The sequence below is a fragment of the Saccoglossus kowalevskii genome, chromosome 15, assembly GCF_978046115.1.
Source record: "Saccoglossus kowalevskii chromosome 15, keSacKowa6.1, whole genome shotgun sequence".
In the NCBI taxonomy this organism is placed as follows: domain Eukaryota; kingdom Metazoa; phylum Hemichordata; class Enteropneusta; family Harrimaniidae; genus Saccoglossus; species Saccoglossus kowalevskii.
Window position 1 is genome coordinate 18,732,240 of NC_140655.1, and position 122,858 is coordinate 18,855,097.

Here is a 122,858-nt window from a genome sequence, read left to right on the forward strand (position 1 = left end):
TTCAATGAAATTAGGTACATAGATGTCATAGGACACTGCACAGACCTGATAGTTTTTAGGGTAATATCAGTACATATTAATTACCTAATTTGCATAAATAATTAATTTTCAGCTTTTGATATTCCAAGTAGTAATCATCACATTTCAATGACACTTGGTACATAGATGTCATAGGACACTGCACACCCCTGATAGTTTTTAGGGTAATATGAGTACATATTAATTACCTAATTTGCATAATTAATTAATTTTCAGCTTTTGATATTTCAAGTAGTAATCACATTTCAATGAAATTTGGTACATAGATGTCATAGGACACTGCACAGATCTGATAGTTTTTAGGGTAATATCAGTAAATATTAATTAGCTAATTTGCATAATTAATTTATATTTCAATGAGACTTGCTACATAGAACTTCTAGGATTATGCGGATACCTGATTAGTTGTAATTGTATATTAATTACCTAATTTGCATAATGTTCCACTGATATATAAAGAAACACAAATTGGATTTTAATGAAACTTTTAAAGAAAATTATGCAGAAACCCAATTAGTTTTGGTAAATGTTTAATATGCTTATTAATCACCTAATTAACATAATTAATTAACACTGATATCTCAATTACTGATCATCACATTTGAATAAAATTTGGTACATAAATGCTCTAGGACAATATACAGGCCTGATTAATTTTGATTAATATTAATTCTCTAATTAGCATAATAATTCATAATTTTTTTGTTCTGTTCTGTTCATATTAGTTACCTAATTTACATAATTAGTTTTCATCTTTTACATCAATATCTCATGTACATGTACAAGTAATTTTGAATTAATTTTTAATGTGTCTTCAATACTCTCAGCACACGGGAGTTCTTTCTAAGCTTTCTTTGATTTTAACATTGTTACTACAAGAATGGTAGGAGAGAAGGGATACATTTGACGCGAATGTGTCCAAACATCAGGTTTTGGGCTGTTGCCATGGCAACGGTGGGCCAGAATCCCCCCTCCCAGATTTCACTATCTAACTAGAGTGCAGGTTTGTCCAGCCTGCTAAGTATGAACAAAATCAGCCAAGTCAAAAATATCACCGAAGAGTTAAATATACGTTGTGCTACTCCCCCGCCGAGGAGTGCATATACAGTGGACAGTTACTTAAAATATTGCAAGAATTGAAACTATGAATATATAAAGCTACCTGTAGGTTTTTCATTCATATCATTAATAATATAATATAATGAGACAAATTAATTGAATGTGATATGCCTTTTCAGACTAGGGCCCATTAAAATAGGGAATAATAAAGCACAGCTACACTGTGATGAAAAGAAGTATGGAAATTATAGTCGATATTTTGCAATTAACCCTAAACCTTTGGGCGAATGGATGTACATTCTTTCACTATTTCCCGTAAATTACGGTTTATTAATATTCTTATTTTATATTTGTTGTAGTGACTAGTAAAGAATATATGGAGATGTACACTCTTTACGTCACACATTACGTCACACATAACATGTTCACAATTATTCTTCTTATATGTATGAACATCCGTTTACATGTTTGAGAGTCAACAAGTTGTTCATTATTATTGATTGCATGTATTCTATTTTCTTTTTATTCCGAATTAACGTTATTGTCTTTCTAATGTACTTTTTCCGAAACTATAGTTGTCATGTTATTTCATTGATAGAATCATTTAATAGTTGCCTAGGTAACGTTAAGGACAATTGTGACAACATTTGGCGGATCTCACTGATTGATTTACACGGAGCTGTTTTTTATTTAATTACATACAGATAAAATAAGTACGCAAATCATGTGCCTATAGGTCAATGGTTAATTAAAAACTAGTTTTATATAATAAAAAAACACACACACAAATGTCTGAATGTAATTGGATTGATATGCCATGAATGCGACTAATCTGACATCGCCTATGTATAGGGAACTGTATTATATTGCTTTAGTGCCAGATATATTGATTTATTATTGAAATAAGCTATGTTCGGATGTCACGTAGTATATCTACTCACTTTTTTCTGTATCCTGTTGTATGATGGCCATTCATATATCCCCCCAACGAAACTACACTTGATATCAATACCTGTAATGTAAATGTCTATAAAAGTTCATTATACTGAAAAAAGTATATTGTTTGTATGCAAAATAATGAACAGGATATCGCTCAAATGGGAAATCAGTTTATTTGATTGCTTCTTACTCAAATCATTACCCGTCAGTGGATAATATCTTGACAATACCGTCTGTATAATTTCATCATACTAATGTGTTCAGCTCCAATTTTGTTTTCGGGATTATGTGGATATGGTGCTATATCGTCCAGGGGCGGATACAGAATTCTTTTATGGGGAGGGGGGTCCAAACTTTAAAATCGCCAGACTAAGTTAATGATTTTTTTTTATTATAAAAAAACAAGTTCAATAAATGGCCATTCCGGGCAAAATTTGTGGAACCTTTTATTCTTTCCCTTTTAAAACACATTGATAAAAACGCCATGAAATTGACCTAAATCAAATGTATATATGTTAGTAACAACGTAATGTTACTAAGTTACTAGTAACAACAGTAATGTTACTAAGTTACTGGTAACAACGGTAATGTTACTAAGTTTCTTGTTATGCAATGCATGTTATATGCGTAAGGCAAAAATCAAAGTCAAAAGAAAAAGTGGGTACATTGTTAATTTCTTGGGTATGAGATAAGACCCATTTATGATGTCGAATAGGAAAATACATCACAATAACTTTACTTTTCTCTTTAAATATTCCATAGCGTTGCGTTGCGTTGCGTTGCATTCCACTACTTATTTCAGGTATATGACACATGACGTCGACTGGCGGCAATTCTATTGCTGAAAATTCATCAAAATCAAGCATTTCCGCCATTCCGGAACTTGATCTCAATCATACAGGGACATATTTCATTCAAACTTGGTATGAGATCGTATAAAAAATAACAGACTGGGAGCCATTTTGTCTCAACAAATGTTGTTCCAAAGCCATGTCTGTACAATGCCGATCGCTTTCAAACTTTACGCATACTTCATACATCATCATATGTTTGCCGATCCAATTCAAGATAGTCGGCCATATTAGTTCTAACTACTAGTATTCACCAAGCATTTTGTAGTTCGTGAACTAGAACTTGCATGTATATACATATTACATTTCAAAATTAAACATAATAAAACCCTGATATATATCTTTTCTTTCAGATCAAATTCAAAATGGCTGACTCATGGCCATTTTGTTCTAACGAATGATGTTCCAGTCCATGTCTCTGACATGCCTCGACCGATCTTATTCAAAATAAGTACACAAAAATGCACAAACATAATATCTGTCGTACTAAATTATTAATCCAGAATCATACAGCCTAACCAACTTCAACTGACACATTTAAATAGATTATTACTTTTTTCTATATTTGCATGCAGTTGTTCTGTTCATACTCAATGTCTGGTTCCAACAAATAATGCCGACTGGCGGCCATTTTTAGGGGTTCCATGCTAGTTGCTCTTGAATAAAATTACCTTTTCTGTTTAATTTTTGTAAATAGTCAATAGCAGATATCTAGCTCAATAATAATGTAGCACAGTAAATTAAATAAACGTAACAATGTTCTTACTTTATTTATTTATTTATTTATTTATTTATTTATTTATTTATTTATTTATTTATTTATTTATTTATTTATTTATTTATTTATTTGTTTGTTTGTTTGTTTGTTTGTTTGTTTATGTGTCAAAACAGATTTGTTGTACTAGTCTGTTGAATAAGCTTTTTTTTCTTCATATCAGAAATAGTTCTTTGTCTTATTATGGATCGAGCGTATGTTATCAATAATTGTTACTACGATGTTTCTGTGTTGGTCTAATCTACTTTTTGTGTCAAAGTTTTTTGTATTCGCATTCCATAAGTCTAATTAGCTCATTCCTATTTTTCTGTAGAGGGCTCAATGTAAATTACTTCAATGTATAATCTTGAATTACCCTTAATAAATAAATCAAAAAAATAAGAAAATAATGAATAAATGAATGAATGAATGAATATATGGACAGACGTCACGTGTTGACACCCGAGACCGCGTCATCTATGGTCTGGTCATTGATGATGGATGAAGGTGTTGACCTCAGCATTATATTTGCTACAAGCCCAAGGACATTCCTGTTACAGTAACAGATCGTCACGTATTAAAAACAAATAAATGTCCTAAAAATGCTCATAAAACAGATATTTCCATTAACAGAACTGGACATATTTGCAGGTAAACGTATACAGAATTGAATACTGAAATCTTTAAAGCGCGGTGGTCGTCGCGCAGCGCGTGTTCGAATTTCATGTAAATAAACAATGTATTTTACACGCGTTGTATACGTCGTTATGAGTCCCATATCGAACAGGGCGCGGCACGACGACTGCCGCCCTTTAATTTTAGTGATGTTGTATGTTATAACGCGGTATAATCGTATAGTTTAACATGACAGGGAAAATAAAATGTCAGCTCTCAGTTTTTTTGTGTTTTTTTTTTCATTATTCAGTCTAAATTATCAAAAACGAGACGCAGTCGAGCTTGACAGGAACAACAATGAGCTCACATTTGAAAAAAGATACAAATAACAATAACTCAACATAATTACCAATATAAATATTAGAAAATACTTTTTCTTCCTGCTGTGATAACACCAGCTTGTTTATATTAGAAAACTAACATGTAACTCGTGAGGGTAGTATGTTCTCATTATTTATATTATACGTAACTTGTATGTATGCGACGTTAAATTTTTACAACATTTGGTAGGATACTAAATGATTTACTACGCTTGTCTATATGCAAAGTATGGAAGAAGCGGTTAGATAGTATACGATTTAATCCTTTGGTGATCGTATATGGTAATAATTCCCAGGCAACCACTAATGGGCCACTGTGTACCAAACTAACTTATAACAATAACAATGCATGCCGTTTATTTTATGACAGAATAATAATTGTATTGTGGGTAAACTCCAAACTGTGTGTTTTTATATACAGCCTGGCAGGCAGTAATGCGCGAAACATTATTTCCGTTGTTTACGAATAATTGAGTGTAGTGCATTATGGGATTATTTACTTTCCACGTGGTGTATAAGTCTGGCATGTCGTCTTTAAGAAATATCATACAAGAGGGTGATGGGTTTTCAGTTTCAGATAATGCATGTTTAATCATCATAATGATAAGTAACCCACATTTACATATATCGGTCAGTAATTGGTAAGTAATATATGACAGTGTTAATACTAGTGTCAATGTGTAATATGTAAGATATGACAGTGTTAATACTAGTGTTAATGTGTGATATGTAAGATATTACAGTGTTAATACTAGTGTTAATGTGTGACATGTAAGATATGACAGTGTGAATACTAGTGTTAATGTGTGATATGTAAGATATGACAGTGTTAATACTAGTGTTAATGTGTGACATGTAAGATATGGCAGTGTTAATACTAGTGTTAATGTGTGACATGTAAGATATTACAGTGTTAATACTAGTGTTAATGTGTGACATGTAAGATATGACAGTATGAATACTAGTGTTAATGTGTGATATGTAAGATATGACAGTGTTAATACTAGTGTTAATGTGTGACATGTAAGATATGGCAGTGTTAATACTAGTGTTAATGTGTGACATGTAAGATATGACAGTGATAATACTAGTGTTAATGTGTGATATGTAAGATATGACAGTGTTAATACTAGTGTTAATGTGTGATATGTAAGATATGGCAGTGTTAATACTAGTGTTAATGTGTGACATGTAAGATATGACAGTGTTAATACTCGTGTTAATGTGTGACATGTAAGATGTGTAAGATATGACAGTGTTAATACTAGTGTTAATGTGTGATATGTAAGATATGACAGTGTTAATACTAGTGTTAATGCGTGGCATGTAAGATATGGCAGTGTTAATACAAGTGTTAATGTGTGACATGTAAGATATGACAGTGTTAATACTAGTGTTAATGTGTGATATGTAAGATATGACAGTGTTAATACTAGTGTTAATGTGTCACATAAAAGATATGAAAGTGTTAATACTAGTGTTAATGTGTGACATGTAAGATATGACAGTGTTAATACTAGTGTTAATGTGTGACATGTAAGATATGGCAGTGTTAATACTAGTGTTAATGTGTGATATGTAATATATGACAGTGTTAATACTAGTGTTAATGTGTGACATGTAAGATATGACAGTGTTAATACTAGTGTTAATGTGTGACATATAAGATATGACAGTGTTAATACTAGTGTTAATGTGTGACATGTAAGATCTGACAGTGTTAATACTAGTGTTAGTGTGTGATATGTAAGATATGACAGTGTTAATACTAGTGTTAATGTGTGATATGTAAGATATGACAGTGTTAATACTAGTGTTAATGTGTGATATGTAAGATATAACAGTGTTAATACTAGTGTTAATGTGTGATATGTAATATATGACAGTGTTAATACTAGTGTTAATGTGTCACATATAAGATATGACAATGTCAATACTAGTGTTAATGTGTGATATGTAAGATATGACAGTGTTAATACTAGTGTTAATGTGTGATATGTAAGATATTACAGTGTTAATACTAGTGTTAATGTGTGACATGTAAGATATGACAGTGTGAATACTAGTGTTAATGTGTGATATGTAAGATATGACAGTGTTAATACTAGTGTTAATGTGTGACATGTAAGATATGGCAGTGTTAATACTAGTGTTAATGTGTGATATGTAAGATATTACAGTGTTAATACTAGTGTTAATGTGTGACATGTAAGATATGACAGTGTGAATACTAGTGTTAATGTGTGATATGTAAGATATGGCAGTGTTAATACTAGTGTTAATGTGTGACATGTAAGATATGACAGTGTTAATACTAGTGTTAATGTGTGATATGTAAGATATGACAGTGTTAATACTAGTGTTAATGTGTGATATGTAAGATATGGCAGTGTTAATACTAGTGTTAATGTGTGACATGTAAGATATGACAGTGTTAATACTCGTGTTAATGTGTGACATGTAAGATGTGTAAGATATGACAGTGTTAATACTCGTGTTAATGTGTGACATGTAAGATGTGTAAGATATGACAGTGTTAATACTAGTTTTAATGTGTGATATGTAAGATATGACAGTGTTAATACTAGTGTTAATGCGTGGCATGTAAGATATGGCAGTGTTGATACTAGTGTTAATGTGTGACATGTAAGATATGACAGTGTTAATACTAGTGTTAATGTGTGATATGCAATATATGACAGTGTTAATACTAGTGTTAATGTGTGATGTGTAAGATATGACAGTGTTAATACTAGTGTTAATGTGTGATATGTAAGATATGACAGTGTTAATACTAGTGTTAATGTGTGCTATGACAGTGTGAATACTAGTGTTATTGTGTGACATGTAAGATATGACAGTGTGGATACTAGTGTTAATGTGTGATATGTAAGATATGACAGTTTTAATACTAGTGTTAATGTGTGATATGTAAGATATGACAGTGTTAATACTAGTGTTAATGTGTGATGTGTAAGATATGACAGTGTTAATACTAGTGTTAATGTGTGATGTGTAAGAAATGACAGTGTTAATACTAGTGTTAATGTGTGATGTGTAAGATATGACAGTGTTAATACTAGTGTTAATGTGTGATGTGTAAGATATGACAGTGTTAATACTAGTGTTAATGTGTGATGTGTAAGATATGACAGTGTTAATACTAGTGTTAATGTGTGATATGTAAGATATGACAGTGTTAATACTAGTGTTAATGTGTGACATGTATGATATGTAAATCTATGTAATTCGGAGTCAAAATGAATTTGTATAATTAAGCGAACTCATACACGGGTTGAAATGTTAAGATGTTCGTACCGCGCACATATAAACACTTCCCGAACAGCTGTAGAGAGAATTACCCAGTCATTTGCCTTTAATATACGCGTTGTTACATGACATACTCACTAAGTATTTAGTCATTTAGTATCACGAAGCCAGTTTTGGTATTACATGGATTGAAAAAAATAAATATCCAGCTAAGGGATATATTGTTGATAGTATCGAATACATACCGCATGCCATGCTTGTTCTATACCGATTTGTCCCTGCGGTTCGATTGAAGGTTAATTGACCGATCCAGTGTAAGATAGCAATATCTGTATTCTATCACTTAAATAAGTCTGTTGAGATTGAATGTCGGTAAAATGATACAAGAGAACTTGCATTACCTCAAAGCATGCGCGATGGGCGTTCGTGCCCGAAATATGATGATCACAGCGGGAGTGTACGATTAGAATTTCAAATGAATAGTAAACAAATAGTAAGCAACGTGGCTTGATTCTACCACTCAAGTCATCTATTATCACCCAACAATGCGTCTACTGGCCTATCTACCGTGTTAGTTTAACTAATTAAACTAATAAGCATATTTTTGCGAATTCAAAATGCAATTAATTATGCTAAAATGTAATTATTTACCGTTATGTATTGCAATTTGCTAGATTAATGAAGAGTATTCTATACTATACATCATAGGTATAAGGGAGTATATTCGAGATTTATAGCACAAACAAAAACGGAAAAATGCGGATGAGATTTTATGGGATTCATTATCAGGAAATGCAAAATTCTTTTATCATACTTAACTTATTTTAACGAGTCGTGAATGTATCGTTATTATACACAGGGATTTGAAGAACAATCTGACTTTCAGACGGTCACGTGTCTTCAAGGTTTTTCTTACATTTAAACATTTTTGTTATGTACAATTGTTTTGATCGTGACCGTCAACAATAACATTTTTTTAATTAATTATTATATTCTGAAAGACAAACCACAACAAAACTGAACACAGCCGTAAACAAAGTTGTTTACTATGATTTTGACATCATCAACGCGCCCGAGTCGTCGCTTTGAGGCGCGACTTGAATTATTGTGGTTCGGCGATCGCAAATTGAACAATATTAAGATGACTAGAGGAAAATAATTGTCAGTTATTAGTGATATCAAAAATGCTTGTTCGAATACGCAGTGGAATAGAAAATAGCGTGTATAACTGTGTTTTAACAGCCATAGAAGTTCTACAATGAATAAAACTGGATTACGTTGTCCTTGAATAATGACTGAATGTGAAAGGTTTTTTTTATACATTACACCTACATGATGATGAATGATGTTTAATTTGTTTTATTTACTTTAAGACAGCTTGTCAAATCCTAAAAAATACATCTATAATCATGAAAACACCCCCCCTCCCCTCTCCCGCTTGTAGTCGCGGTATGATACTTTACACATCGCGCTACTGTAGAAAGAAAGTTCTCGGCTTAGCATGCATAGCAAGGTATTATAAGGTTGGCAATACTGGTTTCAAAAAATCATCAGAGAACATAAACACATACATAACTATAGCTCAAGGTACATATTATGTGGATATGTTTCGTATATGTATCTTGAGGCTTTATGGATTTATCACGTACTTGAAACGACACAAGCAAACGCACCGCATCATGTTACTCGCGGAAATAACATCAGCCGGAACATAGTTTTATTAAATGTCAGGTAGTCGAATTTGTATAGTTCAAACGATGGATATGTATTGGCAGTAAGTGTATCACATTTACCACACTTCGGGCATCAGAAATTGGTTTGCTAAAAAATAATTTTTCTGACAAATATTTTTTTCTAGTTGTGGGGAGAAATTCTGCTGATATATCAAGACTTGAATGTACGAGTTTCTGAGTGAACCTATTCCTGACGTTCATTGATGAACACGCCTGGAACGAGGATACTAATCAGCTTCAGGTTTCCGGTACCACTAAAATCTGTTGCAGTGGATTTTCATTTAACATTTTTTTGGGATGAGTGATTTTTTTTTTTTCAAAAGTGTTTTATATGATTTGCCTATAATCCGCTTAGTTGTTTGAGGCTATTCTTTAAAGCGGGGAGTCGTCATCTGCGTCAGATGGCCATAGCGTGTCATTGTTTACAAACAAGCGTCTACCCATAAGCCTTTGCGTTCTTAGCGTGTGTTGTTATCATCGCTTGGGACTCAATTTCCGCGTGCGCGCAGGTGACGACCCTCCCGCTTTAAGCTGATGTGCAAAATTGAACTGGGAATAAGTGTAAATTATGTGTGGTAACCGACTATTATTCGACTCACGTTAGAATTTAATAAATGTTATAGAACGAATCACTCGCCTAAGCGAATTCAATTGGCGGTTTTGCTCTAGACGATCTGAAAATGGAATAGCGTAGTTCATAAATGACGTCACTAGGTATTAATTATTGATTAATTATTCATGACGATGTGCATCGTCAAAACAAAAGCGAATGTGTTAACAGTATGTCATCTTCGCCAGCAAAGGTTCATTTATTCGGGCGTCACCTCAACATTTTACCTGTTTCAGTCGACGAAATCAAGTGCAACGGCGCGAACGAATAGTCGCTTGTTATTTGTCTGTTAGGCTATGATGTGACGTAAGACGGTAACATTTATAGGTTTAATTTTGAAATTAATAGAGTTGTTGTTACAGGAACGCTGATTGGTTGATCCAGCTCTTGGCGCACCCAATCAAATCATTCAATTTAACTTTCCCTAACACGATCGCGCAGGGGTTCGTAGAGACGGCCATGAATGGTCGTCTCCAGCGAAACCGTGCGAATCGGACGATGACAGTATGCATACAATGACGATCAACGCCGCTGTACTCTGTTAAAATTCACGTTCTTGTAACCCGTTCTTCCTTATATACACTACAATTACAGATAATAATTTTTTAGAGGTTGGCCATGTGTATTTAAAGAGGGTCGACAAGAGGGTTTCATAACCAATTGCTTTTCTTTCCGTAATAATGTAATTCAAATAAATAAAAAAAACGTAAATTCGTAGACATGAACAAGGTGTAAAATGTAATCAGTTATTTTATTCGTCCGTACTTTGTACAATGATCTTATTTTTTGTGAGCGTATAAATCATTTTCCACATTAAATGTCGTAATTAGGAATTTGCTTTACCTGTCAAATGTAAAGAATTATTTTTTACTGTAATTGGACCTTTCCTTTTTATTTCCTGTAAAAACGTAAAATGCATTTTTTATTTCCGGTAACCTGTACCAGCTATCCCCTTGCCGTCCCTCTATGAAGGTCAAGTTCACAGTCGAGAAATACAACAGTTATGAATTCCCCCCCCCCCCGGTTTGAAAGTCATTATCCGCGACAGTCAATATAAATTAAAGAAAATAGAAAGTTTGATGCCTTTTGAATAAATGTTTTGTTAGTAAATCTGTATATAATATAGTAGGGAAATAACTATCTGTGTAATTGCATGAAATGTAAATGTATATAGTGCCATAATTACGTGAGCTTGATTGCATTCACCTTGCGGAATACATGGCAATAATTTAATGACCCCCAACTATTAACATTTGTATAAAAGAAAAACAAGGTCGTTGTTGATAGATCACCTTAATTAGACTATTGTATTCATAACTCGAATATATAGAATGGATGCATGATATAAGGTACTGTAGTCATTTTATCAATAGTCAGTCCAATCTTTACAATTTCATATTAGTTGTGACAATGCTGAATACTGGCACACAGATTACATATAAATGAATGAAGTTCAATGTCTGTCACATACAGTTTTTGTAATCAATAACCGTGTCAAAACGTGTTCCCGTTGTTAGTCCTTGACATACGAATAAAAAACCCTGCAGACATAGCGCCATAACAATTTGTCTTGATTTACCGTTATAAAAACGTAATGAATTTACATGAAAATCAATACGTATTAGAAATTATCTAATAATAAACATTAGCTAATACATATTAGACATGCAAACAAGTCTTATTGTTTTTTTGTTTTTTTCAAAAATGAAACCTTAGACCTTCTCGCTCACCCCAACGTTTACTATATCGGTTTCGTGAAGCTAGGTAGAGCCATTAATAAAAATCTACAAATATGATCACATGCATTATCACTAAAGCTGGCAAGGTGTTCCTTATTTATTCATTTGGCAGGCATTGTACAGCAACAACAGGTGTCTTATGTTACACAATGCAAATGCAAGCCGTTTTGCAGCTGTAGCACAAAATCCGACAGGCACAGGGAGTCCAGTTTGTAAATCTACCCCATAAAAAAACACTTTTATCAATATACAATGGAGATTCCTTTGTGAACACTTACAACAGTGTTTTACTAATATCACACTTGTAAACAGCAATTTCGGGATTTATTTTCAAAGATAACTGAAAAATATTAAAAATTTAATTTTGTGAAATTTTCGGGAAGACTAGACATAAGTACCATTCAATGTGAGTATGGTTACCATGGTAACAGTTCATTAGCTTGGTGGAACCTGGTACTTATCTTCCAGGACCAGCTGAAACCATTTCTAAAACATTCCTTTAGCATCTACTAAAATGTATGTTGGACGGTACAAAGTAGTAGCTTTTCACGCATGTTTTTGTTTTGTTATTTCACTAGTTGGTGTTTCACAGGTATTACACTGTCCTTTGCCCTCTGAAACTTTACAGAGGATGTAGCTCTGTGGAATACGCGGCCATAAAGATCCCACCAGTTTGTTCCATGGCCATAAGGTGTTCCTGAAATAGATTTTGCCACATATCCTGTTTCTTGCTTTCACAAACAAATTTATGCTGCTCCTGGCACATATTTAGCTTCAATTCTGCTATATATTTGTTACGCTGCTCAAGTATACTGCATGTAGCAGCATCAGAAGAAACTGAATTCTCAAATGCATCCAACAATAATGAATGAATGAATGCAATAACATTACTCTGTCAGCATCCTTTATTCTGTGCTTTTGGTGTTTCACAGGGTTTGACAGGTTGAGGCTGGCGATCGAAATAGTTGGCAAACCATCAACAAACACACATTTCAATATGTTTTCATTATACATAGACGTTGATATTAAACGCATTTTCAACTCATTTACATAATTATAAAACATGTTGCGATTGTGGGTTAATTCAAAATATTGATTGGTTTCAACCAAACAAGGTTACTAACACATTTATTTTATGTTTACATAATTACAAAATACATCATAGTTGAATCACAAACGAGTCAGATTGAAAAAAGCGAATTAGTCATTTATGTCTTCTTCATCAGCACAGGATCTTTGCTATCCATATCATCTTCTTCATAGAACACATGATCATATGCTCTTACACATTTCAGTACAACCTTGATGTAGCAACGTGCATCAGCTGTAAACTATCTCTTACAATCACATTAGAGCAGCTCAATAATCTCATCTGGTGTTGTACTGCTATTGAACCATTTAATGGATATGTCACTATTTTTGACTTCCCATCCTCGGCCACGAGGTTATGGAATATCTGGAATTGCAATTAAGGACCTCTTCCACAAAGCAGTCTGGTAATTGGCTCGTTCAATATGAGTCAGATTGAAAATAGCGAATTAGTCATTTATGTCTTCTTCATCAGTACGGGATCTTTGCTATCAATATCATCTTCTTCATAGAACACATGATCATATGCTTATACACATTTCAGTACAACCTTGAAGTAGCAACGTGCATCAGCTGTAAACTATCTCTTACAATCACATTAGAGCAGCTCAATAATCTCATCTGGTGTTGTACTGCTATTGAACCATTTAATGGATATGTCACTATCTTTGACTTCCCATCCTCGGCCATGAGGTTATGGAATATCTGGAATTGCAATTAAGGACCTCTTCCACAAAGCAGTCTGGTAATTGGCTCGTTCAATATGTAGTTTCAATAAACACTGGCAGGGTGGTAAAGCTTCTGGTTCTATTTTGGTAGTTATTATCATACTTTAAAACTCACTTCAGCCATCTTCCAGAACAAGTCATACACCTCGACTCGATGACATCAAATGTAACTTCTGAAACATTACAGTTTTGTCCTTTCTCAAATGCACTATTTCAAAGGGATGATTACTGGACTCTTCTTCTGAGATGCCTGAGAAGATCATCATTCTGGTGTCCGCCTCTTCACATGTAGTTGTTAAATTTACCACTTCTGAATTATTTGAGAGTGAAGTAAAAAGTTTTGCAACGACTTTATTGAATAGTCCGGGATGATGATTTTGTTTATGGTACCAGGTGTTTTTTGTGCTTTGTGGTCTTATCTCTCATTTTATGGATATATATGGTAAATAAATACAACTATCTACCCTGCTACATGGATTGCTCATCACGATGTCAAAGATCTTTATGCCAATTACACCAAATGTTCCAACACCTGGAGGCCTAAACGTTTTGCAAAAGTTTAGTTTTATTCATTTTCCTTGGTGGACATCAGCGAGAGGCAAATATAGTGCAATCCAAGAAATTAGTTTACCTTTATTAGCTACTTTAACATAGTGTATAAATGCCCGAATGTCTTCAGTTTAAACCTTCAAATTGGGTAAAAAAATCTACTTGAAGATCAGATGTACACTAGCTATTTTACAAATGCATTGCATGCTTCCATTTCCATACTTCTTTGCACTAAGCAAACGGTCACGAACATCCGGTAGACAAACATATTAGCTCCCCCACCTGCCCAAATTACAAGCTCTCCAGTATATTTACGACTTGCTACACAGCTTTCGTATCATGCTGGATATGTGAAAAAACAAGTTCCTTATGAACATATGTCCTAGGTTTTAGAGTTAAGGTTTTCTCTATCTTCTTAGATTCTCCTCTCCGAGTTGCATTGAGCACCCATCTCTGTGTTGCAGAGAAATTTATGCGGGAACTAATATATTCACCACTTGTCTAGTTGTCGCGGTTGATTGTTTTTTCAACCTCATTTCCACCTAATCTCTTAAACAAAAGTATGAGTCTGTAATAAATGGAACTCACTTGGTGTCACATGGATCATGGTCAAGCCAAGACCTCTGAAACTTTACAGAGGATGTAGCTATGTAGAGTACAAAGCCGTTAGGACCCCCGCCAGTTTGTTCCATGGCCATAAGGTTTTCCTGAAACAGATTTTGCCACATATCCTTTTCCTTGTTTGCAAAAACAGATTTATGCTGTTCCTGGCACATATTTAGCTTCAATTCTGCTATATCCTTGTTATGCTGCTCAATTATACTGCATGCAGCAGCATCAGAAGAAACTGCAGCATCAGAAACTGAATTTTCAAGATGAATTACTCTACTGCAGTTCTCTCCTGCTATAGTTATCTTTAATGAACCTTCTGCATTAACATTACTCTGTTAGCATCGTTTACTCTGTGTTTTTTGTTATATTACCTAAAAGCCCGCAAATAGAAGTGTGCATGGAATCATGGGAAGAAACGGTGTGCATTGCCGTGATAACTGTCATAAAGGTGAATGTCAGGTCGTACTTGTTTACAATTCTGGAAGGACGATTGGAATCCGCTAGGTGTGCTTGTTTGTGATTTGCATAACAAAGGATGTTTACGATCTACTGACTTGTTTACGTGAGTGCCTGCATATCATCGTGAGACAGCTGCTAGCAAGACCACATTCTGATTGGCTCCTGTCGAAACCCAGGTGGTGCACCTGAATCCGGGGTATTTATGCCCTATAAATAGCTAGATTGAGGACAGTTGTGGTCAGCCATTTCAATCGAGTACTCTGTGTGTTGCTGCTGCGATATTGTGAGACAAGTGATACAGGCTTCACTCATCATTCTATGAACTTCTCTGCAATCTCCTGCTATCAGCGGGGCCCTCCAAAAGAACAGCATTTCTCTGCAAGCAAGACTCTTGTTTCTCTTTGTTTTTGTGTAGCACTAGCCATTTACTGTCCTGGAACTTTGACCTATCACCAATGCAAACTTCCATAGACAATCCCCTATTTTAGTGAATGTACGCATTGTATTATTCTGTGTTTTGTTTCTTGTTGTTATTATTATTATGAGAAATATTAAAGTCTCAGGTCTTAACCTGATATTTTGGAGTATGTGTAATTCATTTCCAGTACTATTTTCTTGTCTACCCCATTCTTGTAATGAAAGAACCCCCTGTCCAGTGTGATGTATGGGAATGTCCTTCTCAATATCAATAAGAAAGCAATAGCAATTTTCATCTGTTCTAAACCCCAAACAGGTTTTTAGTTCTTCTCTTGTTCGGCTTTCCTTACAATATATTAACTTCTGATAAAAAACGCATGCACTAGGATGAATTGGTGTGACAGAGCGTCCATCACGCGAACTACTACGGCGGTTTGCTGACTATTGTCTTCTGTTCCAACATTCAGTCTAGCCAGAGCTTTCTGTGTGTAAACGTCTGACGACACTGGGGTGGTTCCCGAAGGACTGTACACCACGTCTATGATTGGCTAAAATTTTCTCTGTAGCATTGTAACGGGTTGACCAAGATTGCCTATCTTTCAATCCAGTTAAATTTGATAAATAATTTTTCACAGAACAAATAACACGTGAAATTCTCAAAATAATTTGGACTTCTTGCAGACCCATTCCTAAAATTCATTAACTGAAAACTAAATAAATTCTGAGTGAATTCTAGTTATAGCAATAGTTCCACCGTCATCATTTCACCGTTTCACATTTGTGGACCGTTGCCTATGGGTAATCACTGATATATGTTGCAAACAAAAATAACAATATCGTGAGATTATATATAATCACTTGCACTAGTATGACGTCATTGTCGTATTATTGCAGATTTAAGACATGTAACCCTATACGACTGAGGACATACTGGGATTATAGAGATACACATTCGCTTTCAATTATCCGTTCTATCTAACTTATACCCTGTGCATTACAGGAAATGAAACGAGATTTCCTTTAGAAGAAGTGGAAACAGAATTCCTCATAATAAATAGGAGGGCTAGAAATTTGAATAATAATAACAAAAATATTTATATATTTATTTATAAAATCAATTAGGACCTGTGACCTTTACCAACTCCGTAAAACATTTTGTATTGACGTAATGCCTATATACTTTTAGAAAGATTACGTATATGTTGAATGCGTTAGGTTTCAAATCATTGTTTAAATCACATGTCATTATTATATCTGAAGAAAAAATAAGAAGACTAATCCACATTTACACTACCATTCACAATTCTTTTGAATAATACTCTGTGACCAAACACGGATAATAGTGTGTTTATGTAGACATGCATGCATAACATTCCACAAGCAGAGAACTGGTTAAGCCGGGAATTTTTCACTGACATTTTGTGTAGAATCATCATTGGCATAAACAAGAAAAGTTTGGAAGTGGATATTTTTTCCTTTCATTTATTTCAAAAAATATTCATTCATTTAATTTCATTCCAGATTAATATTTGTGTGTTTATGCTCCCTGTAATGTTATAGTGACACTCGAAATAAAAAAACAGACGTCATTAATTGTCCTCCATCTGATAACTAGAGGGATAATTAAAATATTCCGTTTTTGCATCTGTGATAGGATTAGAAACTGGTACCAAATATGTTTGATATATTACTAAAAAATGAATTACCGATTACTGTTTGTTTCTTTTGAATGGGAAATACCAACCAAAATAATAATATACTTTAGATTGTTAATAATTAATTCTAAAACACTCGCCGTGAATTAACTATCATATTAATTGTGAAATACAGGTTTGAAAGTAACTCACGTCGAACATGGTTGTCGATATACTAGTGTGTGGGAATTGTTATTTGTATACTGCAAATATGGAATGCGAACATAAATAAGTGTATGCACGTACAATACCCTAAAAATAACAATATGTGACTGGTCAAAGGGACAATGGCCCCTAACCCTAAATTATCCAATATGTATTTATTTTATAATTGTAATCTTTAAATTAAATAATTCAGTTGTCCTACGCATAATGTAATTACTAGAGCTATTGTACGTTAATAGGTTAATTAGCTGCACTAAAGTCCATAATCGCTTGCAGCTCAAATTGGATTATTATCGATTTGTTATGCGTGTTACGTCACAATAATCGTTATATTGGCAATTTCAAGATCGGTGATAGGATTTCACGAAGTAATGAGTTTTTATTTGCCGTTCTTTAAGATTACTTACTATTAAGACTATTCTGAGCTGACCATTAGAGCTTTGATGGCAGTGTGTGATGTGCTTTGCGTCGGGGTGCGTTATGTAGCTTCTAGTTGTAGGTATCAATTCTCTACTAAATGTTATATATGTAAATAACAAGATGTTAAAGATACTGCCACGTGATTACCAGATAAATGTACTTGTTTCTTTATTGAAATCGCCCCCAGACCTCCATACATCAGGGATAACAATGTCATATTAGACATAGATGTGTTCCAGGGTGTAAGGATGTAAAGCGTTTTATTCTTTTTTCCAAAATATCGTTGAATCCTCGAAATCCTAAAGGGTGTTGATGATCGTTGCGTTCGAAATAGGTCCCATTACAACGTATACTATGCGTGTACAAGCTATGTTTTTTTATTGACGCATAACGACCCCTGCCCACTGATCAACTCGAAATGACAGGGGAAGAAGTTTTGAGGATTAGGGATATACCGATGTTGGTGTAAGCATCAAAGCATCAGAGATGAGGTTATACTAATTTATGTAGCTGATTAAGTAATTATCTGTATCTAATAACAATTTATCAAAGTTACACGTCTAAGCGACACTTGTATGTTTATTTGTGTCTTTTATTGTGCTAATATTTTATTGTTTTTCCATATTTGCTTTTAACAAATATTATCAACATGTGTAATATAAATAAACATACATATACGCGTACATGCTTTAGATACATTGACCATTGTTTAAGAATGATACAGGTAAATCAAGTTAGATAGTAAACTCCGACCCAACTGTCTTCATTGTCAAATAAGTTTGTTTAATTTACTTAATGAGTTTTGTGCAGACTTTCAACGATATTATTACAATTACAAGATTAATTCAAATTGAGAATAGTTGAAAATTAAAATATAAGTTGGTTCAGGAAAAAAATATAATTCCTGGTCAGACCTATAAGAATATGTTTGTGGGATTGTTTTAAAAGAATGTACCATCTATAAAATGGAATTATCATTACACATTCATTAGACTATCGAGGACATAGTTGTTGGACAAATGTACGAGGTCATTCGTAATAAGATTCTCCATTAGGATAAAACACAGGTGGTTTCTATCAAAATTTCATTTTTCCACCACTTTTAAATATCACTGACGCTTTCATTTTGGGTATAATTACATCCAGTAGTTGGGCTTTACAAAAAAAGATGTACTCATTCGTGATAATACTTAAGTAACATTTGGAACACTAAATGTTTCATAGTTGAAAAACGGTAAAACTTAATTTCAGTTGTATCCTTAGTTGGTACATTTAGTGTATGATTATAAGACATGGCTGGGGGTTTGGACGAAAAATGTAAGTGTTGGAATGGTGCCATGAGAAGATGAAGTTGGTGGGTGATTGAAGGAATATAATCAGTAGATGGCTCCGACATTCACCTGAATATGTTTTTTCTGAGATTGAGTTTTGTTGCATAGTAGAAGTGATTAATTTGGATATGGTTAACTGAACTGGACTTTAAAAACCGAAGATAGTATGTGTTATCTTGGTGAATATTAGTGTTAAATTATTATTTGTAGTATTGCAACTATAAAAAATAATTCAAATTAATTACACCTAGGAATGCTCATTCACATTGTTTTATATGACTATGTGAATTGTTATGTAAGTTTGTTTTAATGTTTTGTAATTGCAATTGTAATTGACAATTAGTTCTCTTAGATATCTTTAATAAGGATAGTGAAAAGGGTGGGGTCATCATATTTCATTTAAATTTGAGTGGGTCGTAAGTTTTTTTGAATAATCGTCAAAGTTGTTATTTTGTGTGGGGCAAAGTTTTCATTGAAAAGCTGTATACACATTTGCCGCTAAAAGGGGTATATTTACACATTAAACATTCATGATTAAAATGGTAAATAAATTCTCAGAGATTGCTAAAACGCTTTGTTAATGCAGACAGGGAAGAGCTTATAACGTCACGGTGTATAAACGACATAAAAAGGGAGCACTCGAAGAAGAAGTAAATAGTTTTTGCCAAAAAGGTTAAAATAGAGATATTCATTTTCGCATTTTCATACCCCAGAACGTCTGAACGTGCTCGCGATACACTAGTAATCTGCGTTCAACCAACTACTCTAATTACTGTTATGACCTTTAGATCCTATTATCGCATACACACTGCATGAATGTTGATATTCTTAGACTCAACAGTAGTTGTAATCCATGACAGATATTATACTAGCCCTCCAGACTTCACCGTATATGACAATGAATAACTCGACCAGACGGATATTCAAGATACCTGTTTACACTGCTACATTACGGGATTAGATGCATACATGGAATAGAGCTGTGCACATTGATGCAATTTCTACAAAATCAGCAGACCATGAACAATCCATTACAAAAGCCATTACGTCTTTTCACTTCAGTTTATAAAATGTGAGTAAATTAGACCTACGCCCACTCTTTTCACTTCAGTTTATAAAATGTGAGTAAATTAGACCTACGCCCACTGTAAAACAAACACTAAATTACAATAATAATACATGCTCAGCGTCGTTACGCTCTAGGATAATGTCTTGCTGCCTTCATCCCTTGGGAGTTATCTGTCTGGGCGATGAAGGATATTTTAAGTACACCTTAAACTACTCTGTGTTTATTTTATCCGCATATGGATGGAATTTCATGGAGACACTAAGATAATATTATCTTCATATGGATGGGAATACAAGGGACCAGTAAGATAATATTATTTGCATATGGATGAGAATACAAGGGAGCAGTAAAATAATATTATTTGCATATAGATGGGAATACAAGGGACCAGTAAGACGATAGTATCTTCATATGGATGGGAATTCAAGGGACCAGTAAAATAATATTATCTCCATGTGGATGGGAATACAAGGGACCAGGAAGATGATATTATTTGCATATGGATGGGAATACAAGAAACCAGTAAGATGATATTGTCTTCATATGGATGGGAATACAAGAGACCAGTAAGATGATATTATCTTCATATGGATGGGAATACAAGGGACCAGTAAGATAATGTTATCTTTATATGGATGGGAATACAGGGGACCAGTAAGATGATATTATCTCCATATGACTGGGAATACAAGGGACCAGTAAAATAATATTATCTCCATATGGATGGGAATACAAGAAACCAGTAAGATGATATTGTCGTCATATGGATGGGTATACAAGGGACCAGAAAAATAATATTATCTCCTTATGGATGGGAATACAAGGGACCAGTAAGATGATATTATCTCCATATGGATGGGAATACAAGGGACCAGTAAAATGATATTATCTTTATATGGATGGGAATACAAGGGACCAGTAAGATGATATTATCTCCATATGGATTGGAATACAAGGGACCAGTAAAATAATAGTATTTGCATATGGATGGGAATACACTGGACCAGTGGGATAATATTATCTCCATATGAATGGGAATACAAAGGACCAGTGGGATAATATTATTTGCATATGGATGGGAATAAAGGGCACCAGTAAAATAATATTATTTGAATATGCATGGGAATACAAGGGACCAGTAAGATAATATTATCTCCATATGGATGGGAATACAGGGGACCAGTAACATTATATTATTTGCATATGGATGGGAATACAAGAGACCAGTAAGATGATATTATCTTCATATGGATGGGAATACAAGGGACCAGTAAGATGACATTGTCTTCATATGGATGGGAATACAAGGGACCAGTAAGATGATATTATCTTCATATGGATGGGAATACAAGGGACCAGTAAGATGATATTATCTTCATATGGATTGGAATACAAGGGACCATTAAGATAATATTATCTTCATATAGATGGGAATTCAAGGGACCGGTAAGATGATATTATCTTCATATGGATGGGAATTCAAGGGACCAGTAAAATAATATTATTTGCATATGAATGGGAATACAAGGGACCAGTATGATAATATTATCTTCATATGGATGGGAATTCAAGGGACCAGTAAAATAATATTATCTCCATATGGATGGAAATACAAGGGACCAGTAAGATGATATTATTTGCATATGGATGGGAATACAGGAAACCAGTAAGATGATATTGTCTTTATATGGATGGGAATACAAGGGACCAGTAAGATGATATTATCTTCATATGGATGGGAATACAGGGGACCAGTAAGATGATATTATCTTCATATGGAAGGGAATTCAAGGGACCAGTAAAATAATATTATCTCCATATGGATGGGAATACAAGGGACCAGTAAGATGATATTGTCTTCATACGGATAGGAATACAAGGGACCAGTAAAATGATATTATTTGCATATGGATGGGAATACAAAGGACCAGTAAAATAATATTATTTGCATATGGATGGGAATACACTGGACCAGTGGGAAAATAGTATCTCCATATGAATGGGAATACAGGGGAACAGTAAAATAATATTATCTTCATATGGATGGGAATACAAGGGACCAGTAAAATAATATCATTTGCATATGGATGGGAATACAGGGGACCAGTGGGATAATATTATCTCCATATGGATGGGAATACAAGGGACCAGTAAAATAATATTATTTGCATTTGGATGGGAATACAAGGAACCAGCAAAATAATATTATTTGCATATGGATGGGAATACAAGGGACCACTAAGATAATATTATCTTCATATGGATGGGGATACAAGGGACCAGTAAAATAATATTATTTGCATATGGATGGGAATATAAGGGACCAGTAAAATAATATTATTTGCATATGGATGGGAATACATGGGGCCAGTAAAATAATATTATTTGCATATGGATGGGAATACAAGGGACCAGTAAAATAATATTATTTGCATATGGATGGGAATTCAAGGGACCAGTAAAATAATGTTATTTGCATATGAATGGGAATAGAAGGGACCAGTAGAATATGGATGGGAATACATGGGACCAGTGGGATAATATTATCTTCATATGGATTGGAATACAAGGGACCAGTAGGATAATATTATCTCCATATGGATGTGAATACAGGGGACCAGTATAATAATATTATTTGCATATGGATGAGAATACAAGGGACCAGTAAAATAATATTAATTGCATATGGATGGGAATACAAGGGACCAGTAAAATAATATTGTTTGCATATGGATGGGAATACAAGGGACCAGTGGGATAATATTATCTTCATATGGATGGTAATACAAGGTACCTGTAAAATAATATTATTTGCATATGGATGGGAATATACTGGACCAGTAAAATAATATTATCTCCATATGGATGGGAATACAGGGGACCAGTAAAATAATATTATCTGTATATGGATGGGAATACAAGGCACCAGTAGGATAACATTATCTCGATATAGATGGGAATACAAAGGACCAGTAAAATAACATTATCTCGATATGGATGGGAATACAAAGGACCAGTCGGATAACATTATCTCGATATAGATGGGAATACAAGGGGCCAGTAAGATGATATTGTCTTCATATGGATGGGAATACAAGAAACCAGTAAAATAATATTATCTTCATATAGATGGAAATTCAAGGAACCGGTAAAATAATATTATCTCCATATGGATGGTAATACAAGGGACCAGTAAGATGATATTATCTTCATATAGATGGGAATTCAAGGGAGCAGTAAAATAATATTATCTCCATATGGATGGTAATACAAGGGACCAGTAAGATGATATTATCTTCATATGGATGGGAATTCAAGGGACAAGTAAAATAATATTATCTTCATATGGATGGGAATTCAAGGGAGCAGTAAAATAATATTTTATTCATATGGATGGGAATTCAAGGGACCAGTAAAATAATATTATCTCCATATGGATGGGAATACAAGGGACCAGTAAGATGATATTATCTTCATATGGATGGGAATTCATGGGACCAGTAAAATAATATTATCTCCATATGGATGGGAATACAAGGGACCAGTAAGATAACATTGTCTTCATATGGATGGGAATACAAGGGACCAGTAAGATGATATTATCTTCATATGGATGGGAATACAAGGGACCAATAAGATGATATTATATTCATATGGATGGGAATACAAGGGACCAGTAAGATGATATTATCTTCATATGGATTGGAATACAAGGGACCAGTAAAATAATATTATCTTCATATAGATGGGAATTCAAGGGACCGGTAAGATGATATTATCTTCATATGGATGGGAATTCAAGGGACCAGTAAAATAATATTATTTGCATATGAATGGGAATACAAGGGACCAGTATGATAATATTATCTTCATATGGATGGGAATTCAAGGGACCAGTAAAATAATATTATCTCCATATGGATGGAAATACAAGGGACCAGTAAGATGATATTATTTGCATATGGATGGGAATTCAAGGGACCAGTAAAATAATATTATCTCCATATGGATGGTAATACAAGGGACCAGTAAGATGATATTATCTTCATATGGATGGGAATACAAGGGACCAGTAAGATGATATTATCTTCATATTGATGGGAATACAAGGGACCAGTAAGATGATATTATTTTCATATGGATGGGAAGTCAAGGGACCAGTAAGATGATATTGTCTTCATATAGATGCGAATACAAGGGACCACTAAGATAATATTATCTTCATATAGATGGGAATTCAAGGGACCAGTAAAATAATATTATCTCCATATGGATGGTAATTCAAGGGGCCAGTAAGATGATATTATCTTCATATAGATGGGAATTCAAGGGACCAGTAAAATAATATTATCTCCATATAGATGGTAATACAAGGGACCAGTAAGATGATATTGTCTTCATATGGATGGGAATACAAGGGACCAGTAAAATAATATTATCTTCATATAGATGGAAATTCAAGGAACCGGTAAAATAATATTATCTCCATATGGATGGTAATACAAGGGACCAGTAAGATGATATTATCTTCATATAGATGGGAATTCAAGGGAGCAGTAAAATAATATTATCTCCATATGGATGGTAATACAAGGGACCAGTAAGATGATATTATCTTCATATGGATGGGAATTCAAGGGACAAGTAAAATAATATTATCTTCATATGGATGGGAATTCAAGGGAGCAGTAAAATAATATTTTATTCATATGGATGGGAATTCAAGGGACCAGTAAAATAATATTATCTCCATATGGATGGGAATACAAGGGACCAGTAAGATGATATTATCTTCATATGGATGGGAATTCATGGGACCAGTAAAATAATATTATCTCCATATGGATGGGAATACAAGGGACCAGTAAGATAACATTGTCTTCATATGGATGGGAATACAAGGGACCAGTAAGATGATATTATCTTCATATGGATGGGAATACAAGGGACCAATAAGATGATATTATATTCACATGGATGGGAATACAAGGGACCAGTAAGATGATATTATCTTCATATGGATTGGAATACAAGGGACCAGTAAAATAATATTATCTTCATATAGATGGGAATTCAAGGGACCGGTAAGATGATATTATCTTCATATGGATGGGAATTCAAGGGACCAGTAAAATAATATTATTTGCATATGAATGGGAATACAAGGGACCAGTATGATAATATTATCTTCATATGGATGGGAATTCAAGGGACCAGTAAAATAATATTATCTCCATATGGATGGAAATACAAGGGACCAGTAAGATGATATTATTTGCATATGGATGGGAATTCAAGGGACCAGTAAAATAATATTATCTCCATATGGATGGTAATACAAGGGACCAGTAAGATGATATTATCTTCATATGGATGGGAATACAAGGGACCAGTAAGATGATATTATCTTCATATTGGTGGGAATACAAGGGACCAGTAAGATGATATTATTTTCATATGGATGGGAAGTCAAGGGACCAGTAAGATGATATTGTCTTCATATAGATGCGAATACAAGGGACCACTAAGATAATATTATCTTCATATAGATGGGAATTCAAGGGACCAGTAAAATAATATTATCTCCATATGGATGGTAATTCAAGGGGCCAGTAAGATGATATTATCTTCATATAGATGGGAATTCAAGGGACCAGTAAAATAATATTATCTCCATATAGATGGTAATACAAGGGACCAGTAAGATGATATTATTTTCATATAGATGGGAATTCAAGGGACCAGTAAAATAATATTATCTTCATATGGATGGGAATTCAAGGGACCAGTAAAATAATATTATCTTCATATGGATGGGAATTCAAGGGACCAGTAAAATAATATTATCTCCATATGGATGGGAATACAAGGGACCAGTAAGATGATATTATCTTCATATGGATGGGAATTCATGGGACCAGTAAAATAATATTATCTCCATATGGATGGGAATACAAGGGACCAGTAAGATAACATTGTCTTCATATGGATGGGAATACAAGGGACCAGTAAGATGATATTATCTTCATATGGATGGGAATACAAGGGACCAGTAAGATGATATTATATTCATATGGATGGGAATACAAGGGACCAGTAAGATGATATTATCTTCATATGGATTGGAATACAAGGGACCATTAAGATAATATTATCTTCATATAGATGGGAATTCAAGGGACCGGTAAGATGATATTATCTTCATATGGATGGGAATTCAAGGGACCAGTAAAATAATATTATTTGCATATGAATGGGAATACAAGGGACCAGTATGATAATATTATCTTCATATGGATGGGAATTCAAGGGACCAGTAAAATAATATTATCTCCATATGGATGGAAATACAAGGGACCAGTAAGATGATATTATTTGCATATGGATGGGAATACAGGAAACCAGTAAGATGATATTGTCTTTATATGGATGGGAATACAAGGGACCAGTAAGATGATATTATCTTCATATGGATGGGAATACAAGGGACCAGTAAGATGATATTATCTTCATATGGATGGGAATTCAAGGGACCAGTAAAATAATATTATCTCCATATGGATGGGAATACAAGGGACCAGTAAGATGATATTGTCTTCATACGGATAGGAATACAAGGGACCAGTAAAATGATATTATTTGCATATGGATGGGAATACAAAGGACCAGTAAAATAATATTATTTGCATATGGATGGGAATACACTGGACCAGTGGGAAAATAGTATCTCCATATGGATGGGAATACAGGGGAACAGTAAAATAATATTATCTTCATATGGATGGGAATACAAGGGACCAGTAAAATAATATCATTTGCATATGGATGGGAATACAGGGGACCAGTAAAATAATATTATCTACATATGGATGGGAATACAAGGGACCAGTAAAATAATATTATTTGCATATGGATGGGAATACACTGGACCAGTGGGATAATATTATCTCCATATGGATGGGAATACAGGGGACCAGTAAAATAATATCATTTGCATACGGATGGGAATACAAGGGACCAGTAAATTAATATTATTTGCATATAAATGGGAATATAAGGGACCAGTAAGATAATATTATCTTCATATGGATGGGAATACAATGGACCAGTGAAATAATATTATTTGCATATGGATAGGAATACAAGGGACCAGTAAGATAATATTATCTCCATATGAATGGGAATATAGGGGACCAGTAAAATATGGATGGGAATACATGGGACCAGTGGGATAATATTATCTCCATATGGATGGGAATACAAGGGACCAGTAAAATAATATTATTTGCATTTGGATGGGAATACAAGGAACCAGCAAAATAATATTATTTGCATATGGATGGGAATACAAGGGACCACTAAGATAATATTATTTTCATATGGATGGGGATACAAGGGACCAGTAAAATAATATTATTTGCATATGGATGGGAATATAAGGGACCAGTAAAATAATATTATTTGCATATGGATGGGAATACATGGGGCCAGTAAAATAATATTATTTGCATATGGATGGGAATACAAGGGACCAGTAAAATAATATTATTTGCATATGGATGGGAATTCAAGGGACCAGTAAAATAATGTTATTTGCATATGAATGGGAATAGAAGGGACCAGTAGAATATGGATGGGAATACATGGGACCAGTGGGATAATATTATCTTCATATAGATTGGAATACAAGGGACCAGTAGGATAATATTATCTCCATATGGATGTGAATACAGGGGACCAGTATAATAATATTATTTGCATATGGATGAGAATACAAGGGACCAGTAAAATAATATTAATTGCATATGGATGGGAATACAAGGGACCAGTAAAATAATATTGTTTGCATATGGATGGGAATACAAGGGACCAGTGGGATAATATTATCTTCATATGGATGGTAATACAAGGTACCTGTAAAATAATATTATTTGCATATGGATGGGAATATACTGGACCAGTAAAATAATATTATCTCCATATGGATGGGAATACAGGGGACCAGTAAAATAATATTATCTGTATATGGATGGGAATACAAGGCACCAGTAGGATAACATTATCTCGATATAGATGGGAATACAAAGGACCAGTAAAATAACATTATCTCGATATGGATGGGAATACAAAGGACCAGTCGGATAACATTATCTCGATATAGATGGGAATACAAGGGGCCAGTGGGATAATATCATGTGCATTTGGTTGGCATTACATTGGACCAATAGGATCGCCTATAATGGCCTCCCTTCGCTTCTATTAATAACGTTAATTTTATACATCTGTCACCGTAACGCCATTACTTAGAGCGTGTCACAATTTTGCGGTGTATTTTACGGGGTATTTTCATCTTATCATATTAGGAAATTCGAATTCCAAATATGGAATGATTACGCGTGTAAGCGTCTTCTAATAATAAAAACAAACATGGCTGCCACCAGGGTTTGACCAAACTCCACACAAAGAAGTTCGCTGATTCTGTTATGAATATTTTGGATGTCGGCAGTCCCATGATGTATTCTTGGATGGAAAAGGTGTATAATGATAAGGTTATTACGAGGATACCTCAAAGTATGCACTTAGACAGTACGCCGTCCAGTACGCTGTACGTCAGTTCATTCTCCCATTGTACTATCTTCGTACAAACTTTGAGGTATCCTCGTAATAACCTCATATTATGTGTAACTTGATTCGTTGTCATACTACACTTGGATTCACTCTATTGTACGAGGTTTCAAAAAAGAAATGTAATATTTATTTTATAATCTTATATTACACGGCAAATTTAATATTTATTTTATAATCTTATATTACACGGCGATTAATAATTGAAATACTAGTAGGTAAGTGGAAATGTCATGTTAAAAAATAGAACCCTAAAATATAAACACGCAATGCAAATTATTTGGTTTCTTCACTTCGTTTTGAGCTTTATTTTGCTGTTGTTTGTTTTGCTTTTCTCTGTCAAATGTATTTTTTCTGCAATGTTTTGTTTTTAATCTGTTTTCAAGTGCAGATTTGTGTTTAAATTTCAACATCTCTTCCAGAGTTGCTAACAATTTTGACAGTTGTTAATTATTATTATCGACCTTCTATTATTCTTGGTTTTTATACATTTTTTTTAGACAAATACGTACTAAATTTTAGGAATCGTTTTTTTTTTCTGTATTCCTACTTTGTATTTCTTTAAATAAACAGACTGAATGATAACATGATTGGGATTCGTCTGTATGTATAATTCCCGTCAGTCGTGCCTCTAGCGATGGTGCGCCCTACAGTGATGGGACGCTTCTGTGACGTCAGTAGATAAAGGTATGAGGGACAGCTTCAATATTGTTTGTGATCTGCTTTTTTTAATTAAGTACGTAACGAAACACAGTTGTCACACATTAATTCATCTACATCATGTTGATCTATTTCTCATATTTAATAGATAGAGTATATTAAATAAGGTGGGAGAATTTTTATGGAATGTGTCAATATTTGAGTGAGAAAATGTCATGTAATTATACGCGTGTTATTAAAATAACCATAAAACTAAACACTATAATCTATAACGACGACTTGTCAGTCAGTACCCACTCACGAACAACCCCTTAACCAAGTACACATTCACTTAACTCTACCTAGCTGAACACACAAACTGCAAAACATGGTATCCAAGCAACTAGTAGACACTGTCTCCTATGATGTTATCTTATATATGAAGCTGTAGTTGCCAACGATGAAAACCTACAGCCAGTAAAATTGACAATGTAGAACGAAGAAATGATTAATTACAGTGATTACTCTGAACGATTCAAGTAATACTGTTATTATCAAATATGTAACTCACGAAGGACATCATTACTCATTATGCAAATTCGTCCAGAAGCCGTTCAGTTGGTACAAATACATAAATTGCTTAGGTACTGTCTTGTTTCAGTATCCGTTTTCGTATCTGCATTCATGTCGAGGGTTCGTGTTATTATGAAAATATTAAAGCTCGACCCAGATGCGCACACAAAAACGGGTGTGCTTAAAGACTTAGTTGGTCGGTGTTGATCGGTGGGTGATGGTCCTCGATAACATTTGCCGATCAAAGTCGACAATAACATATCTGTTTATTTCATTGACGAAATACAAAATGGTAGATTTGATGACGAACTCCGACAAAAGTAACACGTGACACTGAAATTGCCAATGGCTTATCGTCTAAGCCCATATATTATTAATGTTGACCTTATTTCATGTTAGCAAGCAATCAGCATGAATCGGAAGTTTTATTTAATAAATATGACTAATATATTTAATGAAATACATACATATAATTCTAATTAACTAATTAACTAATTCTAATTGTATGTCATAACGTGTAATTATATAAGTTATGTGAGTAATAGTACATGGAGAGAATATGTAAATAGTGGGAGCAATTAATACTCCCCTCCCCCCCCCCCAAAAAAAATCAAGGAAGCATTCATTTTTTGCTTTGTGTGTCGTCTGGTGCGTTTATTTATAATCTGTGTTCGTATCGAAGATTATAAAACGATCCGAAGTTCATTATTCAAAGACCGCGTTCTCATTGGTCAACTGCTGCCACGTGAGCCCTGTTATCGGAATGTGTCTTGCTTGAGGTAAATGTGCGAACACAATAACATGATTGTGTGTGACAACAAACCGGCCATTATTTTTGCACGTTAAAAAAAATATGTTTATTATCATCTAGACAAATTTCATATCTGTGTGTTTTCGTGAGTAGTCTGCTCGTGAATTTCGCTTACCGCACTTGATTTCTTTCTTCTCTAGCTTCCAATGATAACATGGCTTGAACGGAAATGCCTTTAAAGGGCGGTAGTCTTCGTGCTGCGCATGTGCGACATTTTTGTCGATAAACACTGATTTTTTCCACAATCAAATGCGCTTTTCTAATGGAAATCACAAGTATGAGGTTTGATCCTAGCTCGACTTGCACTAAAAGCCGCCGATGACTCCTTCGATACCTTCGATCACCTAATAAAATACCTAATTAAAGTTTGGTAACGTTTCAGTTTGTACAGTCAAAGTCGCCATCTTTGTTTATATGAGACCCATATAACTCGCGCATGCGTGGCGCGACGACTACCGCCCTTTAAAAATGGATACGGTTGCGTCTGGCCCATTATTTAGCACATCCCCTCTCTTGTCTTGTTATTCCCGAAACAATCAGTTATGTACAACGGTAACAACTGAAGCGAGGCACTTCAAGGTGCTACATATTTGAACATTGGCCATGTTTGTTGACATTTCTAATAAAACAGAAATTAAAGCGGGAGGGTGGTCACCTGCACACGCAGGAATTGAGTTCCAAGCGACGATAACAACACACACTAAAAACGCAAAGGCTCATGGGTAGACGCTTGTTTGTAAACAATGACACGCTATGGCCACCTGACGCATGCGTAGGTGACAACTCCCCCGCTTTGAGCTGTTTATTTCAAGATCACTGAGAAGAATTGGCGGTTAGTTTAAGCTTATAATATTACAAGCAACATTACATGAAAAGAAATGTCTCAAATTCATACCACTCTGCTACACCGACCGCTCACGTACACATGTTGGCACGTGCTGTGATGTGATGTGAAGTGTGAAGCGGACTCCACTCTACAGTCAACGCTGGAACAAATAGATATACTGAGTATCGGATTACTGAATGCAATTAACGGGAACTCAATTAAGCTGTCGATCCACAATTAATAGGTAAGTATATAGACAGGTTAATTGCCCGCTGTATTTAATCTGTTTGCTGGCATTGTTATTCAATGCACGCTCACATTAACAGTTCAGTCTAATCTACCACAGTCCCTCTATCCCCGGTCTGGAAACGGTCATTGTATTAGGTGTGAATTGGTCTCCTTCCTCGGCAAAGGCGCGTTGCTGGTATACGCAAAGCATTGTCATGTGATCAATACACAGTCGCTCACTATTTTTGACATCGTCAGTGCTATGTGTTTTTTTAAAACTTAGTTGTTTATTCCAGAATTCGAACTTTTTCACATAATTTTTTAATCAGGATATCTGTATAAGGTCATATTTTAGCCCGCGAGTAGTTTTTTAATTCATCTATTTTACCAGCAGCGACACATTTTCACAATAAATTTTCATACTTTTACACCCAGAAATTGTTTGTGTATGATTTTGGGGTGATTGAAATGAACTCTATTTTATTTACCATACTTCTCGACGCGAAACTAATATTTTCTTTTGATTTTGACATTTTATGGTCGAAACATATCATTAAAAATTGGTTGGCTGATTTTTTATGTGTCACACCGCATTTTATTTACGTTAAATTGGTCGATTTTTATGCATGCTTTTTCGATCGTAAATGCAAATGGCGACGTTTGAAATGACAATGTACTCAATTCTGTGCTAAAAAAATCATTTATATACAAAGATTGAAGCATTGTTTTATACTTTTGCATCGAATAAAGTCATTAGTTTTTGTATAGTTGACTTGAACTGTTATGAACCCCCGAGAATCAGAAATATCACAGGTTTTTCGATCGACTACGTTAACATGAACGACGCCATTTTGACTAGATATTTTCAGCGATGTCAGCATGTTGGTACGTGAAGTTTTTTCCCTATTAAATCTAGAAGATGAACCCAACTCCCGATTTTAATTTGTACATGGCTGGACTGTATGTTTAGAAGTTGGTAGGCTGGTTTTGATGCGTATAAGGGTTCAAAAACCCCAAATTTCATAGTGCTATTTTTGTTTACATGCTTTGTTTACGTTGTGGTTGCCCAAATTTGAAGTCAAAGTGAAGTCATACAATGAGGTATCGCTTTGCATGACGGTATATTTGCCGAATTTGATGAATATTCTGACGGTATTGTAATATCTTTGACTTCCTGGGTCCCTCGGCCCGGGTGTGAACGGTTTGTTTACCCGCAACGCGGTTCGAGACAAAAGTACGCTTGTCGTTTCCAGACCGGGGATAGAGGGACCGTGAATCTACTAACCGCTGGGACCCCGCTCGGTTCCGATGTACAGAGTAAGACGTAAATGACGTGTCGGTCACGTGTCACCTAGTTATCAACTAAGAATACAAGTGTATTGTTATTCACAAAAAATATGGAACTAGTATTAATGGGTTAGTATATATGTCTCACAATTGAATCATCCCATAGTTGTAGAAAGTCTCTTAATAATTTGAAGCAGTTGCTATGACAATAATTGTTTACACACGTATTACACGTGTATTTTTGTAGTAAACATGCTCAATATCACTCCACCAGCAACATTCTCACTGAGTAGTTTTAGTTGCTATGGTTACGATAGTTTCAGTTTTAGGTCACTATTTAAACAATGTTTACTAACATATTTTAGTTTTCCTCTCAAGATGATACACTAGCAAGGTTAAGAATTGGTCATTTTCTTCCGTGGGCGGTTACTAGTAATTTGTTTTACCCATCAGTAACAGATTGAAACAGAGTGATCCCACGTAATAAAATGAACGATTAATGCGGCACTGCGCAAATCGGAGACACGGATGGAGGTCGCTACATTCCCATTAATTCTAATCGGTGTAATTACGAATCGGAGAAGTCAATGACAAAGTAAATAAATCAACGTCATATTTATTGTTAAATACAATCAGTGATTAAATACCATAATTTGAATGATACTTTCTTTTTGAAACATCTTTCTCTGACTTGGGTGAAGATTTATTACGTTATTTTTAGCCTACGCTTATGAAGCTAGCGAACGCTATTCACAGCCAACGCTAGAGAAGAAGTTAGCCAACGATAATTTTACGAAATCTAGGTTAATTTAAATATTGTATAAAGATATTTTCTACAATACATAGATAGTAAAAACAACAAATATTAAAGTTGGTTTTGGAGAATAAATAGTTACTTTTTGGATTTTCAACTAATATATTCAAATGAGTTTCGTTTCTTATAATTTGGCGGGAAACTATTCAGAAAAGTGTGCACTGTATATACGAATATATCAAAAAAATCCCAACACAAATACGCTATGATGTTCATTTGAGGGAAACATCTACGTTTGGGTCGAAATATCAGTGAAATGTATGCATTTGCAATTTCCTATTATTCATTCAAGTGAGTTTCGCTTTGTAGTAGCATTTATCAGATGTATGTACTATACGAATATAACTAATATATGCTACAGGGTTCGTTGCGGGGAGAATGTACGCTTTTAGTCGAAATATAAAATTTATGTATTTTCTCAATGTTCAAATATTCACATTATTTACATTCCTTTCTGGAAACTCTTCACAAATTCGTGTATACGAAATCTCGACACAAATATGGTACGAAGATCTATAAACGACTTTTTTGTCAATGTTTAAGTGTACGAATTGTATACGTCTTATAATGTATTATTGTAATGATGCTCGTTTTCGACTAATTTGGTTACAAGTTATTTATGACTGTACGTACAATACAATGTAATTTATAGTATCCATTTTATCGAAATTTACTTTATATGTTACCTAATTTCTTCAAATGAACAGTTTGTTTCACCATTAACAAATAAAATTGAGAGTCTATATGTTGTATTATAAATATTCAAGAGATTACTAAAACTAACGGCATTAGTATTTTAAAATGATAGTATTAAATAAATATAATATGAAAATTTGCTGATTATTTTGAACAGTTCATGATACTAGTTTCACACTATGGTTATAAAGATAAGTCTTTCAATTGAAGAATACAGAGTACTTCAATATAACATTAATTAATAAATATTGCGTTAATAATCCTCTAACAACTTGTTTTAGTATGTAATTCTTAGACATCAATTTAAATATTAATTAAATATCAATAAGGACGATTCAGAATTAAGTTATGGATCATATTAATATTAATTTGACAAAATAGTTATTTCTCTTACCAAGTTCAATTGCATCGCGAGATAAACGCGTTAGTGGCGGTCATGTGATTCTGTAAACCATTCAGCATTATGTTGTGTAATAACCAACAAGCTTTAAATTATTTGGTGTCTGGGATTGGTGGTTGTCAGGCCTGACCTTTTGAAGCCAACAGTGGTGAAGTCACTTTAGTTGTGTGTGTTGGAAAATGTATTGGTTTTTATGGAAAAAGCATGTCCCTTTTTGTGTTTTCCAAAATAAAAGCCTCTATCCCAACCCAGGCATAAGAACATTGCCAGTCCTGTATGCATAGCCTAAATATGAATTGAGTGGGCCTGCTAAGCTTGGACAAAAAAGGAAATAACGGGGAATACAAAAATAAATATATAATTTCATATACCAGCATCCCAGTGAGACTGCTTCCCGGGTTGGGGTGGGATTTGTGACCTGTGAAAGCAAATATTTTATTTTCAGACACAAGTATTTGTCCACCAAAACATATTTTGGGTATTTAGAAGTCGTTGAAGTCACCACGACTAACAACAGCAAAATGCCCATTTAAAAAAACAATGCTTTATGATCGATGGTGTTATTTGGAATTTCTTGTGTGTCTGCCATGTTCTGGTTGTTTAAGGCAGGAGGGTCGTCACCTGCGCACGCGCGGGAATTGAGTCCCAAGCGATGGTAACAACACACACTAAAAATGCAAAGGCTCGTGGATATACGCTTGTTTGTAAACAATAACACGCTATGATCATCTGACGCATGCGCAGGTGACGACTCCCCCGCTTTAAATTGAGAATAGTAACATGTAAACAAGATACTTGACCGTTTAGCGATTGTGAGTCACAGTGGAATTGTTAATTGAGTAATTAATCAAATTAATTAATGGAACCGACGCTGTGCAAAAGTCACTTAGGCAGACACTGTAATAAGATATGGCGCATACATCAATATTTTCGATTTATAAAGACAAACGCTTTAACAACGGATGAATGTGACAATGCAGAAAAGTAATACTATAACTCAATGACGTCAACGCATTGAATGGAAACATCTCGGTGTAATGTTGACCCCTTTTCAAGGACATCCAGTGACGTCTTTTAGGGTAGAAGCGGTTACAGGGATTACTACAGGCCATTTCAATGGACGCCAGTGTCATATAAAATCCATCTTTTTTGCTTGTCTTATTTCTCTGCAAATGTAAAATGCATTAATCATGCAGACATAACCGAAGGTAAATTGAATAGTTATACTACGTCATCAAATTCGCATATTGTGACACTCCCAACCTTTATTTTCAACGTGTATACGTCTAAGACGTGGTCAATTGCTGGCGAAGTTATTACACTTATACAAAATAATAATTATGCATAACATATCAAAACTGACCGACTAATATAAATGATTCAAATTATAGCAATTGTACAATATAAAGTCGATACCAGAACACTTCTATACGTACAAGACAAGGGCTTTAAAATGATATCCAAAATCACAGTGTCACAACACATGTCAAAATGCTCGAATAAAATATAATGGAACAAACTGATAGAAATTATGTGCAACATACACGAAAAGCGCCACCTGCGGCAGACAAATAAAATGACACGAATGTCGTCTTCTATCTAAGGCTACAATATTTTAGCTGAACCGTTTCACACAATGTAAACGTAAGTAGATACAATGCATCGTACGATGTCATTAATCAGGCACTGGTGAACACATATTACAATTATCATATTTGCAAATCTCCTCAACAATGTAACAAAAACGAATCAAAAATGGCGAACAACTACAACTACTTTTTCCTGACTGGCGCATGCGCACTAGTTGTTCAATGGGCGAAGCTCGATCTAATAAAATAAAGCGTCTAATTAAAGACGTAAATAAACAGCAAAACTGTAACAAAGTTGATTTCCAAAACGGCATCGAACTATTAGAAAATCAATTATTAATAGAATAATCAAAAATGAATAATGTAAATGATCATAGAGAAAGATTTCAACACTCGAACAGGTGATCAACCAGACAACATTTGAAATGATGCACTACCTAAAGTTATAAATGATTCATGAGACTATGATTGAGACATCTTTACCATTAAAATAGAGACAGTATGCTCAATCTGTTGACAACCATTACTGTGCTGCACGTTAAATATTCACGTATTAAATGGATCGAACTTGCTCATTAGACTACATTTATAAATCTGAGTGAACCTTGATGTACCTTTAATATCTTCTTTGAATCCTTTGTTAATTGAGGTCTTTGTCTATTAACATAGTCTGTTTCAATATCACCACTAAGCAACAGAATAATTCTTACATTGTACAAATTGATTTAATTGGATCTTGAAAGTTCTACTGCCAATACTTGAAGATCGTGAAACGCTAAAATCAGAAAGAATAAAATCAGAGGAATGACTGACTGACTGTACGAACGAACGAACGAATGAATGAATGAATGAATGAATGAATGAATGTCAATTAGCTTCACACATCGCTGCACTGAGCTCCTCAAAATAGCTGAAAATTCACCTCTTTGAGAGTTAAGTTTATCTTTTGTTTATCTACGTTGTTTCATTACTTTTCTATTCAGTTTAGGCATAAATCTGCCGTGTTTTGGGTTGATTTTATTTTTCGTTGTCTGGAGTCTTGCCGGTGAGCCTGCCAAGATGGCCGCTCCCATGGCAAACCCACGAGGTGGTAACCCGTTTTCGGGTCTTACTCGCAAGCACGGGATTAAGTGCGAATCTGTTGATGGTGTAGGAATTGAGGCATTTGTATAGGCAGTATTCTCTATCGTTGGGGCAAAGAGTATTGTAGCTGCCTCCCGTGTCAACCGTAGTGTTATTGTTTTTGTTGATTGTGTTACCTCAGTCGAACTGGTTTGCACTGAGGGTCTTTCTATTGGGTCGTCATTTATTTTTGTTGAACCTTTAGTTAAACCTTCTACGAAAGTTATACTTTCCGGTGTACCACCTTACGTTCCGAACTCTTTATTGGAATGGGAACTATCTAATTATGGCCGAGTAGTTTCGAGTATTTGCTACGTTCCTTTGGGCTGCAGAAATCCTGAATTAAGGCATGTCAAATCGTTCCGTCGACAGGTGTATATGATATGTGATGAAAATTCGCTTGACGGGGTTAGTAATATCACACACGATCAGCGCACCGTCCGAATTTACCTGTCGACGGACGAAATCGTGTGCCATAAATGTCATAAAAAGAGGCATATACAGCGTAATTGCCGCGAAAACGTTGATACGGCTCAAGCACAAAACACACTTGACACATCCACACATACTCCTACAACTGACATTATGACTAGCACTGCCGTTAATGACACAATAACTGAGACTACTGAAAATACTGAAAACGCAACTGAAAATGATGTTGAAACAGATAGTATTTTAATAACTGATAATATTGATAAAAATAATATGGAAACTGATGTGACTGGCGTGTGTGATGACGACTCAACTTCGATTGAACCCAGCACAGATGCTATTCAACTTGATGCCACGCGTACACTGAGATTGTCAGCACTGAAATAACTACAATAACAGATCGTTCACCAAATAACGATGAGGAGATGGTACGAACCCATCCCTCAACAACTACGCTTCCCGGGGCATCCTCTTCTTCCGTCGATGCTTCGTTCATCGACGATCCGTTTGATTCAAAGCATCAACATCCCACTTTTCCATTTGATGATATGGAGGATCTGGAGTCAGTTGCATCGGACTTCTCGGATATGTCTAGCCTACTACAGGACGAAGATTCAAGCGAAACATCAGTCTTTTCTGGCACATGATAAAATACAAAAATTCGTGGATGATTCTTATAATTCTAAATATTTGATCCTCTAGCCAATAGTTTTTTTCCGGACCTGCGCGTACTTGTACGCTCTCTAAGTCATTTCCGGGAAAATAACGACTTCCCTCCGAAGGAAAAAAATCGCATAAGGCGTTTGACTTGTAGAATCGCGTCAAGTATCGGCATCTCTAGAATGCCCAAAATTACGAACAAACGCAGAGATAAATTATTAGACGCAAAACGAGGTATTTGCACTACTGCTGGTAGTAAACTACCTAAGTTGAATTAAACTACTAACTACTAATAATGAATAAAGTTATTAATAAATCAAATAGTTGCGCCTATGTTTTTCTCTTTGCACTTGTTCTGTTTCTTGTATCCTTACTCATGGCGAGCTTCTCAGGAATTACTTGGAATTTACACGGTTGTCGTGATTCTTTCAAGAGATATCAAGTGTTTGAATTTATTAAACAAAACCACTTCACTGATTTTTGTTTCCTCCGGGAAACGCATTCCGTACCTTCTGATGAAGTAAGGTGGCAAGTGGTATGGAAAGCACCTATGTATTTTTCACATGAAAGTTCACGTTCTGCTGGTGTTGCCATACTTTTTAAACCAAATAAAAATTTTAAAATTTTAAATCTAAATAATGTCGTTCCTGGGCGTCTTTTGCACATACATGTCGTGGTTGATAGCGTTCCGGTGCATTTAATTAATGTGTATGCTCCGACAAACGTGTTTGAACGTCTTGAATTCCTTAAAGTTTTAAAAACGTTTTTGAACAGCTTAAATAACGACCCACTTGTCATTGGGGGGCGACTTCAATTGTACCCTATGCCCTGACAATGATAGAACTGAAAGCCCCGAACCACACCTTTTATCTGCAAACTTCCTCTCCAATATTTTACGTCGATTTAAACTTATTGATGCATGGCGTCAGTGCAACACATTAGCCAAACAGTTTACTTGGAGAAGAAATGAATGCAAATCCCGTATAGACACATTCTATGTATCCAAATCTATTGCGTCTAGAATTAAAAGTAGTTCTATCTGTCCACATTATAATTTCTCCGATCATTGCCTTGTTACACTTTGTCTTTCAATAAAGTCTATAAGAAATCATAACCCTGTATGGTGTTTTAATTCTAGTCTTCTTGACGATCAAGTTTTCTGTGAAATAATTAATGATTACTGGCTCACATGGCGTAAAAAGAAGTCGCATTTCAATAACATCCAGCTGTGGTGGGATATTGGAAAACTGAAGATTAAAGATCTCACTAAACAGTACACTTTCAAGTTAAGTAATAATTACAAACTAAAAATTTATTACAACATGACATCAATATTATTGAACAGCAAATGCAATCCAATCATGATCTCGTCAACCAGCTCAATGAAAAGACAGCTCTACTTGAGAATTTAGTACAGTCCGAAACAAGGGGGGCAGCGATACGCTCCAGGCACAAAATACTTAATGAAAATGATGCTCCAACTTCGTTCTTTTTTAACTTTGAAAAACAGAGGGGCAGTAAAAAAAAATCATGTCGCAACTACAAAGGCATGATGGTACAATCGTTGATGCACCACATGAGATGCAACAACTAACTAGAGATTTTTACTCTCACTTGTTTTCACCGGACCCTGTGTCTATGGATTGTCAACACAAACTACTTTCTAATCTTCCTCAACTTGAGGATGATTAAAAAGAGAAGTGCGACATGGATCTCAGTTTTGAAGAGCTTACTGCGTCTGTAAAATCAATTTCTTCAGGTACATCTCCAGGTATCGATGGCCTTCCTGGCGAATTTTACAAACATTTTTGGCTAACCTTTGGTTCTGACCTACATGAAGTCTTTCTAGCCTCGATCAAGGATGGAGAGCTCCCGCTTTCATGCAGAGGAGCTATTATCACTCTGCTACCTAAAAATGGAAATAATAATTTGTTAAAGAATTGGCGTCCAGTCAGTCTATTATGCTCTGATTATAAGATATTGACCAAGGCTCTGTCCTTCAGACTCAAGGCAGTGCTCAGTAATATAATTCACATTGATCAGAGTTACTGTATACCTGGTCGTCAGATATTTGACAACATTAACTTGGTACGTGACGTCATCACGTATGCAAATGATAACAACACAGCTCTTGGTATCGCATCTTTAGATCAAGAAAAAGCGTTTGACCGTGTACACCACGATTATCTGATTAACACTCTCAAAGCATTTGGATTTGGTGATAATTTCACTAAATATATCAAACTTTTGTACTCAGGAACCCAATCTCTTGTTCGAGTGAACAGCAATCTTACTGCCCCTCTGCCATTCGCCCGCGGCATACGTCAAGGCTGTTCACTCTCTAGTCAGCTGTATTCTGTTTGTATTGAGCCGTTGCTACACAAAGTACGAACTGAGAGTGGTATGCAGGGCATTCAAGTATGTGATTCAACAAGGGAAAAAAAACATCTCACTGCGTATGCTGATGACGTCAGTTTCTTTTTAACAAATAACACCGATTTCTATAGATTGCAAGAATGGTTGACCATACATGAACAATCCAGCAATTCACGGATCAACTACACAAAGTCCCAGGGATTATGGGTGGGACAATGGAAAACAAGAACTGATATGCCCTTGAATATCAACTGGAACAACGTGGGTCTTAAAGTTCTTGGCACATTTCTTGGGAATACACCTATGTGGCTTGATAAAAATTGGACTGATGTCAGTGACAAAATACAGTCCAAGCTTGAATCGTGGACTAGGTATGCGCCCTCTATTTCTTACAGAGGACGGACATTGGTTGTTAATCAGTTGATAGTGTCCAAATTGCTACATAGGCTAGTTTGTTTATGTCCTCCCAGTACTCTAATTAATCATATTCAGAAACTCTTTGTTGATTTCTTTTGGCAGGGTCGCCATTGGCTGCCTGCAGAGTCTACTGTATTTATCTACCGCCTTCACAGGGTGGTCAAGGCTTAGTTCATTTACCATCAAGAATTGCCTCCTTTCGTTTGCAACACATTCAACGTTATTTTTACTCTAATTTGAAGCATCCTAGTTTTTATTTCACCAGTTACTTTCTTAAACGTTTTAATAATTTGAAATATGACAAACAGTTGTTTGCTACAAATGTACCACTTTCTTTTCATAATATTCCAGTGTACTATTGTGAGCTTATGAAGGTTTGGTCCTCCATCTCAAATATTAGAAAAGGGCAACCGACCACCTATTACTCTGTTTGTCGGGAACCGCTCTTGTACAACAATCTGATTCTGCACCCTTTGCATGGTGTGTCACTCACCCTCACACATTTTCGTGATGCGGGCATTACGACAATTGGAGATTTTTTCACTGGGACTGCGTGGCTGGGACGTGACATCTTGTATAACAAAGTGCCGATATGTTCTAGAAGGCTTTTCAATGGTGCACTTGATGTGGTGCACAGAGCTATCCCACGTCAATTTAAAGAAATTATTGAAAATTGCAGTGACACTACACAAGTCACCAACTCGAATTATTCACTCGAATTATTGTACGAGTATGAAGACAATGACATACTTTTAAATTGTCCACTTTATAAATTGCAAAAAGGAGTTATTTATAAATTTCTTATTTCTAAACTTTATTTTTCAAAGCACACTACATATTTTTACAACGTATGGACAGATATTCTCTCGTTGGAAAAGGAACATCAGCCTCTTTTTCGCGACTGTTACTTGAAACCAATAACAAAAAAAAGATGGCGACTTACAGTGGCGGTTACTTCATGGCGCCTATCCCACTGGTAGCTTTTTGCAAAATGCCCGTATCCAAGAAACCAGCACTTGTCGTTTCTGTGAAGAAAAGGATGATTTACTACATATTTTTCTTGAATGTAGCCGACTAAATCGACTCTTTGTCATTTTCAAATCTGTTATTTGTACATTACTCAATGTAGACAGTGTACCAATCTCTTACTACGTTCTGGGTCCACCAAGACGTCAAGCAATAACACAAACGCACCGTATTCTGTGTTACCTTTGTGTCACGGTGAAAACTGCAATTCACATTACAAGATACAAGAAAATTAACGATGGTTTGGATATCTGTGCAGCAAAATGTTTCACTACTCGCCTAAAACACCGAATTAAGAGAGAATACGATTACCACATGTTTACCAAGTCACTGGATGTCTTCGAATTCCAGTGGTACATAAATGGTGCTGTGGCAATATTGGATGGAGAGATACTACGCTTCCCAGATGTACTGGATACTGGCTGAGAAAACAAGGGAGACAATCTGTTAATATCGTTTGATCATACTCGTATTTATCGTAACGTTTTTATATTATTGTGATTTTACAAATAAGCTTTTTATTGAATATAATGTAACCAATAGTTTTATAATTCGTATGTATTATATCGTCACATGTATGCATTGACTTGCATTGTGACATACACTCGTAATATTTTATAAGTGAACATTGATACATGTTTAATACTGTAATCGGAATTTGAGATTTTGACATTAAAATTAGTCAATGTTATATTTTTTATATACTCGAGGAATAAAAATCAGAAATGAATGAATGAATGAATGAATGAATGAATGAATGAATGAATGAATGAATGAATGAATGAATGAATGAATCATGCTTGGTTTCCCCAGTTCCCAGGATATAATGAGTCACCCTACATCCAGTGTGATCCTCTGCTCGGGGTAAGCAATTATTAATTATTAACAAGGAAGTACTTGTGACTTTCTATGGAAATTATTGTGTATTTTGGTGAAAATACATTGTTGTTACTATTGAATTACTATATCAATCGATATCAACTCAGTAGGTATCTCTCTTAGATTAGATTTTTTGTTCAATGTCCATGAATTGTGTCATCAAATATTACTGACTAACACAGGGTTTGTTATATGCATGGTCTTGTGAAGACATTTGTGGCAAAAGCTGTGCATATCAAAATGGCAACTAATAGTGAAAAGACAGACCTAGAATCGCAATTGTCAACACAACAACTGGAGCGTAAAGTTAAAAGTATTTTCTACAAAACCAATACCGATAGGATATAGAACTAGATGTGGATGATGAAAGTGGGACGTAGAAGAACGTCTGGAAATTGATTTGAAAGACGGTGTGGCTATGGTATGGGCACCACGTTCAATTCACCATTACGTCTAAAATGGTGTTTCGGTAAAAAAAAATGATGATGATCAAAGTAATTGTATGACATCTTTCATTAAAATATGTGTCAAAGCTATGAATGAAATATGATCTGAGCCGAACACAGCTACGGACCAAATGCAACAGTTTACACATATTCAACAATGATTAAAGCGGTGGAGTCGTCACCTGCGCATGCGTCAGATGGCCATAGCGTGTCATTGTCTACAAACAGGCGTCTACCTATGAGCCGTTTTTAGCGTGTGTTGTTATTGTGGCTTGAAACTCAATTCGCGTGCGTGTGCAGGTAACGAACCTCCCGCTTTAACAGGATCACACATTACTTCCATCTATAGCACAACAAGGTTTTATCAATATCGCCATCTTTTAAGAATGAGACATCGCTAGATAACTCTGAATAACTCTGCTTTAACAGAAATGTTTTTGAAATGTTCAACAAATTAAGAAGACGTATTTTAAGATAATTCGAAACGGACACGCGATAAGACAAATAACTGATCAACTGAAGATAATTAATAGCACTCCAAACAAGAATCAAAACAAAAGCAGATAATATCCAAGATTGTTGCAGAAACCCGAACAAGAAAAACAACAGCCACAATTGTAAAACTGCATTGATGGAAAGTAATCAATGCTTGTAGCTTGTAGAAGTATCAACACTAGTACAAAACAGAATGGATACACCAGAAAGAAAAACGCAAGAAATTAGTGACAACTTTCAGAAAAACCCAGAATCCCTAAGTATAACATTGCAAAAACTGAATCAAGAAAACGTCTTGACCCAGAAAATCAATAAAGAGAAAGAATAAATCCAGAATGAGCCAGCAAAAAAAATTAAGGAATTGATGAACTAAACAATTATGCTTTACAAACCCAATTTGCAAAATTGAAACTTTATTTGGTGTTGCAACCACCCATAGAGGGCGCAATTAGTCAGAACGTTTATTCTGCCCCGTTTAATAGTCAGCATCGCGTCCGTTCAAAAGGGAATCTCATTATCTTAAAGCGAGGGAGTCGTTACCTGCGCATGCGTCAGGTGGCCATAGCGTCATTGTTTACAAACAAGCGTCTACCCATGAGCCTTTGCATGTGTTGTTATTGATCGATTGATTTATTGATTTATTTCACCAGAAAATTATGTATACAATAATTAAGATATATAAAGGGGGAAATTAATATACAAAGTAATATGTACACGATTTGAATAATTCTGGTGTGGACCATGAAAATAGTTCAGCAGAACTAGTCTAGTTCATGACCCTATCACTTAAAATAAATAACTAGTATGAAAAGAAAGTGGTATGGTAACATAAATGAGTAAGTACTTAATCAGAAAAATACATGAGTAAATTAAATATCTAAGTTAAAACAAAATAGCAGTAAGTTGTATGCATCATTTGGACGACAGGGTGCTCACTATGATAAGAGCAATTGTGCTGTTTTAAATTGGTTTCTATTGCGTAAACCTTTTACTTGAACAGTAAGGGAATTCCAATATTTGACCACTGAATATGTGAAGTTTTGTTGGGAAAGTGATAAATTCATTTTCGGAACTGACAAGTTTCCACTGAAAATGCTGTAAACCGTTTAAATTTCGCGTGCGACAAATTTTCGCGATCTTCGCGAGTTACCAAAACTCGCGAAAAATAGTCTTCGCGAATAATTACCAAGCTAAGGGGCTAATGTTATCACATGGCTTCACATCACGCACGACGGGGACATTGAACAAAATGGCCGTGTTTGTGAAAAATAATAACAATCACGCCAGAGAAAAAGTTACTAGTAATTTTATTTTAATAAATAAATACTACTAATAAATATTAATAATGACAAAGAAATAAAATTACAGATATGATCAAATACTAGTAGTGTCTTGTGTTATTGCACATAGCAGTAAACTACGAATGTCAGTTCATAATAATAATAAATTTACAATGTAGGTGTTCAAAAATTGTACCAGTATGTTATTGTCACAAAAATGTTCAAACCTGAATATTGTCAATGGTTTCCTTGATGGACGATTGAACAAATCCATCCACGATGAGTTCATGATTGTCTCGCAAACTGTCATAGACGCGTAGTAGCCAATGTGCATGTAGGGGCTTCATAATAGACAGCCGCAAATCAACATTAACTTGCCCGATATCTTCTCCACGTTCTAAGGCTGCCACTACTTTGCTAGCATACCATGCATTAAATTCCTCCTTCAAGCATTCTTTAAATTTGCCGTTGAATGAGAGATCCAGAGGTTGCAGCTCCGACGTACAACAAGGAGGAACGAATACTGGTATCACACCACCATCGCGGAGTTTCTGCAAAAAACTCTCGCTTTGGTGTGCTCGAAAAACATCGAATATCACCAAAGATTTTTGTTCAGCTGGCAGGCTAAGTTGATTACGGATTTTCTGGATGTATGGAAGGAGAACACTGTCGGCATAACGTTTCATACTGTCCTCATTGCTCCAGTGGTTAGCGGTGTGGTAAATGTCCCACTCGGCGGGAAAATTAAAGTTCGAATGACATTGACTGGTTTTTCCCTTATACAGCACCTGTGGTGGCAACAAGTTTCCGGCCATGGAAACACCAAATAGCACAGTGATTTCCCGCTTATCCTCTAACCCAATAATCGGTACTTGTTTGTCTCCTTCTTGGGCCAATGTCCATGAGCTCACGGGTACGATATGGACTCCAGTTTGATCAAAATTGATCACTAATTCGGCAGGTATTGCTTCGTTTGACACGGCTTCTGTAATGCGTTCTAAGAATGACGCCTTAAGTTCGCCAAAATTTACTGGCAATTTTCTAGCCGCCTTTGTGCCCTTCCTTTTAACAAATCCCATACGACGAAGCAATGATTCTGACCATGTTCGTGTAAGTTGGATAGGTCCCCCATGATCTTGTAGAAGTGCACGGTTGTTCTGTAACACAATACCACGTGCAGCGGCCACAATGATATTTCTGTTCACGATGCCACCAGCGTCTCTTAGTCCTTTTACGTACCGCTGAACTCTTAAATCGAGTTCGCCCAACAGAAGTGGTCGGCCCCGTTTTGCATGTGGCATGCTAGTTATGGGCTGCTTTGACTTTCGAAGTTCTTTTAAGTACGAATCTTTCATGGACCGAACTGTACTTTCGTTAACCTTTTTAGCCAAGACCACTGTAAAATGGCGGGCTGCTTTTGAGTTGCCATTTTCGGCTGCGTATTTGCCGATCTTCGCACGAAGTTCGGGACTGTAAAATTCATAGTGTCCACGTTTTCGCTTTTGACCACGCGGTCCAAGAGCTTCTAAAACTGGAGTTACTTCTTCATTTGCTCGTGTGGTTTCTTCAGCGTTGTCGGTTCTTTTTGGGTCAGGAAGCCCGGGCTTGGTTTGATCATCAAGATTTCGAATAACAAATCGCCACATTGTATACGCTTGGAAGAGAAGAGTGCAGTGAGTATACCGTTCGGTTATAACACGACAAGTGATGATCCATTCCAAAATCATGTCTTTTTAAGCAGATTTTTTATTTGACAGTGCCGATTTTGTCTGCAGTATTATTATTGAAACAATGGAAAAAACGAGACACCTTCAACGTGTGAAATAGGAACGTTTTAGCGGATGGCCCCAGCACTGTTTTTCGTGACACGTTGCGATTAACCAGTATGGACATGTCTAGAGTTTCTCAAAGTGTGAATTTTTTAAGTGGTTTGGTGGAGACAACCCCCCATTAAAAATACTTAAGACAATAGTATGACACAGAGGGGATTATACACGAATTAACCCAGTATTACGCTTTGGTTGAAGGCATGTAATGCATCCGGTTGCGTCTTTGTTTACAAGAAACTTCATTGTTTCACGAATGGAACACCACGCGACCAGAAAAAACTTGTATTGAAAATTTAAAACAAAGAAAGCAAAATCGCGAACATTAGTCGTCGCGAATGTGCCTGAATTCACAAACTCGCAAAAATTTCTAGCCGCGAAATTTAAGCGGTTTACAGTGGCTGTTGTTGGGTAACGATGGGAATGCTGATCAATATAATAACTGATATCATGGGCAAAACGATTATTTTTAAGGTCAAATATGAACAAACAAGTGTGAAGTTTGCAGAGTTTGTTAATGTCGAGGATGTCAAGCTGTTGAAAGAGAGGTGCAGAGTGCGTATATAAATCAGAGAAGGTAATAAGTCGTACAAGCTTCTTTTGTAAACGTAGAATTGGTTCAAGTAAAGTGGGGTAAGTATGTCCCCATATTTCAATACAATATGTTAGGTGCGGGAGAATTAAACTATTGTATAACAAAAGGAGGATAGATTTTGGCACATAATGTCGAATACGTGATATAATACCAACTTTTGAACTGATTATTTTACTTATTTTCTCAATATGAGATTTCCATGTCAGGGATGGGTCGATGGTTACACCCAAATATGTTGTAACCGAAGCACCCTCTACCCATGTACCATCTATATATATTTTACCTTCCACATTAATATGGCGTTGGGATATTTTCAAAATCATATAATTTGTTTTTTGCACATTAATTGTAAGTTTGTTGACCATGCACAACTTTGTTGTAGTCTTCATTTATTATGTCGAGGTCAACAGTCTGGCTTTTCAGGAATTTAAAAACAGGTTTGTATCGTCAGCGAACAGTCGAAAGTTAAAGGCGTCAGTCGCTTTATCGATGTCGTTAATATAAATAAGAAAAAGTATTGGACTCAAGATGGACCTTTGGGGAATTCCTCACTTGACCGTATTGGAGAATGACGAAGTACCATTGATATTTACGGCCTGGTGACGGTTTTCAAGATAACTACGAAACCAAAGAAAAGGAAGACCCCTAATATTATAGTATGTCAGTTTTTGTAAAAGAATGTCGTGGTCGATTGTGTCAAAGGCTTTTTTTAGGTCGATGAAAATACCAAAAGTAATAATCCCTTCATCCATGCTATCAGTGACTTCCGAGATTAAATCAGCAAGGGCGAGCTTTGTGCTGTACTTTTTACGAAAACCGTACTGAGTATTTAAAAGAATGTTAAATTTGTTGAGAAATGCTATAAGTTGATTTTTAACCAGAGATTCAATTATTTTACTAAGCACGGGCAATACTGAGATTGGTCTATAATTATTTATATAAGGCAAATCCTTTTTCATAAATAGGTGTAATTTTAGCATATTTTAATACATCCGGGAATTTGCCTTGGGTCAGAGAGCAGTTGACAATATGTGTGAGTGGACCGGAAATGATATTAATAGCGTCAATCACAAATCTTGGATATATGTAGTCATATCCCATGGTTTTTTGGGGGTTCAAACAATCAATTTCCTTTATAATATCATATTTAGTGACTGGATGGAAAAATAATGAGTTGGGGTGATTTCCTGACAAATATTCATTAAACTTAGTGGGCGTTGTTATTTTCGCTGCAAGATTGGGTCCTATAATGGTAAAGAAATTGTTAAATTCAGTTGCAATATCAAAGTTTTTTGATAATAGTATGTTTTTATTGTCGTTGGCCATAATATTTTTAAGTGATGTCATGCTAGTCTTTTTATTTAATAATTCATTAACTGTCATCCATGTTTTGTTCATATTCCCACTGGCAGACAAAAATCGTGTATGGTAGTATTTGTTTTTGGCTGACTTAAGCAATTTTGTCAAGATATTATATTATATTGTTTATATTTATTTCGAATTTCATCATTATTTGGCAATCTTTTCATTTTACAATATAATTTAAATTTTGATTTAGTTGAAATAATTAGTCCCTTTGAGTACCAAGGTTTACGTATCGGGATCTTCTTTGCACTAACTTGGATTAATGGGGCGTGTTTTTAATAGTACCTAAGAACAAGTCGCAAAAGGTCGCATACGCATAATTACAGTTGTCTGATAGAGGGCGTGTGTCCTGACCACTGTTACGTACAGGAGTGGTGATGAAAAAGACGCTGGAGCAGAACTGAGGAAAACAGTTTTATTTGAACATAAATACTAACTGAATTCGTTCTCTTGGCATCTGTGGATACGGTTATATTCCCACGGCACAGTGAGCTGGTGGCAGTATTTCTTCTCTCAATTAACATTTTTGGATATTGGACTTTGAGAAGAGCAGTAGTAAATAAAAAGAGGGCAAATATTAGTGTGATGTTCGTTATTGTATACAAATTAATAATTTCGATTATTACTGTTGCTTCTTGATGACGCGGTGTTACGTAAATGGGTGCAGAGAACACAAGCGAGAAAGGTATAACTTTGAATAAGAAAAACACAACTGTGAAAACAACAGTTTTGCTCGATTTTTTAAAAAGTTAAATTGCCTAAAATCCGCATAATTTGTAGCCGTGACGTCATCAGTGCTAAGGGGTGTCGGGCCTTTCTCGGCCACACGTCGTACTTTTTCTCGGGACATCGCATTGACTTGACAAGCCCCTGTTGTACACATCATCGATTTCGTTTTTATGTTTTAGACTGAGGTTGCATCCGAGTAAAATCCGCCGGAGAGGGCGCACTAACTATCGCTCACCACGCCAGGCGATGGTCGTTCGTAAATATATTTTTAAAGATTTATATAAAGATTTAATGTTAACGGAAGCATTCACGATTGGGGTAATGATATTAACGGAATGAGTCATTAAAATGTGATTGGCAAATGTAACTTTAGTGGTCAGGGTTTCAACGACTTCAAGAAAATATAAAAATATAAACTACGTGTTTGTATCGTAGTGAAATGAAAAGAGTGGGAGCAAGCAGTGTTGCTGCAGCCGGTAAATATCATTGTGACTATGTCTAGTATCCCAGTAAATGTTATTGTGACTATGTCTAGTACCCCAGTAAATGTCATTGTGACTATGTCTAGTACCCCAGTAAATGTCATTGTGACTATGTCTAGTACACCAGTAAATGTCATTGGGACTATGTCTAGTACACCAGTAAATGTCATTGTGACTATGTCCAGTACACCAGTAAATGTCATTGTGACTATGTCTAGTACACCAGTAAATGTCATTGTGACTATGTCTAGTACACCAGTAAATGTCATTGTGACTATGTCTAGTACCCCAGTAAATGTCATTGTGACTATGTCTAGTACACCAGTCAATGTCATTGTGACTATGTCTAGTACCCCAGTAAATGTCATTGTGACTATGTCTAGTACACCAGTAAATGTCATTGTGACCATGTCTAGTACCCCAGTAAATGTTATTGTGACGTCTAGTACCCCAGTAAATGTTATTGTGACTATGCCCAGTACCCCAGTAAATGTCATTGTGACTATGTCTAGTACCCCAGTAAATGTTATTGTGACTATGTCTAGTACCCCAGTAAATGTCATTGTGACCATGTCTAGTACCCCAGTAAATGTTATTGTGACCATGTCTAGTACCCCAGTAAATGTTATTGTGACTATACCCAGTACCCCAGTAAATGTCATTGTGACTATGTCTAGCACCCCAGTGAAAGTCACTGACTATGTCTAGTACCCCAGTGAAAGTCACTGACTATGTCTAGTACCCCAGTGAAAGTCATTATGACTCCTTAGTACCCCAGTGAAAGTCATTGTTACTTTGTCCAGTACCCTAGTGAAAGACAATGTGACTCCCTAGTACCCCAGTGAAAGTCACTGCGACTTAGTACCCCAGTGAAAATCATTGTGACTCCTTAGTAACCCAATAAAAGTTACTGTGACTCCCTGTCTGATGAAAGTTATACTTATGGTGGTATACAAGTGTAAATGAGGATGGCAGCCAGCAGCTCGCAACCTGAATAGCTTCTACATCAATTGCAGAAATCAAAAAAAGGCAATCAGAAATAATAAACTACTATAGTTATAAACAATATATATAAATATTATATAATTGGAAGTTTATTTAAATAATAATCATACTTAATATCAAATATATATACTGTATATATATATATATATATAATAAACATAACAATTTACATTGTCTATAGCAGTTGGAATGTCAAAGGTAACTACTGTAATAACCAGTAAAGAAATTTAAGTTTTGTAAATAAAATATTAAAAAATAAATACACTTGTGGAATGATAATTTTTTTTCAAATAATATCAACAACAAAAAACCTGTATATTTACAAATGGCATTAGTTGATGTAATACAATCTCATCCAACATGTTACCATAGCAATCAATTTAAAACCCAAATTCTGGTTAAATATAATGAATCTAGAACAAAGCAACCATAATGTCACTAATCAGTAAATATTTATACAGTCAACCCTGACAAGAGAACCAGAAATACTGCACATTTCAGTGAAATAACAAACAAAACTTTTTTCAGTAATGTTTAAGTATAAAAATTATAGCATAGGTGATATGAAAAATTCAAAAGCAGACAATAAAAAGTAAAGGCCGTTTGTGAATAAAATCCGGTCAACGTAAGGCATAATGTAACAAGCAGCCTCTCGGCTGAGATAGCTCCACTGTTAGCGATGCACATTTCAATTAAAGAACAGAAGATATCATTAGAAAATGAACACTATGGATAGTATCAATGCAATGGGACTTGCTGTTTTCAACAAGAATTCAAAAATATCATTTTTCACCAAAATGATTGTGGTTTTTAACAAGAAAAAAATATCACTTTTTACCAAAAATGACAAAAATATTCACCAAAATTAGAGAATTAATGATATCATTACAAAATGAACAAATCTGAGAGAGGTCCACATGTAGTACCTATATATGTAATATCAAAGCAATTGGACGTGTGGTTTTTAACAAGAAGTCAAAAATATCACTTTTTACCAAAAATGACAAAAATATTCACCAAAATTAGAGAATTGACGATATCATTACAAAATGAACAAATCTGAGAGTGGTTCACATGTAGTACCTATATATGTAATATCAAAGCAATTGGACTTGTGGTTTTTAACAAGAAGTCGAAAATATCACTTTTTACCAAAAATGACAAAAATATTCACCAAAATTAGAGAATTAAAGATATCATTACAAAATGAACAAATCTGAGAGAGGTCCACATGTAGTACCTATATATGTAATATCAAAGCAATTGGACTTGCGGTTTTTAACAAGAAGTCGAAAATTTCACTTTTTACCAAAAATATTCACCAAAATTAGAGAATTAAAGATATCATTACAAAATGAACAAATCTGAGAGAGGTCCACATGTAGTACCTATATATGTAATATCAAAGCAATTGGACTTGCGGTTTTTAACAAGAAGTCAAAAATATCACTTTTTACCAAAAATATTCACCAAAATTAGAGAATTGAAGATATCATCATGAAATGAACAAATCTGAGAGAGGTCTACCCAAGGTACATATACACCAAGTATCAAAGCATTCAGGCTTGTAGTTTTCAAGAAGAAGTCGAAAAAGTAAAACATTGACACGGATGACGACGGACAATCACTCATATGATAAGCTCCGCTCAACAAAGTCGACAGCGGAGCTAAAAAAAACTGCCCTTCATTTATGAGCAAGATTTTTGTATTTATATAAGCGACATTTAACTGGTATCCTGAATTTGAGTTGTCATACCAACATATACGAGTCAATGCTAACCCACTTATAAGATTGTGCCTGATTGGCTAGCTCAATCTAACACCCAGACCAATCAGAGAGCAGCTTGTTTGTTGGCAGGTTTTATTCGATGTATCAAATTCTGCCTGTGGTACTTTACAAATGGCTGATGAGCATTTACAAATACTAAAGTTTGACAAAACTGTGGATACAGCCAATGAGATGTCACATGGTGACACACTGTGTTTAGATGAACAGTATAAAATGTGTCCAGCACAATGTAGAACAGGGCAAGTGTTAATATTATTAATGGCCATAGAAAAATATATATTATAAGACAGACACAAAGAGATGAATGTACAGACAGATGGACACATGTTCACAAATACAGACTGACGCAGGCTCGACACACAAACAGATGTACAGACAGTGTAAGCTGAATAAACTCTCCTATCTGAGGCAAAGTTGTAAAATATTAACAGAAAAACCCCTTTTATCCACAAGTAAACAAAAAAGATTATAGAGCCTTAATTGTGTACCAGAGTTACATTAAAGGGTGGTAGTTGTTGCGTAGCATGTGTTCAAATTTCATGTAAATATATATTTACATGCGCTGTGTATGTCGCTAGGAGTCCCATATCAGGCACGACACAGTGGGGTGCTGTTGCACCCTTTAATTTAAAATACAAAATACACAAACTTAACACTGTTATTGAATATCTCAAAGTGGAATGTCAGAAGATATTAAAGGATTAGAAAAAATAAAATCTTATCTATATAAAAATAATACTTTGAAATATATTTATTACGTTTTTATATCAGTTCAATGCAACTGTTGTCATGTTTTCATACATAAATAAATAAATTTAGATTAATTAAATATATATCTTGGTTCACAATTACTACCGTTGCATAGAACTTTCATGAGAACACATGTCATGAGAACAACGATCTCATGAGGATGATGTCATGACAACAATGATGACGTCATGTGGATGCTGTCATGACAACAATGATGTCATGAAGATGCTGCCATGACAACAATGAAGATGATGTCATGCTATGAGAATGATATATAAAAACTATTATGATGTCAAAAAACATATGATGATGAATGATGCAATATTTAGTATGGTAGTTTTCTCTGAAATAATAGGTTTATGATTTCTCCATTCTGAAAACTACTTATGATATAGAATTTGTCTGGGGAGACCTACTAGACATGATCATTGACAGACATGTGCTATTTAAGTCTCATAACAAGTACATGTACTATATTATAATTATGATACAATATATAGCAGGGTTTATGTCATATACAGAAATAATTAACCCACTCAATACCACTATTTTTCCCAACAAAATATTTGTGCAAAAACTTTTATATTTCTTTTGTATAATTTCCTTGTTAATTTTTGACCAAACGGACATAATTTCCTAATGGCTACATCTATTTATCAATATTCATAAAAAAGTACTGACAAAATTATGCAAGATAATTTAGTGAATTGTGACAAGAGTTTACTTCAATGGATTAAATAATTCTTGGATAAAAATTTGCTTTAAATCCAACTTTGTTTCAATTTAGTGATCGTAGGACTTTCAAGTGTATTTTCGTTGGTGGAATCATCATCTGCATTTGTTAGCTCTTTAGGTAGACTCTGAGAGATTGCTGGAGATTTTAGCGGTGTTCTTGGAACAAAAAATGGATCTGATTCATCCATTGTATCAACACGTACAGGATACCCAGGGAGAGCTGGATGTGGTTCATTTGCCGTCCTTTGGAACATCTGCAACTTGAATTCTGGAGTGGTGAGTTTATCCTTCAAATTAGGGTCAAGTATTTCATCATTTTCTGGCAAGTTTAAAATTTGGCAGCCAGCTTTTTTTTCCATGTCAGGTAATTGTGTATTTTGTGTTTCATGAGAATGCACACTATCATTCAGATCATTTGGGGAAACATATGATAATTTTGTGAAATTTTTTTTCTGGGTTGGATTTTGTTTCATACATGTACCTGGATGATTTAATGAGTAACTTGTGGAGTCTGATTGGGAAAATTCCTGAGAAGTTGGGTAGTCTTTTATTTTTTTCCCGTATGGGCTGATAGTTTTATAAGCGACTAGTTCAGGTGTGTTGGTACCTGAAAACTGTAAGCCAGTTTTGGTATTAGCAATTGCAGTCTGGTCTGTTCGTGTCTTCCGCATTGGAGGTGTTTTTTTTGGTGAGCTTTCATTGATGTGATGAATCAACATTGATGGTGTCCCATTACTTTTAAACTCAACACTGTGAGGTGGGACATTATTATCTGCAGTCGCTGCATCGTTAGTATCAGAGGATCCTGATGATGTACCTGAATGAACTTGCACTTGTACCACCTGATTCCTGACCCCTACAACATACCCTGGTTTGGGAGAAACTCTACCACGTCTAGAACCCATAACTTCCTCTTCATCAAGGTCATCATCAGATGGCACCAATTCTGGGCACTTCTCTGCAACATTACAAACATCAGTGGAAAATAACATATTTTCATGATTACTCTGAATAGTAATCTTCTCAAGTTCATCGTCAGATACGTACAACCCCGGCACATCAATCACTGTCAACTCTGGATGTTTTTTATCCTTTCGTTCATCCGCAATTACCGACACCCCCTCAAATTCTGGAATCAACCTCTCATCCTTCGGCATTTCAATTACAATTGACGGTATACTCTCCGCTGAATGACATCTCACTTCTCGTAGATTTCCTTCGCTGGAAGCCCTCTGTGCATCATCTTCATCAACAGCTAAACTCTGGAGCGATTTCTTTCTAAGATTTGGATCGCTTGCCGTAATATTGCTATACAGTCCTTGATTCACAATTATTAGATCACTGGAGTAAAGATGGAGATTACTAGGAATTGTTGGATTAATACACGACGTCAATTTGAACTTCTCGCGTTTAAGTTTCTTCACAGCGGCACTCATCGATATTTGGCAATTAGCGATTGTAAAGCTACGATTGCTGAATTTCTGTTTGACACACACGCTAAGATGTATAGTTCTTGATTCAATTACGTCTTTGTTTATTTTCTTATAATCTAATGGACGGGTAAACTTAAATTTGGATGGCTGGAATATTGCTTTATGACTATCCTTTCGTTTTTTCTTAACTGTTACTATGGTTTGTTTTGAGCGCTCGGCTTCTTCAACTTTGACCTCTTCTGTTCTTCTCTTTGTTTCCCGTTTCTTGTCAGGTAGAAGGTAACTTTTCACGTAAATCCTACTTATCATGGAAGCTTCAACTTAACAAAAAAACAAAAAAAAAAACATCAGTGCTGTATATTTGTCAACAAAATGGTCACTACTATACTTTTATGCATTCCCCCTAAATGGTTCCACATCCTGCTACTTTAGGGGGTATTGTTACCCAATGATAGCTATAATTTCCATTACATAAGCTAATGTTTGTTATATTTAACTGTTTCTGAAATTCAGTCACATTTTGGGGGTAAATAATTGAGCATGACACATGGGATACATCACATGGGACCCATAACAAAGGCAATGAGTTGTTTACACCTCACGACGCAAATATCAAACACGAATCGCTGCATACAAACACGTAGGTGTAGGCCTGGGTGTTGTAAGACTGATTTACATTCAGCTGCACACTCAATACCGTCATAGATCCCAATAAAGCAAAATGAGGTGGATGTGCAGCGAATTGATGTGCGCTACTTTGGATAAAACACAATATAATAACTAACAGAACTTCGGCCATCATTCATTAAAACAAAGTGGCTGCCAGTCGGCCATTTTGAATTCAATTTGAATAATAAAATGATGAGCATCAAGGTCCCATAATGTCCAATGTATGTAGCAAGTTTGAACAAAATTCATCCATAAATGCTTGATTCTGATGATTTTTCAGCACAAAAATGGCCACCATTCAGCCATCTTGAATCAGATCGTGCATATGTATAATATCATGTATGATGTATGTGTGAAGTTTGAATGTAATCAGTCTAGGCATGTCTAATATATAGGTCCAGACACACGCACAGATGCACAGACAAACAGACGTCAATTCATAAGACCCCTGTTTTCGAACTGCGTTCAAACTGAGACTTATAATGCCCACTCTGACAAGTGTTGAGTCTAGAGCCACATAAAAGTTTGCAGCAACTAATTCATGTTAGGTAATTGTCTCATGTGGTGTATACAACGCCATGGATCCAAGGATATCATTGCATGGACCTGACATTGAACAAGACATTATGTGAAGTCACTTTAACCTTTTCACCACCGTTTCACTCTTTTCATCACAATTTCACAAAATAGTCCCACTTAGAGTTTGCATTTTTCTTCAGAAGATTGGGACAAAAATAACCAAATTTGTTGAGTAAAAACTAAAAATTGACTCAAATTGTGTCTGTTGGCTCCAAAATTATGGTTCATTTCCAGAAATATTGAAGAATTTAAGAAAAAATTGCAGAAAAATTTGGCGATAAATTCTGGAGATGGAAAGGTTAATCCAATGAATGTTATAATATTTTGATACTTACCTGGTGGAAGCAAGATGTCTTCAAGCTGCCAAACCCTTATTTTGAAGATTTGTGTCTTTGAATTATATTCAAATGATAACAGTAACACACCGGCATCTGTAAATAAAAAAAATAATTATTTTACTCTGATAGAATTTACTCGCCAACAAAAACAAACAAAATGTTTAGTTTTATTGATTCACCATTCTCTGATTTTGATCCAGCACAATGACATCGACATTATTTCACGGGCTGCATGCAAATTAAAAGCATGTAGTACAACCAATATGAACAGTGTAAGAATGTATTAAAGCGGGGGAGTCGTTACCTGTGCATGCGTCAGATGGCCATAGCGTGTCACTGTTTACGAACAAGCGTCTACCCATGAGCTTTTGCGTTCTTAGCATGTGTTGTTATTGTCGCTTGGGACCCTCCCACTTTAAGCGTGCATATGGACTGTCAGATAAATTTGAATAATGCCATTATTAGTTTTCAACTTACTCGGTTCTAATATATCTTGTACGATTTCAGGATTTATAGAATCTAAGCACGCCAATCTATGCTCAGATTTGACCTCATCTGTAAGGTCAGCTTCCTTGTTAATCTCCTCAGATTTCTCTGACACAGTCTCATCGTTTCGGTCCTCAATTTTTGGCGCAGGTAAAACCATACTGCTGATAACCTCAATTTCTTCCCACGCTTTCTTTGACGTTTGATGTTCTATCTTAGTATTCGTTTCTTCTTTTCCTTGAAGAACTCTGCTCCGATTATAGTTTTCTGTTTCCTGTATTATCTCTTTTCTGGCATCTTTCGGAGATAAGCGCATTAATTTACGCACCCCTAAAATCAGAGAAGCATGTAACGAAGTGTTAAAGCAATAAAAAATGACCCACTGTTTATATTACTGTCAGTGCCAGTACTCCACACAATATTGCAATTTTAAATATGATTCACATAATTGACACTCTGCTTCAATTGAGAAATTAAGAAAAACAGTTTTGTTAGCCAGGTTGTAACTAGGTACATGTAGGTATGACTGACACTAACCAAGCTGGTAAGCCAGGTAGGTTCCAAAGCTTGTAGCTATATTGATAACAGGATTGTGAGGCAGACTGGTAGCCAGATTGATAACCAGACTGTTAGGAAATCTGGTAGCTAGCTTGGTAACAAGATTGTTAGCCAGATTAGCAATCAGATTGTTAGGCAGTCTAATCTGATTATAGCCATATAAGTAAAATGGCATCAAAAACCTGAAACACTTTCTACTCACTTTGTTTATCAAGGATTTGTTTACATTTTCCTACAGCAACATCTAAACAGTTCAAGCCATCATCATTTTTGACATCATATTGACCACCGGCATCTATCAAAGCAGTTAGACAGTCTACATAGCCTTCCTGTGCTGCATAATGTACTGCTGTACAACCATGTAATTCATCCTGTGCATTTGGATCTCCTAAAACAGAGGACATCAAATCTGAAGTGTTGTTGCTGGAGAGCTGAACAGATCTTAAAGGTGAAAAGTTGCTCTAGTTCAGAGAACACTAAATATGAAGTGTAGATGTATATATCAATCAGAGAAGTCTAAATAAGACTTTTATATACTGTAAAAATGACTAATTGTCACTGGGGTTTAAATTTCACTGATTTACCATTTCAGACATATTCAGTGGGTTTTAAATTCACGGTTTTATCATTTAGACAATGTGTTCTATGCTAAATTTTACATATTCACTGAGTTTTAATTTAGCGCATTTTCCAGTCAGCGAATTAAGCCAAATTAAAACCCAGTGAATAATTAACCCCTTTACAGTACCAAAATGAAAATGCCATATTTAGTGCCCTCTAGTGGTTTGGATAGCCCAGTAGTAACGTAGACCACATTTCCAGTATCACCATATCCAGTAAGTACGCAAATGCTAAACAACATACAAGAAAACTTCGGGTGATTTGGGAATCCCTGGTGATGAAAAAATTGTTCTGACTTTTTTTTTAAATCAGCAACATAAATTTATTTAAATTTAAATTTAAATCTAAAGTATACTTCACACTCACATTGAAGAAGTTACAGTTAGACCCTCTCACTCTTTCAGGCCATAGAAGTAGGTGATTTTTTGTTCAACTGCAAGATCTCGCGAGTTGCGTGAAAGACGTGCACAAAGCATCTGCCACAAAAATCAAACGATTTGATTTTGAACTTGAATTTATTTATTTCTTAGCTCACATCGAAACACCGATCTTTGATAGGGGAATATTGCGTTTGAATACCCTTACTTCATCAAAATTGCCTATCATCAAATGTGTACAGCACATTATTAAGCATGGTAATATCCCCCAAAATACTGTTGTGTTTGTCAAATGCCACGCGATATTTTCTGCCACTGCAACGCTATGACCTTTGTTTTTATGTTTGATTTCATGCGGGATCTCGCATGAACGGAAAATTGTTTATTCTGAATACAGACTGCCCCCAGTAATTTTTGTGAAACCACACATTTTGGGTAGAGTACATGTTGATCAGCATCCAAAACCCAAAACACCAAATGAACAGAGACTACATATATATGTACACTGCAATGAAATAGAAGACGAAACACATCAAAAAAAGAATACAATAAACAACGTGGTATAGCAAATCAACCCTGACTTTCAAAACAGTTTTAAGTATATTATTGAAACATATCAAATAATTATCAGAACTTGGACATTATTAAGTCAGCTGTAAATAAACAACATAATACAACTCAAACTTGAATCAGCCATTTATTGCATCTTTACAAATTTAAATGTTACATTCTTTTCATGGTTTCAGTAAAGCAATACTGTGGAATACTTTATTTTCGCTGGAATTAATTTTCGCTGAAAAGGCTTTTTGGGCGTTTTGCTTGGAATTTATTTTCACTGATTTTTGATGACTTTAATGTGAAATATAGGAAAAAAAGTATATTCGCTGGATTTTATTTTCACGGAATCATCCCTTCAGCGAAAATAGCGAAAATAAATTCCAAGCGAAAATAAAGTATTCTACAGTATTCTATTGTATGGTATGGTCACATGACACAAAGATAGTTTTATGAATGACCTACAGTGTGAGGAGTAATAGACCCCTTTCATAAGTCGAGCGCCCTCAAACACTTCCTGTTTCAGAAGAACTGAAAGAGAGGCCAGTAGGTGTAGAAAATCCACTGTCTCCATAGACAGACACAGCAGCTATCCAGGAAGTACTTTTTTAAGAAACGCTGTGAATTTTGATTTGATTTTTATTTTGACCCAGTGCTAAGCTGACAGATGAAGTCTGCACTATGTTTATTTTGACCCAGTGCTAAGCTGACAGATGAAGTCTGCACTATGTTTATTTTGACCCAGTGCTAAGCTGACAGATGAAGTCTGCACTATGTTTATTTTGACCCAGTGCTAAGCTGACAGATGAAGTCTGCACTATGTTTATTTTGACCCAGTGCTAAGCTGACAGATGAAGTCTGCACTATGTTTATTTTGACCCAGTGCTAAGCTGACAGATGAAGTCTGCACTATGTTTATTTTGACCCAGTGCTAAGCTGACAGATGAAGTCTGCACTATGTTTATTTTGACCCAGTGCTAAGCTGACAGATGAAGTCTGCACTATGTTTATTTTGACCCAGTGCTAAGCTGACTGATGAAGTCTGCACTATGTTTATTTTGAGTGACCCAGTGCTAAGCTGACAGATGAAGTCTGCACTATGTTTATTTTGACCCAGTGCTAAGCTGACAGATGAAGTCTGCACTATGTTTATTTTGACCCAGTGCTAAGCTGACAGATGAAGTCTGCACTATGTTTATTTTGACCCAGTGCTAAGCTGACAGATGAAGTCTGCACTATGTTTATTTTGACCCAGTGCTAAGCTGACAGATGAAGTCTGCACTATGTTTATTTTGACCCAGTGCTAAGCTGACAGATGAAGTCTGCACTATGTTTATTTTGACCCAGTGCTAAGCTGACAGATGAAGTCTGCACTATGTTTATTTTGACCCAGTGCTAAGCTGACAGATGAAGTCTGCACTATGTTTATTTTGACCCAGTGCTAAGCTGACAGATGAAGTCTGCACTATGTTTATTTTGACCCAGTGCTAAGCTGACTGATGAAGTCTGCACTATGTTTATTTTGACCCAGTGCTAAGCTGACAGATGAAGTCTGCACTATGTTTATTTTGACCCAGTGCTAAGCTGACAGATGAAGTCTGCACTATGTTTATTTTGACCCAGTGCTAAGCTGACAGATGAAGTCTGCACTATGTTTATTTTGACCCAGTGCTAAGCTGACAGATGAAGTCTGCACTATGTTTATTTTGACCCAGTGCTAAGCTGACAGATGAAGTCTGCACTATGTTTATTTTGACCCAGTGCTAAGCTGACAGATGAAGTCTGCACTATGTTTATTTTGACCCAGTGCTAAGCTGACAGATGAAGTCTGCACTATGTTTATTTTGACCCAGTGCTAAGCTGACAGATGAAGTCTGCACTATGTTTATTTTGACCCAGTGCTAAGCTGACAGATGAAGTCTGCACTATGTTTATTTTGACCCAGTGCTAAGCTGACAGATGAAGTCTGCACTATGTTTATTTTGACCCAGTGCTAAGCTGACAGATGAAGTCTGCACTATGTTTATTTTGACCCAGTGCTAAGCTGACAGATGAAGTCTGCACTATGTTTATTTTGACCCAGTGCTAAGCTGACAGATGAAGTCTGCACTATGTTTATTTTGACCCAGTGCTAAGCTGACAGATGAAGTCTGCACTATGTTTATTTTGACCCAGTGCTAAGCTGACAGATGAAGTCTGCACTATGTTTATTTTGACCCAGTGCTAAGCTGACAGATGAAGTCTGCACTATGTTTATTTTGACCCAGTGCTAAGCTGACAGATGAAGTCTGCACTATGTTTATTTTGACCCAGTGCTAAGCTGACAGATGAAGTCTGCACTATGTTTATTTTGACCCAGTGCTAAGCTGACTGATGAAGTCTGCACTATGTTTATTTTGACCCAGTGCTAAGCTGACTGATGAAGTCTGCACTATGTTTATTTTGACCCAGTGCTAAGCTGACAGATGAAGTCTGCACTATGTTTATTTTGACCCAGTGCTAAGCTGACTGATGAAGTCTGCACTATGTTTATTTTGACCCAGTGCTAAGCTGACAGATGAAGTCTGCACTATGTTTATTTTGACCCAGTGCTAAGCTGACAGATGAAGTCTGCACTATGTTTATTTTGACCCAGTGCTAAGCTGACAGATGAAGTCTGCACTATGTTTATTTTGACCCAGTGCTAAGCTGACAGATGAAGTCTGCACTATGTTTATTTTGACCCAGTGCTAAGCTGACAGATGAAGTCTGCACTATGTTTATTTTGACCCAGTGCTAAGCTGACAGATGAAGTCTGCACTATGTTTATTTTGACCCAGTGCTAAGCTGACTGATGAAGTCTGCACTATGTTTATTTTGACCCAGTGCTAAGCTGACAGATGAAGTCTGCACTATGTTTATTTTGACCCAGTGCTAAGCTGACAGATGAAGTCTGCACTATGTTTATTTTGACCCAGTGCTAAGCTGACAGATGAAGTCTGCACTATGTTTATTTTGACCCAGTGCTAAGCTGACAGATGAAGTCTGCACTATGTTTATTTTGACCCAGTGCTAAGCTGACAGATGAAGTCTGCACTATGTTTATTTTGACCCAGTGCTAAGCTGACAGATGAAGTCTGCACTATGTTTATTTTGACCCAGTGCTAAGCTGACAGATGAAGTCTGCACTATGTTTATTTTGACCCAGTGCTAAGCTGACAGATGAAGTCTGCACTATGTTTATTTTGACCCAGTGCTAAGCTGACAGATGAAGTCTGCACTATGTTTATTTTGACCCAGTGCTAAGCTGACTGATGAAGTCTGCACTATGTTTATTTTGACCCAGTGCTAAGCTGACAGATGAAGTCTGCACTATGTTTATTTTGACCCAGTGCTAAGCTGACAGATGAAGTCTGCACTATGTTTATTTTGACCCAGTGCTAAGCTGACAGATGAAGTCTGCACTATGTTTATTTTGACCCAGTGCTAAGCTGACAGATGAAGTCTGCACTATGTTTATTTTGACCCAGTGCTAAGCTGACAGATGAAGTCTGCACTATGTTTATTTTGACCCAGTGCTAAGCTGACAGATGAAGTCTGCACTATGTTTATTTTGACCCAGTGCTAAGCTGACAGATGAAGTCTGCACTATGTTTATTTTGACCCAGTGCTAAGCTGACAGATGAAGTCTGCACTATGTTTATTTTGACCCAGTGCTAAGCTGACAGATGAAGTCTGCACTATGTTTATTTTGACCCAGTGCTAAGCTGACAGATGAAGTCTGCACTATGTTTATTTTGACCCAGTGCTAAGCTGACAGATGAAGTCTGCACTATGTTTATTTTGACCCAGTGCTAAGCTGACAGATGAAGTCTGCACTATGTTTATTTTGACCCAGTGCTAAGCTGACAGATGAAGTCTGCACTATGTTTATTTTGACCCAGTGCTAAGCTGACAGATGAAGTCTGCACTATGTTTATTTTGACCCAGTGCTAAGCTGACAGATGAAGTCTGCACTATGTTTATTTTGACCCAGTGCTAAGCTGACAGATGAAGTCTGCACTATGTTTATTTTGACCCAGTGCTAAGCTGACAGATGAAGTCTGCACTATGTTTATTTTGACCCAGTGCTAAGCTGACAGATGAAGTCTGCACTATGTTTATTTTGACCCAGTGCTAAGCTGACTGATGAAGTCTGCACTATGTTTATTTTGACCCAGTGCTAAGCTGACTGATGAAGTCTGCACTATGTTTATTTTGACCCAGTGCTAAGCTGACAGATGAAGTCTGCACTATGTTTATTTTGACCCAGTGCTAAGCTGACTGATGAAGTCTGCACTATGTTTATTTTGACCCAGTGCTAAGCTGACAGATGAAGTCTGCACTATGTTTATTTTGACCCAGTGCTAAGCTGACAGATGAAGTCTGCACTATGTTTATTTTGTATTTAAGGGGAATTAAGATTTGTCTTTCTCTTTGTTGGTGCAAGTGTAAGATACTAGTAATGGCTCAACAGCATACTCTTTTTATCTCAGTGAAATACAAGCTAAAATAAACATTTTCCTTACTAACTACTGCATTACATGTTTACTGCATTACACGTTTACTGCATTACATGTTTACTGCACTACATGTTTACTGCACTACACGTTTACTGCACTACACGTTTACTGCATTACACGTTTACTGCATTACATGTTTACTGCATTACACGTTTACTGCACTACACGTTTACTGCACTACACGTTTACTGCACTACACGTTTACTGCACTACACGTTTACTGCACTACACGTTTACTGCACTACACGTTTACCGCACTACCCGTTTACCGCACTACACGTTTACCGCACTACACGTTTACCGCACGACACGTTTACCGCATTACACGTTTACCGCACTACACGTTTACCGCACTACACGTTTACCGCACTACACGTTTACCGCACTACACGTTTACCGCACTACACGTTTACTGCACTACACGTTTACTGCACTACACGTTTACTGCACTACACGTTTACTGCACTACACGTTTACTGCACTACACGTTTACTGCATTACACGTTTACTGCACTACACGTTTACTGCACTACACGTTTACTGCATTACACGTTTACTGCACTACACGTTTACTGCACTACACGTTTACTGCATTACACGTTTACTGCACTACACGTTTTCTGCACTACACATTTACTGCTAAATGATTCATGTCTCTTGCAAGCTAAACATCCATTTTTAAAAATAATTATGATATCTACTTCCAGGAGATTTTGTATTTGATAATGATATGAATAAAATGTATTCGTTTGTCTTAGTCTGTCATTGTCGGCATTCCCAGCGGTACAGAATTCTCTAATTTCAGAAGCCATGTTTTTAATAACATTGCTTTGGTGGCGCCTAGTTACCCATCATGTCATTGGACAGTATTCTGGGCATTTAATTGATATTATCAAATCGGAAAACGTTTTCCAAAACTCAAACTCCTACTAACCAGGGATGTGAGTATAATTAATCATTAATTATATATAATTATATTATTATATATAATTATTATAATTATATTATATTGATAATTAAGCATTATAGCCTCCATTTTTTTTTTGCATTAACCTGAGGTAATTTTAACATTTGCGTTTTCTATATTTTGGATCCAAGTTTCATGCTTTCTTCTTTAAGATGCTATCAAGAACCTCACCTTCACTGCTAAGAATTTTTGCAATTTAACAATTTTATAACATTCTTGACGACAAAATTTGTGGAAAGACGCAAACAAGTCGTATGACCCCAGAGACATTTTCACCGCTACAAAATTTCAAGATTTTCACTGAGTATCAATTCATATTTAACAAAAATTTGTTATTTATGAAATTAAAATGATTAACATTACAATCCCTATCTTTATGTTACAAGTGCAGATCAAATTACAAAATAAATATGCAAAATGTTTCAAATATATTGCTCATGATTTTTAACTAATGAGAAATTATGTCCATTTGTGGCCCAAAATTATAAAAACATTCACAAAAATGTGTAAAACTATATTTTGCATAAAGAGTTAAGCTGCCATTTGTCCGCATTTAATCTGTTTCACATGATGAATATTGTTCGTAGCATCCATTGTTCCCCAGACCTATGTAACCATGATATGGTATTTGCAAACGTAGACACGATGATGAGAGCGATTGGAGCATATTCAATCAAAACTTAATTTTTTTCATGGTCTGACAAATAAAACAAAAAAGGACCTCCTATCAATAGGTTCTTGACATGGTGAACCCCCTAGACTATGACAATGTCTTACATTAGAGTCCCTCAGGCTATCCAAATCTGGGTAAACACAAAACTTTTAAAATTTAAGAATAGATGTTTGTTTTTCACTACAGTATACATAATTTGGTACTGTAAATATATGTCAAATCAGTATTTGCTGATTTCTTTGAAAATAAAAAAACTAATAGTTGAATCACATGCAAACATTTTTTTTAAGCTTCTGACACAAATACCGTTATCACAATACTGGTACAGGTAATAGCAATGAAGCGCCTATGCATCAATTGACATAATTATGAACAAATAAAATCACTTCACAAGCTTATACATGTACAAGGTGTAGCTGTCAACTGAGTTAATGTTTTGCTGTTTTCTCGACCTTATCTGTTTTCACTGGCTCTTTAATCAGTGTTCAACAGCAGCTCATGCTGTGACCATAAAAATACATTACATGGTGCATGTTTAAGCAACATAGAACATTCAGCAACATACATGTCACTTCACCCCAATACTATTTTTACCGGGAATACATGGAAGCCTTTTTATAGAATTTTATGGTTTTGCGAATGAGTTTATTGGTACTTGCAGCATGCAGCAATGTTATAAGGTCAATTTGTAGATGACACTTGTATTAAAAACAAATTAGTTTATGTAGAAAACAAAAATATCGGTAATTTTAAATTTTTCTCCAGTTGGGTTACTAAATTTTGAAAATGGTTACAAGAATTAGAAATCTGTGTGCCTAAAACCACCGTCACATTAGTAGAAATTTTAGTAAATTTTAGTAATTTCTGATCAAATGTTCTATGAAATATTACAAAACTGATTACTGTTAGAGACATGTATAATGTATTTTGTGCTCAGCTACCAGTGAGATAGCAACATTAGTATGTCTAGTCGAACTGCCCATTAAACAAATGTCCCCATTATTAATTCATCTAAGTGCTGTGTGATCGACTATTCAAACCATCAATTATGCTAACGAATTAAAGTAACTTAGCAACAGATAATATAGGTTCGTCTGCTGATGACAAATAAAAGAATGTAAAAAAACTAGTTGAGGTCTAAGCCTCCGCAATGATACTAGGTTTTTTGTTAACAAGAAAATCTACTTTCCTACCTATATATGTATCAGTACTTACCGTTAAAATCATATTATAAACCGCAGTTTATATTACAATGTATCAAATACAAAATTGGGATCAACAGCTCAAGTTCGGGGTGCGGTTTATATTAGGGACATATTGCAATCACTAAATGGGCGTGGTCATTTTTTCCCACATCACTTGCACAAAACAAACAAAACACCGTACAATCTTTTGAATATAAGCTAACTCCAATTTAGATGTCAGGGAAGAGTGATAAGCGTCACGTCACAAAAAAACTGTTCACATGAAAAAACAATACTCAGTATATTTAATGTAATATGCATATACTTTTCTAATTTTCTTCGTAACGGAAAGTATATTCTGACAGGAGTTTCAAATAAAAACAAACATTAATGCATTGCTTAGTAGAAAATGATCATGGTACGGCACTAAAAAAGTACGGTACCGTGGGTACGGTAACTCAATCCGACCATGCTTCGGCTCACAAGTGAATAACTTACTTGTTTTCGAACTGTTGAAATTGTTGATTATTACTCAGTAGTGATTATAATAGCGTACGAAAAATAAATTCGTTGAATTGTTATCAAATACAAGTAAAATTCAACTTAGTTTCACCATAAGCAAATTATTTCAGTCACATGTAAACAATCGATGCGACACAACTTCCGCTATGTAGTTTGAATGCACACGAGACAGTACTTGACCGGGTAGGTCAAGTCGCTAATTAACCAATCAAAATGCTGGATGGTGCCCACGTGTTCAAATTACCTTAGTTCATTTAAATATGTTAATGACAGGTCATCGACTTCATGGTGAACAAAACCCGAAAGCGATTTACCGATAATGCAGTGCGATCTTTTGGCTTTGATTTCCATGGGAAAACGACATGACTTTTTTTTAAATCACAAAATTAGTTGTTTTCGAAAGATAAACTGAGCATTGAAAAAGAATTTAACAGTTTTTCGGTGAGAACAGCTCATTGTCGAAAACTTGCGACACACGGACGTATTCATAAGGAGTATTGACAAACGTTGTCACAAGACAAAAGCAGTTTCACTGCGTGTTTGACATCCTAACACTGAACAATAAAGAGGTGTGAATATTTTTAGGCACGTTGTCGAAACAAATGAATAGGATTAGGAACAATGTACCAGCTGGTCGAAACAAAGTCGGTCACGGTCTTGTTGAATTGGAAGTGCGGTTAGTAATAGGTACTTTTCATGTTTTCAATTTTTGTTGAGAACTCTTTAACACTGAAGCCGAAATCAGGGGTGCGGTTACTATTAGGTATGCGGTTTATAATAGGATTTTAACGGTAGTGAGGAAATGATGAAACTGAATACCAAATTTCTCAATTCTCGAGTGTGCGCAGGTGACAACCCCCTCACTTTAAAATGATCCAGTATAGAATACACAGTTTACATGTGCTTTTATTGGGGATGTGCATCTTTATTGCGGATGTGCATCTAATACGATATTTTTATTCCTTGACATTTTCTCTGAGACAGGTCAGATGCTGATTTAAGTTAACCCTTTGGGCACAATAATTCTTCCCACCAATTTTTGGTACAATTACTACCTATTTTTACATTCTTTTCGATATATTTAGATAATTTCCTATTGTGCAAGTGTGAGTACAAAATTAAGAGGCCAACATAAATAAGATGAAAGTTAACGATCAAAGGACAGCGCAACTTTTAATGTAGGACAACATAACATTTCAAGTACTATATGTGGTAGCACATGTCTATGGTTTGCAAGCGGTACACATGCGCAGTGACTGGTTGGCAGTAGCCGGTCGTTCACACCGAAATATAAAATAAATGTAATGACATTGTTTGCTGCTTCTGTTATAATTGTAAATGCATTAATTATTCATCTGGTTTTAATTTCACTATGTTCACTGATAAGTGATATCCACTAAGGGGTGATCTCATATTCAAACATGCGGGTCAAACCTACGAAAACCCAAACCGCCCTAAACTGCTCGAAAAAAAACCAGTTTTGCGGTTTGGAAGTTTAAACAATAGACAGTGCGGTTCAGGACGACCGCACGAATTTGCATAAAAACTGCGGTTCGAACCGATCTCATTCACACCTCATTCAAGCTGTTGTTTATTTTTAGGATTGACAGAGTTTACATTGCTTTTTGAAGACTAGATAGTTGTCTTTAAAATGTGTCGATTTATTGGTGTACAGTAGTCATTTTACCGTGTGTCGATGAACAGCGTGCTGAATAAATTGTTTTGTTTTGATAAACTGATATGCTCGAGTCGCAAATTGAGGACGTGAATCAGACTTTTCATTGGGCTGGACAATTGATATGTGTCTCTGACAGCTAATAAGTATCAGAATACGAACATTTGTTGATACAAAGTTGCACTTGAGACTTACGCTACTATGTTCAAGATTTTACTACTGTTGCGCGTTCAATTTTTCGAACAGTTCTTTCAGAGTGCGACATCGCAAAATCCGGAAAAACAAATGCAGCGTACGCCATGAAAATTTAATTCGATTTGCTGCATAACGGTTAATTGCAATTTTTCTTATTCAATTGCCAGTGACACAGTGATAGAGGGACTGTGGTTTTCAGATGCCTTCGTAGAAAACAATGTTGCCATTATCGATTTAATACTTTCATCATATTTAGATAACTCGCAGCCTCACAGACTTTACAAACTTAACCAAAAAATGTGTTCTATGAATTTATGAACTGACATGGGCACAAAACTGACCGTACTTGTTGCGGACAAAATGTACCAGTTCGCTCCATGGTTAAACATATTTTAGTGACTATGCCAAATATATATAACGTAAGTAATTTATCCTAAGAAGCTGCTCATTAAAATTCTAGTGCATTTTTTCCCTGTTCTGTTTCAAACATTAATTCACCATATATATCACAATAGAGAGGGTTCTATGGTATCACTTGATTCACATTCAATGACAAAATATAACAAACCATCACGTTTGTAATTAGTTCCAGATAAATTGAATAACAATAACAATTGTATTGACTTGTACCAAAATGTAAGTTGTGGGAAACTGATTATTATTACCAATCACAGAAATAAATAAATATAATTTTCATCACACTTATAAATGACATGATGTAAATAGATTTGTGAAACAAATGCAAGTTTGTTTTTTATTAGCATTTACATGTACAAGACTTGCAAAGAAAAGAAATAGCTGCTGTTATTCTTAACACTTCAAAATATAACACTCAGTATGAACATGGAGCTCCATAGTATACATCTTATTTATTTTCCTACTGAAACAAGGCTGAAACAGTATTGTAAGAAAAACCCTGGGTTTCCCTAGGTCTGTCTTCTTTGTTCTCTGTTGTTTGTTTTCAGTGGGGGCGTTAATGGGCTGTTAATCCAGAGGTTAGGTTCAAACCTACTACTAATTTGCATATTGTAGGTCTAGTAGGTCTGAATAGGGCACGCCGGGTTAACCCAGGTTTGACCCAGGTGTTTGAATATGAGATCACCCCTAAATTAAATCTACGCGAGCGTGAACACGAAAACTCAGTTTTTCTTTGACAAATTTGTAAAATTAAAACACAGTGATTATTAATAAAATTTAATGTCAGTGAAAATAAATGGTTTTTCAGTATGAATGACATTAGTATGCTGGTTGGCAAAAAATGTAAATACATGACGTCACAGTATGACGGCAGCGGACCTGACCTGTTTAGTTTACAGTGAGACAGAATTAACCTAAAGTGATATGTCACAAAATATGAATTTAATAATCTAATAATCACTTGTCTTCAATACAAGTGCCATTGTTGATATAACAAGAACAAATCAAAGAAAGCTTAGAAAGAATTCCCGTGTGCTGAGAGTATTGAAGACACATTAAAAATTAATTAAAAATTACTTGTACTTAAGATATTGATGGAATAGCTGAAATCTAATTATGTAAATCAGGTAACTGATAAGAACAGATTTGAGTGTGAAACTAATAAGGCCTGCGTAATGTACAGTACTTATCCGGGTAAGAGCCCATGCCTGGGCAAACGCCCACCCCCCACTTTTGACACAATAAAGAAGTTGAGGTCATATCCGGGCACACGCCCAGGGGGTCTTTTTCTACACAAAAAAAATCAAAAAAAAAAACTGTTTTCTATTCGTTGACTGTGGTTGTATTAACAGTTGACTTTCTTGAAGTCTGTCGTGATACTTATAAAAATTGTTAATTGCGTAAAACAAGGGGTGAACGCAAAATAGCTGTGACAGCTTTCTGCCTTCAGGGCAGCGCGTTCACCACTGATTTTTTTCAGAATCATAACAGTCAGCAAGTCTATAAAAATATATATTTTAAAGCAGAAACGGTAGTTCTCTTTTTGAAATATGTCGTGGCCGGCCGTTTGGTTTGTGCTTCCTTGGAAACGATTCAAGCAAATCATATAAGGAGAGCCGCTAAGCAAGTGTCACCTTCGTTCGGCTTTAGCGTCGTCGACAATGAAACCAATGTTTCAATATTGTAGCAACCCGTACCTGGGAGAGTGGTTGAAATCACGTTAGGTTTTGGCTTTATACAATATTTTGTAGCAGCTTGCGAATCCATAACTGGGGCTAGCAATTTTGCAATGTCACGCCAAAGACCGCCAACTTTTTTACCATCTTTCATCACCGCTATTGCATTTCTGTCATGAAAACTATTCTACTGTCGTTGGATAGAAAAAAAACTTTCAAACAGCTATGAATTTTTATAATTTTTACTGTGTAAATTTGTAAATTATTATTGATCTTGTATGACGGTTGATTCGTAATTTGTCGAGACCGGAAATCATTTTACGCAGTTTAACTCCTGACATTTTAATTTATTTTGAGTTCACGCGTATTGTTGGCGGGAAAATCCTAATTCAAATGATTCCTCACTGTCGATTTTTATCATTTCTGGTTTATTTGTCAAATTATAAGCAATACATTAATTTTGTTTTACTTCTAGTGTTGCATATTGTTCATTTATTTCGGTTGCATGTTTTCATTTGCCGTTCTATTCCCTGTCGCAATTCGATCTGCGTGTTGTCAATTTTCGCGAATTTTCTTTTTTTTGGCAATTTTCCATGTTCAGGACCCTGGGCTTATACCTGAATAAATACGGTAATATCTATTTACCAAGTTTCATTGAAATGTGATTAGAACAAAAAAACTATGAATTATTATTAGAGAATTAATATGAACAAATTTCAACCCAAAATTAATCAGGCCTGTCTATTGTTCTAGAGCATTTATGTACCAATTTTTATTCAAATGTGATGATCAGTAATTGAGATATCAGTGTTAATTAATTATTTTAATTAGGTGATTAATAAGCATAAATGTTTACCAAAAACTAATTGGGTCCCTGCATAGTCCTAGGTTCATTGAAATGTGATGATGAATACTCTATAAAAGTTTCATTAAAATCCAATCAGTGGTTCTTTATATATCAGTGAAACATTAATGGCAAAATTAAATAATTATGTAAATTAGGTAATTAATATCCACAATTATTTACCCTAAAACTAATCAGGTTTCTGCATAGTCCTAGAGGTTCTATGTAGCAAGTTGAAATATGATGATCAATACTTCAGTTATCAGGTGAAAAGCTGAAAATTAACTATCAGGTCTGTGCAGTGTCATATGACATCTATGTACCAAGTTTCATTGAAATGTGATGATTACTACTTGAAATATCAAAAGCTGAAAATTAATTAATTATGCAAATTAGGTAATTAATATGTACTGATATTACCCTAACAACTATCAGGTCTGTGCAGTGTCATATGACATCTATGTACCAAGTTTCATTGAAATGTGATGATTACTACTTGAAATATCAAAAGCTGAAAATTAATTAATTATGCAAATTAGGTAATTAATATGTACTGATATTACCCTAACAACTATCAGGTCTGTGTAGTGTCCTATGATATCTATGTACCAAGTTTTATTGAAATGTGATGATTAGTACTTGAGATATCAGTGGAAAAACCAAAAATTGATTAATCATTATGCAAATTAGGTAATTAATATTGCACAGATTTTTACCCAAAACTAATCAAATCGGTGCATTAGTTCAGAGCATCTATGTGCCAAGTTTCATCAAAAATCAATGTATGGTTCTTGAGATATCAGTGGAACAGACACACACACAGACACAGACAGACACACTAACTGCAAAGACTCCCTTTTTGTGCTTCGCACACGGAAGTCGATAAAATGCCAGACACCAAATTAATAGCACAAAATAATTTCACATTATTGATAACCCATAACAGGATAGCCTACTCTAAACGTGTGAAGATTAACAAAATGTCTTGTAAGAGGCGTAAAAAATACTCAGGTCAATGAAAATATACATTTAACAAGCCGTGCATGGCACAGTCCCCGTTAGTTATCAAATTTGAGATATATAGTTATGTTTATAGTAATATAGCTGGAATATAACCATGTCAGGAATATGATTTTTTTAATATTAAAATGATTGACATTTGTATCTGATCCTCAAACAAGTACTTGTCCATATTGAGAGATATTGCTCTGGAACAGCATTCAAAATCAGCCATTTTGAATACATGCATATATATATATAACATGATGTATAACGAATATATAAAATTTGAATATAATCAGTCAAAGTATTTAAGAGATATGGCTCTAGAAGCCCAATCATTAAAACAAAATGGCCGCCAGTCAGCTATTTTGAATCCAATCTGAAAATAAAATGACATGCATCAGGAACCTGTAATGTCTAACATGTGTTATAAGTTTGAACAAAATCCATCCTTAAATGCAAGAAATGCTTGATATTCGAGGATTTTTTTAGCACAAAAATAGCACACTTTGAAAAAGATCATCAAACCAATATATCCGTATATCTGTGACATGATGTATAATGAATATTAAAAATTTGAACATAATCAGACAAAACAAGTCAGACATATGGGTCTGGAAACCCATTCATTAAAACAAAATGGCCGCCAGACAGCCATTTTGAATCTGATCTGAAAAATAAAATGACGTGCATCAGGAACCCGTAATGTCTAATGTATGTACCAAGTTTGAACGAAATCCATCCATAAATGCCAGAAATGCTTGATATTTGATGATTTTTTAGTACAAAAATGACAACCATTCGGCCATTTTGAATAGGATCGTCAAACTAATATATCTATGACATGATGTTTAATGAATATTTAAAATTTGAACATAATCAGTCAAAACAATATATTGGAGATATGGCACGAGAACCACATTGATTAATACAAAATGGCCACCAGTCGGCCATTTTGAATGTTATCTGAAAAACAACATTATTTGCATCAAGGTCCCATAATGTCTAATGTATATACCAAGTTTGAGCAAAATCCATCTGTAAACAGCCGAGAAATGGTTGCTTTTTATCATTTTTTTGCACAAAAATGGCTGCCTTTCGGCCATCTTGAATCAGACCGTAAAACAAAATGATGTGCATCAAGGTCCTATAATGTCCAACGTATATACAAGGTTTGAACAAAATCCATCTGTAACAACCGGGAAATGATCGATTTTGATGATTTTTAGCACAAAAATGGCCGCCATTCGGCCATCTTGAATCAGATCATGAAACAAATTGACGTGCATATGTATGATGTATATGTGAAGTTTGATTGTGATTGGTCCAGGCATTTCTAAGATACAGGTCCGGACGCACGCACAGACGCACGCACACACGGAGGTCAAAACATAAGTCCCCGTTTTCGGACTGCGTCCAAACGGGGACTAACAAAGGCTTCTTTGCAACAATGCTGTTAGAAACATTTGATTATTATACCTTAAATAGAGTCTCAGTAAGAGACGATAAACCAATTTCTTTGCACTCCAACGAAAGATTGACCATTTACATACATTGTGGGGAAAACTTGAACTGCAAATGTGCGAAAGAACACTACTGAAGGGCTGATTCAGTGAAAATAAAATCCAGTGAATATACTTTTTTTCCTATATTTTACATTCAACTTGTCAAAAATCAGTACCGTTAAAGTCCTATTATAAACCGCGGTTTATATTACAATGTATCAATTTAAAAATTGGGATCAAAAGCTCAAGTTCGGGGTGCGGTTAAGGGTTTCTATTACGTACATACTGCAATCACTAAATGGGCGTGGTCATTTTTTGTCCACAACACATGCACAAAACAAACAAAACACCGTACAATCTCTTGAATAGGCGTCGGGGAAGAGTGAAAGGCCTTATTTTGGTTCTAAAATAGGCGTTACGAAATGTTGAATCAAAGAAAGCTTAGAAAGAACTCCCATGTGCTGAGAGTATTGGAGACACATTAAATATAATTCGAAGTTACTTAGCTGAAAACTAATTATGCAAATCAGAAAATTAATATGACCAGATTTGAGTGTAAAACTAATGAGGTCTGCGCAATGTAACAGAAAATCTATGTCTCCAAGTTTAATTGAAATGTGATTAGAACCAAAAAATTATGAATTATTATGCTTATTAGGGAATTAATATGAACAGATTTTTACCCCCAACTAATTAGGTTTGTACATTGTCCTAGAGCATCTTTGTACTAAGTTTCATTGAAATGGAATAATTAGTACCGTGAAAACTCCAAAATTTCGACCCCTCTAAAAATTCGACCGCCTATTTGTTTGCCGGGTTTCGGTGTTTTATTTACCTCCAAATTTTCGACTCCACTAAAAATTGCCGACTCATTCTTATTCGAAAATTGCGACCAGTTTTAGTTTTCCCCCAAACGAAAAAAAAACCGATGTGAGCGTTCAAACGGGACCTTCCTCGAAGGCATGAATCCGAGTTTCTGATTGACTGAGAGATTTTTATTTTATTGGTAACGAAAATATATTCTAAATAAACGAAGTTTCAAATAAAAACGAACATAAAAATCTCGGCATGCTGCGTTTCTGAATTGTTGATTATTACTGTACTCAGTAGTGATTATAATAATATACACAAAATAAATTTGTTGAATGGTTATGAAATACAAATAAAAGTCAACTTAGTTTCATCGTAAGCGAATGATTCCGGTCTCGTATAAACGTTTGATGCTGTAGGATATCCGCCATGTTCTCTTAGGTCAAATAGGTCAAATCGCTAATTAACCAATCAAAAAGCTGGATGATGCCAACGTGTTCAAATTACCATAGCTTATTTAAATATGTTAATGTTATTGAACGCAATGTGGAAGAGATTGATGTTGTAGTACGATATTTTGGCTTGGATTTTGATGCGAAAACGGCATGATTTTTTTTAAATAAAAAAATTAGTTGTTTTTAAAAAATAAACTGGTCATCTGAAGAATAATTTAACATTGTTCACAGTGATAACAGCTCATTCTCGAAACGAAGCTTACCCGCTCACGCTAGTCACGATAAAAATCATACACGTGTACTCTTGAATAGACAGACGTCAATGACTACGGTAAAACTTACTCTATTTTAGCCGGCAGGATTGATTGAAATGTCCGAAAAATGACGCCAAAATACACCTTAAAAGTCCCATTTTATTTTCTTAAATCCCATTTTATTTTTTAATCCAAGGGCGAATTTACGGCAGAATTTGGTCCCTCAAATAAGGGACACGTGAGCTTTGATTCTAACCGGATACATTGCACTGGGTCGGGGAGATAGTTTACTAAACTTCCATGTATCTTTTGTCCAATGGGTACCTGTACTTCGAACATTCGCAAGTTTTCCGAGGTAGTGCGAGACAGCTTTGTCTTTTGACCTATTAGTTTTGTGCTGACCTCTTCTCCGCGTCTTGATGTTTTGTTTTGCTTGTCATAATACTCACTGATTGATGACTTTGTTTAGATTTTGAGTTACAACTCGGCCACGACCTTTGCTTTTACCGTGAAACATGAGGAAGTTTACGTCAATTGACGGACATTGCATTTTTTAAAAACTAATGAAGCACACTGTCTATCATCCCAATTTTTTCATTTGCTGATTTCTATTCTGAAAAATTCGACCGTCCAAAAATGCACCTTAATTTTGACTCTAAAAACACGTCACATTTCTAACACCAATTATTTAAAACCGGTCGAAATTTTGGAGTTTTTACGGTACTTTAGATATCAGTGTGAAAGCTTATAATTGGTTAATTATGCAAATTAGGTAATTAATATGTACAGATTTTAACCCACAATTATTCAGGTCTGTCTATTGTCCTACAGCATCCATGTACATTCATTGATATGTGATGTTTAGTACCTGAGATATCAGTGTGAAAGTTGGTTAATTATGCAAATTAGGTGATTAATATGCACAAATATTTACTGGAAACTAATTGGGTCTGCATAATTCTAGATTCATTGAAATGTGATGATTAGTACTTTAGATATCAGTAGAAAAGCTGAAAATTAATTATGCAAATTAGGTAATTAATATGCACAATTATTTACCCTAAAACTAATCAGGTCTCTGCATAGTCCTAAAGGATCTATGTACCAAGTTTCATTGAAATGAGATGATTAGTACTTGAAATACCTGTGGAAAAGCTGAAAATTAACTAATTATGCAAATTAGGTGATTAATATGCACAAATATTTATCGAAAACAATCAATCTCTGCATAGTCCTTGAGTATGTAAGTACCAAGTTTCATTGAAATGTAATGCTAACTACTTATATCAAATGCTGAAAATTAATTAATTATGCAAATTAGGTAATTAATATGTACTGATATTACCATAAAAACTATCAGGTCTGTGCAGTGTCGTATGACATCTATGTACCAAGTTTCATTGAAATGTGATGATTAGTACTCGAGATATCAGTGAAAAAAACGAAAATTGACTAATCATTATGCAAATTAGGTAATTAGTATCCACGGATTATTACCAAAAACTAATCAAAACCTAGCATTAGTTCAGAGCATCTATGTACCAAGTTTTATCAAAATCCAATGAGTGGTTGTTTAGATATCAGTGGAACAGTCATGGAACCACTAAAAAAAATAGCTAATTATCATGCAAATTAGGTAATTAATATGCACAGATTTTTACCAAAAATTAATCAAATCTGCGCATATGTTCAGAGCATCTATGTACCAAGTTTCATCAAAATCCAATGAGTGGTTCTTTAGATATCAGTGGAACAGTCATAGAACAGCTAAAAATTAGCTAATTATCATGCAAATTAGGTAATTAACGAGCATGGATTTTTACCAAAACCTAATCAAATCTGCGCATTGGCCCAGAGCATCTATGCACCAAGTTTCATCAAAAACCGATGTATGGTTCTTGAGATAGCAGTGGAACAGTCGGACACACATACACACACACATACACACATACACACATACACACATACACACATACACACATACACACATACAGACACACTAACTGCAAAGACTCCCATTTTGTGCTTCGCACATGGGAGTCAAAAATTACAGTCAATCAAAAAAAAATTCTACATGATACAAAAAATACTCAGTATTTTTAATGTAATATGCATTTATTTTTTTAATTTTCTTGGTAACGAAAAGTATATTCTAACAGAAGTTTCAAATAAAAACACGAATGCACTGCTTAGTAGCAAATGATCACATAACGGTAGCTCGATCCGGCCATGCTGCTGGTCACAAGTGAATAACTTACTTGTTTTCGAAGTGTTGATATTGGTGATTATTATTTAGTAGTGATTACAATAACGCACGAAAAATAAATTCGTTGAATTGTTATAAAATGCAAGTAAAATTCAACTTAGTTTCCCCGTAAGCGAATGATTTCAGTCACATGTAAACAGCCGATACGATATCCGCCATGCTTTTGAATGCTCACGTGACGTATTATTGACCGGATAGGTCAAGTCGCTAATTAACCAATCAAAATGCTGGATGGTGCCCACGTGTCTAAATTACATAGCTCATTTAAATATGTTAATGACAGTTCAGCGACCTCATGGTGAACGCAACACGGAAGAGATTTACCGATAATGTAGTGCGTAGAGGTCGCCGCCAGAACAAAAGCAGTTTCATTGCCTGTCTGACATCTTATCACCGCTGAACAATAAATAGGTGTGAATATTTTTAGGCGTGTTGTCGAAACAAATGAATAGGATTAGGAACAATGCCGTTTTGGAACAGCTGGTTGAAACAATGAAGTCAGTCACGGTCTTGTTGAATTGGGGGTGTGGTTAGTAATAGGTAATTTTCAAGTTTTCAATTTTTGTTAAGAACTCTTTAACCCCGAAGCCGGAATTGGGGGTGCGGTTACTATTACGTATGCGGTTTATATTAGGACTTTAACGGTAAAATCTTCTCAGCGAAAATAAATGAAGCATGAATTCATTCCCCTATAACATTTCAAATTTCCAATAAAGAAACAATGAAAATAAAAAAAAGAAACAAAGTTAAATTCAGGGCTGCTTCTGGAACTAATAATATTATTTCTGATATTCTTTTTAAAACTTACATCAAAGTCAATACAGTTCCATCAAGAAATAAACCCAGATACTAATTATTCTAATTAACTATGAATATATTTTCAATAACACTTATAAAATTTTGAAATTGTTCTAAGTATATGACTGTTTCATGTAAATCTGAGCTATGGTTCTTGTAATATCAATGAAACAAGAATTCCATTCATATGCAAATTTTCCTAATTAATTAATATGACTGCTGAGTTTCATCTGATTCTGATCACTTATTCTCTGGATATCATGTTTACAAATTTGCTGCACAGCCAGCCAGATGGACAGACAAACGAACAGCCCACAACATTAGCTTCCATTGACTATCCATGAGATCTAAAAGTAGAAGCACTACTTATACATGGGAGCCCTGTAATCGGTTTTCAATCAAAGATTCAAATAATTATCAATTAGTCAAACAGAAGCAGAACCATTTGGCATCTAGCAATGTGGAACACATTCATGGATACTGAAACAAAAATAAAAACTTTTTGTCTCTCACCTTTGTAATCAAGCAACATTTGTAAGATTTCCAGATCGCCGTTATTTGCCGCTTCATGTAAACCACTCCACTGGTAGAGCCCAATGTCGTTTGGGTTGTCGCCGTCTTTCAAACACTTCAACACCAATTTTGTATCCCCATAGCGAACTGCTTCATGGAGCTTAGTGTCGTATAAATCCATGTCGTCTTTAGTGCTACATTGCTTCTGAAAAACAAATAAATACATTGTGAGTTACTGACAACAAAGAGCACTTGAAAGAGACGCGTGTGTACATAGCCATGGTCAATAAACTCACCCCATTCTCTGATATCCCAGCATGCAACTATATTGCCATTTCTCAAGGACAACCCCGATCTCTTTAACCCTTTCACCACCAGTTCATCGCAAATGCACAAAATAGTTCCCTTTATAGTCTGCACTTTTCTTCAGCCAATTTTTTTGAGTAAAAACTGAAAATTGACTCAAATTGGCTTCAGAATTAGGATTTATTTCCAGAAATATTGGAGAATAAAGAAAAAAGTGCAGAAAAATTTGGATGAGAAAGTCTGCTGCACTATTAAATGTAATTCAGTAAAGCATGTCTGTGTAATCACATGCTACTTAAACAAATATAATCACATTTGTTGGCAAATTTCGTCAGTCAAAAAAATTTAATTCTATTGCAGTATTTCATTGGTAAACCAGGGAAATGCTAGACTTAAACAAAATATCTCAAATTATTTTCAAATTATTTACATTTTCTTTATTATTGTTATTTACATTACGTGTATTATGTTGCACTTGAAGTCAATATTTTAATATTTTATTATAATATTTTCATCTTCATCTACTAATGCCCTCATAATAGAGAGTGGCAAATTGAAAGAAAAGAGGAAAAGAGCACCCATGTACTGAAGGTAGCGGTGGCATGTAGTACAAATATAGAATATTTCAAATTAATTACAGATTTATAATTTCTATTGACATATATATCCCACCCTTTGAGAACAAATACTATTTGAAGAGGATAACAAATAATAGATATCTGAAAATATCTATAAATTGGTTGTAGTTTATGCAAATTAGGTATTTAGTATGCTAAAAATTTGGCCGTAAACTAAACGTGTGTAGCTTACCCCAGATCACGAATGAATCAGATTTCATTGAAATATGATAGGTTATTGAAATATCAGAAAAATGCCCAATTTTTGCAAATTAGGTAATGAATATTTTATATGCATGGCATTTCAAAACCTTAAAGTAATCAGGTCTGTCGATTATTCAAAAGCACATGTGTTTCATTTCAATTAGAGTAGAGGTACTAGAAACATCTGTAAGATATTACATTGAAATCAGATTCTTGCTTTGTGAGATATACATGTACTAGTTTGAAAGCTTAAAACAGCAAATTATTATGCAAATTATGTAATAATTAATATGCACAGATTTAAACAAAAAACTATTCAGGTCTGTGCATTGTCCCACAGCATCAATGTACCAAGATCCATTGAAATCCGACAAGTGGTTTTTGAGGTATCGGTGGAACAGACATAGCAAACACATGTACAAACACACGTACAAACACACAGACAGGGTAACTGCAAAAATTCCCATTGTGTGCTTCAAACACGAGAGTCAAAAATGGTTTACAATAATGCTTCTAGATATGTCCATGAATTAGTTAAAGCAGGGGTGTCGTCACCTGCGCATGCGTCAGATCATGTAATGGCCATAGTGCGTCATTGTTTACAAACAAGCGTCTACCCATCATGAGCCTTTGTGTTTTTAGCGTATGTTGTTATCATCATTTGGGACTAAATTCCCACACGTACGCAGGTGACGACCATCCCGCTTTATCATGAGCCTTTGTGTTTTTAGCGTATGTTGTTATCATCATTTGGGACTAAATTCACACACGTACGCAGGTGACGACCATCCCGCTTTAAATGATCCAGGCAAAATATTAAGATTCTCAGTTGACCAATGAGAATCACTTATGTGGTAAATGTTACCGTACTATGGGTACAACAAATCAAAAGGTGATATTTGAAATCCATTTTATACCTTCCTGGCGATGACTATTCCTTAATTAAAACATTTGTACTTATTAAAACATGATTAATTTGCAAATAAATAAATATATGTTATTCACAGCTTATATTATTCATTACATATGGCCAGTATGTTCCAGAAATGCAAGTTATTCACCCTAGGTATAAATACAAATTTATTACAGTTATTTAAGTGTTTTATTCTTTCTAATGAAATGTTTACAGACATATTTAACTAGAACTGTCTGTGTCTGTTTATGACAAAAACACCGTAAAGTTGAAAGACCTTTTTAACTGTATTTACTGTAGTATGACACCATAAACATTATTTCCAACAATAAAAAACTTTAGGGTTTGCTGGTAGATGTATGAATGGTTTTTAACACATTGGGAATTGCACAGGTTTACTCTGAATGTTTAGAGCAGCATACAATTCTATAGATTTTATATAAATCAGTAAAAAAAATACTTTCAAAGTGAAGCTAATTCTAATTCTAAAGCTGTTATTTGAATGAAATGGGCAATCATATGCTTCATATTGCTCATTGCAAAGTGTTTGAAGGTTTAATAACCTTTTCACCACCAATAATCCTGTTTATACTCACTTTCCTTCAGAAGCTAGGGACAAAATTGCCAAATTTTGTGAGTAAAAACTGAAAATTGACTGTAGGGAATTTGGGTTGGAAAGTCTTATGCTGAAAAGGTTAAAAACGTATATTTTAATTACATGAAATCAGTATTTTTGTGTGACATCACAATGAGAAGAAAGCAATGGTGAAAGTCAGTTAGTTTATATGGTTAGATAAATAACATTAACTACCGTACACGACCGCGTTAGCGCCCAGGGGCCTCAACTCAGAAAATCACGATTTTTTAGGGGTGGGCGCTTACCCGAGCACCCCCCTCGAAAAAGAGTGCAAATGAAAAATTTGATTCATCAAGTGATAGATTACGTCTTTGGGGGAAATCAAATTACGAAATTAGTTGAGTCGTCATTGATTTTCACAATGAAGAAACAGAAATGATCACAACAAACATGCACATTTTATTAAAATATTAATTACGTACCACCAGAATTTACGAAATTAAAAACATTTGAGTCTGTTGGAACACAGTCGAAGTCAAAATTGTCATATTATCTCCACTGACGAAGGTGTTGGATCGTACGCTAACTCTCGATGAAAATCACTTTCCCCCATGATGCATTTGCAGATTTCACCTGCAGCGGCGTCCTTTGACCTAATGGGTCAAGCTGGTTATTAACCAATCACAATGCTGTGTTGTACTGACGCAATTCTTCGGAAATTCCCGAAGACGTTCCGGTAACGCAATGCGGAAGTGAATTATCGATGTCGAGGTACGATCTGTTGGAATTGATTTCAGCAAATAAACGACATAGTTTTTCCAAAAAACTAGTAACTACTCATTTTTCAGAGGTAAACTGTATATGACATGAAATATTTACCGCATTTTACTTGTATTAACAGGTTTTTGTCGAAGCGTAGTTTACGCACGGTTACCGTGTTCTACGCATTCACAACATGTTCACAACGGTCGATAACCACGCTGTATCATATAAAAAACGATTACCAAGATTCGTTACGCAAGACCAAGTTTTAAATTAGTTGCATTTTGAAGGGGTGGGCGCTTTGCCGAATGTGACCCCAAATATAAAAATTGCGCAAAAGTGGGGGGTGGGCGCTTGCTCGGGATGGGCGCTAACGCGGCCGAGTACGGTAATTATGTTTAGACCCCCCCCCCCAAAAAAAATGTGTGGTTCCAATAACATGCACTTCAAGGTAAGATTTTAATTTTTATTTCCTTCATTGCACATTATTCATTTTAAGCTAGCTAAAGAAATGATGTTTACAGTAAAGTCTTCCATATTTGGACCAAAATACTATAAAATATTTTATTTTAGCTGGAATTTAGTTTTTGCTGAAAAGATTTTTTGGGCATTTTGTATGTAATTTATTTTCATTGAATTTTGATGAGTTGAATGTAAAATATAGAAAAAAAGGTATATTTGCTGGATTTTATTTTCACTGAATCAGTGACGATTTCTTCAGTGAAAATGAATTCCATGCGATAAATAAAGTATTTTACAGTACCGTATATCTATATTGGTTTGTATTAAAAATGGCAAAACGCATCATAACTTTAATGTTTACGTTTCAGTTTTTGTCTTTTGAATTTGAGAATAGGTTAATATGAAATATTGTTCACGATTAAAATCACATTTTCACAATATCATGAATCAAAGCATTACCACAACAAATCCAGTCTCTCTCAACATGGCCCTCTCGGCAGCAGTTTGTGACATGTTGATTAATAACCTCAAAACAAAATACTCTAGTAGGATTAAAAACAGTTCACTCTTATTTATTATGTGACTCACTTGACAGATCGTATACTTAGGTGCTGACATGTTGACATAAAACCCTTCAAAATAAAATATTATCATATAACCTATAGATCCTATGATAATATTAGTAAAAAAGTGCAAATACCATGGGGCTCGGAAAGAGTTCCTTTTGTACCACCCATCCCTAATCATAACTCTAACTCTCACCCCAAGCCCAATTCAATTGTGTATGTCCACTTTAGATCAATATGGGTGTATACAATTAAATAGGAGAGCACTGGAGAATAGATTAAGAGTTGGGGTTAGGGGATACAAAAGAAACTTTTTCCGGTGCGTCTCAATACAGAGGCTCAGCTCTCTGTTTGGAATGACAAAAGACTGCTCTACATACATCCATTTTGAATGTTGTTAAAAAAATTATACTGTCAGAATATTATTAATTTTGTTTACACAGATTTAATTTTTTTATTATTACTATTGTGTTATATTACATCAAATACACTAGAAATTACATTTTAGTATTTTCCAGTGTCTTTAATTGCGTTCACGCACAGCTCCTTAGCACGGGCTAAGAGGTCAAATTCCTTAGCCCGTGCTAAGAAAACGTGTGTACGGGTTAAATCTGATCCGAATTTAAGATGCGGCCTAGACCCTTAGCACGGGCTAACGAAGTGTGCGCGAACGCTTAGCCCAGGGCTAAGCGCCCATTGCAGCGACCTTTGGGTGTAGACAAAATAAATATGGTTCGCTGTCTACGACATGCATTAATAAAACTCTGTATTCTGATATGTCGTTGTATACTGTTTCTGTGCATTCAAATAAGTTGAGTCCGTCTTCTCTCGCGTTCCTGTGCATGTCGCTTCAAAACGAAACATGTCAGCAGCAGAAATAGAACCTCGCGCGTATCGTCCATTTTTTGTTCATAAATAGCGGCTTGCCAAAGGTCACCGACTGATGGCACCCCTTAGCCCGTGTTAACAACTGGCCCTCCCTGTGCGTGGACGCAATTTGGTCGAGTCGAAATGCAAATATGTTAGATAAGCCTAAATCAGCTCAAATCTTAGCCCGTACTTCGTGTAACGTGAACACAATTATTGATTACATTTTGTATTTGCTATATTGTGATTACATTGTGTCCAATTCTAGTGTTTTGCATTAATCAAAGAAGTTTGTGTACTGAATCGATTAACAAGCTATTTCCGGGTTTAGGTTACGCATCTACTGTAAAATATTTTATTTTTAGCTGGAATTAATTTTCGCTGAAAAGGCTTTTTGAGTGTTTTGTATGGAATTTATGATTTTTGATGAGTTGAAAGTGAAATATAGGAAAAAGTATATAGGTTGGATTTCGAGCAGAGTATTTTACAGTACTCAGACTGGTTGGTAATAACACATTTAATACTACTAGAAGCCTTGCTATACTATAAAACCATTTAATTTTACTATTTTTTTGTATTGAGCAATTTCACTAGGTTTTGACAACATAGGTGTTAGATCCGTGGTACATCGTGGCCATTCCAGGATGTAAACTCGTTCTTACAATTAAATAAATACAACATTAGTATATTAGGCCCATTTTATTTGATATTTCAACTGTGTGCATGCGACGCAAAACTTAACATATTGCCAAATATTTTATATTTCAATTATTTCCATGGGATAGCAAATTTAGTATTTTTTGGCAAATTTTTAATTCATTATCAGTATCAGTGTGTTTAAATTTCCGCGAATTAGCATTATGGCATTTTACGTCTGTCAAATAACGGCCAAATAAATACGTAGAATCATTAATTACTAAGGACCTGGCGTAGAATTGGAAATTACTCCAAATAAACAAATATCTATTTTGGGAACAGGATAATAGTATATTTGGTTATTGATGAAATATTAGGGTGCCACCAGACGGTCTGGCTCTGGTAAGTGCGTCGTGTTTCTCAAATGAAATCGACGCTGATTGTGCACTAAGAAAGCCGCACATCCCGCCATTGGATGGTGGCACATCGTGTATGTGGTGTTTACAAAGGACCCAATAATAAAATGATTGGTTGCCCAACTGTGGGCGTGTCTTTTATTTCTGTGCTAAATGTTAAAAACCAAAGTCTCGCCATTTATTTTTCATGGTTATTCGATAATGGTCGTCTGCACCAAGATCGCGAGTTCTAAGTTTGGTTTACTATGTTGGTCGCTCGACAACATATTCACCACCTCTCTCTCGGTACCGACGCCCAACTCGGTGTCCTGGGGAGGAAATCTACTCACCACGCCACGCCACCTCAATACCTCTCCTTCCCGGAAACATGCTTTCCAATACAAGACTGATTCCTCTATTAGTTCGGCCATTTAAAATCATATTCTGGAGAGATTTTTATCAATTAAATGGTTGGCTTCCGTTGCTTCTCCGTATCATTCAGAAAATGGCAGCGCAAAAAACGCGCAAATTTATTTTACAGCCACTTTACAGCAGTTTTCACACAGACATCAGTTAATTCCGTTACCCAATGGCTGAAGCAATTTCACATCGACCAGACAAGCCCAAAACAGATGACGAGATTTGACAGGATCGGCCAATGCGCATGCATATAAAACAGCTGGTACTAATATCCTAATTTCCTAATAACTTATTTTGCACTCGTACAATACAAAATACATATTTGATTAGGTTGGTTGGCCATCAAGTACCATCCTATGGCACCCAATTCATATATCACCAATACCATAGTACAGAGTTATGTTAACAACGAGTCAAAAATAAGACTAATATACTAAATTTTCATTTAATTAAATTGTAAGGATGAGATTATATTGTGAAATGGCCATGATGTACCACGGATCGTGTTAGCAGAGAAACAATGAGTTCTATTGCTTTTCACATGTAGATTTTACTTAGGGCGAAAATCGCGAATTAAATACTAGTAAACATTTGATGTTTACACTCACAGTACATGTATGTCATGATTTGTTTGTTTGTTTCAAAACAGGAAGTTGGATACTCAAGTCAATAAGTGACATGCATAGTTGCATCGTCTTCCCGCGAAGTAGTAACTAGCAGTAGTAACCCGACATCAAATTCGAATGAGTGCAATCGCACACACCCATAAAATCAAATCACTACAGCGGTAACTTTCCCTTTAAAGTAAAGCTTCAAATCTTGACGCAGCGATCTTTACTCATATGACCAATCACGACGTCTCTTTAAATTTTGCAAACCAACAACGACAAAAGAAACATAAACAATGCTCAAACCGATAGAATTTCTAAAAACGCTCTTACCTTTGACTGTTTATAAATTGTAGAAACATGTTTGATCATAGGTGGTTGTCCCGTTGCGCTCTTCGTTTCCACTGGACGCCATTTTGAGTGTTTGGAATTGTGGGAAATAGAGACATTCAAACTCAGCTTTTTGTTTCCCCGGTGTATCAGAAACTAGACGTACGTGAGATTGTAAGGCATTAAACCTGGAAAGATCCAAGTATCAAGTAGAAGTCAGACATAAATATGAATATCAAAATGTTTCAGCAAATATTGTGCTTTGTGGTGAATATTTTTTTCAATGATGGATTTTTTTTAATAATCTCCACATTTGTATTTGTTTGCTGTATTTTCATCATGATTAGTTTTGTTTTTTTCAAGTTTGAACCTGCATCTTACCCGGATTGCAAAGACAAGTTTTTTTTGTTTTCTTTTTTTATACTCTTTCTTTTGTTAAACAAACAGATTCGTGTGAATGGCTTCTCGATAGCAATGCAATGTGGGAAAACAATGGCGGCTACTGTGTTTTAGATGTACATTTCAAGGGGTTCGAAAACCGACGAGAACTGTGCCGAATTCCGCGTTTTGCGTAATCTAATCTTTACACTCATCGTTGGATATACACCACCTGTATCTGATGCCAACATTCATTCTGATGGGCTTTAGAACGATTATTTTATTAGCTGCAAAATTATGGAGTTTTCTATGTTACCTTCTCCGGAAAAACATTAGAACGGTAAGGGGCATGGTTATTACTTTTTCGCCCTATCGAATTACTTTTAAAATACCTCGTGCCAACTTGATTTGGTCAAAGACCGTTGCTGGCAAATGTGTCTGCAATCGTTGTACGTGTTTATAGTAGAATTCAGCACTACACTGCATATTTTTAGCTGCCTTAAACATTGACACAACCTGAAAGTAGTTTTTTTTTGTGATCAAGGGGTTGGTCGATCCACAGCCCGTTCCTTTACCCCCATGTGTTCGTCATGTGTACCCATTGCCCTGCCCACTTGATCAAAACAAAGACGTGTCAGACGGTTCTTGTGTTACGCATCGCTCATTCGTTTTTTAAAACTAACAATGATTTGTCACTGCTTTGTCGCGTTTCGTTATTCTGTGAAATATTTGTTTCGATCAGTTTCTTTAAGGAATTCCCTTGAAAAGAAATGGATATTTAAATTACTGATGATGTCATTATTTTCTATTCACAAGATAGAAACACTACTTTGCATATTAACTCTAAATTCACATTAGATCATTTTGTAGTGTTTACTCAGTGACCAAAACAGATGTTAATTTTTTCTGCCCCTTTGTTGATAAAATACTGATTATAAAAACAATTCAAAACTTGAAAAGGGGAGCCATAGTCTTCATACCTTTAAAATAGAAACTGACTCTGTGTCACTTATGAAAGTGTTTTTGTGTTTCCTATGAGCACAATGTATGTCAGGTCACCATTGGAAAATTGCCAACAATATTTATTCAATGTGTAATGTTCATTTCCAGTAGTAAACATGCAATGTACTATTAATATACATACCATACCTGTTTTTTTAAACCATCAAAAACTGTTGATTTTTGGAAAAGATATTAAAATATACTGTAACCATAGCATTTTATATCAATATTGAAAACCTATCGCCTCTGACTGACTAAATGCCATATTCACAATGGGCATGTGTACACAATTTTTTATTGAGGTCACATGCCCTTGTAATTCTCCATCATGTGATTGCTTCGTCTGCATCACCCTTCTCTGCTGTGTATTATGACCGTGAAAATTACCGTGAGTCACTCACGAAAATATCAAACAAGGTCTATCAATTGTATTCAAAGGAAATTATGTATATATGATATGAAATTGAATTGGCTGGGTACTTTTGTACTATTGTGACTGTTATGATATTCTAAAACAATTAATTGTCCAGACTCTCAGTTCAGGGACAATGTTTAATATAGTCTTTTACTTTCCAGTATTCTGTATTCATATACATCTTTTCATTAATCTGATAATCCACTTCAAACTTGAATTAATTAATCAATTAGTTAATTAATAAATAAATAAATAAATAAATAAATAAATAAATAAATACAATAATTGTTTAATTAAGACAAATTATTTCATGCATTTTTGGACTGACCCCATAATTATGAACCACCTGTTCGTTTGTTCCAGAAATACATGCGAGTTAAACAAATATTGATGACCTCGATTTCCCTCAACTCTAACCTGTGGGTCAGCATAAACATGGCGTGTCCTTGCAACTTTGCGGATATGTCAAATAGAATTAGGACTGTTTGTCTGTGAATTATAATATGCAATGTCATCAACAGTAAAAGTTCATAAAAGTTGTGGGAAAAATATGCTGACCCATCATTTACTTGTTACGGACAACCTGTCTAATTCCTTGAATGAATGCCATTGACTTAATATATTTATACCGGTAATATCCAAGTACTATTGTGAACAAAAGCATTTGGTGTTTGATCTAATTCTGGTATGTGTGTGTATTGTTTTTTGTCAATGGGACAGGGAATTTGTTGTCATTTTACGTACAGTGGTTTGGTATAGATATTCAGTTTAAAATTCTGTTTTGTCACAAATTTTTTCAATAATTTTGTTCATTGTCATTAAGATGAAGTACATTTGTACCTTTAATGTTTTTGTTTTGTTTTAAAAAAGAAACACTTCAAATAATATTTCAGAGCGTTTCCAAAATAAATAGCTAAATGTTATTGTTTTATAGTTGCTTTCCCCAGTACTGCATTTCTCCATATGTTCATTGTATGGAAAACTTGACTAGAACCTGAACTCCCTTTAAAGGCCTAGCGCATGTTATTTTCCAAATTTAAATTTGGACCAACCTCATTTTGTCTGTACCTGTTGTTGAAAGAATATATATTGTGCTGTTGACTTATTGTCTGTACATGTACTTGATCGAATCAAATGCTTTAGTCAAAAAAATCTATTCAATCATCAAAACACACCCAACCTTGCACAACCATTACTGCCAACATGCATGTTTTCAAAAAGTAATCACATGAAAAGGTTTTGACATAGATATTTAAGACCTTGAACTGATTGGCATTGATAATGACCCTCAAGGTACACCATGACTGTTGTTTTCATGAAGCAAATAAGTACACCAAGTTTTAATTTGATTAGAGTCTTTCTCATGAGGATTCCAATTGTAATTAAATGTAGCTAAAATTCGACTGCTTATGATATTCATTCAACTCTTATCCGCAAATGGTTTATTTTGTAGTATGTTGCTGTTAACCATGTGAGTAAGGTATTTATTATATCCCCTTGCCGTTCTGAACTTTGGTATTTGAACGGCACTTAAATAGATGAGCAAAACGTATATAACTTCAGACTAATTTAAATAGTGAAAACAAAATATGACATATACCGGTGAACTATTTTTTTTACAAGGTGTTTTGTTTGCTTGGCCCGCCCACCAAATATTCACACTGCATACTTCCACAGAATCACATCAATTTTTAATACAAATTATATGACTAAATTCATGTAAATTTCATGTGATAAAGCCCACCCATTTGGTAATTATATTTTGAGCCCTTCCATTGATTTTCGAAAAGTCTTGTATATGTAAACGTAGTTAAATTTTGAAAATCAGTTGATCTGCTTGGGTTACATTCTGTTACATTCGATAAACCTGCCCCCTCTAGCTATGCTGCTATGTAGGTGCTGTATTTAAAATAGTATGAATCAATTGTAGATTTGATCATAGACTCTATAGTCTCTTGAAGTACTTAATTTTCACTGCAAGAATGAATTGCTGAAAATATAATCTAGTGAAAAAAAAATACCCTTTTCCCTATATTTTGCATTCAACTCATCAAGAATCAGTGAAAATAAAATTCATACAAAACAGTAAAAATGTCTTAATGGTGATAATTAATTCTGGTTGAAATAGCATTTTACAGTTTATTAGTCTCTGTCTACCTGATATACAAGGCTCTAATAGTAAAAGAATAAAAACTAATTATATTAATGCATTTAAAGAGGTCACTCATTCTCTACCTGTCAGTTTGCAACTCCTATTTTGACTGATGATGTCAATGTCTGTTTTAGTAACTTTTCAAAGTAAACAACGGCTATGCGGGGATATAGTGCAGGTTGACCCAATTATTACACCTGTACATCTAGTGTGTATTTTATCCAGATAACAAATTTAAGAAAAAACGAAAAAGAGATGCAGCATCCGTCTTTAAGCTCTCAGTTGTCACTATGCTCATAATTGTGTAATGATTCAAAATAAAATGTAGCATTAAAAAAAAGTTTCTGCATATTCTATTTCACATGTATATAATGATAACTTTATTTACCATACTGAACCATCAGCAGATCAATTCTAAATACAATACATTACAATACTAGAAAATAAAAATAAAATAAAGACTTAAAATAAAGAGTTAAAAATAGATGTTAAAAACAATTACTAGAATTAATACAATTAAATCAGAAACTAATCTAAATAAAGTACTCGTAATTTAGTCTTACCAATCCCCCCTCCCCCCCCCCCCAATAGATGAAATGATTAAAAATGGTGTTTTTTTGTTTGTTTTTTTAATTTATTTTGGGTTAAATATAGCATAAGTATACAAGTATGAACTGGGGTAGTGTATATGACCCTGGTTAACCTCTCTGGCTATTATTTACTATGAATTGATAGAACCTGGTAGAGTTGTCACTTGATAGAGAGATTAAGTTTCCTCCATTTAATTAATTTTATACTCTGGAATATCTTGGTTCTAATGCCAAGCAATCCAGTGATCAATTGACCTCTTATGACTTGTTGACATTTAAAATCATTCGCAATGCATTTGTAAAGTCTAGATAATAGATGATTTCAATTTGAAGGGATTTTGTGGCATGACTCTTGACTTTTCATTGCTGTCTGTCACATGCCAGGTGACGACTCCAGTGTTCTCCCCAGAAAAATGTATCAGAGTGGCGGCTAATTTGCATATAATTTACATATCATTAGCATTTGACTGAAGATAAAGAAAACAATAATGACAGGCTTGCATGGATGAAAATGTGTCTTTATTTTTTAACAAATTTATGTAGAAGATTAAATGAATCTGCTGCTGTGTGATTTCGTTGTAATGTTGATTCTTCGGACTTTCATGGAAGCCCAGTGATCTGCAGCTTTTGAGAACGCCGTGATTTTCTTTGCTTCCCACTTCTATTAAATGACATGGCCTTCTTGTGCATCTCCGAGTGTGCGTGTTTATCGATAGCATATTTCGTAATATTTATACATGGCATAGAATTCCATACCAAAGAACTATTTCTGGATGTTTTTACGTTGAATTTTCCACATATGTGTCACAGCATTCCTAAAAGATAAGAAATAGGAGCGAATCAATACTTGTATCTAAAAAATATCGTCACGATCAACACGAAAATAAACAAATTGCCGCCATTTTGAAAAGTCGCTAAACTTAAAAATTGCCACGATAAACTTTACCCAACTATTTCAAAACACAATACTAGTATTAGTTACTTTGATAAATCGTAGCCAACAATTTTTGAACTTCCAGAAAGAAGGTCGTTTCCAAAAAAATTTTTCGACGATCGGCAAAAAATGAAGCCATACAAAAATTTACTAAACTAGGTTTCTCTCAGCCACGTATATTTTGTTGTCCATTGTGCATCAAATCTAGAGTTTATTTTTTTGCACTTTTCGTTGTAACATCATCTTGGACACGTTTAGTACCACTGCCGACAGGGGTACCGGTGACCGCGTTGCTGGTGGGTTTATCGCTCGCAACCAGGGGCCCAGCAGGGCGTTCTACGCGGAACCACAACGTAATATTTCTGCTGTTTGACATCGTTGCTTCTTCCAGCCAAATATGCTACTGAGAAAATACTCGCTATTACCCCAATTAAATAGGGCGAAAGTGTTTATTGTCAAAGTACGAAGCTGTATTAGTCCATTGTCTTTGCGTAAGCACTGACATGTTTCCATTCACACCTGATTTGGCTCACAGTACCGGACGCTGATGACGCTGACTAACAGATTCGCACGTGTATTAACAAGCTAAAAGAAAGAGTAACAGGAAATGCCACAGAGTAGCGGGCAATCTCTCAGAGTAGCGGCATAAATAATGGAGTAGCTGCCCCGCTACGCTAAAACGCTTTGGGGAGAACACTGGACTCCCTCTCGCTTTAAACAAGTCGGTCACCGTCTCTCAACAAGACCTTGATGACCATTTGCGTTTTGAGTTCATTAACCTTTTGAATACAGCAATAAAAAAAATTATTTTCCGCCAAAAGTTTTATGCAATGTGACATGCTGTTTATTTTTATGTATTTTTCTATAATTTCTTTGTTGATTTACTTTAGTACGCAAGGGGTTGAAAATTCAACCAAGGCTTGAACTTCAGTATTGTGAGGACACCATACTTCAAGGCAAAAATCTCTAAAAAATTGCTTTTAGACCAATTGAAACTGTGTAGTAAATTGTCTAGAAGTTCTAGGCATTCATGTGGGGTCTTTAAACAGTCTATAGCCTACATATGGATTTGAAGTGTGTTTATAGGTGATCGCATAGTGACATCATTTGTTTTTATTTTTCGGCAAACTGCATGCCTTGAAAAAATGTCATCAGTTGTTTTATTAACAGAATCACATACTGTAGAATTCTTTAATTTCGCTAGGAATTTATTTTCGCTATTTTCGCTGAAGGGATGATTCTGTGAAAATAAAATCCAGCAAATATACTTTTTTTCCTATATTTCACATTAAACTCGTCAAAAATCAGCGAAAACTAATTCCAGCGAAAATAAAGTATTCCACAGTATATATCTTATTAATAACAGTAGGAGGGAACAGCAAAAATGTTTTATTTTTGGGGATGAACAACCAGTTCCTTTCAACCAGTCACTGCGTATGTGCACATACACACAGCGTAACTGTCCACTGATACAAAATCTTCAGTTGACATTGGGAGCAAATTTAAGTTAATTTGTTGACAGAAAACACTGATATGAATACTGTATTTTTTCTATTAGTAGTGTATTCACTTAGATAAATTACAAAAGTGTTGTAAAGTCAAAATAAATAATAATAATAATAATTATTCAGTTATACATTGTACAATAAAAAAGTTGTTTGGTTTATATTTGCTTTTGTTTGAGATGCCCTTCTAATAGAACAATAGGAGATGCACTTGTAATAGAGAAAATATGGTATTCATGTTTGACTAGGGAGTCATTAGGGTCAAAATCGTTCATATTTTCTTTGTGGATATCTTTACTGTTGACCTCTGACCTGTAACTGTGTCTTATAGGTGAAATGTACAGTAGCTTATAAAGGCGAAGTTGTTAAGTTATTTTTTTTCTTCAAGTTGCTAAATAGTTTTTTGAGATTTCACAGCGACCAACTTCATGAAAAGTCATTGTCTGTCTTAGGCCAAGAAAAAAATATTTTCTGTTTCTCGTTTCATAGAAATTTTAAATTTTTTTTTTGAATACTGAGCTAAAATGGGAGAAATTTGAGACAAGTGCGAGTACAAGCGCATTTTGGAATGCTTTAGAAAAAAAAAAAACATCCTAGATGCATAGTTCAAAATGATGCGCGTGGAAACGAGAAACAGAGATATTTTTTTTCTCAGAAACACGTCAAATTCAACTATACATATATGTCAAGATTCAAGGTTAAGTTGATATCGATGTTTTTTCTCACTTTGTGAAATCAATAACTATCTTGTCATTGCAAATAAAACTTTGAACTTTAGAGTTTGATCATGACTCCCCAGGTACATCAAAAATATAACTTGAATGATCCGTGTATGTATCTCTGCTAAGTTGTATTTTTCTTGTAGCTGAGACAAAGGTCTTAACCACCATTTCATTTCTTCTGCGAAATTTTGAGCATTAATAATAAAGTAATTTGTTTTTAACTTTTTAAAATATTATTAAACCAGATATTTTTTTCTAATCAAATTATTCTATTTAAATTATTCATTTTTGTAGATCTAACTCTTAAATTCATGTTGACCCCTGAATCTGTGAATAGCCATGTACTCAGCGATCATAGTTTACCTGTACCTACTAGTCTACAGTATCAATGAATGGTAATATTGTAACAATCATTACATTTGTAATAAATTGAACAATTTTGCTTCCTCATTACACCATGGTTTAAATCAAACAGCAAAAGACAGAAATGCTGAAAATTATGCAAATTAGCCACCATGCTTTTAGAATATTCAAGCTTTACTGTAGAAGCCCAAAAGGACAACTAAAAATTGACACACAAAAATTCTATTTTATCTTTTATTAGAAAACCCAAAATTCAGTACTCTCTTGTGTATTGTATCCAATTATGAATATGGATAAATAAATTAAAAGTTTCTATGGCAACAAGTAAACAATATACCAGTATAGGTTTTTCATTCGATCTTACCACTTTATTTAATCAATAAAAGTACATAAATACATTCACAATTAAAATTGAATTTTTCATTTCTTTTAAATTAAATAAAAAAAAAAAATAGTGGTACTATAGCTCTTTCGTTCACAGCGAGATCATTACAGCCATTTGCATCAAAGGTCTACTGTAAAATACTTTATTTTAGATTGAATTAATTTATTTTCACTGAGCTGAATGTAAAATATAGGAAAAAGTATATTTGCTGGATTGTATTTTCACTGAATCATTCCTTCAGCAAAAATTAATTCCAAGCAAAAAAAAAAAAAGAATTTTACAGTATTTATTCATTTACTTAGTTTTTCTGTGAAATCAAAGTGTACTTGAAATGATCTGGGGACAGAGTGCGTCACACATTATGCCACAGTCAGTGGAACTTTCATAGACTGATGTTCACTTAGCTTGTCTGGTCACCAACTGTTACTGAAATAATTGTATATGAACATAGTATAGTAGCTTTTAATGGCAGTGATTTAATTGATTTAAAAAAAAAAAAATTAACGACTAACAAGAGAGCTAATACTATCAATAAATGTATAAAATTATTTTTCGGTCGGTCGCTGAGGGCAACAAAACAAATTTTTTTTTGGCTTTATAGCTAGACATTATAGGATGTGTTACCTTTAGGGGTCATGCGTAAAGTCTTTTCTCTTTTTCGGGGTCATGGTTTCTCTCCAAAATGCCCCAAATTTGACTGTCTGATCAAAAAACGTGGTCTTTGATCATTGTTTGACTTTTCTGAATACTGGTAATTAAAGCGCGGTGGTCATCGTGCAGCGCGTGTTTGAATTTCATGTAAATAAACAATGTATTTTACACACCTTGTATACGTTGCTATGAGTCCCATATCGAACTTGACGCGGCACGACGACTGCCGTCCTTTAAATTTATATAATACAGCGTAGATACCGGCCGCCATGAATATGTTGTGAATGCTTAGACCTCAGTAACAATACATAAACTATGCTTTGACATTGACCTGTTCAGTTTATCTTTCAAAAATTCAAAAATCACTAGTTTTTAAACAAATTGTTGACATTAATAATTATCTTGATGGAAACTTAATCCATATTAAAGACAAATAGATTGAAACAATTGTCAACATTTTAATTTAAAACCCCATTAGCAATAATTTGTGCTTTGCTGTTGTAATTAAATATCAGGCTTTTGTATCCTTTATCCTAATTTGTATTCACTATTTAATTTTAATTTTATTTCTGTAGATAATCCAGCACCAGACAGTACGTTACGATATACTACCTCTATCTCCATTGTCAAGACACAGACTTAGTAAGTATTTGGATGATTACTGTAAAATACTTTTACTCATCAAAAATCAGTAAAAAATAAATCAAAAATTAATCCCAGCAAATTATTTTATAGTACTATTCTTGTTTCTTCTAAAGCACATAGTCTGCCATCTTTGTTTCTGTCTACTGTAAAATATTCTAATTTAGAGTAGGAAATCAAACGGGCGGTGCACCGCGGTGTACCGCAGAACGCCGGGGAGAGCCGCGGACTGCTTATAATTAGGGGTCTCTATCGCTGTACCGGTCTCTACCGCGGTCCTCGGTAATGTGTGAAATACGTACTTAACAGTTTCTTTGTGATTCCACGAGTCATTGTTTTAAAATCCGATGCTGTAATTGAATACGATATGTGCGCTTGTTTAGTATTTAGTACATGTATTTAGCGTAAATTTCTAAAGTGATGCGATATAATTTTTCATGGTACATGTAGGTATACCTTTATTACACTGGAATAAAGTTTACAATTGAAAAGAGGACGATTTACAAAGTTTCAGCGTATCCAAGCCGTATCCTGGTTCTTGATTGATTTGGCAGTATCATGTTCACCATTTGTGTCACACTCCAGAAAAAATGGCCAGCAAACGAGAAACTGGCGAACTAATCAAAACAGGTCAGGCTGTCTGCATTGCACTGACAATGACATGATTATTTTCTGTTTCGTTTCATAAATCTTGCCTTGTGCATGTATTCTTGGTTGACAGAATCTTTTTTAAACATAAGACGTTATTTTTCTGTTACATGTTCGTGTTCCATGGTACTCGTGAGTGTGAAAGGCATTTTGAATGAATAATTATTGAGTTTATGATATCGTACGATCACGCTAGCTGGCTCGATTAGAATTTCGTTGCGTGTGAACCGCTGAGGTCATTGCCCGTTACTGTGCCAACTGCACGTAGTTCAAAAGCACCTGACGTTTTGTTTTTTTTCACTTGAAATGTAAGCGATCGAATACTCTGCGTTCAAAGTACGCTGCCCCGAGTTTGAAATTACAGTAAATTGTAACGCATGGATTTTATTTACATGAAATTTAGTTTATTTCAAAATGATATAGATGTCAAACCATAATTATTATTATTTGAAATGTTGTTTCTTGACTTGACTTTTCTGGCTTTAATGTTTTGTGTGTGTGTGCGTGTTTGTTTACAATATCGTTATCAACAGTTATTCAGTGGCCCCGTCTCTGAGGCAGTAAGTCGCGGTTTCGACTAAGTCGCGTAGTTCGATGGCTCCAGACGATTGTATTGTGTTTTGCCGTCAGTTTTAAAGTAGAAAAACTAAGTCTGGTATTATCGCGTATTTAATTGCCCGCTCAATCAGTTGGAGGTGACAACTTAACACCTACAGACCGTCAATTACTGAAATAGAAAGGGTGATAGCAGCCTGACTCGAGGTGTCGACAGGGGCATAAAAAATAAGTTTGCGTAATTATTGCAAAGGCAACGCATTATCAAGTCGGCAAAGTTGAAATATTCACAACCAGTACGTAAACAATGGAAAACAAGTTTGCGCAATTATTACGAAGCCAACGCATTATCAAGTCGGCAAAGTTGAAATATTCACAGCCAGTACGTAAACAATGAAAAACAAGTTTGCGTAATTATTACGAAGGCAACGCATTATCACATCGGCAATGGTGAAATATTCACAACCAGAACGGTAACAATTTTTACGTAGGCAACGCAGAACCAGTAAAAATTTGCGTAATGGGATGTGTATAATAAAAAGGTCAACGCGCGGAGTGCGAATGGTCACCAAGGTAACAACCCACTTGTTCAGCGCGTGACTTGGGGTTAAACTTGGGCCAAGGTTTATTAGATTAGTCAGTTTCGCCAAGAAGTGCGCTATTTTTTTCGCTGATCACCCAGTTGTTGTAGTATATATTGTAGCACCAAGTGTGTGACACTCCCACTTCGACTTCGGCTTGCTTTTCCTACTTAGTGCATGGTCTCGAGGTAACGTAAACTGCGGCCTCTCATCGAGTGTTTTACACTTGGAATTTATACTTCGCCCGATTATATTGGTATACGCGAAACATTAATCTTTTAAATTAAAATAAATCCTGAGACTATACATGATGTAAATTCAAAATAATGTGGTAATATTTTACATTATGTGGGCTCTACATTATTCTGGGTTGCTTTGCGATGTTATACCAAGACTCGCGAAAATAAAATAGTGTTCTTCTGCGAACTAATAGAGACAATTTTTCCAATCTTCTGGTACCACTCGATTTTTATTATTTGAACTTGGCAGCAAGTAACCTTTAGTTTCCCAGTCTATTGTGTCCATTCATAGTCTTAACAATAGGGTGTAAATTGCCATGCGAGCCTACCGCACACGACCACGGTAAACCGGGGTCATGGAATCTATGCATAAATTTGCATAAAATGCGGTCGACCGGCGAGCACCCACCACCACCGCGGTAATGAACGAGTTTGATTTCCTACTCTTCCCTTAGCAGAAATTATTTTTTTGCTAAAAAAAAAAAAGATTTTGAATGGAGTTTATTATTGTGTTGAAAAGTGTAAAATATGGTAAAAAATGTATTTCTACCATTCCTACTGATTCATCCCTTCAGCACTGAAAATAGAGTACTTTTATATATATTTCTAGAAATTGGTACAACACTGAATAAGAACTTGCAACTACACGCGATTCCAAAGTGTATCAAATGAATATACTTATTGACTTTCTTGTTGATTTCGTTGTGACTGATTGTCGAGATAATTACTTTCAGGTTTAGTTAAAAGAAAAGTAATGGTATTAGACTTAGATGAAACTCTCATACACTCACATCATGATGGGGTCATAAGACCAGCAATTAGGCCTACAACACCAGATTTTCTATTAAAGGTAAGTGGCTTTCCCATAATCCACCTGGATGACCCCTCCTCCAAAGGTCTAATTTTGATGAATATTTTTGTCATTTTTGGTAAAAAGTGATATTTTCGACTTCTTGTTAAAAACTGCTTTGATACTATACATGATATAGCATTGTGTTGTAGTTGCTCTATTAGAAGCGAATCTCTTATAGAAGCACACCTCTATCATTTATGTAAGCATGTATGTTACAAATAGAGCAAATACAGTAATGCAAATATGAATTCCTCAATTAAAACACTGATTGATATTAAACTTTCTTTCTCACTCTGGATAGGTGACCATCAATGGCCATCCTGTTAGGTATTTTGTATATAAAAGACCACACGTGGATTTCTTTTTAGACGTGGTAAGGAAATATTCATTCTGTATATTATTCTCATTACATACACGTTTCATGGATTATTGTTGAAATGTATGCCTGTGTGTTTCTCCTGTCTCCATTGGCTGGCTGTAACTTACATCATTTCCACTTTAGGAGAATAAATCTGAACCTAATTCGCAGTTGCATGCAGCTCTCTAAAATGTTGCCAATATTTATGTATCAGAACTGTAATTGGGCACAGAATTTTTTGCTTTGTGTGTTTATACTTCCTTGCTTTCATATTAACACATCACTCCATGTTTTTTATGTCCAAACAAAGTATAGAATCAGGGACTATTAATTTTTGTTCCATCCATCCAGAGTGTTTTCGCAGACATGATTGATGAATCACTTTAAAACTTTAAAACACAAGGACTACATATGATGACTTGCATATATACATCAATTCATTACCATTTGATCAAGCATGGCTGACTGGCCGTCATTTTGGTCCTAACAATTGCTAAATTCTGTACAATAATTCTACATACTAGTACTAGATTTTTCTTGTACATTCTAGTGATTTAACCAAATTTGCTCAGCCCATTACTGTATGTTGCCAGCAACGAATGATTGCATCACCGCACTTCTGAGTCGCTGCTAGTGATGGAATTTGTGATGTCAATGCTTGTTCCAATTTATACCTGCTATCTGTGGGAAGCTTTCAGCAAGCTATGTGTTAAACTAACATGTACATCATAATTATCAGTCATAATCTGATATGCAAATTATGAACAAACAACAATAGAGAATAATACGTAATCAGTGTGCAAAAGTGCACCTCAAGGCACACTGCCAAGAAGTAATGTCATTCGGCTCCACATGAGACCACAAAGACTGAACTTATTTTTTCTAACTTGCAGGTTAGTCAGTGGTATGATTTAGTTGTTTTCACAGCAAGTATGGAAATATATGGTTCAGCAGTTGCTGACAGGTTAGACAATAAAAGGGGTATTCTACATAGAAGATACTATAGACAGGTAATGTTGAAACTTATTGTGGTTTGTAGTGTTGTGTCCTACATTCACTGTGATACATTTTGTATTTACTGTACAGTGTAATGTATTATAATATTCATATTGATGTTCGGTGTAATTATCACGTTGATTCTATTCGTGGTGCTTATTGAGTTTAAGCAAAAATTGTCTTAACTGGCACACATCTGTGTTCAAGATTTATGTCCTGTTGATTTCCCAATACTAAACCAACTCTGTCTGTACTTTATAATGTTTATTTGCCAGGAGACCTTAACCCTTGTCCTGCCAGCCCTCGGGTAATTAGTCCCCGTTCGGACGCAGTCCGAAAACGGGGACTTATGTTTTGCCCTGTGTGCGTCCGTCCGTCCGTGCGTCCGTGATCACCTGTATCTTGAACATGCATGGACCGATTAAGTTCAAACTTCACTCATACATCACACCTTATATGGGACATATGCACATGCATTTTTTTCATGATCCGATTAACGATAGCCGAATAGCGGCCATTTTAAGGCCGAAAATGCATCAAAATCGCACATTTTCACCATTCCGGACCCGGATCTCAGTTATGCATGGACGGATTTTGTTCAAATTTGGTACATACATTAAACATAATAGGACCTTGATGCACGTCATTTTTTTTTTTGGATCGGGTTCGAAATGGCCGACTGGCGGCCATTTTGTTTTAAAGAATTCAGTTCTGGATCCGTATCCGAGACATGTCTGGATTGATCAAGTTCAAACTTCACACACACAAGGTACATCATATCACAAATATGTATGTGCATTTGTTTCATGATCTCATTAGCGATAGCCAAATAGCGGCCATTTTAAGGCCGAAAATGCATCAAAATCGCACATTTTCACCATTCCGGACCCGGATCTCAGTTATGCATGGACGGATTTTGTTCAAATTTGGTACATACATTAAACATAATAGGACCTTGATGCACGTCATTTTTTTTTTTGGATCGGGTTCGAAATGGCCGACTGGCGGCCATTTTGTTTTAAAGAATTCAGTTCTGGATCCGTATCTGAGACATGCTTGGATTGATCGAGTTCAAACTTCACACACACAAGGTACATCATGTCACAAATATGTATGTGCATTTGTTTCATGATCTCATTAACGATAGCCAAATGGCGGTCGCTTTAAGGCCGAAAATGCATTGAAATCGCACATTTTCACCATTCCGGACCCGGATCTCAGTTATGCATGGACGGATTTCATTCAAATTTGGTACATACATTAAACATAATAGGACCTTGATGCACGTCATTTTTTTTTTTGGATCGGGTTCGAAATGGCCGACTGGCGGCCATTTTGTTTTAAAGAATTCAGTTCTGGATCCGTATCCGAGACATGTCTGGATTGATCAAGTTCAAACTTCACACACACAAGGTACATCATGTCACAAATATGTATGTGCATTTGTTTCATGATCTCATTAACGATAGCCAAATGGGGGCCGCTTTAAGGCCGAAAATGCATTGAAATCGCACATTTTCACCATTCCGGACCCGTATCTCAGTTATGCATGGATGGATTTTGTTCAAATTTGGTACATACATTAAACATAATAGGACCTTGATGCACGTCTTTTTTTTTTTTCGGATCAAATTCGAAATGGCCGACTGGCGGCCATTTTGTTAAAGAATTCAGTTCTGGATCCGTATCCAAGACATGTCTGGATTGATCAAGTTCAAACTTCACACACACATGGTACATCATGTCACAAATAGATATGTGCATTTGTTTCATGATCTGCTTAACAATAGCGGAATGATGGCCATTTTAAGGCCGAAAATGCATCAAAATCACATATTTTCACAATTCCAGAACCGGATCTCAGTCATGCATGGATGGATTTTGTTCAGATTTAGCACAATGTGTTGTACATATGCAGGTGCATTTCGGTCATGATCTGCTTTGAATGTATATGTCACTCAAATATGAACGGAACGGGGACGTGTCATTGACAATGACTTGTTTTACATTGACTTGACCAGATAAGGGTTAAAGGGCAGTGGTCATCGGGTGTTCGAATTTCTAGTAAACAAACAATGTATTTTGCAGCGTTGTGTACATCGTTATGAGTACCATATCGAACAGGACACTGTGCGATGACCACCGTCATTTAATGTATGCTCCTACCTTGATTAAATATGACTCTTGCATTTGTTTCAGCATTGCACGTTAGATTATGGCAGTTACACAAAGGATCTATCAGCGGTGTCACCAGATCTATCTAGTGTATTTATAATAGACAATTCACCAGGAGCGTACAGAGCTTTTCCAGGTATGGTTCTGCATATGTGTTCTATCAGGGACGTCCACGAGAAAAATTCACTTCTTGGATGTCAAATCTATGGGGTCCTTATATTTCCTGAAGTTCTCTCACATTCATACCATTGAATATTTCACAGAATAGTCCTACGACTCAAATAAAGGGTTCAACTTTTAAAGCGAGAGGGTCGTCACCTGCTCACACGTGGGAATTGAGTCCCAAGCTATGAAAACAACACTCACTAAAAATGCAAAGGCTCATGGGTAGACGCTTGTTTGTAAACAATAACATGCTATGGCCACCTGACACATGCGTAGGTGACGACTCCCCCGCTTTAAGCATGTTGTCCGAACTTCAAAGTTGCATACTACTTCACATGTCACTACTTCACATGTCACTACTTCACATGTCACTACTTCACATGTCACTACTTCACATGTCACTACTTCACATGTCACTACTTCACATGTCACTACTTCACATGGCAATAAACAAAATGTATCCAGTAGTACAAGTTTAAGGCCAGAATAAAAACATAATTTTTACTTTGTATTCATCTTTTCTTGCAGATAATGCAATTCCAATTAAATCATGGTTTTCAGATCCTAGTGATGTTGCGTTACTCAACTTATTACCGGTATTAGACGCGCTCAGGTTCACACACGATGTCAGATCAGTTCTTAGTCGAAACCTTCATTTGCATAGACAGTGGTTACAATAGTAACAATTCTTTCAAGAAAAAATTTTGATACAGTGTATCATTCAATGGCTTCCATCTACGCAGCATTGGTTAAGCAGATAAGCTAACGTAGATATTTGCAAGCTTAGTCGCACCGAGGTGTTCAGTTCTATCGTCGGAGTGCTACTTCATGGAAATCAAGATACTAGTATTATGTTTGAAATTTTACGAACTTTGCAGTCAGCAGAACGTTTTGAAATATTTTTTTTTTTTCAAGATAACAAAATTTGTTTACTTTTTCCACCATCTGTTTAACATGGATAAGATACTTCCTAATCAGTTGAAAACTTATGAGTTGCATTGTGGACCCCCTAATCCATTGTAAAAATAGTTGAATGTCATGCAACTTGACTTGTGAATTGTACTGTACTTCCTAGCAATTTCTGAGTGACTCCCTAGCTCCATGTATTTTTGGGGGGTGGACTCCTTAGAAAACTTGAAATTAGTATTGTTTCCATGATTCATTTCTTAATTTTTTAATAATGAACTTGTGAACTCTCTACATAAGTTTTAAGTGTTGCATGCGAGTTAATACTCAACAACTGAAAACAGTGACCAGCCAGGTTGATCTATAGTGTGATAAAATATATTGATGAAGTTAGTACTTACTGAGCCCCCTAGGTTGTCATGTTACAGTGCTTCTGAAAATGACAAATAAGATTTTGAGAAAGTATAATGAGATTTACAACACACCTAGGGGGCCCGGACACCTCAGGTATTGCTGTGATTGAAAGCAATATTTTGATAATGAGATGCAATACACAGATTAGTTTTGATAGATTATGCATGTCAAATATAGTTTGCTTGACTGCTGAATAAATGTTAACATGGAAGTCACCTTTTTATAGCTTTGTGTACATCCACAGTACTAAATGTGGTCTTATTTTGTTTAACAAAATCAGTTCATTGGAGGTAACAATAAACAATTTTGTTGTCAGGTCTATTAGCTATTCCATGTGTTTGCTGCACCCCCCTGGGATGCTGGGGTAAAGGACTGTTTAGTTTTATTGCTGTATATTGCCACATTAATTTCTGAATTTTTTTTTTTTTTATGAAATTTGATTATTTTTCAGAAAGTAGGAAACTTTATTCACTTTTAATTAACTTTAAAGAGAATCATTCTCTACAAGTCCTCATTTGTCTTCTTTCGTAATCACTACACTGGAACCTGATGCAATCAATGCAGTGTATGTATGAGTTTCTACCTTATCTGCATTAGCATTAATTTTTAAGGCTCTCTAACTCCATGAAATGTATCTGCCATTATTGCATATTTTCATGTTAATCTGGTATTGTTACTAGATTAACATGTACGTACAAGCATCATCTACCAAGATGCCACTGAATAGCAAGTTCTATTGTAATTTTACTGTTCTTCCTTTGTTTTATTGTTTACGGTTATCTTACATGATCACATGTTCCAGTTGCTGTTATGTATGATCCATAAACACTGACCCGCTACAGCGTGTTATGTACACGTGATGGCTTCGTTCGTAGTAAACTTTCTTTTCACTTATGATTGGTCACCTGATAGATATGGTTGATCACATTTCTGCAAATTTGAATAACTGACATTTTGTGTTTCTTGGGGGTAACAAAATTTTCGACAAACAATGCATAAAACATAATACAGATTAGTGATAAGAGATTATTTTATTCTGTGTCAGAATTGTTTAATGAGATATTTGTCTCTTCTACAATTGTTGTGGAGTCGTTGGTGCCTTCATGCTTGTATAACTAACATGAAGTTAAAGGGGCACTTCCAGTTAATCCTAATCTCTCAACAAATTTACTTTTTGGATTAAAATGACAATGGATAACAAAAGATAAACAATAGTGTCCAATGATTCTTTGGTGCAATCCCTGGGATTGGAAGTTTCCCCTTTAAGTGTTTTACACACCTAATAGGATGTGGCTATACTTAAAAGTTTGAAAGTTGTTCTAAGTGACAACAAATTGATACAGTTTATGATTGACAAATGAAATCACTTTTGTCACGTTCTGGGAGATTGTAGTGAATGAGAGTAATCTATTTTGCTATTGTTTTGAGCATGCTAAGGGTAGAAAAAAGAAATCCTATAAGACTATAAACTTTATTATCATTTTTACCTTGCCCGTACCATCAAAGATGGAAGGGAAAGGTATATTAAGGGAAAGATTTTGTCCGGCGTTGTCGTCGTCGTTGTCGTTGTTAATAATTGTTATTGTGTGCATGATAACTTTACTAATTCTATTCCAAACTTCATCAAACTTGGTCACCTTGTTCATCAGTATAAAGTCTTCCCTGAGTTTGAACAACAGATGTCCTGTATGAAAATATCGTGCAAAAATTGAGAAAAACTGATAAAATATTTCGACTGTTTCTACTTGACTGATCACTGGTGATACACATCAAAGGTCACTGATCTCAGTGGAGTTTATTACAGAGTATTGCATACTAACCCCTTTGGTTAATGAAATTTTAATTTCATAAACAAATGGGATAATTGCCAATTATCATATAATACTGGTTAAATAAAATCGAAATAACAGTGGATAGCTCCCGTAGGGGGCGTCCTTCCCCTGTCATCTGATTTGCATACTTCCATTTTTAACCACGAGATTGATTCACGGTTGAAATTTGGGCTTGCCAAAATATCATTGTTTTTGCGGTGGAAATACATTGTTACCACCCATCAACACAGCCACCGAACTATTAGTGTGTCAGGAAGCTCTTGTGGACATCAAGAACTTCGTACTTAGTCACCTTGAGTAAAAAATTGTAGTTTTAGTAACGAAACTCAAAAGCCCGCCTTCAGTTTCAAGATGGCGGAAAATATGGATACCGGAGAGTTGAACACCGTTCATCCCAGCACTTCGGATTCAAACACTTTCGGACGAAAGTGTGAAGAGTGCCATATATCGATGCTCACTTACGATGATCACCGTATTTGCATTCCATGTGGCAGAAAATGTAATGGGCACATCAACTGCGGTGTTTGCCTCGCCTGGCCGATAGAAACTTGGAACTGGGATTCCCGCCTACGCAAGTCAACGGGAAAATCAGGAAAGAAGAAATCCAAAAAAACGTCATTTGGAGGAGTCTTCGGTTTCATCGGTACCAACCAACGCTGAGGACGAACTATTGGCAGACGAACCCAGCCAAAAACGTCCAAAGGAGACTGACAATGAGCAAAGTGTTATAGCTCATTTACAGAACAAGGTGGATCTACTGACCAGAAAAATTAAAGTTTTGGAAAACCCAGTAGACGAAGAGGTACCACCAAAAGCATGGAGTGTCAGCGCTCTCCAGGCGGAAAAGAAAAAATCCTACACAACAGTGGTGCGAGAAAATGTTGAAGACGCACTGGCTGAGGCAGGCGTGATTTTTTCTACTGAAGATGCTACAAGCAACGCGGGGGAGGCCGGCTCGTCGAAAACCACAACAGCGAGTGGTACCGACAAGGAGGACCCCGAATTCAAAATCCGCTCCGATGCTATCACGAAAGGTGCGGTTATGGTCAAGAAAATCTTACCTCTACCGATTCCACCGATGGCGGACGCCCCACGTTTCTCGATCGGTTTGTCTACACTGCCGAAAAAGGACACTTTTACGACTTCAGCAATGCTACCATGGTCTCCCCGACTGACACAGGGCGCTGCTATAACACAACGCGTGATCGGAGGAGGCAAATGGGATCGTGAAGTTACCGAGAAAACCGCTACAGCCACCAAGGACGACTTCTTGGGGACTAACCGGGACGATTGGAGCAGACGCTACCAAAAAGTCATACCGCCCGCTGATGAGTGGAAAACACCGGTCGGTACCGACGCCAGCCTGCGGGTCATTCCAGTTTTTATCCACATCCCCCCTACGGATGGATATTAAGGTTATGACACCCTATGGATTCAAATCCACCATTCAGGTGTCGGATTTTTGTTAACTAACACACCCCCTGGAACTACTGATTTGGCGTATACGGATGGGTATGTGAAAAAATTATACCCCTCGGATACACACAAAAACAGAACCCCTCGGAAAAAAAGCAGTGTGACTTGCAAGTGGCCTACTTGGGTCTTCTAATTATAAAAAAGAAATTGGTAAATTGGGATGGTATGTTGCAAAGAGCAGTGCAGTTGGAAGGAGTCAATAATTTTTTTTTGGGGGGGGGGGTCTGCACAACTAGAGTGATATCATAATATGACGACGTCACCTAGAGGGATGTTTGTGTCCCACATTGTTTTGTGCACCTAATTTGCAAATCAGCCCGAAAATTAGTTGAATGACTTTTGTCATTGGTGTTGATTTTGTTTTATTGTGATATGTCTCTAGTAATTGCAATGTAGAAGTACGTTCAACTGAATGGCCAGGTAATTTGCAGACTGATTCACAAATCATATGTATGAAGCAATATGGCGCTCGGTGTAAATGCAAAAATATACATCTAGAGTGCATATATACATGTAGAGTGTTGTATACCGGTAATAACATTTTTTTATTGCTCATAATTTGCTTTATACATAAAAGCAAGCAAGGTCTAATGACTATTAGTAAAACTTGAATACACAGGTTTACTGCTTTGGATTTAATGTCACAAAAACATTAATTTAAAGTTGTATATATTATGTTTTATATTTAGTTGAAAGCCCTTTGTAAATAGGTTAATTTGACCCCCTTAACTAAATCCAAAAACAAAATCCAGGACAACATCTATGGGTTTTAAGTTGGGAAAACAACTTAAATCCCATGATGCAACAGTGAGTAACTTACCAACATTGGCCTGTGGAGTCTGGCTGCACATTAAAAGCGTAAACTAATGAAAAGAAATGTTATAACACAGCGAAACTTAGCGAAAAAGTATTGTGATAACAGTAGAACCTGCCAGCAGTACAAAAGTTCATACTAGTAGTTTATTTACAATGTTGAATTGAGACTTTCTAAGTTGTTGAAAACTCAAACCAACTGGTTTCAGGCCTTATAATGTATGCTGTATAGTAAAACATATTTCTGAAAAGAGGAAATGATCAATTTTCAACAAAAATTAAAACATAATACAACTTTAAAACCTAAATGTTCATATGATATGTCAAAAGTTTGATAATTATAATTGTGAACAGTCCTCAATACTTTTGCCCTGAAATATTGAAACATTTTGGTGTGACAAAAGACACAAGTTAACCAAATAATACATAATGTATGTATTTATGTATTGTCAACTTCAGCTAAGGGTAGGCATGGGTAGACACACTATGGACACATGCGTAGATGACAACTCTCTTGCTTTAAATGTCAGTGCGTGAACTCTGGAGGTCATTGCCCATCGTCACATGTAATTCAAACATGTGGTTATCAGTTGAAATGTACATGAATAATGTAATCAAAGTGCGCTGCCAAGAGTTTATTATATTATAGTAAAATTTAAACATTGCGCATGATATGGTATGTTATTGTATGGTTTAAATTGCATATTCACTTCATTTCGAATAAAATAATTCATAATAGGAACATCGATGAAGTATTTAAAATATTTTCCCGACATTCGGTAGACACCTGACTACTATCTTTTTCAATGATTTAAATGCGCACATGTGTAAGTTTGCGAAATTATTACGAATGCAACATTATAGAGTCGGTAATATTGAGATACTCACAGACCCAATACCCCGGGTCAGTACCCTAACAATAGTAAAAATAACTTGAGTTTGCGTAATTATTATGAAAGCAATTACAATGTTGAAATATTCAGAGCCGGTACAATATTGTAAACAAAATTGTGTAATTAGAAAAGCCAGTACAGAGTTGTGTACAAGTTGCGGATATCATAACAATTTGACTAGAACGACACACAAGGCAAGAACAAAAGGGGTTGCTAAAGTAACGTGCCAAACTTCGGTCAACATACACTTGATGTCAGCATCGCAGCACAGCAAGTTTTGCAAAGAAGTACTTGAATTCAATTGCACCCCAAAATGATGTTGCTGATCACTCAGTTGTCGCGGCGTATGTTGTACCAAATTTTGACCTCGGCTTTTTTTTCTAAGTGCATGCGACCTCTCACCAATGTATTAAAACATTTTGAATTTATACTTTGCGTGATTATATTTGGTCTACGCGGAACATTAAACTTTCTAAACATTATCTGAGACCATGCATGATGTATATTCACAAAATCATATTTTATATTATGTACGTCTTTCATTCCAAGGCTCAGGCAAATAAAACAAATGTTCTTCTGCCAACTATTATAGACTAGTTTCCAAGCTTTTGACTAAGGCAAATTTATTTAATTTTCCATTGGAAATTTTTGTGATTCTTGTAATTTCCCAGTCATTCATGGACTTGACAATAAATGTGAATTGCCGTGCAAGCCTAGAGTTAGAATAAAGGGAATGAACGCGAAGCTTTCTAATTATGCCAGCCAGTAAAATACAGAGATTTCAAATATTATAAATAAAATGTATACAAGTGTTGTAATGTCCTATGTAATAGCCACATTTCGAGTTGAGTTTATTTTAATTTATAATGTGAACTATTCCAGTTCATGGATGCCAATGAAATTTGAGAACAACTGAAATGTACAAGTAAGTCAGACTCTTTTAAATGAATGTATCAAGTATACACATGAATTATTTGCCCCAACACATTGGTTTATTCTTTATTCTAAGTTGCGACTGATATGTTTGTGTGGGCTTGATCGACACAGTCGCAGAATAATAAATAGATTTTCTTGGATTAAAACAGTTTGCGAGCAGGGGTACAGCCACGTATGACTGCATGCATTTTAAAAGGGGCGTACACCCTCCCCCCCAGGTCTCTTGGCTGACAGTTTTTTTTTTACAAACCTACCCCTTGGAAGCTTAAAAATTACGACCGCATGGATTCACATCATCTATGGGGAGTGTGCATGATATGAAAAAAAAATATCAAAAATTTGACCCCCCTCGGAATTAAATCATCTGTAGGGGTGTGGATATAGAAAAAAAAATAGTCAAAAAATGACACCTCTCGGAATTGGACCATCCATACTTTTTGTAGAAATATGACCCCTCGGATTTAACCCATCCGTAGGGGGGGTGTGGACAAAAACTGGAATGACCCAGCACGAACGACCTCTCGGCGTACAACCACCAGAACTGGAGCCATGCGTCCGGGAAATGGTCGCCGAAGGAAGTATAACGAAACATCCACTCGGCAAACCACAAGTTTACATCCCGTATTGCCTGTCCCAGTCAACGCTATGTAGATTGGAAAACAACGTTTGGGACACTTCTCTTGCATTAAGCCATAGAGAATTTTTCACTACTACTACACAAATTCAGTTAGCGAAATTCAAAACGGGCAACATCACCAAGGATGAACTGTTTAGCACATTAGAGCCGCTGTTGGTCGCGACTAACGTCGTCGACGCTGACATAATACAGAGTCACCTCCAGTTACGAGCGACTATTCAACACTCTCGCCGTGCAGCAGTTTGGTCCGCTATGCTAAAGACAGCCGCCAACGCTGAAATCAAGAACGAATTGGCGACGATCGATTTCAGAGGGACCAAATTATTCGACGGAAAACTCAGCGCTGTGAATTCTAAGTTGAATGAGAAAGCAGCGGCAAAAGTTAACCGTGTGATGATCGAAGGCGCCTTTAAAGCCAAGCAAGCCGCTAATAACAGAGCATCGCGACCAAGGCGAAGCCAGTTAACCAAGCTACTACGGGTCAGCCCAAGGGAAACGCAAAGGCAAACCCGAATCAGGCAAAAGGAAAAAGTGAAAACCAGCAGCGACAGAATAAACAATTCTCGAAACAGACTGGTAACACTAAAAAGTCTTCCTGACTATACGTCAGCAAATATGGTAATGTATCAAAACAAGGTGCGATTAAACATGTCAAATATTACTCAAGTCTCCGAGTATTTTTGTCAAACAAATCAAACCACAGATCCCCTTACACATATACCACTTGCATTAAACGATTCGGTTCAGTGCCCAGGTCGGCGGGAACCAAGTCGTGCAAAACATCGTGCATTAAGCGATTTTGTTCAGTGCCCAGGATGGCGGGAACTCAATCGTGCACAACAAAAACACGGTCGGCCGCACCTCAGGTCGGTGGGCGATCGTATAAACAAACAACCGGCCGAATGCGTGGACCTAGGGAGAATGACGCATCGACCGGTGAAAAAACAGAAACCCGTAAGGCAGAGTCCCTACTCCCCTCCAGGTTGGAAAAAAAGGGGGGAAGGACGTTAAACGGGGATATAACGCCGCATTCACTCCAGGGGGAAATGGAGAAATCGGCGATGTCAATGTATACCGCCACAAGCGACCGAGGGTTGGTGAGTCCCTCGACGCCGGTGGCACTGCGTCTGCAGAAATGTATTCCCCGGTGGAAAGAAACTATAAACGATCCGTATGTGATATCGATAATAACACACGGGTATCGAATACCGTTGATAAAAGAACCGAAATGCAAAAAAAGAACATGTATTTCGGGGAAACCGGGCTCTACTCAGTCAACAATACTGAAAGAAAGCGTGGAAATACTACTCGAAAAAAAGGTAATTCAGCGGGTACAAAACCCGAAAAATTCTTTCATCTCGAGGTTATTTCCCGTCAAGAAATCCAACGGTGGGTACAGGCTGGTGCTGGATTTAAAGGAGTTGAACAAATTTGTGAAGAAAGAAACGTTCAAAATGTTAACTCCGGCACTAGTGAGAGCGTCAATTCAAAAAGGGGACTGGATGACGTCCCTCGACTTGACCGACGCTTACCTGCACATACCAATACACACAGAAAGCAGGCGCTTGTTACGATTCGTGGTGAACGGTGTAACGTATCAGTACACCGTCCTACCTTTCGGCCTGACGTCAGCCCCACTTCTGTTTACAAAAGTTCTACGCACAGTGGTGGCGTTACTGCACAAGAACGCAGCAGACGTCAACCCCTACTTAGACGACTGGCTGATAAAAAGTCAAAATCGGAACCTGATTTGTCAATCAACCGAGCGGACTGTCAGTCTACTGTTAAAGCTAGGTTTTCTGATAAATATGGAAAAATCAGAATTAATACCGACGCAGAAAATAGTCTTTCTGGGCATGGAACTGGATGCGGAGAAAGGCATGATCCGACCAGCCCAGCACAGAATCGACAATGTACAAAAAATGATACAATCATTTCTAAAACAAAAACAAGCCACACTACGCCAGGTAATGCGACTAGTGGGGATGTTAACTTCGATGAGGGGCTTAGTACCGAGAGCGGCGCTACAGTCCAGACCGATCCAACGCCTAGTGTTAGACGCACAGTTAAAAATGCGACTATCAAAGGACGGGATAAAATACGAAAAACCGGTACTGTTCACACCGGCCTTTCTGGAATCACTTCCGTGGTGGGGCAACCTCAAGAACCTCACGGCGGGGATTCCCATGGACAAGGCGAAACCGACAGTAACGTTGGTGACGGACGCATCCATGACGGGCTGGGGAGGGCACTGCATGGACGGGATTGCACACGGTCAGTGGAACGAAAAACAAAGGAAATTTCACATAAACCGACTGGAAATGCTAGCGGTGCAGTTCTCCCTGCAATCCTTCAAAAAAGCGGTAAAAAACCGGGCCGTGTTAATAAGATCCGACAATCAGACTGTAGTAGCTTACCTCAACAAGGAAGGGGGAACGAAATCACAGTCGTTAAACGACCATGCTGTAGCAGTGCTAAAGTGGTGTGCACAAAACAAAGTCGAGCTGATGTGCAAACATATACCGGGAGTCCAAAACGGTGTAGCGGACTCGCTATCCCGGGGGAAACCCTACGACGACACAGAATGGGAGCTGTCACAGACGGCAGTAAACCTAGTGTTCGACATGTGGGGGGAACCCCAGGTAGATCTGTTTGCAACACCGGAAAACAAAAAACGTCCCGTTTTTGTGACGCGTTATCCGGACAAACAGTCACTGACGTGGGACGCACTTCAGATGGAGTGGGGCGGAATGTTCAGTTACGCATTCCCACCATTTCCATTGATCCACCGAACGTTACAAAAACTGGAACAATCGGAGAACTCGCACATGATTCTAGTGGCACCGAACTGGCCGTCTCAGACTTGGTTTCCGTTACTGCTGTCTCTGCTAACGGACCATCCGAGAAGCCTGCCACAAGAAATCACGTTGACACAACCCGGCGGTTATACACCAACCAACCCGGAGCTGTACCAACTTCACGTGTGGAAACTATCCAGCAATTTAGAATTGCGCAAGGGTTTTCAAGCCAAGTGTCGCAAACAACGACGGCCGGGCTTAGGGATTCCTCAAATGGATTGTATCAATACCACTGGGAAAAATTTCGTAATTGGTGTCTTGCAGGGGATAAACATCCACTCTATCCCTCTTTGCCCCAAGTAGCGGAGTTTTTTTCTTATTTGATCAACGAAAAAAAGTTGAAACCGGGGACAGTAGAAAACTATAAATCGGCGATCAACTCTGTACTCAAACTAAGCCTAGACAAAAACATTTCGGATGACCCGACAATCTCCGATCTGTTCAAGGGCTTTATTACACAGGCGGGCCCCATTGAGAGGTACAAAGCACCTGCATGGAGCTTGTCAGTAGTCCTTGAAGCGCTACGACAATTCCCATACGAACCGAAGGAATTGGCGTCACTACAGGACTGGACGAAAAAGACTGTTTTTCTACTAGCACTCGCTTCAGGGAGGCGAGTTAGCGAAATACACGCTCTGTCATTTGAAGACAATTTTACGGTGTTTTATCCCGATAAAGCGATTTTAATGACATCAGTAAAATTCAGAGGAAAAAATCAGAAACTGCACGAGACGGCGACTCCGATCGTTATCCCGGCACTGAGCAATATTTCCAATGAAAAACAAGACAGAATTCTTTGTCCGGTACGTGCGCTAGCTTATTATAAGAAACGTACTTCCGGGGTCAGAAGGGGTCAAAGGTCGATGTTCGTTTGTTACCAAAAAGGTAAACAAAGCTCAGCGGCGTCGAAATTCACGTTAGCGAGATGGGTAAAAGAGACGGTTTACCACGCTTATAGTGATAAGTATTTGAGCACAGAGGCAGGCAAAGTCACTGCCAAGATGCATGACTTAAGAGGCATAGGTAATACACTGGCATTTGCTAGCGGAGCTTCTTTAGCCCAGGTGCTAGCAGCCGGGTCCTGGAAAACTAGCAACACTTTTCTCTCTTATTACCTGAAAGACCTAGCGGCCGAGTCACAGGGTCTACACTCGTTAGGCTACCTAGTGACAGGCCAAGTTGTAACGAAACAATAGGGCATGTAACTTTCCGCAACTGCAAGAATTATTCAGTTAGCGGGAGTTATACAGTTGGGGGGATGGAATTTTTTCAATTCCATAATCAGGTGGGGTAGTATTTATCTGCCAAGAGATATTCTCTGGTAATCTGTCCCATTTGTTTATGAAATTAAAATTTCATTAACCAAAGGGGTTAGTATGCAATACTCTGTAATAAACTTTTAAAACTAGCGCCGAAGGCGCATATTAGTTTTTATGTTTATATAAGAGATTGCATACTTACCTTCCCACCCAAAACCACCCCAGATAAATAGCTACGAATCAATATCGTGGTCAAAAAGATCTGGAAGTATGCAAATCAGATGACAGGGGAAGGACGCCCCTACGGGAGCTATCCACTGTTATTTCGATTTTATTTAACCAGTATTATATGATAATTGGCAATTATCCCATTTGTTTATGAAATTAAAATTTCATTAACCAAAGGGGTAAGTATGCAATCTCTTATATAAACATAAAAACTAATATGCGCCTTCGGCGCTAGTTTTAAAAAATATGCATTGTTGTATGTGTTCAATGAAGCAATGATTTATCTTGTAATAATATCCTTGGTAATGTATCTCAGAATCCCTTACTGGGTTTCAAAACCAACTCATGGAGAGATTGCACAGTCTGATACACATTTGCAAACCTACCAATAAATCTTTACATGAAACAAGATGTCAGAAAATCAATATAAGCACTGCTATGAACTGGGTGCCAAACTTTGATCAAGATCTGAAGTTAATAGAAAATCTGTTTAGTTCAAAGTTATCAAATCAAAAACAATACATAAAAAATACATAAAAAGCAAAACATTTCATCCACATTTTAAAAAGAAAATTGTTCTAAAATATATGTATTCTGTATTTGACAAACAGTTCATTCGACAAATGAAAACTCACAGGAATATGTTTCAGCTATTAGAACAGAATAATAGAGTTTTTTTAATACTAGTTTAAAAACTTACTTCAAACAAAGATTGCAGTGTTTGAAGATGTAGGTTCTCAGGAGGCAACAGTACTGTTGACTTCTCCCTCCACTGGACACCAACTAACTATTTAAAGCAGAGCTTGCAACATGATAGCTATTCATAAAGGGTGTTTTTTTTTTTTACTTTTCATATAATACAGTAGTCACACAATGAGGCAGTTCATATTTGTCTCAGTGAATCATTAATTTTTGACAGACACCTGTACAAAATACTTGGACAAAAGCCAGCTAAGATTTTCTGTTATCTTGCATGTTTTATGAATCTATTCACGTCTAAATGCAGCACTTTTTTTTTGCAATGAGGCATTTGTTTTTATACTAAAATATCTGAATTACTTTGAATAAAGCTGGAAATTATGTCCCTTAAAATAATTAAACAAATAAGGCACCAATGTTTTTGTAAGATATTTACATCTTTAAAGGACATTCGGTAGACTGATTCCCCACTGTTAGTTCAACCCCAAAACTTTTTTGTATTCAAAATTAATTATGACAATGTATATTTATATTGAAACAAACTATGTTAAAGGGAATTATATTATATAACAAAGGGCAAGGTCACCAGAGTTCAACTATGTTACTTTAATTTCTCTGCACTGTAGTTTTGACTTGTGAGACAGTTAACATTCTTTTGTATTAGTGAATTGTGTTTATATTGTTCAGCTCTGAAGAACCAATCAGAATGCTTCCTTTGCAGCATTCTGTGATTGGGCGGGTAATTTGACCCCGTCGGTTAAGCTGGACAGGATTTCAATTGTCCTTGACTGTATTGCTGCAAATATTTCACTATCGAATAAAAATATCCCAATTTTCATGGCAACGTACCACATAAACCCTTGCATCCCTTTCTGACAAATGTTTTCAAAATCAACTATTTCTTTTGTTGGCAACACACCTCAGAAATGGGCATGAGCTACAATTTGTTTTAAACCAATTTATATTTGCGGCATCAAATGAGTATACGCATGATAATATGGCATATACATATTTAGTGATTATAATATGCAAAAGGCTGGAAAATAAATATTTTTTGAAAAAAAAAATTATTTTCCAGCTGGAAAGGTAGCGTTTAAATATCCTAAATTGTTATCCCATTTGTGTGCATTGGTACAACTAGAATCATTTTGGTTCAATGTCGTATTGTTTAAAAGTACAAAAAATGTAGCACAGATATTTTCACGCATTCAGATCTAAGTTTCTCCTGTTTGGGTATTTGTTGAAAAAAGTTGCACAAAGAAAGGGAAATCAGAAAGTGATCACCCACGTTTGTCAGTGGAACTCTGAACCCACTGTGATTTTTGTTGAAGCCTCGTTTTTTTTTTTTCAACCAATGTGTTGTATGCAGAATTCTTTAGAAACTGAACACTGTGATTTTCAGAAAGAATTACATGTTTCCTGAATGATAATTGTATTTTGCTGATGAAAAAGACCATATTGCTTTTATTTTAATTTTAGATGATTTTGTTATTAATAATATTTACCAACTGTCAGTTCGTGAGTCTCCCTATGATATGACAAGTACGTAATGAAAATAAACTGGCATTCTGATATGAAATGAACTTCTTGTGTTTTCTGTGTTCTCTGATAAATGTCGTTATCCAAAATATTGGTTGATCTACTCTCAGGGATGGGTACATGGTGAAGGTTTCCTTTGAAATGACATCTTTATTGCATTGCATTATGTGTTTTGTGTATGAAAGTAAACTGAAGCATTAGGGGTGCGATTGTACATCCTGTCTAACATTTTTTGTTATGCAGTTGTCTACGTGAGGAATTATTTCAAAATACAAATATTGTATTAGTAAAAGTGATGTTATGTTCACTTTAATGCATGTTAAAAACTGGCATCAATACAAGTAATGTCATCATTCTATGATCTCTATCTAATTGATGTCATCGTCTTTGTGATCAGACAAGTAATGTCATCATTCTATGTTTCTATGCAAGTGATGTCATTGCATTAGATCAGTACAAAATGATGTCATCATTCTATGTGTTTCTATGGAAGTGATGTTATCGCATTAGATCAGTACACGTAATGCCATCATTCTCTATTTCTATGCAAGTGATGTCATCACCTTTGATCAGTACAAAATGATGTCATCATTCTATGTATTTCAATCCAAGTGATGTCATCATTTTTGTGATCAATACAAGTAATGTCATGCTACTATGTGTTTCGATGCAAGTGATGTCATCATTCTATGTCCACTAACATGGCCATCAAGAAATAATGTTCCAGCTAGGTGGTCTATATGTTGGAGGGTAGGATGTCTAATTACAAGAAGACTTTGTGATGTTAAGTAATGTAATTGAACAATGTTCCATGGTGTTCTTTATGTGCACATCTCCATAGAACAAAGTGTATGTGAAATAATATTATAAAACTGGCGCCCTCTGGTGGTGATCATAACAACTACTGAGATCCTAGTAGAGCTTAATTATTATTTTTATTTTTGGGGTTATTTTTTTATTAAATATGTATTGGTAAAAAACAAACAAATTGGATTTAACATATGTGTTCGATGTTCTTAATGGATACAGGTTTTATGCCTGGATCTATCAAGGTGTTGGTAAAAAAAAATATTTTTTTTTCTGTATTTTTCCAAAGAATCAAAAACATACGAGTTTGAGTAGATCACATTTGTTTAGTATGGTAAAACAGTCCTAAACAGTTAAAAGTGACCTTGTCGGTGATTAATACATACATCGAAAGGCCATATCACAAACAATGTTTTTCTTTCAAGTCACTAGCTGACAATTGATAGTTATTGTGCACGTAATGTAGCACTAAGTGAAAGTATATGTGAAGTATGTATATCATTCAGGTATAGTATAGAGAATAAATTTTATTTCATTTTTTTGGCAACACTAACTCTCACTCAGCTCTTATCTAGTAACTCTTATATTCCTTGTATATAGCAACATTTATGTATGTTTGTTGCAATTAAACTGATGAAAGAAGCGTTGAAACCATGATGATGTACTGTGGAATACTTTATTTTCGCTGGAATTAATTTTCGCTGAAAAGGCTTTTTGAGCGTTTTGTATGGAATTTATTTTCACTGATTTCTGATGACTTTAATGTGAAATATAGGAAAAAAAGTATATTCACTGGATTTTATTTTCACAGAATCATCCCTTCAGCGAAAATAGCGAAAATAAATTCCAAGCAGAAATAAAGTATTCTACAGTACTTTGCTTTTTTATGTCGTTCTTCTGTAATCACTGGTATATTTTGAGTTGTATGTAAATTGCATGGGCTATACTGGTTCCATTTCTATGTACACTTGTAGACTGTTCACAGAAGCGGTAAGATAGGATTTTTTCTTTCTGGGAAGACTAGTACTGTAAGTGCATTAATTATTCACTGGGTTTTAATTTTGCTATTTTTGCTGCTAAGTAAAATCCTCTAAATTAAATATATGTGAACATGTAAGATAGCAATATAACTCATTTTTCCCTTCCTGAAATTAAATCACAGTGAATATGTTCAAAACATCAAAATAGTGAAAATAAATGGCATTACAGTACATGTACTAGATAAAAAAAAAACATAATAAAGATGGAAAGATAATTTAGTTGCGCTGAAATATGAAGAGTTAACCTACGACCACATCATCAAAATTAATGGTTTATCCCTAATATATTCAAATGACGTCGATGATGACGACGCGTTGCTATAGCTACTGCTTCAACTACCACAGGAGGGCGCACTTTGGCGCAAAATTTGAGTAGTCTGCTCCAGTTCACAAAGTAAAGCTGTGGAATTAATTCTCCGGGAGATTTTTAGCTCAAAAAGTTATTTGATCCAGTTTTAAGGTAATTATCGGCGGCGAAATTTGTTGCAAGTATACGATGTGACATTTTTTTATGTAAAAATTTTTGGGAGTATGTTGATGTTTTTATTCACTGTTGATAAGCTCCGAGTGAGCAGACGACAATCAGAGACGGTCTGAATTGGTCAATCCCTGTCGGATATACGCTCCCCACTAACCAAGAATTGGAAAATGCACATCAAGCAACCTAAAAACCGCATGTGACGACGAAAGTTTCAAGCTGACCAAACCATGATATTCTATTTTATGTAGCACTTGATCGAGAGCACAATGTCATCTAAAACCAAGAGAAAATCTGAAGACGAATATGGGATAATTCGACCATATTTCACAGAGAAAGAATGGAATGAAACTTCCGATTATGAGAAAATGAGATTGAGAAATATCAAAGAGAATTACGAAATGATGCTACAAGTTGGTAAGAATTTTGATTAGAAGGTCTGAATCGAAATGTATGTTGCTAAATTATATACTTTTTCTATTTTGGTATTTAGAAAACTTAGGTGAATACATGGTAAAAATATGTTTGATATTACATCACAGATTCGTTGTTACAATTTACATATGATGCACATCTTGGATTATTTGATGAAAGAATATTTTATTTAAACTGTATTCATATGAAAAATTTAAAAGTTGAGAGGTCGCCCACTTACAAGGCAAAATGTTATGAAATTGCCTTAGCATATAGGAATCGTATCTAGGAAAAATTTGTGAAAGGCGAAATTCATGCCAGTAAT

General features: G+C 35.6%; 2 protein-coding genes across 2 annotated transcripts; one reads left to right on the forward strand and one right to left on the reverse strand.

The window, feature by feature from the left end:
• Positions 1 to 53,982: 53,982 nt before the first annotated feature.
• LOC102800566 (uncharacterized) lies at positions 53,983 to 89,096 on the reverse strand. The gene is made up of 6 exons (XM_006811967.3): positions 88,999 to 89,096; positions 81,333 to 81,537; positions 59,685 to 59,870; positions 58,916 to 59,254; positions 58,436 to 58,531; positions 53,983 to 57,172 (listed from the first exon to the last, which is right to left on the reverse strand). The coding sequence occupies exons 1-6, from the start codon at positions 89,035 to 89,037 to the stop codon at positions 55,446 to 55,448; spliced, it is 2,592 nt and encodes an 863-aa protein (XP_006812030.2). The 5' UTR covers positions 89,038 to 89,096; the 3' UTR covers positions 53,983 to 55,445.
• A 393-nt stretch (positions 89,097 to 89,489) lies between these two features.
• Positions 89,490 to 119,838, forward strand: dullard (dullard homolog). Its single transcript, NM_001164948.1, is given in 8 exon segments — positions 89,490 to 89,713; positions 98,668 to 98,734; positions 101,492 to 101,607; positions 101,912 to 101,983; positions 102,862 to 102,978; positions 105,164 to 105,275; positions 105,833 to 108,106; positions 118,857 to 119,838. Coding segments are annotated over 7 exon segments (735 nt in total). The 5' UTR covers positions 89,490 to 89,614; the 3' UTR covers positions 105,985 to 108,106; positions 118,857 to 119,838.
• Positions 119,839 to 122,858: the final 3,020 nt, after the last annotated feature.

Bases quoted from the DNA above. Each gene is read 5' to 3' on its own strand.
- LOC102800566 (XM_006811967.3), bottom strand. From the start codon at position 89,037: ATGATCAAACATGTTTCTACAATTTATAAACAGTCAAAG. The intron at 59,871-81,332 runs GTGAGAGACAAA...CCTCTGTTTTAG, and splicing joins AATGTTGCTTGATTACAAAG to GAGATCCAAATGCACAGGAT. The intron at 57,173-58,435 runs GTAAGTATCAAA...TTTTTTGTTAAG, and splicing joins AGACATCTTGCTTCCACCAG to TTGAAGCTTCCATGATAAGT.